Here is a 122,247-nt window from a genome sequence, read left to right as displayed (position 1 = left end):
ACCATCGAACTAGATGAGGTCCAAGGTCTCATGACGGGGTCAGGAGGTGGCCAACAGAACTGCTATTCTCCTCATCATAACCCCATCATGTTCGGGCTCATTAGATTTGGGCTGACGAGCACCATCGAACTAGATGAGGTCCAAGGTCTCATGATGGAGTCATGAGGTGGTCAACAGAACTGCTATTCTCCTCATCATAACCCCATCATATTTGGGCTCATTAGATTTGGGCTGACGAGCACCACCGAACTAGATGAGGTCCAAGGTCTTATGACGGGGTCAGGAGGTGGCCAACAGAACTGCTATTCTCCTCATCATAACCCCATCATGTTCGGGCTCATTAGATTTGGGCTGACGAGCACCATCGAACTAGATGAGGTCCAAGGTCTCATGATGGAGTCAGGAGGTGGTCAACAGAACTGCTATTCTCCTCATCATAACCCCATCATGTTTGGGCTCATTAGATTTGGGCTGACGAGCACCATCGAACTAGATGAGGTCCAGGGTCTCATGATGGAGTCAGGAGGTGGTCAACAGAACTGCTATTCTCCTCATCATAACCCCATCATGTTTGGGCTCATTAGATTTGGGCTGACGAGCACCACCGAACTAGATGAGGTCCAAGGTCTTATGACGGGGTCAGGAGGTGGCCAACAGAACTGCTATTCTCCTCATCATAACCCCATCATGTTCGGGCTCATTAGATTTGGGCTGACGAGCACCATCGAACTAGATGAGGTCCAAGGTCTCATGATGGAGTCAGGAGGTGGTCAACAGAACTGCTATTCTCCTCATCATAACCCCATCATGTTTGGGCTCATTAGATTTGGGCTGACGAGCACCATAGAACTAGATTAGGTCCAGGGTCTCATGATGGAGTCAGGAGGTGGCCAACAGAACTGCTATTCTCCTCATCATAATCCCATCATGTTCGGGCTCATTAGATTTGGGCTGACGAGCACCATCGAACTAGACGAGGTCCAAGTTTTCATGATGGAGTCAGGAGGTGGTCAACAGAACTGCTATTCTCCTCATCATAACCCCATCATGTTTGGGCTCATTGTAAATATGTGGAAGGTCATTAATAATAATAAATGTTTTATTAGGGTACCCCTACATGTAAAGAGGGGGCAGATATTTTTTTTCATTTCAACCCCAACGTGTGATATTTTGTTAGATAGGTATTTAAAATTGAATTAGGTTTTACTAAGATCGATTTTTGATAATTTTCATATTTTCGGAAATAATCGCTATAACTTTTGAACCATATGTTTAAAAATATGAAAAAAATCACAAAAGTAGAACTTTACAAAGACTTTCTTTGAAAATTTGTTTTGAACTTTATAGGTTAGTTTTTGAGAAAAATACGGAAATCTACGGAACCCTACACTGAGCGTGGCCCGACACGCTTTTGGCCGGTTTTTATTTTATTTTAATACTTTTCTGTGCTATTCATACATAGCCACCCTAGGGGATTCAGTATTGACAGCTTCTTTTTTCTTTCTGCATATATTTGTTTCCGCTTTTAAGTTTATTGTAAATAAGACTGCTTGCACTTACATTGAGATTATAATTACATAATGCTATTAAATTAAATCTAATGAAGCGTTGTTTTATTTCCTAAATCTCAAAACCCTTTAAATCGAATATGTATAGTAATGAGCAAAAATTTTACCGCAGGCTTTCCAAACCGACGATGCTTGATCAGCTACTTTTAGAACGAACATGTACACCGTGTCCAATAAGTCCGAATACTCACATTTTACCTCAGTTCTAAAGATATAGGGATCACAGGCCATCAAATTCTTATTTAAACTGAAGAGTATATACCTTTTAATAAAATACAAGCACAAAGTTCATGAAATTTCCGAAGTGTCTAAGAAAAACAAAGGGGTAAAGTGCCAACAAAATACTTGCTCGGCACGCAGGTGACGAGTTATTTTTATAAGCAGAATCTGTATGTGATAAAACAGACGCCACGTGTCCAAAATAAACTATTATGGGTACCGAGGATAGATAACGTTCCGGGCAACTAGAAAAATGTGCCTAGGTTCCAGAGCTCACCATCGGCCCAGGTGTGGGATGCAGTATGTAAGCGAGGTAAACTACCTTCAGTACTTACAGATAAAAGCGTTAAAATCAACGTTTTTTTCTTTAAAACCAAGGTTTTGGAGAAAAAAATGCCTTAAAGTTAAAAAGGATGCTTGGGAATGAGTATCATGTGTCCCAACAAGACGCACCTCCAGCACATTCGGCAAATGGTATTCTAGCGTAGTTTCAGACTAATTTGGCAGTTTTTTATCCGAAACATGAGTGGCCACCCAGGCCTCCAGGTTTAGGCGTATTAGACTACTTTGTATGGTCATACATGCTTTGAAGACTAAATTTTTATAAAATCATAAACCTAGGTCATTTCAAAAAGATTATTGAGAGTATTTGGGATGAAATGTGAAGAAAACGGTGCGTGCCGCGTGTGATCCGTTTGAGAAGCGTTTGAGGCTGGTAAACAAGTTAATGCTGGAGTTATTCCAAAACATTTGTTGTGAATGTAGTAAATAAGAGTGCCATTCATAAAATATAATAATAATGTAGTAACTATTTGTTCATTTTGTTTTATTGGCTATTTGTGCTGTATTCAAACTTATTGGACACGGTGTACATATTTTGATTTTCACCCTTTAAAATGTTTCTAAGACGCAACGTTTTGCAAATTTGGTCACGTCATGCACAGTTAAACTGTGGAATGAATTGTCGCCAGCGGTATTTCCGGACCAATGCGACCATCAAACCTTCAAGAAAAGAGCGTACATCCATCTTAAAGGCCGGCAACGCACCTCCAACACTTCTGGTGCTTCTGGTATCCATGGGCGGCAGTGATCGCTTACCATCAGGCAGCCTATCTGCTCGTTTGCCTCCTATCCCATAAAAAAACGTTTAATATTTTTTAAGAAAAAAAAAACCGCCGCCTTTCGGGTTGTGGTGAAAGCTACTTGCGAATGTTGGATTATGTAGAAATGTGTAGGTATTTTTTAAAACTGCTTTTAATGCTTTAATTATTTGATGGCAACACAAATCAATATACGTATAACGCTAAGGTTTGAGAGTTTCTCAATTCCTCATGAATCCGATTATAAGAAATCGAAGCTTGACAAACTTTGACTTGAAAACTCAATAATTATGCTTAACAAACATAACTAAATAAATGTCACTGTTCTGAACTTAAATGCATGCTTTTCTTACAAAAATACCAAAGTCACTATGAGTGTGCCGTTCAGATTTGAGGAGTTCGGTTCTGACCATCATCAGCAGTTCCACTGCACCAAATGTCACTGTTCCGGACGTAAGTGCATGCTGTTCTTATAAAAATACCAAAGTCACTATAAGCGTGCCGTTCAGATTTGAAGAGTTTGGTTCTGAGTGTTCTGACCATCATCAGCAGTTCCACTGCACCAAATATCACTGTTCTGGACTGGACGTAAGTGCATGATGTTCTTATAAGAATACCAAAGTCACTATAAGTGTTCCGTTCAGATTTGAGAAGATCGGTTCTGATCTGACCATCATCAGCAGTTCCACTGCACCAAATGTCACTGTTCTGGACGAAAGTGCATGCTGTTCTTATAAAAATACCAAATTCACTATAAGCGTGCCGTTCAGATTTGAGAAGTTCCGTTCTGGCCATCATCAGCAGTTCCACTGCACCAAATGTCACTGTTCCGTACCTAAATGCATGCTGTTCCTTTAAAAACACAAAAATCACCATACGTATGCCTTTCAGATTCGAGGAGTTCCCTCGATTACTCCAGGATCCCATCATCAGAACTGGGTTCTGAGAAAAATGGGACCAATCTGTATTCATATACATTCAATATTTTTTTTTTAATCGGTCCAGTAACAACGGAGATATCGAGGAACAAACATAAAAAAATGAAAAAAATAAATTAACATACAGACGAATTGAGAACCTCGCCTCAAATCTCTCAGATTTGAGGCGACGGTTAAAAAGTGACACATCATGAGCAGTTCCAATGCACCAAATGTCACTGTTCTGGACGTAAGTGCATGCTGTTCTTATAAAAATATGAAAGTCAGTATAACTGTGATAATTTCCGAAAATATTAATATTATCAAAAAACGATCTTAGTAAACCCTTATTCATTTTTAAATACCTATCCAAAAATATATCACACGTTGGGGTTGGAATGAAAAAAAAAATCAGCCCCCACTTTACACTTTACACTAATAAAACATTTTTTTCCATTTTTCATTTTTGCACTTTGTTGACGTGATTGATATACATATTGTTACTAAATTTCAGCTTTCTAGTGCTTACGGTTACTGAGATTATCCGCGGACGGACGGACGGACGGACGGACGGACGGACGGATGGACAGACAGACATGGCGAAACTATAAGAGTTCCTAGTTGACTACGGAACCCTAAAAAACAGAAATCACTATTAAACTATTCTCTAATTTCAAGTTCCTAACTAAAATTTTCCTAATAAAAAAAAAAAACAAATTGATCCCGCTACAAACTTTCACCCCCTTTTTCCCTCTACTAGGGGTGTAAATTTTCATAATCGATTCTTATCTCTTCGAAATTTTGTTAATGCAATCTATACAAATTTCGACTTTCTAGCTTTCGTAGTTTCGGCTCAGCGGTGTTGGTTGTTGAATCAATCAATTAGGAAACCTGAATTTATATATATATGTACATGTAGACTAATACTATACTTTTACTACATTCATATACCTTATTTACTACTACCATACCATGAATATGAAATTAAATAAAGAGTCCCCATATAAAATTGAAAATTATGTTATTAGCAATTTAATTCAAAACTATCAAGATTATTCGTGTCTGCGTTGAAACGCGCGTTGAGTTGCCGGTGCTCGCGTACCGAGCGCCAACGCCATCTATCGATGGCCGTTTCGTGAAATTGATGAGCGCTCTAAGGAGTAAGGGGTCTTAACTCGATATTTCCTGATCCAATCCAAGTATCTAAAAGCAATAAAATAAATATTGAAACGCAAATGGAATCCCATTATCAAAACAGCATTTTCCTTGTTCCTTTCAAATAATTGTGACAGGGAAGAGTTCTTTACAAACCAGGTGCGCCCAAATAAATTAAGTTACATAGCTTATACTCCGTAAATGAAGTATCTAAGTAAATTTTGTTCAATATCTTTTAAAAATGAGGAGGCACACTGACATTTTATCCCGCCAGGCGGCGCCTGTGCAAGTGTCTTGGCATGTCACTGTCATATGTGAGAGAGAGAAAAATCATTATCATCTTCTCGCTCACATGTATGGATTAATAGGGTGGCGCCATCTGTCATAGCCTTTGAGTGTGCCTCCTCATTATGCGACATTTAGATTTCCCATTTTTCATACAGATTCAATATTACCATCAATGTAGGTATTGTAAGTACATAGATACTAGTCAAGAAGCTGTCATCAGTTTAGTCATTATGTTGAAACTTATAATAAAAGTTATTTATAAAACGAAAATGTTGCTCAGTTTGAAGAGTAAAAGCTACAGTATAATTTACTTTTTGCACTTGTTACAAGACTCACCCAGTATATTACTTATATGAGCTTGACACATGTTCCAAGGCTTAGGCACTTCTTAAGTAATAAGTATTATTTTTTAAATGTCCTTGTTTTCTTCATTTATTTTTTATTTTTGTACATATTTAAGTAAGAGTGCGTTTCGCAAACATTTTATCCTTACAAAAATAGTCAACCAGATTTTTTTTTATATATATTATAAATGATATTCATACTAATCTATACTACATAAAATACATAAGTTTTAGTTCGCATGTAATTCCGAATACGAATTTAAATTTCAAAGCTGAAGTGAACATTTTTAAAGGGGCTGTCAGTTAGAAATAGGAAGTGACATCGCGAAATATCTTTCAGGCCGCTGCCGTCCGGCGAACTGCTAGTTAATAAGCCACTTAATTTTCAATTTGCTACTATTATTTCTATGACATCGATCCATTTATGCATTCACTTCCAGCTTTAAAAGGACTTATTAGATCTAAACTTTTGTTGTTAAAGTAAATTTATCATATGTTTTTCTCCTCGCAAATACGCATTTGCATGTTTTTGAACCCTACTTTTTAAAACATTTATGAACCTCCAGGTCTTTTATCCCTTATACATGTTTGCTACCTATGTTATTTGATATATGACTGTATGTGTTCTGAACAATAAATAAAAAAAATAAAAAATAAAAATTATACTTACCTATTTTATGCTCTGAAAAGCGTTAATGATTGCGCTGTTTCATTAGACATTACCTTTTTATCGGAAACAAGAAGAAAAATTAATGACATACAATGTAAAAGAGAACATAGATTCCTAACAGAAACTAAGAAGAATTTAAAAAAAGTAAATATTCGTAAAAGTTCACTCCTCCACAACATATTATGAATAACGGCCTTGGCCATATCTCCAGACGTATCTTAGGCAAATAGCTCCATGTCGGAGGACTTGCGTCACCACGGCGGCAGCGGGGCGCGGCGCGCGACACATCTTTAATTCTCTACTGCTGAGCACCACTGCCTTACCACGGTATCAGGTGATGTCGAATACTCGATATTAAATACATATTAAGAATTAATATTGTTTAAGATAAGAGAAAAGTTCAATGTATGACTAAGTATTAGTTACATACATTACTTATGCACATTCTACTATAAACTGGATGAGCACAGTACAAGATATGAGACTATTACAATAATATAAAATAAACAACGGACTACGTGAGAATTAGAATTAAGACTCCTAAGGGACCACGATTTCGTGATAAAAATCCAATAACTGATAATATGGAAGAATTAATTACCAAGTTAAAAGGAAACCTTTATTTACACCTACACTACTAAGAAAATATGTGATATATTTTTTGTATACATATGACATTAATAAAGCTCCCAGACTTAGCAGTAACGCATGACCTTGACCGTGTCTCAGGACATATCGGAAAAATGGTTCCATGTAGGGCGATGCGTCACCTTCACCGTCGGCGGCGACTAGGCGCGGCCCACGCGGTCTCTACTAGCATCGCAGCCGCGCCGCACGTGTTTGACACACTTCACACTACACATTATACTTCATTTACATATTTTTATCTAGCCGCTCGAGCCTTAAGAAATGCATAATGTTGTTGGACACAGAGCCTGCGCCGTGACATGATGTTTCAAAACACGTTTATATGGACTAAGAACCCAGAGCCGCCAGACTTTCTTCATTTTCTCAAGGATGAAACTTTGGGATATTTAATGTAGAGTTTGTATCGACGTTTAATGTCTGGCCCCGTAGCCGAATGGCATTTCTCCGACGCCAGACGAAAGCGATACGCCGCTGGCTCTGTCGCGCCAATACGCAAGCGCGATAGAGATAGATATCTACTAGCGCTTCGTTTCGTGAGCGTTTCGTGAGCGATTGTGCCATTCGGCTAGCCACCCTGGACATAGTGGACATTACCTACCTAGTTCGGCCCGTCGGCCATTTAAAAAAACCTTATAGCAGAAAAATGGCCGAAAAATGTAAACTTCAAGATTTCTCTTGGCTATAATAGTTTTATAGGGTGCATTTGGGTAATTTTGAAAGTCGTCTAATTCCGAAAGTCACATAAAAATCACCATTATTTCCATCATATCAAGATTCCCCTTTCGAAATTACCCGAGCATTTCTGTACAGTCACCGGCATAAATAAGTGATGATTTCTGTACCTTGTCGCATTTAATCATTTGACAACTTCGTATGACATTTCAAACAAGATGTTATGTGACAAGGTACAGAAATCGTCACTTATTTATGCCGGTGACTGTACTTCGAAATCATCCCGATTCCCGATGCACCCTACCAACAAACCAAAATTTCGAAAGTTACATGGTCAAATACAGTATATCTACTAAAGGGAAGAGATGAGTCACTTATACTGACGACCGGTCTGGGCGCAGTCGGTAGTGACCCTGCCTGCTACGCCGCGGTCCCGGGTTCGAATCCCGGAAAGGGAATTTATTTGTGTGATGAGCACAGATATTTGTTCCTGGGTCATGGATGTTTTCTATGTGTATAAGTATTTGTATATTATATATATCGTTGTGTGAGTACCCACAACACAAGCCTTCTTGAGCTTACCGTGGGGCTCAGTCAATCTGTGTAAGAATGTCCTTTAATATTTATATTTATATTTACTTATTCCAAACCGGCCCTAAGAGTAAAAATTAAGCTAGGGCATTAAATTTAAACTTTAATGCGGGCTTGAACCTTTGCGCTCACTTAATTAATTAATCTCAATTAATTTGTCGTCTATGTTGACAACGAAGCAAACTCTTGATCTTGAACTTGACTCTCATTTGACATTTATTATCACAATCCAACACGTTCAAATGAGAACGAAACCACGATTGTACAAATGTACAGTCAACCAATTGGAACCCTAGACCACTCTACAACCATGTCAAAATGACAAGCAGTAAGAGATTTCTTACAATCTGATTTATAACGTCACTGTGACATAGTTCTACGGTGGCCTAGGGTTCCAATTGGTTGACTATACAGTCAGCATCCAGTAGCGGATGAAATAATGCCCCAAAAGTATGTGACAACCTGAACAACTCAATTCGGAATAAAGATAAATTGGTACAGTTCGCTGCCAAAGGTATTCTAATAATTGCACATACATTATTTTATAGACACGTCTGTTTTTGTTCCGTAGTTTTAGAGCGGTAGACACTTTGGCAACTAATCATTTTGGCAGAACCTGCATGTCGCCTCTTGTTTCAACCCCATTTGAAACATGTGTTTGTTCAGCTTGCAGTGTCCAGTCAATATTCTGGATACCGCGCAGATTTTGTGTCTTTTGAGCCCTAGGAGCTCTTTAGCATTTCTGCTGTTGAACGGTTTTATTAGGGTTTTCGAGTGTTCTTGTCCTCTCACGAACTTCCACCCATCGATTGCCCTTCTTTTTTCCAGGTTAGTTAGCAGAGAATATGCTTCTCGCTTTGTGATTCCACAAAACGGTTCGGGGCTGATCAGGGGTATTGACAAGTATTTACTTACCAAAAAAAACATATCGATCCTTTCGTTATTCAAAGTTCAAAAATTTTGGAATAAGAAAATATGTAAAAAAAATTGTACAAGAGGACTTCGGAGACTAAAACGATCAGTGACAGAGTGTAAAACACATATTAAACTCTTAGCCTAGTTTTAATGGCATGTTTATGAATTTTGTAGGCCTGACCTGAAGGTCACTGAAAGCGCCCTTAATATCTAATTTATCACTGTCGGGCACCATTAGTGCTGTGAATCAAGTAAATTCTATGGAACTCCATGGAGATCGATATCTTGTTTGTAGTTACTGGAGGCGTGTTTGGGGCTGACGAACAGTGAAAACATTTTAGCGTCAATGTCCACCGCCCGGACGCAGGGTTAGCACATGATTGCCGCGAGAGTATGTCCTATACTGACCGGGCTGGCTGGATTCGATTAGCGGTTCGAATCCCGGTAAGGATATTTACTTATTTGTGTGATCAGCATAGATATTTGTTCCCGATTTATCGATAATAACTATTTTTCCATTGTAATGATGCTAACTTTAAAATAAAAATAACCTAAATAACTGCGGGGGCTGTGGAAGAACCTACGCGAAATTCCTCAGCTCCCGAGGTCAAACTCAAAGGAAACTTCCCATACAACCATTTCAGTCGCAAAATTTTCAAATCAGTAACTAACTGTCAAATGTGACATAACGCGTGGTAACGTCGTGCAAACAATGCGACCGTATTGATACAATAACAAAATGTAGTCGTCGTGTGCACTCGTTACGGTAACAAAATGTGTACGAATTTGTGGCTGTCAATGTCACTGTCAGAATGACTTTTAACGACACTTTATTAGTCGACGTTTGCACACATAACGGTAACAACATGTGGACGAATTTGTGGCTGTCATTGTCACTGTCAGAACGGTTTCTGACAGTGACATTGACAGAATTTGTACACACATGTGTAGGTCTGATTACCGAACTGCTCCTAAACCACTGTATCCGCAAATGACAATCTGAAATACGAAGGTTTCTCAAACTGTCTTGTGAAGTTGTGGACTGGTTGCTTTGAATCATTTAAATATGAGCGAATTAAATAATAATAAACGACGACGACCATTTAAGCACTCTTCGACATTTTATAGAAATGTGGGAAAGTTAAGAAAAGTGCAGAATGATAATACAAATAGATAAGCACTTTATAGTTACTTAATGTATTAAATATATAATTTTTAATTCTTATTGATAAAAATGAAGTGTAGTGTTGCTTTACATAATAAAAGTAGGAATCAAATGAAATAGAGTACCTATTTACTGTGATATTAATAGAATTTCTGTTGCGCAATGATAGTTTTTTCAGTACAGATGCTGCTTTTTTTAACGCAGTAGTGCGAGCAAATCAAGCAATGATTCATTTCTTGTCTGGTCGAAACTCTTAGCTTAGATTTAGGTACTGAAAATCGTCGTACGATACACGTGCGAAAAGGACATTCACAACTCGTGTCGATTTAAAACACTCCCTTCGATCGTGTATTAATTTATCGCTACTCGTATCGATTTTCCTCTTTTCCGCACTCGTATCTACAAGTATTTTGTTTGGGTTACAAAAAAAAACACATTATTTACTCTACTACGTTTTATTTATGTCTCTTTAACATTACAAATTTGTAGATGTATAGATAAGTGCTATACAAAAATCTTGACAAAAGAAGTACAGATCGCTGAAATGAATGTTGATAGTAATATTAATGAAGACTACTTCAACAAGTGTCAATTGTGAAATGCCGCAAAATACTAGTTGCTCTATAGAAGACCATAATAATATGATCCCCGATCCTTTACAACCCAGCAGCTCGGTACGCACGTTACAATTTTTTTTTAATCTTCTTTAGTGAGGACAACTGAGTACGACGGCATATTTAATTGTTTATAAAGTTTGAGAATACCTGGAAAAAATGAATACATTAGCCATTTTGAAAATCCAATAAATATTCACTGCTTTCGGTCACGCGTGTACGCTGCGACCATTTTGCGACCGTTTGTCGACCGTTTGGTGACCGCTTGGCGACTGTTTTTTACATGGAATATTACCGTCTTAATCCATATTTGAACAACTTTATTGGTTTTCTAGGCATTATTTTTATTATTTCAGTATAGTATATGCACCGGAGCACTAAAACTTCACCAATCAATATACATAACACGCAAACACCGAGTAGTCAATAATATTATTACTGGTTAAACTGAGGTAAATTGATGGCGCGTTGATAAATTTAGACTTATTTTATGAAAGCATGAGCAATTTAATTGGCCATGGTAATTAGCCCACATTATATTACAAATGCAAACAATATTTATCTTTAACAAATTCTTACGCCATTACATTTTAATGTCAAATGATTTTATTTCTTTTTTACTTTGACGTCTCTGACAGTCGCCATTTGAAAAGAATGAAATGAACGAATGATTTTGGGAAAGTAGTCGCCAAACGGTAACAATGTGTGCACGCGTAGTGCACACTTCTGTCACTTTTGTGACCATTTGTGCCTGTTACCAATCGTCCCCATTTGGGTCGCCGCGACTAAACGTCGACCGTACTGCGACTAAGCATTGAGACCCGAAGACCTGTGTGTACACAAAATAGGAGGATTTGCGTAGGAACGGCGACCGATTATGGTTATATGGGTTACCCATCAATTTGGGAAGGGTCCTTACGCTTCCAGTCCGATAAGGAAGCTTTTATCTGGAATTCTTACAGAAATTCGTCCTTGTTGCAGATTAAGGGACAGAGGCCACTACATCAACCACGGTCAACAGACACGTCAACGTCTATGGAAATTCCCATACAAAGAATTTTGCGTATTCGGTAAGGGACAGTTTGGTGCAACCGACCTTTAGTGCGTTTTGACATTATCCGATCCGATATCGGATGTAGGAAATATTTCAATGGCAAAAATTAGAGACGGATGCTTGAATGTATGGGATATCGGTCCTACATCCAATATCCGATCGGATAATGTGAAAACGCATTAAGCACGAGAAGACTCTTTAGAAATGCACGAATGTAATGCCACATTCTGCGTCTTAGCAACTATTAGGATTATAAAATTTGCTGGCATAGTATCTGCAGGCGCCCGCGGATGTATCACTTAATAATGATAGAATGCTAAGGCTCATTCATAAATTATGTGACCGATTTGAGGTGAAAATCAAAATGATATTACAGTGGCGTGGGGTGAAAATTTTCATTGATAAGCCGGAGGGGTTTTCGGGATCTGTTTTGTATGAACTTCTACAAATACTGGAGAATTTTAGGGAACCCGTGGGGAATCGAGTTGATCCTAATAGGATTAAAAAATTTGCTGGCATAGTATCTGCAAGCGCCCGCGGATGTATCACTAATAAACAGAGATCGGATTTTTGTGCGTCATCTCATACTAAAAGTGATTAAAATGACGTAAATCACTAAGAATATCGCAAATCCGTCCGATCTCTGCTAATAAATAATAAGAATGCTAAGGCTCATTCATAAATTATGTGACCGATTTGAGGTGAAAATATAATACAACCTCACACCTCACATAGTTTACAAGTAATGCACAAGAAACAAAAACAAATTAAACAGAGGTAACAACAGGCGGTCTTATCGCTTAAGAGCGATCTCTTCCTGACAACGTTTGGGTACTGAAGTTAATATAATCAGAATGATAATGATAGGATCAGAATGATATTATGATATTACCAATAATCTCAAACAGTGTGAGGTGTATTTTTTTCACAGTGTAGACAAGCCGGAACATACACAATGTAAGTATTACCAAAATTGTCTGCTGTAACTGTTCAGTAGATACCTGCCCGAGCATTCGGTCAGGATAGAGCAAGACATAATTTTGCCGGTACCTACTATAAAAAAATACCGGTCCAAAATGTCACAGGTTCAAGTCTGCCAGAGGTGTGTACTTTTCCATGTTCCAAAGATTAATGGAAAAATGTGCGTGAAATAGTGGATACCTACTCCACTATTTCACGTACATATAAGTGAAAACAAAATTCTGAATAAAAACGCGACGCGGATATTTTGGGAGCTCTGTTTTAAGGGTTAGGATTAGTTGATTTTCAGTAGAATACGAGAAGGTTCGAGAATCATTATTTCAACGTTGTTTTGCGGAAAACCCACATAAACATAAAATAAATGTCATATACAAAGAAAAAGTGACCAAGGCCTCCAAGTTTTCCGAGCTTTTCACTCACTCACTCACTCACTCAGTCACTCTTTTTCAGTTCACTTTTTCTTTGTATATGACATTTATTTACCCCCATATTCATAAACGTACACTAAAGTTATGATGCCGATAAAGTTCGTTTGTCCCTTTCTATCACACCGATACGTCGGAAAGGGACAAACGAACTTTATCGGTTTGATAACTTTAGTGTACGTTTATGAATAAGGGGGTTAATGTTTATAGTATAATAGTAGTGTTACTAATTAAAATACAAATTAAAATATTTTCAAATTAAAATAATTTGATTTGATTTAAGAAACCCACATAAGACCTTAGAACCTCTACCATGAGATTTTTGGTCCTATTATGAAACCATTTGGAAGCGCTATTAATTTTCTTCATATTATGAATGAATATGAATGTAAATTTCCGTGATTATGATTAGGCTTAATACTGACCGTGAAAAGGAAATTAAGTTATTTATAATACATATATATATCACGTCTCTATTCCTAAAAGGGGTAGGCAGAACACAAAAAATTGCTCAACTTCTAGTAGCACTTAATTAATAGGTAGGTTACTAAGTAGCATTTAAGCGGCTGTCCTTTTGTTGCCACTACACAGGCGCCAATGTTTCTTTCACAATCCCTGTTTATTTTTTTTAACCGACTTCAAAAAAGGAGGAGGTTCTCAATTCGACTGAATGTTTTTTTTTTTTGTATGTATGTTACTCGATATCTCCGAGAATCGTGGACCGATTTTCAAAATTTTTTTTTTGATCGAACCGGTATAACCCCGAGATGGTCCCATTGGCACCAAGTCAGGGTCTGATGATGGGATCCTGGAGAAATCGAGGGAACTCTTCAAATGTTATAGGCACATGTAATGTTTTTAGTCTATTTTTCAAAGGTACACCAGTATTTACGTCTGATGGTAATAATTTTATGTGGCTGAGCTGATGATGGAAGGTCAACTCCTCAATGGTTAGGAGTTAAAGGATAATTCTTTCACTACTGTACATGTATTCGGACTGATACATATAATATCACTAGGAACCACTAAAAATCAACTGAGCTGATGATGGAAGGTCAACTCCTCAATGGTTAGGAGTTAAAGGATAATTCTTTCACTACTGTACATGTATTCGGACTGATACATATAATATCACTAGGAACCACTAAAAATCAACAAATAAATAAACTTTTTAACAAAAAATAAAACCGCCTTCAAAAATAAGCGCGTTACAAAACACGGAGAAACTAAAAAGCCAAAAATAATAAACCTTTCAATTCAGATTTCTTATCGTATTGCAATAAGCTAAACATCCAAATTATAAACAAATCAATTATTTTTGGAGTCGGTACCAGCCTGTGTATGGTTGGGTGGGGCAAACAGGCAATAGCAAGGCGACGAACAGGTCTGGTACCGACTACAAAAATAATTGATTTGTTTATAATTTGGATGTTTAGCTTATTGCAATACGATAAGAAATCTGAATTGAAAGGTTTATTATTTTTGGCTTTTTAGTTTCTCCGTGTTTTGTAACGCGCTTATTTTTGAAGGCGGTTTTATTTTTTGTTAAAAAGTTTATTTATTGTTCTACTGATGCACAATCTATTTTTGCGTTTATCTTTGTGTAACTGGTTTTAGGTGTAATCAGTATCTAGTACCTTAAATGTTTAGAGAGTAGGTTGTCTTGTAACGTAGGTTAAGGCGCCATATGTAGAATGGTTTATACAATAAATGATTTTTATCTTTTTTTATCTTTATCTTTAAAAGTTAGCGATATTGTGATAAAATAAATTGCACAGTCGCCTTCCACGACACCCATGGAAGAAAAAGGGGTGATGATTCTCATCACAACACTACACAAAACTAACACAAGACACAAAAGGTGAACTTAATGCGATAAAGAATTATCTACCAGTCAACCTTTGGACCAAGGAGAAAAGTTGTAGGCGGTGCAAAATCATGGTCAATGGTCATTCATTAAACTCATGAAATATTTTGTTGATTTAATTAAAATTACACTTGTGTTCCGTATACTGTATCCATGAAGAAGTTAATTTTAGGAAACAAATGAAATGAAATATCTGTCCCGTGGAAACCAGGTGCTGCTTAGGTTTGAAACAATGCAAACAAAGGAACCTATTCTAATTAATTTAAGACTATTTTAATTAATATTAAATTAGTAAGAACCTGTATGTATAATAATTTTACGTTTCTGCGTGGCAAACTTGAAAAGTAAATACTATTTTCTCACACGTACCTAAATATGTACTAAAAATGTGTAACTAAGGTCCTTTCATATAAGTCACGTTACAATACCCTACTTGATTTACACTTGATAAATTTACTTTTCACTCTGTCTCATTTGAAACTTTTTTAAATTATGTGTAGGTATTACATTTTCTTTTTACTGACGTGGTAAGAGTACCTGTGTTATGTACGAGTATTTTTTTTAACTTGTACATATATCACTGTCAACTTTGTGAAAGTAAATAGGCACTTATAACAAACCCTATAATGGACGGTGATGCTATTATGGACAAAAAATACACAAATCCTTAAAAATAATCCTGCCTGCTGCGCCGCGGTCCCGGGTTCGAATCCCGGTAAGGGCATTTATTTGTGTGATGAGAACAGATATTTGTTCCTGAGTCATGGATGTTTTCTATGTATATAAGTATTTATATATTATATACTAGCTTTTGCCCGCGGCTTCACTCGCGTTAGAAAGAGACAAAAAGTAGCCTATGTCACTCTCCATCCCTTCAACTATAGATCCACCTAAAAATCACGTCAATTCGTCGCTCCGTTTTGCCGTGAAAGACAGACAAACAAACAGACACACACACTTTCCCATTTATAATATTAGTATGGATATCGTTGTCTGAGTACCCACAACACAAGCCTTCTTGAGCTTACCGTGGGCCTCAGTCAATCTGTGTAAGAATGTCCTATAATATTTATTATTTATTTCTCCGTCTTTAAACTCTTGGATCTTTCGAGCCCGGTCATTTATTATTATTATCATTTATTATTAATAAGTATCTAAAATTAGTTTCTACAAACTGACGGCATTGGACCATAAACAAGGCTCATAGAGCTGCTTAATCTTGAAGTTTCATTTAATTCGGTTATTAACCGTCGCCTCATTATCTCAAGAAGGACGTTACGGTTATCAAGTCGTCTGTATGTTTTTTATTTTTTTTATTTTTTATGTTTGTTCCTCGATATCTCCGTCGTTCCTGGACCGATTTTGAATTTTTTTTTTTTGATTGAATGTATATACATACAGATTGGTCCCATTTTTCTCAGAACCCAGTTCTGATGATGGGATCCCGGAGAAATCGAGGGAACTCCTCAAATCTGAAAGGCATACATATGGTGATTTTTGTGTTAATAAAGGAACAGCATGCATTTAGGTACGGAACAGTGACATTTGGTGCAGTGGAACTGCTGATGATGGCCAGAACGGAACTCTTCAAATCTGAACGGCACGCTTATAGTGACTTGGGTATTTTTATACGAACAGCATGCACTTTCGTACAGAACAGTGACATTTGGTGCAGTGGAATTTCTGATGATGGTCAGAACCGAACTCCTCAAATATGAACGGCACGCTTATAGTGACTTTGGTATTTTTATAAGAACAGCATGCACTTTCGTCCAGAACAGTGACATTTGGTGCAGTGGAACTGCTGATGATGGCCAGAACCAAACTCCTCAAATCTGAACGGCACGCTTATAGTGACTTTGCCATTTTTATAAGAACAGCATGCACTTTCGTCCAGAACAGTGACATTTGGTGCAGTGGAATTTCTGATGATGGTCAGAACCGAACTCCTCAAATCTGAACGGCACGCTTATAGTGACTTTGGTATTTTTATAAGAACATCATGCACTTTCGTTCAGAACAGTGACATTTGGTGCAGTGGAACTGCTGATGATGGCCAGAACCAAACTCCTCAAATCTGAACGGCACGCTTATAGTGACTTTGCCATTTTTATAAGAACAGCATGCACTTTCATCCAGAACAGTGACATTTGGTGCAGTGGAATTTCTGATGATGGTCAGAACCGAACTCCTCAAATCTGAACGGCATACTTATAGTGACTTTGGTATTTTTATAAGAACAGTATGCACTTTCGTCCAGAACAGTGACATTTGGTGCAGTGGAACTGCTGATGATGGCCAGAACCAAACTCCTCAAACCTGAACGGCACACTCATAGTGACTTTGGTATTTTTGTAAGAAAAGCATGCATTTAAGTTCAGAACAGTGACATTTATTTAGTTATGTTTGTAAAGCATATGTTTTGAAGTCAAAGTTTGTCAAGCTTCGATTTCTTATAATATAATCGGATTCATGAGGAATTGAGGAAACTCCTCAAACCTTAACGTTATACGTATATTCATTTGTGTTTCCATCTAATAATTAAAGCATTAAAAGCAGTTTTAAAAAATACTTACACATTTCTACATAATCCAACATTCGCAAGTAGCTTTCACCAGAACCCGAAAGGCGACGGTTTTTTTTTTCTTAAAAATTATTTCTGAACTATTCGGTGGCAAGAGAAATGTCATCAATATACTAAAAATATCAGGACGAATTCTTAGTACTGTGAGGAGAGTTGAGTTCACGTATAAAATAATAAATAAATAATACTCGATCTAAACTTGAATGAGTTTTACTTAATGCATTAACCATGAGATAAAGTATAAAACATACTAGTTAGTGTTATTTTGCTAGTGTCCACAACTGGAACCGGAAAACTGCATACCTCCTATTATGGACAAAGGCACAATTTACGAAACCAAAATTTACAAGAAACAATCCTATGTTAAAATAACGCAAACTAATTTTATTTGGGGTATATGAAAACTGACTCATTGTGTATCAGTTGGCTTAATAAGTAAAATTTTAAACTGATTTCACTGTACATAATGGGGGATCCATTACTGGAGAACTGACGTCCATGACTGGAGAAAAAACACCTCGTTTTAATTTGTTAACTATGAGGAAACCAATGGCAGTATGTATTCTGCAATGCGCTGAAAATTTGAAGAAGGCACGCCTTTTTTACGCCATAGTCAAAAACGCCGTTTTTGAAATTTTTTGATGGGCTCTAGCGTCTTTAAAAATAAGAATATTAAACTAATCAAAACGGTCCGACACAGATAAAAATAATAATAAGTACCGTACTACAAGTACATACCTGCGCCAGTTCTCGAAAATGGTCGTGCCACGCTCTATTGGGATCGATCTATTATCACTGACAGGACTATTGTAGCCAATAAGCCTGACATTGTCATAATAGATCGATCGCAACGCCGGGCCGTGCTCGTCGACATCACCATCCCCCATGATGAGAACTCGTGAAAGCCGAGAAGGACAAGTCCAGTAAGTACCTAGACTTGGCTTACGAGATAACCGCCATGTGGGATGTTGATTTGACAATCATTGTCCCGATAGTCGTTTCAGCGAACGGTCTCATAGCGAAGAGTCTCGACCAACATCTCGAGAGACTCTCGCTAGGTGGTTGGATCAAGGGTCAGATGCAGAAGGCGGTGATCTTGGACACGGCGCGGATAGTCCGACGGTTCCTCTCTCTGCAGCCCTAACCACCGGCAGCTTGGGCCCTGCCCCGCTGTTGGCGGCACCCTAGGTTAGGTTTTTTATAATATGTTTATATATTTTGTATTGTTTTGTATGTGGTTTTGTATTTTACTTTTATAATCATATTATAAAACCTAGCCTAAGAATTAAAATGAATAAAGAGGAATAATAATCTGCGTTCAAAAAATCATTGCTCTATTTTCATAAACCACGGACCACGGAGGAAATAGTCGAGAGCGTTTGTATGGAGAATTGACCCCTCCTGTATCGTCTTGAGAAATAAAATTTAGGAAATACATTATCATAAAACATCGAGTTTTATGATAATGTATTTCCTTCCTAGATCAGGCAAAAACAACATCAGCCATATTAATCTATAGAATATCTATGACATGACGTCAGTATATTTAGAAAAAATATTTCACATTGTCACACCCGTCAACGACTATGAATTTTAATACAATAGAGGTTGCTTCTATTGAGATCAGATTACTACCTCTAATTTCCATAGTTGATCTGAATTATGTGACGTCACTCCATTGGCCAACACCGTTTTCGGAGTCCATAATTTAAAAAAAACATACACACATGTTTAATTAAAAATACGCAGTCATCACGCACTTTTAATGCCCGCAAGCTATAAATATTGATTTCTTAAGTCAAATACTACAGAAAACAATAACTTGATGTGCTAAATTCGATACGAGTCTAGTAGCCTATAGGTAGGTATTAGGTATGCCGTATGTTGTTTTGAGTTCTAGCCAGTTTTGAGGCGCTATTCGCTTTCTCCTTACCTACAACGAATGTCATTTTTGTGTCATATGTAAAATATAATGTTAATCTTAGAGTATTTTGATAAATTATCCTCATAAAATACTAATAACCTACGTATTGTTAGCGTAGTTCGGAACGTCCCCGAGCTGACAGCTCGGCAGTGGGTGGACGAGAAGACAAGATGGCTACCGCCCCGGATCGTAGCAGCCAGGGAGAATAGAAGTATAAGGAGGAACATCTGTCGAAGTAGAAAAGTCGCAAAAATGACCGGCAAGGCCTTGTAATTGCAGTTACAAATCTCTCCGCTTGGAGCGCATGTCTCGCTCAATGATCAGCGATGTGACATGACATTATACGTTCTTTTCTCTAGGCTGATTTCGTCAAACTGAGCAAGGCAAGACGTAGCCCCGTGGTAGTGCGCTGGCTTCGTACGCAGATGTTCTCGGGTTCGATTCTGACAGCGATCTTTTTGCTTTTTTTTTTTATAAATTAATTTTTTTTTGTGTATTTTTATTTGTGTTTATTTATTGTTTTATTCAGACAAATGTTAATTTAAGCCCTTTTACATTGTTTGCCCCATGTTAGCAGTAGTAACAAAACAAAATATTTTTGGACATTAAAAAAATAAAAAATAAATCAAGAAATATATTAGTAGAAAATAATAAAAAAGATCTCATCAGGATTTGAACCCGGGACCTCTTGCTCCGTAGGCGGGGTCACTACCGAGAAGGCTAAGAGATTGTCAAACCCTTATCACCCTGCTATTGCAGCGCCACCTATCTTCTCTTTTATAAGTGCACTTCTGATACTTAAAGCTTTCGCTCCTTATATTTCTAATCTCCATAGTAGCAGCGTCGGTCTAAGTGCTGTCATACATTTTACGTGGAAATAAATTAATAATTCAAGACTCAGTGCGTTTTACTGTTAATACTATAATACGACAATGTATACAAACTTAAGTCAACAACATTTTCCAACCTCGGAGCAAAATACTTCTTAAACCACCCCAAACTTCTCGGTCCCCGGCAAAAAGGTATTTTTCATCACATTTGCTGTTTAAAGGTCTCATTGCGTCTACGTGTACTGAAGCATAATGTACTATTTTATTCCCAAGGGAATAATGGATTAAGTTTTAAAAATTAATACAATCCGTACAATAGGCAGACTTCAGGCAAAGGATGTTTCAATCAGCCAAGGATTTTTGTTGCACAACCAAAATTTGACTATTAAGCTACAAAAGATATTATACGGTATGAAAAATTTATTTATGTTTTAGAATTATTTCAGTGTGTTTTGCATTTATTTCGTAAAAACTCAGATAAATCGTTATAATTTACAATCTGACAATATGTTCTCGACTCGCGCTTGACCGCGTGCCAGCGCGAGGCGCCCACCGTTGCCTAGCAACGGAGAGTACAACAGATCAAAATTAATGAATGAATCCATATAGCCTAAGAACGGTGCGATATTTTTGAAAATAATTCTACAACAGTAGTTTTTTTTCATATACAGCGTTTAATCGCAATTTAAAAAACCTATATTTTCGAATCCACCAATAGTTTGGAATGGAAGATATTAAAAAAAACTACGCCCAAAAAATAAGCGTTTTCTTTCAGCAAAATACCTCACAGTAATTTAATGGTGGACACATGTAAAAAAAAATCAGTTTTAAGGTTTACAACCCGAAGCCACTTAAATATATGACGGGAAATAAGACTTTTTTTAATGATATAGAATTTTTGAATTTTTTCTAACGTTCTCTAGAGCAAATATAACAACAGATATTTTTAAGCAGAAATGAATAGCACATAATATTTCAGATATTTAGCATATAAAAACCACCAATATATTTATATGGAAATAAAAAAATCTAAATATTTGACCGGGCAAATTAGGAACAGATAATAGTACGAGGTTGACTTTTATTGTCCCTATTTAACAATATTAACAGCATGATAATCCACCCAATAAGTTTCATCTTTATTTAATACTTTAATTTAATAATATATTTACATTTTTTGCGTGGTTTGGTTTGGACCTTAGTGTCTTACATTTAGGAATCCATATGGCAAACCACCACGCCAGTGGAGCTGGGCCGAGAGTAGGTGATGAGCCGTGTCGCATGCTTTTTATTCTGTTCTTCTATTACTATACACAATAACGTAAATGAGGAGGCACACTGACATTTTACCCCGCCAGGCGGCGCCTATGCAAGAGTCTAGGCATGTCACTGTCATTCATATGTGAGAGAGAGAAAAAACATAATTATCAGCTTCTCGCTCTCACGTCTCACGGACTAATAGGGTGGCGCCATCTGTCATATCCTTTGAGTGTTCCTCCTCATTACATGCCTATTTCTACATAAGTAATATTTTAGGTAAATTAAAAACAGACGTTTCCCACCGATAATAAAGTCCAAAGTAATTAAAAAAATTACATATTTATTTTAGGCATCCGATTTGACAGTCTTCGAAAACAGTATATACTTGTCAGTACATACATCTATCTCACGTTTTTCTCTTCTACCATTTGACAGATCTCCGTCATCTTGTGAAATGTATTCTTCCATTCTTCAGAATCGTTGAAGCAACGCTTGTTACAAACACGCGAAAGCTATGCAAAGTCTAATTTCGACCCATATGTCACGGCCAGGTATAGCCCCGGCGATTATCGTTAGACTTACAAGCCACAGGTCACGGGTTCAAATCTCAGTGTCGCATACGTAGATATTACAGCTTTTTTAATTCATTTTTTTATTTATATTATAAGTTGATGAGTACAAGCTGCTGCAATGACATTAAATACAAGGACGCACAATTCATAACAAAAATGTTTTAAAAATCTGGGTTTAAATTGCATTTAGAACATTCTTGTTGATGCTAATAACCTTAACTTCTTATCTGCTTAGGAAAAAAATCGTTCATGCCATAACCAACTTAGTGTATAAAGACCTAAGTATCAAAATTGCAAATGGAACTGCGACACACTAAAAACTTTTTATCAAAATACCTTTTGTCATAATATGCTCAAATGACTTATATGTCAAAATGAATTGCGAACGAATATTGAACGAATGGAGCCGCTACCAATATATAATAAGTATGTAGGTATATATTAGATATTTCCAATTTATTCCATAAATAGAAATATGTACCTAAAAAAGGCCGCAATTTTACTTCTTCATTACATAAACTTTAAGAATACCCTACTGTATCATCTTTATCTTGGTCACTTGTACTCCGTTTATTACAATAAATGTATGTAATGTATGTATGTGTAAATTTCCTGAAATAAATGTCATATCTTGTTGTCACAAAGAAAAATTTACAGGGCTTCCAAGAATCTCGAGCTGGAAGGATACAAATTAAAATATTTTCTATGAAAATAATTAAATTCGACAGCAGACAACTCAAAGGTTAATCGGATTTATTTATTATAGGCATTTGTTTTAAATTAAATATTAGTGGCTCTGATCTGATAATAGGATATTCTTTAAAATTTATTTTCAAAAGGAGATTTAATGTTGGTAATGCCATTCAAATAATATTAGAAGTGTCTACGCGAGTGTTCGAATTTAATTATAGGATAGCACATATTGAAAGTACTGTAATATGGGTACAAAAGCCTGCCTATTGAAATATAAAATACATAGCAAATAGTTTTTTTTTAGTTTAGTACTTTTACAATATAGTATTTTTACAAATAGTATTTTAGCAAATAGACTTTTCGACTTTTTATTTACACTACATACCGACCATACAACTGACTCTAATTAATCTTGGTTTTAAAAAGTGTAAAATGTAGACCTAAGTGCGTTTTCCCATTATCCGATCCGATATCGGATGTCGGACCGATATCCCATACATTACAGGCGGAATCTTCGATTCTTCTATTGATATCCTTCCGACATCCGTTATCGGATCGGATAATGTGAAAACGGTCTAATAGCGACTCAATAGTTTTTGTTCCTTGACGGTCATTCATTTGAACTAATAAAATTATTTATTTAAATCTATACAAATACAACGAGTAGGTATTATTTCGTAACATTCATTTTGTAATGTAATCCAATGAAATAACTTATAGAAATATATTCTACCCTTTTTGCTTGTTTTCCGATTACTATTTAGCCAATTTTTCATTGAGTCATACCATGGACTTTCAATAGGGACTGAGCTCACACTTTTTTTGCCATACTAAATTGAACTTTATCACCGGTGCAGAAAGGCGTTCTTATTAGACTAGTAAAAGTGTGTCCACATGAGAGGGGCTGGTGGCCACAGTTGGGGCTGGTGTCCCTCTCGCACGTGTGACCAGTGTTAAAGAGATTACTATAGTATTAGTATTTTTACCTGTATGATAAGTTTATAAACTTCTTAAATGATTTTTGTATTATATCGAGGCAAGGATATTAACACCTTGTAACGAATTGGTAAGTCATTATTATGAAGCCGTAAAACCAAAGATTTGCGCAATTAAAAAAAACCTTTAATTCGGTATTAGTAGATTTGGTAGTAACTTTGAATATTGACTGGTATCCCCAAATAATGACAGTGATGACGTCATTCAAATAATTTTGACAGTGGCAATAAGTGCGAGAGGGAGACCAGCCCCAACTTTACCCTCTCATGTGGACACACTTTTTGGCCTAACAACTCAATCTAGCTGAATAATATATAAATCTATGAGTCATACCGGACAACTGTCACTGTACATTTGTAATCCTTATTACAAGGGCATATCGTCTAGCGATGGTTAGCTAAGACAGAGTATTGCGGTTAGTAGGAACGATGTTGAACCTTAGGTTACCTTCAATCAATACTAATACTAAAAGACAATTTTTAAACTTATTGCATTACATGTGTCTAAAAAAATTTCAATGAAATGGCCTGTAAATCTAATACTAAAAAAATCAATATTTAAAAAGAGAGGGTTGAAAAGGGTATAAAAGATTAAAAAATAATAACAAGAAAAAAAGATTTCCGCTGCCGAGGATCGAACCCACGACGTCAGGTCAGGAACGCGCCCATCGTCTTACGCTACTATAACTGAGCTATTTAAGCGATAATAATGGTGGCGAAATGTATTATTATACCGCGATGTAATGAAAATACGAATGAATAACTAACTTTTGAAATTATGCAGAAAATGACATCGTCAATAGTAGAGTTTGTAGGTAAATGAAAAATATGAAAATACTTCTTTCAGTACAGGTTTTAGCGCTTCTTGCGTGCATTTAAAGGTGGCTTATTTTTTATACTTCTTTATTATGATCTTAACGAAAAGTCTGTTCCAATTTTTTTGCTGATATAATTTTTGCCGTGAATGTTCTTCCGAGCTAGTAAAATATTAAACTTCCGTTTTGTTTTTAGGGTGGTTTCAGTAGAAATAGTGTTTCAACACATAATGTATGTACAAAACAACCATAACTTCACTTGTCCTACTATTGCTTGTGTCATAACTAATTTAATTACTCCGCTTCTTGTTACTACGAAGTATCATTCACAAAAATAGGTGGTTTCTTAATGTGTTATAAAGGTCATAAATTAAAGTAGTCGAATTTAAAACAAAAGTCCTGATTCCATTTTCGCCTGATTTTTAGTGAATTAAAATAATATTTTTTTTATTCTATTATACGTTTTTTGTCACAAATTTTGGTGGCTTAACTAAAAAAACTATTTCAAATTACCAAACTTAATTTTTGGTGACATAAAAAGTACTGTTATAGAATTAAGTTATTTTCCCAGTAGTAGCAAGACCGGATGGTTCCTAGGCTAATACTAATATTATAAATGGGAAAGTGTGTGTGTCTGTTTGTTTGTCCGTCTTTCACGGCAAAACGGAGGGACAAACAGTCGTGATTTTTTAAGTGGAGATACTTGAAGGAATGGAGAGTGACATAGGCTACTTTTTGTCTCTTTCTAACGCGAGCGAAGCCGCGGGCAAAAGCTAGTGAAAAATAAGTAAAAATTTAGTTCAATTATATGATTTATATGCTTTTTTGAACATTGCATTTAATTTATATGCAGGATTTTCGTGTTTGTTTTCGTTCAAAAAGTATTTGTTATCAAAAACAATGGAATTTAATGTGAATAATCTGATATAGATGAAGATACACTACTGGTCTTTGCGCCGTCGTTGCGTTGAAGGTTTTGCCTTATGACTTTTTTGTATTTTTCTCTCAAATGTGATGAAAAACATTGTGTGTAACTCAGGAGGTAAGGATATTAAATACTCGTGTCTATATTCACTCCAGCCTGCGGCTGTCGTGAATATATCAGGACACTCGTATTTAATGACCCCCTTACCTCCCTTGTTGCACAATTGCACAATGTACTATTAGAAACCTAAGTACAACGTGTGCCAGCTAAAGTTTTGTTTTGGCCCTATGGGCTATGACCTGCATTTTATCGATGTGGTAGAAATAAAAATGGCCTTTTTATTACAAGTTTTTATTCAACTTGCCTTGTTAGTATGATAGATTGGGTCAAAACGTAGAATCTAAATTTGACCCACTTCCCGGTTTCTGATTGAGCTGAAATTTTGCACACATAATAATTATACACTATGTAACATAATTGCCGAAGATAAATCCTACGGCTTATACATTAAATACCTTCTATAGTACCTTTAATTTTCATGGTGTTTATTTTAAAAAAAGGAAGTGGTATTCGTAACCGCTATTCGATACCGGTTATGCTCTTAAATGGATCACCAGCATTAATGTTACATCCTGTATGTAAATCACGTGACAATGCAATATTATGGTATCCTGGAGCTAATCTGATGATGAAGCCGAAAGATGTTCATAGGAACTCTGTTATGAAACGTCGTATCCACATCGAGAAAGGGGTTTTTAACTTTTTAGAAACGTCTCGGAGAGCAGTAGATGACTGTTAAAAGAAAGGAACAGTCGGCAATAAAAGCTTGTAAGTACCGAAAATGAATTTTTTGCAAAAAAAACTTATTTCCTCTTCAATAAACGACCGAATAATGACGCGATCGCTCGTGTCATCTGTTTACCTGTCCATAATCTACCTATTAGAAAGAAGGTTGAATCTATTATTTGAAAATCGAACGAAACAACAAGTAACTCTATTATTTTTATGAGATCCAAATTTCATAGGAGGTACCTATTTTGTACTAGAATTAAAACATCGAGCCCCAAGAGGTTAAATCTAGGATATTGAGACCATAATACAATGACCAAAAGCTATTCCTTAAGGGGATTCCCTACGCCAATGACATTTGATTGGAATCCATCGGTATTATGATTTCTGAAGCCTTTAATTAACAGCATCGTCTTAAAGCAAAATAAGATCCTATTTATTACTACGAATTTTTTCTGTGATAATTGACATCAAAGTTGAACAATTTGAGATCCAAAAACTTGTTTTTGGCCCATTAATTTTCTTTTAATTAATTTAAAATTAAAATTGTAGATGACCATAACCCTCGCCGAGAGATATACGAAAAAAGTGTTTTAAGATAATGTTTAAAAAAATCAAAAAATTGGGTAGGTATTCATTTTTTCTTTCTTTTACAATATGTTTCAATGTACATTTTAGCGTTACTGCGTTGCCTGATAACAGATAACATTACTCGTAACTATATGTACGAGTACATATATACCTAAATATAATAAGTAGGTACAGTCGAGTTCATAAATATGTGTACATTTTTTCACCTAATTTCTACGAGCTAAGGTGAAGAAATGTACACATATTTATGAAGTCGACTGTACAAGGAGTAATGTATATAGCGCTGGTAGCCTTTTTTTTTTTTTTTTTTTTTTTTTTTTTTTTTTTTTTTTTGTCGGAGTGGGGAATGCGTTACGCACCGTCCCCCCAGCCGCGGGAAGGCCTTGAAGGGGGGGTGTGTGGGACTCCCTCCTTCGGCCCCCTCTCTTGTCGAGAGGGAGGGAAGAGGTTTACCCACTAAACCCCACTCCGGCGTTTCGCCCTCTGTGCCGTTCGCGAGGGCGTCATGGGATCATCGGGTCTCCTCTGTCCACCATGGCGCCCTCCGGCAGCCCCGAATTGTCACAGGGCATCCGCACAGGTTAGGGAGAGAGGGATCAGAAACGCTTGATCCCTCCCTCGACGAGGTTAGTGGGGCCGGTGCAATGCGGGTCCCGTACCCGCTAGCCCCACTAAGGGTCGTGGCGCAAGAATGCTCGTCGCCTTCGACCCTGCCGTCTTCGACGGAGAGGCAGCGCGTCAGCCGCAGCTTCGCGCTCTCTCTCCGCCGCCTCCTTCTGTGACATGACGTCTTCACAGAAGGAGGCCACCGCATCCCATCTTCTCTCGCTGCTCAGCATCGCCCCTATGACGCTGTGCAGCGAGAGGTCCACCAGTCCTGTGGCTGCGACCAGCGCAGCCCTTTCCACGGCCCAGCGACTACACTCCTCAAGGGTGTGCTGGGCCGTATCGTCCTCCACACCGCAGTCCAGGCACTGGGTGCTCGGCTCTCTCCCTATCCGGTGCAGGTAGTGTCCAAAGCACCCGTGCCCGGTCACCACCTGAGTCAACCGGTACGTGAGGACCCCCCTCCTTCTTCGTAGCCAGTCCTCCATGACAGGAAGGATGGCTCCTATGGTTCGCGTTCCATAGAGGCCATCCTCCAGGGCGTCCCTCCATTGTTGGCGCAGGTGCTCCTCAGCTGCCCGCGCCGCTCTTTCCTCTTCCTCGGGGTCCGGCGGCTCTCCCCGGCTCCTCGCTGCCACCCTCCGCTGGTACCTTTATAGCGCTGGTAGCCTAGCGGTAAGTACGTGCGACTTTCGTTCCGGAGGTCGCAGGTTCGAACCCCGGCTCGCACCAATGAGTTTTTCGGAATTTATGTGCGAAATGTCATTTGATATTTGCCAGGCGCTTGGAAAACATCGTGAGGAAACCGGACTAATTCCAATAAGGTCTAGTTTACCCTACGGGTTGGAAGGTCAGACGGCAGTCGCTTTCGTAAAAACTAGTGCCTACGCCAAATCTTGGGATTAGTTGATAAAGTGGACCCCAGGCTCCCATTAGCCGTGGCAAATGCCGGGATAACGCAAGGAGGATGATATATGATATGAGTAATGTACTTACACTTAAATATAATAAAATAAATCGTTCGTATATTTGTCCTTTATATTGCTGATTTTGGAGGACCGGCCAACGACCCATGAACGGCCCGTGTGAAAAAAAATTGGGCTATTTCCTAATCAGAGACGATAGTATCGACCGTGTTTATGTAACTTTATCAAAGTAGGTCATACAAGTATTGTTAGTTAGAACATCTTCCTGTGCTGGTTACTTTTAAACGTAAAAGTCAACAACCTGTACGGTTTAATATAGGGATTATATAGAATCAGAATCTCAATCTCAGAATCAATAAAATTTGAGATGAATAGGTAAAGGTATACAAATTAGTTACACTGACAAAATCATAATATTCTTCTTCTCTTCCTCTTCTATCTTAAAAGGGCTTTCGTGTGAAAAACAGTGAAATCGCAACCGAGCGCTTGATCATACCGTGTGTGGTATCAAATTAAAGGGCTTTGCGATTAGTTTACAAATATATATCATATTATAGGACTCTTTCTCACTCTTTCTCTCACTCTCCGACCCCAAGTGACTGGGATAAGGGCAAGAGAATGATGATTATAGGACTCTTTCTACTTGGTCTAACAAAATATGAGAAAATGTCCAATCCATTGAAATCGTATCAATTAAGGGGTGTCGCCTTGCATCAAATGAGGTAGTTATAATTTATATTATATATTATTAGAGATGAAATAGTGATGTCAAATCCAAGTTTTCCACCTCGAAAGCCCATGGGGTCATAATTAAATTCATGAAAATCCATAAAATTTTAGGATCTTTTCTGACTTTTGTTTAATTTTACCACCAAGAACCTTTTTAACGGCAAAAGTGGCTACGAACAATTTGATGTCTACTAAATTATCGTTACTATGAATATAATTTTGTCTTGGTAAGCCATATATTTACTGAGATACGGTCATTGAAAGTTTTGCACAATTTCGACAAAAGGGAAAAGTAGTTGTAGCTGTTCGGAGGTGTATAATCTTCTTTAATCCATACTGAATATGATTTTTTACGGCGTCCACAAGGCTTCATTTCTCAACCGACGTTGGAACCATCAACTCCTCAGGTTCTGCTTAAAATGAACAATTTTCCGTACTTACAAAGAAGGTTGTGCCAGCAGTTGTGGTTACGAGAAAGTAGGTGTCAACAGCTCAGCTGTTTGCACCTACTGCAGTGGACAATTCTGCGGTGAAATACCAGGTCTGGTGTGTGCCAATGTTGATAAACCACTTGTTGATGATCCACCATCAGATTACGATTTTGACCTTCCTGATCAGTTGACGGAGACATACTACCTCGGTAAGCTTTCTCCTAAAGGAGTGCTGTAGATTCGAAGGTCCAGTCTAGTTCATTTATCGTTAACTATGTTTATTTCACTAACTAACCCTACTTTATATTGCAAACCTTTGAGAAGCCGAATCTTCGAAACTATTTGACGTACCAAGACCAAATTAGTCTCATTTAATTACAAATTGTCTACTTTAAATTGTGTATAGTTACTTTTGCTGTACCGTGGGTCCTTTGTTGAAAAAAATCGCAAATGCTGAAATTTTTTATGGTTTTTCGTGTATTTAATAATGACCCCATTGGCTTTCGAGGTGGAAAACTTAGATGCCGCATCACTATTGCATATATAACAATATGAAACACCAATTAGAACTACCTCATTTGATGCAAGGCTGAATGTACGATTTCAATGGAACTTGTACCGGTGAAGGCTCGTTTTCAAAAAATTGCCAAAAATAAATAATAGCAATTTATAATCACTAAGGTATAACAGAAATTTAAGTAAACGTTGCAGATTAATTAAATACAATAATTACTTCGATGTGATGTAGATTTTCAAAGAAATTGTCACTTAATTTTAGGTAATTTATGAAAAAAATTGAATTCGTCTTAGCCTCGTTTACTCTTTTTCAAAACCTTATAATAAAAATGTAGTCTGAGAAGATTGTGGTACAGGATATACGAATTATAAATTTACCTGTTTTAATATTCAAAATTGTCCAAATTTTACAAATAAGATCGACTAATTCAACTCTATACGTGAGTTTTTCTAAACGTGCATCAGAGAAAAAATCATAATTAATTTAGTGAGTTAGTTTTCAAAAATCCAGTCTTATAAAAATCAAGATAATAAGACGCCCTAACTGAAACTTGAATTAAATAAATCTGTTGGATAACGGAAAGTGTAGTATTTCACCGACTAAAACTATCAATTTTGCATTCTTTTGACGTTTTTTTTTTTAAAGCACCCTTAAGAGCTGTGCTCTTGTCGGTGGAGCAATCTCCAATCCATACTAATATTATAAATGGGAAAGTGTGTGTGTCTGTTTGTTTGTCCGTCCTTCACGGCAAAACGGAGCGACGAATTGTCGTGATTTTTTAAGTGGAGATAGTTGAAGGGATTAAAAGTGACATAGGCTACTTTTTGTCTCTTTCTAACGCGAGCGAAGCCGGCGGGCAAAAGCTAGTAATATATAATGTAGAAAACCAGATCCCTTTGTTTGTCATAGGTAAGGTTCGATGATCGAAAGTATAATGTAACGTTTGCCAGATTATCATTAGTCATAATTCTGAAACGGTTAACTTTTCGGGTTTCATTTTCATTAAGATCATCTGTAAGTAAGTTAGGTTAGGTTTGTTTTATGGCAATCCTGAAAAGTTACGCGTTTCTGAGACAAAACAAATTATGTCTAACGAAAATGTGGACGAACAATACAATTACAACTTTATGGGTACCAATAGAGACCCGTAGAAAACAATAGGGTAGCTCGTAGCTCTGGTTTCGCCCCTTTTGATATAAGACTTAAGAATACGTTGGTTAAGCTCCAGGCTCGGAGAAATCCTAAATAAAGATTTTATTGATAAGGGACTACACGGTACGTCTTGCTGAGGTTGAACATACTATTATAAACCTCATGTTCGATATTACAGTTCGAAGGACAAACAAGCCATTGATTGACTGCCGTAAACCGAATAATTACGAGTAAGCCCTCTTGAGTTCATTAGTTTACTAGTAATACCTATAATCTTATACTTTTAAACGAGCAATTCTTGTATATTTATTTATTTATTTATTTATTTATTTATATATATATTTATTTACACTGACGATCTCGGAAACCGCTCTAACGATTTCGCAGAAATTTGTTATGTGGGGGTTTTTGGGGGTGAAAAATCGGTCTAACTTATCCTTAGGTCCCGGAAAACGCGAATTTTCGAGTTTTCATGCGTTTTTCTTCGCGCGCCATCTCGTGTGCAGTAGTTGTACTGTTAAGACAGAATTCTTTCGGTTGATGTAAGTACTATTTATTGCAAACACTAGATGGCGACACAGGTCAAGGCTAAAACGAATAGAAAAATACACTATTTGAGTTTTTGTGGCGAAATGCGCGCCATCTTGTGTGGAGTAGTTGTATTGTTAAGGCTGAGAATTCTTTCGCTCGATGTAGGTACTATTAATTTTTGAACTAGATGGCGACACATGTCAAGGATACGAAACAGAATTCGCTCGGTTGCCCAGATATCTTATACTATTAAACGAGCAATTCTTGTATATTTATTTATTTATTTATTTATTTATTTATTTATATATACCGACGATCTCGGAAACCGCTCTAACCATTTCGCTGAAATTTGTTATGTGGGAGTTTTCGGGGGTGAAAAATCGATCTAGCGTAGCCTTAGATCCCGGAAAACGCGAATTTTCGAGTTTTCATGAGTTTTTCTTTCGCGTTTGTGAACGTAAAATATGGTCCTTAATTTCGCCGCGCGCGCATCGATTCCGCTTAGCTCAGTCGTACGAGGTCGGTCTAATGTACGCAGATAGATCGTAGGTGTCAGGGTTTCGAATCCCGGCCAGAAATTAAGTTTTTGTTTTTTGTCTTTTTTTTTTGTTTTTGTATTTATAAGAGTTTTTTTTTATCTAAAGACAAGATATATTAAAATAGAACCGAGCGAAGCTCGGTCGCCCAGATATTAATATGTTTAAAGAGATAATAACTCCTTTAATGTGGAAAACATACTTTAAGAGGATTTCCGTCTTATGTCAATGGTGATATAGATGTTGGCGACGGCATACCTTTGTATAGGTAAATAAATATTGAATAACGGAAACAACATAACTTCTTTTCATGATCTGTATATCTGTATTACCTAACTAGTTTCATTTGAATGGATTGTTTTATGAAATGAGAATATTATTTATATCTCAGGCTGTAAAATATACGCGATGATTACAATAGTAACCGACGGTACATCGTTTCTAAGGCATCAAAGGCATGGAATTCGAGGCAAACATTTCGCACTCCAATTTTCGCATTTTAAACCCATTATTTATTAGATAAAGCTATATAAATCCCTAATAATTTCCCCGAAGCAAGAACGTACCTAACCACACATGTAAAAGTGCACCAGGAACAATATTCATACAAGATGTGTTTCAAGGTCTCAACACAAAAATATGTTTTCCTTTATTTAAGTACAAATGATTCCTTTAAAGGGTAGCGTCCGTTTGTTCCGAACAAATTTCGTTGTGTGCTAAGTTCAAGGTTTAACGCATTTCGTTTCCTTTGAAAACAAATATATTTTTAACTGTAGGTCACTCCACGAGTCCTTCATTACGTCGGAGCAGGGGAACAGTTATGCGACTTATGCGTTATTTTAGCACTAACCTCCGACGTTTCAAAGACGACATTGTCCCCATGGTCTTGGAGAAACCTCACCGTTTGCAATTTAAATATGTGTAAAAATCGTGAAAGTTATATCAGTAGGTACCCACTATATCAATTTGCGAATTACATAAATGTAGGCTAATCCGTAATCTAGATATAAATATGAATGCCAGTCGTTGGACACTGCGTATAGTCCAGGTGGGGGTGCCAAATTCGAACTTCGTCGGTGGGGGCGCCAAGTTCGTCATTTTTTACTGTTTTTGAGGGAGGCCTTCAAAAAGATTTAGATTCAGCCTTTCCGTACAGTAGTACTATTATTTATTCAGTAGTAAACACATACATTTTTTTGGTTCTTATATTAGGTATGTATATCAACGTGTAAAAAACAAAAACTATTCCCTGTGTGAATTTTTAAACTGTATTAAGTGAAATAGAACCAGAACTATCTGACAGATCGAGACAAAAATGTCACACCCCACACAGCCAGTAGGCACTCCAAGCAGACGAGTACTGAGGTGTCGATGACATACCACGTTCGTTCTTTCAAAAATTTAAACAGTATACCTAAATTACTAAAATCATAACGAAGCGGTTCCTTAGTTAACCGACCCTCAAATATACATAATATATATGGAGAAACTATAACTAACTATCCTATTTGACTACGGAACCATAAAAAGGCTACGAAATAAACTCCAATTCCAAACGGCTTAACCGTTCAGGTTCCCTGTTTGGGCATTTCTCAGGAGGCGCGTTTTTACGTGTCCGAGGCAAAAAACGTCAGAACGGACTGTTCTAAAAATCTGAATTAAATCAGGCATAATCTTTAGCCTCTGTTCTATTTGGTACACCTTAACATTATTTATTTATTATTTGTATGATATGAGTAATAAAATATTAAATGCGAAAAATGACCGTCGGTGGGCGTGTCCCGCACTCAAAATTTGCAAAACAAAAAATCATAACTCAAAATGGAGTTGTTGATCGCAGTTGTTATAGATATTCACGTATAAGGTATTAGTTAACCCATCATATTTTCTGTATAAAAATAATATGTTAGCTAAACTCATCGAGTAAAGACAAATTTACCATGTGTCCCGGGCTAGTGACTGATTTCGGTGTAATTTTTTAAACATGACATTACTCTTACAAATTAGTAGATCAGGGACGTAGTAGCACAAATATAGTTAGTTTTAGCTATGTTTTAACCATTCAGTGTAGAGGAGATGTAGTACCGTTTTATAAAGGGGACTTTTTGAAGGTTTCTCAGTCGTTCGCTGGGTTTGGTCCCATGTTTTTTAAGATTCGGTGGATCAATTTACTCCCACAGTTTAGGTCCATTTGTCGTTATGTAAGGTACTAACAAATCCTTGAAAGTATGTTATTACGTCATTATAACATCTCCTCTGTATCATTCATGCTATTGCAGTTATATCCAAACAAGCTATAAAATTTGATATCAGTGGAGTTGATTTCCGTGGTTTCGGTGGATTTTTTGACCACCGATATCAAAAAAAGTGACCACCGACTTCGATTGCCACGTTGTAAACTGATTAAATGTTCATTATTTTCTAATATTTCATACTTAAATAGTAGGATATACCTTGTAAAAACATAGAACTATGTTTCTAAGCAAATTAAGCCACTCTATGGGTACAAAATTCTCTACTCGATAATGACTAGCATATTACCATGTTAAATTTTGTAAAATTGCGGGATTATGAGCCTTTTTACATGACCTGTCATCGAATTAAACTGAAAAATATCAATAAATTTAATAATAAGTTATATATATAGTTGAAATGTGGAATAATGTGTAAAAAATTGAATTCGGTGGGCCTGTTATTTCCCTTGTTAGACTTTACTTAGCTTTGCCTTTATCCTGTTAATTATATTTTTGGACCCAAATAATATATTTCAGAGTGTTTACGAAAATATGAAAATATTGTTTTCATGAAAAAACGGTTAACTTAATTGGATTGAAGCAAAAAAAATGTATATACCTATTATGCCAAATTTTAGCGTTTTAGCACAGTATAATAATGAGTACTATCGTGCAGTATGGCCACTCCCGCTCCCCGCTGAAAGTGCCGCCCACCCCCTCTCGGTTTAAAAATATATATATAATATTTCACTCATACAAGCATGGGACGCGTTCACCTACACGAGCTTAGACTGTGTGCTAGGAACGCGCCTCTTTCATATATTTGATCGCCAGTGTCCGAGGTGTGGTTCTAGTACTGACGATCACCAAGCAAAGCCGCGGACAGGTCGACGCGACGAAGAACAAACGAACAGACAGACACGGAGAAACAATTTTGCTGTGACGACCGGTTTGGCTTGGTAGTATCCCTGCCTGCTATAGCGATGGTCCTAGGTTCGATCCCGGTAAGGGCATTTGGGTGAATCCACGTAAAACTAACGTGAGTCACGACTTCATTGCGTGTTTATTTGAACTACAGCTGCAAATTAAAAGATCTATGCATATATCGGGATTATCGGGAAAGTAACACTTATTTAGTTATCACTTGAAATTGTAACATGTCATAAAGTCGTGACTAATGTTACTCTTGCTGCGGATTGATCCATTTATGAGGAACACAAACATTTGTGTCGCTTAACTTCAAACTTGGCTAAATCCATTCTGCTTTAAGGTTGATTAATTATAAAAAAAAAAACGATTTAGGTACTCGTAATTACCTGTTACGCAATTAATTCAACTAATGAAGCTTACTTCAGCCTGGGGGTTCTTTGATCCCCTCATTATATAACTATACAAGGCACGACAAATTCAATGTTCTCATTAACGTCTTAATTTTTTCCTTATTTGTCAATATTGATAATACATAATATAAAGGTGGAAACACATTATTAAAAAGACGACGCATTGCAACGTGTTAATTTAATACCTTGTAGTTTGGAGCATGGCGTCGCGTCGGATTTTTATAGCGTGATTAGACGAAATCTGATTCTAAATACTCAACACGCGTCGTGTTTTAATAATGTGTTTCCGCCTTATCCTATTACCTACCAGTGGCGGCTGGTGAAAATTTGTGCTAGGCAACACTGAGCAATGATACCTACCTTAACATTAGGTACCTACTTTACTAGTAATCAATTTTAGGCAAGCCGGTGGGAATCGGCTTGTATGAACCAGCCGCTGCTGTTACCTACCCATATACGGCGCGTTTCGTCCGTCTGTAGGACAATGTATTCTACAGTATTTACATACAGGGGTATGGGACGTGAGCAGGAATAACACTGCGCACTTAGGAATTGTTTATTGAACGATCAGCACAGTACTTAAGTGAAATAACCGCACTGCTTCGTAATTTTTTACGGTTCCGTACCTCAAAACGAAGAACGGAACCGTATGTCTCGTGATGATACGGAACCCTTGAAACGCGAGTCCTACTCGCACTTGGCCGGTTTCTCACTTTATGGTGGAGATAAAATTATTTCTCTACTATTCCGTACACCCTACCCTTAATTGTAAAAAAAAAACCTATTTAACCGTTATGAAAACAGTTACGACTTCTTAAATGTAACCAGTCTGATTGACACTTGTCAAAGAGTATAAAGAAAGCTCAAAGTGCGTAAGTTCACCTTAGTACCTACTTCACTTATATATTATTTTTAAATTTTTATTGTTATTTTTAAAGTGTTTTGGACAATAAAGAGTTATTATATTGGTATTTGACGGAAGTATTATTACCGTAAGATGACCACACATTTTTGAAATAAACTGAAACCTTTTTTGACTCGTCAATAAAGTTACGATAATTTTACTAATTCTGGTACTAAACAGCGCTGATGGCCGAGAGGGTAGAGCGTGCGACTTTCAGAACGTCATTTGATATTTTCCAGTCGCTTTTCGGTGAAGAAAAACATCAAGAAAAACCTGGGAGTAATTCCAATAAGGCCCAGTTACCGTTTGGGTTGAAAGTACTTGAAAGGTGAGATGGCAGTCGTTTCGCTTTCGTGAAAACTAGTGCCGAAGTGGACCCCAATCTCCCATAAGCCATGACAGATGCCTGGATAACGCAAGGAATACGATGACGGGCACGAAACAATTGCTTCACTGTAATTGACTTATAATATAATATACGCAGTGTTGATCTTGCTTATAGCCTGACAAGTTTTTATTTGACCCTCGCCGCGTTGAGGATTTTCAGCTGAACTAATTTCTTTTACTGGCAAGGATTACTATTTGACACCCGTCGTCGAAAGTCATCGAATGTCTGTGATGTAAACAAGAAGTAAATATTTTAAATTTTCTAACGGGTCCATCGCAATTTTGGCCAAAATAATAATAATAAAAGTGAAAATAATTATACTGAACGTGATAAATTACGTACAACAAAAAAGGATGAAGGATTTCACAGCATTTCGATGCCAATGTTCTGAAATCGGTTGTTGACACGTCCGGCACTGACAGTTTATAGTGCGGTTCTCCTGTATTGATTAGTTGGTTTCGCGTTTAGCCTAATATATTTTTTGTTCTTATTTAAGGTGTCTACATGTAGCTCTGCCGTGAAAAATATTTATAGAATTAAGTAAGGAGGCCGTTCCATAACTGCCACCAGTACAGAACAAGGTCCCACGCAAAAATAAAACAAACCTCGATAACTTCGATTAAGGCACAAGATTCATGGATTTTAGGCTGTGCGAAAAGAAGTAGCGAGTCTTAAAACCTTGCCTAAATTTTGATTCTCTAAATCCATGTTTTAATTTTCTATAAATATTGACGGGAAACCAGTATATACGCTGTCCCCATTACATATGACGTCGGCACATTATTGGCATATGAAAGCGGTTTGTAGCGACACTGTTCCAGGGCCAAATAAAATCTTGTCAGGCTTAACATCTCCTGAACCACCCTATAGGTAAACAAGCCAATTCGAAAATACACTGACATCAGTTTGATAACAAGATCTGAAGGATAACATTAAAATATTATCAGCTCACACATAACTTTATCAAATTGACACATCTTGACGACAGAGCGGCGGCTACTTGCCGCCCGCACGCCGCGTGCGTCCAGTCCACGACCTTAGGTAGGACCACTTGCAATAAGTTACGCTTCAAAGGCCGCATAGATATCTGACACGATCTTATTAGTAAAACAATAAGCCCTTATTTATTTCAATTCGCTCCTGAGATAAAGGGTCTTGACAGGCAATAAGAACGGAAGGACAACAGGGTAGGTAGTAATGAAAGGGAGAAACGGAGCCCTAAATAGGCGAGGCCTCCGTTTCCCCCTAACGTAAAAAAAAACCTTAAAAAACTGCGAAACAATGTGTTAAAAAAATCACTAAATGCCATTTGACGTTGTTTGCATTAGGTAGGTAGGTATGTATTTTCGGGCCAAGTTATTTTGAATGGATAAAATTTTAATTTCAATTCCTAGTAAAAGTTATATAATTATATTTCTTACGTCCTATACTAACCACCGTTATAAGACTTATAAGATTTGCCCGTATTAGATTTACTCACTATATTATGAATAAGTATGTATTTTTGGTATCCATTCGTCATTTGTCTGTATTAACCATGAACGAATTTGTAATTGTGAAATTTAAATTAATTACCTTTTAATTATACAAACAAAAGGTGTCAGAATTCCCGCACAAGTGGATAAATTTTTTTATAAAATCTAATTTGCAAGTATTAATCTAATAATTAAATTAATTAGGGAAGTGATTACTTATATAAATGTTGTGTAATGTTGTCAAATAAATAACCGTAATTGATACCCAAACATGTTTTAATGATGTTTTGCTTAATGAGGGTTCCATAATTAAATAAAAACAATTTCATTTTGGCCTTAAGGAAATTAAGCCAAAAGAGGATGACCCTGCGCGAAATAGGCTTTTCATACAAAGGTAGTCCCGGTAATCTCATTAACAATGTATTTAATTCCTACTTACACTTAAAATATCACATATTTAATTATTATAGGACATTATTACACCAATTGACTGAGTCCCACGGTAAACTAAAGGAGACTTGGGTGCTCAGATAGTATAATGTAGGACAAATGCTTAAATAAGTACATATAAAACATCTAAGACAGGAACAAAATATCTGTACTCAGTACACAGACAAATACCATTTCGGATTCGATCACCAACCAACCCAGAACCATCATCATCATCTAACCCAGGACCATATTGGGCTTAGCAGGCGGGAACACTAACCATAGTGTCCAGACCGGTCATCATAAGGGTAAACTAGACCTTATTGGAATTATTCCGGTTTCCTCACGATGTTTTCCTTCACCGAAAAGCGACTGGCAAATATCAAATGACATTTCGCACATAAATTCGAAAAACTCATTGGTGCGAGCCGGGGTTTGAGCCCGCGACCTCCGGAACGAAAGTCGCACGTACTTATCGCTAGGCTACCAGCGCTTGGTCATAATTTTATATATGTTAATTACTGCTAAACATGTTTCTACTTTTTCTAAGATTATTAATTATTATAATTTCCTATAAATAATAATCTACATGTATGTCTTATTACGGGGGTGAAATAAAAGAGTCCAAAGTTTGTATATGGAAATTGGGGAAATAAAATTAACTAGAAACTACCTCTATTATTATATTCGCAATGTCACAGGAGTGTTCCTAACGATAAATAAGTAGACAGGTAGGTAATAAGTAAAACACTACCCCTAAAGGGAAGAAAAGTCTGCTATGGGGTTGAAATAATATAACCTATCCTTTTCATGGTTTTATAGAATTACAAAAATGGCATAGATTTTGAAATTTAACGGTTGTAACAGAGACGCTTATATAAAGCCACACGTGATCCAAACTTTTGAGAATGCGAGTCAAAGGAGAAAATTTTGAGCTACAAATTCAAATTTAATGAAAGGTCACTATAATATAAATCGGATGACAATGCAATGATGATTTCGAGCTGCTCTGATGACGGAGAAGGGAGATGTTTTTGAGCTCTGTAATAAAACTAACTTTGTTTTGGGGGGTTTAAAACTGTATCGGTGAGTTAGTAGGTACAGAGTCATACAAATTTATAATAAAGTCCCCCTTAATAATCGACTGAAAAGTATGCTGTTGGAAAAGTGTTAGGCCTCAGCAGTGGGCGATTAATGGCTGAAATGATGATGATGAATGATGAATTTTGTTTCTTAAATATTAATAATTTAGTAGATTAATGGTAATAATAAGTAGTTAGTTAAACTATTGGTGATTTCATCACAAATATCTATTTGTAAAATTAACCGTAATTACTAGTAATCTAAGATGTTTGTAAACAATGTTATGCTACACCCTTTCAGGGTCCATTATATATATGCCCAATTGCCCATGTACATAACATATTGGAATGCATATAAGGATCTGTTCTATTCTATTATATTCCATTCTATTCTAAATAAAGTATTTACAGTCAGCGATAAAATTAACCGACCCATATTAAATAAGGGTCGGTAATTTTTTTATACAATGTGGCCGTGGCCGGTAGCTGACTTGCGCTTGTCGTTTGACATAAAAATACACATAAGGGGTGATTTACACGGTACGAGCATCTCGCATGCACATTTAAATACAATGCGGCGTTTGATCGGCCGGCTGAATTAGACAGCTTCAACAGTCCGCAATGTAACTAAAATCTAGTTCACGCGTGTAAATAGGCCTTAAATCGAGATATTTTAGTTATATTCTAAACTTTGTATCTACATCGTTTGACCGTCAAAATCAGGATGCAAAATTTTCTCTGTCACATTGACATAGGCTGGACAGTATTTTGAGAAAACTTGGTGGGGAAAGTGCTCGAAGCCTGAAGCTATAAGTACGAGCGCTGCGCGAGCGCCGACCAAAGCTCGCCGCTCTCTCAGACCAATGTCACGGGCGCTCGTCTGACTTATACTTAAAATAATTACTTTCACATCAATGTGCATGTTATGTTAGTGTGTGTTCTCTCTCGGATTTAGCGCTACGTCGGTTTTGAAAGTTGGTACGTATTTTTAGTGTTACTTTATTTGGTGTCAATTAAATAGTTTGTGTTTCGGAGTTTAAAATAAAAAGTGTCAGCTTGGTTAAACTGTTATCATAGTTGGTATTATCATTGATAATGACTTAAATATTAGTTAAATATTAAAAGCGTAAAGAGGGATAAACCTATCTTTTTGTGGTAATTTTATAATATAACATAGCAATTAAGAGCCTCATCTGAAAAATTTACATTTGTTCTTCATACTTTTTAATAGTTAATAGTTTTGACATCATAGCGAAAACTTAAGACTTTCGGGTCATATGGGTCAAGGGTCAAATACAAATACTAGTTATGTCGGACTTGATATTTCCATTATTTCTTCCCTTATAGTGCACATCTATGAAAAAACTTGAAACTCTTAAAAATAAAGGCAAGGCAACAATCAGCGATCTTATCACAAAACCGATGTCTTTCAAAGAACGTTTGTCTATTGTAGAGGATTAATTACTTACGGTATAGATACTACTTTCGGTAAAGTAGGTCATTTTATTTGTATCGTAGTTCTAGTTTTATAATTGTTATTTCTTGAATAACAATTATAATTATAAATTGAATATTTTTTAAACACTTTGTAGGTATTATAGCAGTTACAAAGTGGAAAGTATGCAAAATAAATTTTGGGGCCATTTTTTGTCTCTTTTTTTTGTCCTAGATCGAAAGGGCTCGAGATTCTGAGTAGGAGAAACGTAAAATTTACCTACCTTAGAAAAAACATTTTTGGTGATTGTTCTCGCGAAAATGCCCGTTTAAGATTTCGGTTGAAATCGTAAACATGCATTTTAGACTAGGTATTTCATACAAAGTAGGTACCTGCATGAAGGGTAAAACGTAACTTTTTTCAATTGAGCAAAAAACCTACATTTGACCGCCAGCACCGGTGCGTCAACCTATAAACGACATAGTTGTATACTTGTTAGTTTTATTAATCACAAAAATAATTGGATTAATGTCCAGTCGGATTTCCGATGAGGATCTAAAGTAAATATTGACAACGATGTGCAAATACAGAACTATTTTTGAGAGGAGTTGGTGGTGCCGATGATCATTGCAAGCTGGACCGCAGTCGTGCGGCCTATTGCGCGCGATGCGTCTAGCGCGACCAAGCGAGTTTGATAGTTTTGCTAGTGTCTATTTATTCTTCCACATTGTACTCACATACTTACATTCACGCCTGTATTCCCAAATGGGAGAGTTAGAGCACTTAAAACCATTCTTAGCAGTTAAGGGGTACCCATATCTCACAGTCGACGTCTACGAAACCAACAGGAGGAAAGGGGGTAATTCCATTCTTAACCGGCTACTACAAGGGCGAGTATAATCAAATGAGACTTTTATCTCAACAGACGACGGCAGTAATATATTTATATATTCTCAGAAAGTGACACTTAAAGAAAAATAGTACATTTAAAGTCAAGTGTGTAAACTAATATTAACTAAAAAAAACACACTAAGCAAAATACTGGTTACATGACAATTACTTACAGGATGAGAAAATCGTCTCTTTGATTTTGACTATAACTAACGTTTAGCTATGATATTCATTGCAAATATCAATCACGATAACATGTACATACATTATTTGAAAATTATTAAAAAATATTACATATTTTCAATTATAAAACAACTTTGTTAGAGAATTGCGTTAAAACCAATTTGTAACTAAAATTATGTACCTACCTAGTTATTTGGTTTTGCTTGGTGATCATACTAATAGTATTGACGTTTTAATACACAATATACAGGTCGATTCACGAAAGCTGGCACGAATGAAATGAACGAAACTTTGATTGTGTGAGTGACACCTGTATTGGTATACAGTCGTAACTGTCAAGAGCCACCATTTTATTGGTTAATCTATCACACACATGCATATTTTCATTCAAACATTCGTTCCATTCGTGCCAGCTCTTGTGAATTGACCTGTACCTAGGTATAAGTATGTCAAGACAACCTAATCCGCAGCATACTTACAAACTTAGTTATATAAAATTAGGCATCTAAAGCTACCCAAGTCGATTAATGTTCGATACAATGTTCTAAATTTCTATGAAAATCAGAATTTGGTAAAGGATTATTTGATAACAAGTCAATTTTCTTTAACAAACAGTGATAACAAGATAATTTTCTTTACAAGTGGGTGAATTATGCTTCCTGGTAAAATAATAAAATTGAAATATTCAACCACGAGTACTAGTATCGGGGTTATAACAGATATTTTCATCGAGGAGATAATGTGACATGTTCCGACTCCACAATTTAGATTTTGTGTCAGAGAACATAGCAAATACTATAGGCCTACAGTCAATACTCTTCTGTTCCGTATGGAATACAGAGAGCCGGCTTGCCATTATTGTAATATATCCTATTTTAAAAATACGAGCGACATAAATTAGGAATAAATGCCTGAAAAAAAAAAAAACCGGCCAAGAGCGTGTCGGGCCACGCTCAGTGTAGGGTTCCGTAGTTTTCCGTATTTTTCTCAAAAAGTACTGAACCTATCAAGTTCAAAACAATTTTCCTAGAAAGTCTTTATAAAGTTCTACTTTTGTGATTTTTTTCATATTTTTTAAACATATGGTTCAAAAGTTAGAGGGGGGGGACGCACTTTATTTTCTTTTAGGAGCGATTATTTCCGAGAATATTAATATTATCAAAAAACGATCTTAGTAAACCCTTATTCATTTTTAAATACCTATCCAACAATATATCACACGTTGGGGTTGGAATGAAAAAAAATATCAGCCCCCACTTTACATGTAGGGGGGGTACCATAATAAAACATTTTTTTCCATTTTTTATTTTTGCACTTTGTTGGCGTGATTGATATACATATTGGTACCAAATTTCAGATTTCTAGTGCTAACGGTTACTGAGATTATCCGCGGACGGACGGACGGACGGACGGACGGACGGACGGACGGACGGACGGACGGACGGACAGACGGACAGACAGACATGGCGAAACTATAAGGGTTCCTAGTTGACTACGGAACCCTAAAAAGATCGGCCTTAATGTGAGGAATGTGAGGATATTCACCAACTTATCGGTACTAACGGGCCCACCTTGGCTACGCACGGGGATTACCTAATCATAAAAATGCTGATAGTAAATTATCCGTAAAAAATATACATATGTGATCACAAACTATCTAAGACGCACAATTTCACCCATAGACATTATTTTGTTATAACTTAATCGGCATTTGCGTAGGAAAAGCCCTTGAAAAACGCCCCTAAGAAAGCTTCAGTGCCATTTTTACAGACTTGATTACCAAATATCGATTTAAAGCAAAACCTTAAAAAACTGTAGACCTAAATCTTTCTAGTAATTATTCTGTTGACCAGTGAAAACCGCATGAAAATCCGTTCAGTAGTTTTTGAGTATATTCCGAAGTCCGAACACACAAACACACAGACAGGCGTAAAGTGATTAAAGCTACAGCAAAAGTATCAAGTTGTGTTAGTCAGCCATTTTGGTTTACGTTCGTGACCAAGTTTAGTCAAGCCGACACATTTTTACAGATGACTCTAACCGCAATCTTCTTCACCTCGAACTCAAGTGAACGAATTACATACGCATTACCATATTTTACTTCGGTATAAGTACAAATACTTACTTACCTAGATATCCATCTACTGTTTAAATAATGTAATTATATTAATCAATAAAGCAATACATCTATATCAAAACAATAAAAAAAACATAACAAAACTTAATCCACACAACATAATTATTTACACAAAATATATTTGCAAATAGAGAAACCAACAATACATACATCTACTTAATCTACTTATATATTTTAAAAGAAGAGATACCTTCAAATCAAGAGTGAACAGGCATCTTCTGGGCGAGCTCACTCCATCGTAGGCCACGTCTTTGCCTTTGGCTAGTCTATGGCCAAGAGTAAGCCCATTAAAAAAAAAACCGGCCAAGAGCGTGTCGGGCCACGCTCAGTGTAGGGTTCCGTAGTTTTCCGTATTTTTCTCAAAAACTACTAAACCTATCAAGTTCAAAACAATTTTCCTAGAAAGTATTTATAAAGATCTACTTTTGTGATTTTTTTCATATTTTTTAAACATATGGTTCAAAAGTTAGAGGGGGGGGACGCACTTTTTTTTCCTTTAGGAGTGATTATTTCCGAAAATATTAATATTATCAAAAAACGATCTTAGTAAACCCTTATTCATTTTTCAATACCTATCCAACAATATATCACACGTTGGGGTTGGAATGAAAAAAAATATCAGCCCCCACTTTACATGTAGGGGGGGTACCCTAATAAAACATTTTTTTCCATTTTTTATTTTTGCACTTTGTTGGCGTGATTGATATACATATTGGTACCAAATTTCAGCTTTCTAGTGCTTACGGTTACTGAGATTATCCGCGGACGGACGGACGGACGGACGGACGGACGGACGGACAGACAGACATGGCGAAACTATAAGGGTTCCTAGTTGACTACGGAACCCTAAAAAAGAGGTAAATTTTGCGGATTGGATAAATAATGGTCAACGTACCTAGGTCAGGTCAAATAACTAACCCTACCACGAATGGAACGAATGAGAAAATGAAAATATTTATGTGTTTATTTATTATATTAATCAATAAAATGGTGGCTCTTGATAATTAAGACTGCATACCGATACATGTGTCAATCACACAATCAAGGTTTCGTTTAATCTATTAGTTTTTAGGGTTCCGTAGTCAACTAGGAACCCTTATAGTTTCGCCATGTCTGTCTGTACGTCCGTCCGTCCGTCATCGGATAGTCTCAGTGACCGTTAGCACTAGATAGCTGAAATTTGGTACCAATATATTAATCACGCCGACAAAGTGGCAAAATAAAAAGTGGAATAAATGTTTTTTTAGGGTATCCCCCCTACACGTAAAGTGGGGACTGATTTTTTTTGTTCATTCCAACCCCAACGTGTGATATATGTTGGATCTTCTTCTTCTTCTAACTTAAGAGCTGTGCTCTTGTCGGTGGAGCAATCTCCAACTCGTGCGGTCTTCTGCCAACTCCTTCACCTTCTGATACGACATGACCTGAACCTTTTCTTTAATTTGGGTAATGTTAGATAGGTCTTTAAAAATGAATAAGGGTTTCCTAAAATCGTTTTTCGATAATATTAATATTTTCGGAAGTAATCGCTCCTACAGGAAAAAAAAAGTATGTCCCCCCCCCTCTAACTTTTGAACCATATGTTTAAAAATTATGAAAAAAATCACAAAAGTGGAACTTTATAAAGACTTTCTAGGAAAATTGTTTCGAACTTGATAGGTTCAGTAGTTTTTGAGGAAAATACGGAAAAGTACGGAACCCTACACTGAGCGTGGCCCGACACGCTTTTGGCCGGTTTTTACAACAATGCATACCTAAAACCTTTCCTAACGAGAATAATATGATATTGTGAAAGTTGAACGAAAACGGGGGTTTTAATCCCCGCTCGGTAACGGACCTAAGTTATATATCCCTTGCTTCTCTAGCACACTTGTATTTTCCCACAGATACATCCCTAATGCTGGAAACAACAATGTTTCATTTAAGGTACAGCGGGGCAAATCTCGACTTGGGGGCAAATGTAACTGGTCCATTTTTTCCATGTTTTACAATGTTTGCATCATTAATTAGAGTGTCTACTGGTTATACGTGGCACGCGTGTCCAGTGGATACATGTAGAACTCAACATCATAGTGCAATTATGGGAAAAATGAATTAGTTACAATTGCCCCCAGTCGAGATTTGACCCGCTGTACCTTACTTGCAGGAAAAACATTCAAATAAAATTCCTCATGATTCCTTACCATTAAATAACATAACAAATGCCAATTCAAAGTAAACTGTCTCAATTCACATCTGTGTTACCAAAAAGGGTAGGCAGAGCAAATTAAAGTACAGTGCCACTCTCGGCATTAAGGGGTTGAAAGAAAACATACTGTAATAAATATTACAGTAGCAGGTTGCTAGCCTAACACCACAATTAGTGCGTTTTCACATTATTCGATCCGATATCGGATGTAGGACCGATATCCCATACATTTAAGCCGCCATCTTTGATTTTTGCAGAATTACCCGAAACACCTATTAGATTTATTAAAATAGTACTTGCACGTTTAACAAACTATGCACAAACTATACTGACCTCTTTAGTTAAAGTTGAAAACCTTTACGACCACATAAACGTGTCGTAAAATATTTGAAAACGCAGTTCTGTCAGATTCTGCACAATCCACGATAGAATAATAGGCAATTTGTGTACACGCACGAGTGTGTTATTTATAACTACAACTATTTACTAGCTTTTCAGCAAAAGCCCTGAACCACAAAATCAGAGTTGAATAGGCTAGCTTCCTACTAGTCAAATCAGCTTATTTTTAAGAACTGTCAAAACAATTTGCTAATATGCAATTACTATGAAATACTGAGGAGTGACGTCACGGTCAATTCATATATCGAGGACCATATAAAGCTGGGTCCACACTTGTGACAATTTGCCGAACATTATCCCGTGACCGTATCACGAACACTTGTCAGTACCGTTAATGTGGACGTCTTTTGTTACGTGAACAATTTGTTACAACCTGCAGGTACGGCACAATCCATTCCGAACACTGGAAGAAACTCCCGGTCACAGGATAACTGGCCGGACAATGTATGGAGTTACGATCTACAATCCAGGCCCAATGTGGACGCTGATCTGTGTAGTGTGTACTGTCACGCATTAAAGTTACGTGTTTCGAGCCGATCCATCGAAAGTCGGTTTTCTTCAAAGGATGTTCGCTATTGTCCGCGTGACCAGGACACGCACTTTGCATTTTTGACACGTGTCGAAGTACGCCAGATGACACAGATACAGACATGGGACAGACACGGGATAGATACACGTGCGAAAAGGAAATTCGTAACTCGTGTCGATTTAAAACACTCCCTTCGGTCGTGTTTTAATTTATCGCCACTCGTTTCGAACTTCCTTTTTTACGCACTTGTATCGTAATGTACTATTATTTTAAGTATAGAATTCTAGCCTATTGTACGAGTATGTTTAAAATACCTACATTGATTTTATATACGTGTCCTTTATTTTGTTTGCGGTAATTAGTAATGCATTTTTTATTGCTCGAGATTTTATTATATTTCAAGGTCAATTGATATACAACAATTTCCCTGTTTTAGTTTGTAAGTTATTTTTTCTGCCTGAGATACAGGATCTCCCTAGTTCAGGCACGGACATGGTGAAGCCTATTTTTGTGTTAATATAGTTTATGGCCTGTTTATAACTGCTATTTTTGGTACATGAATAAATGATTTTTTTTTTTTTTTTTATTTTTTTTTTTATATAAAGTTAATTCGGAGTACAAAACATTACATTACTTGTTTTGTGCTTTTAATTTTTTACTATTTATTGTTTAGTTCAAAAGCAGTAACAAATCATGAGAAAATTATATGGCATATTTACATTTCATGAGATACTAGCTTTTTCCCGCGGCTTAACTCGCGTTAAATCCAATTATTCGGCATGCTCCATACAAAATTCCACCCCCCATTTTAAGGAAGTGGGGTGTTAGAACGAGACAAAAAGTAGCCTATGTCACCTCCATCCCTTCAACTATCTCCGCTTAAAAAATCACGTCAATCCGTCGCTCCTTTTCGTCGTGAAAGACGGACAAACAAACAGATACACACACCTCCCCATTTATAATATTAGTATGGATAACCCAAAGGCGAAGAATTGAAATGTAGTTACACTGATCAACATTTGTTCAGATTATGAAGTCTTTAAATTTTTAATTTTTCATACAAAATAAATATTAGCTTCAATGTACGCCATTATTGTTGTCATTGACGTTGTCTGTCACACTTTAGACTTAACAGAATGGCAATACATTACCTCTTAGAAAAAACTTTCAAGGGTGATAAAAATCAAAATACAGTTATTTTTAAAAGTCGCCGAACAAATGTTGATCAGTATAAGGAGAATAGCCGAGTTCAATTCTTCGCCTTTGTTACAGGCCCCACTCTGTATAATATTAGTATGGATAACCCATTGTCCAAGAGGTGTTACGAATGCTCTTTAGTTATAAGATTATGGTTTTTAGTGTCTCAACTCTTAGTGTTCATGAAATACAATCTTCTGATGGATATTAAGTAGGTACTTAATATGTCAACAGACAAACATCATGTGACAGATATACAGTTTTAAGATGTAATTCCAATGCATTTGGTAATGCATGGAATAAGAAGGTAGTTGCAGCTATAGAAAACGCAAATCTTATTATTTACATACATAAATACATATAATCACGCCTGTATCCCATAAAGGGGTAGGCAGAACACAAGAACTACTAAGTTTCAGTGCCACTCTTGGCAAAAAGGGGTTGAAAGAAATCCAATTTGTGACATTGCAGTGACAGGTTGCCAGCCTCTCGCCTACACCACAATTTAACCCATATCCCACAGTCGACTTCTACGACAGCTACGGGAAGAAAGGGGGTGGTGAAGCTGGTGAAATTCTTAACCCGTCAACACACGGGCTTTTTTTTTTTTTTTAATTTGATGATAATAACCACACAATATGCGGTCATATTCCTTTCTCATCTTCTAGTAGGCATGTCGCTGAAAATGCACCACGCTTAGTATTTATGTCTGACATTAAGAACACAACTCTTTGTATTTTCTAATGATGTACTAAGCTGATAACTGTTGTTTCATTTCTAATTATCTACATGAGTTTACAAGAATCACAAAACCACATTCTATGGCCTGATAAACTCATAATTAAGAGCAACAGTAAAGAAAGTAAGTAAGCAAACTCTTTATTGTACCACCAGAAAAAATATAAAGTACAGCGGGGCAAATCTCATTTTTTCCATTATTACACTATGATGTTGAATTTTACATGTATCCACTAAACACGCCTACCATATATGTATAACCGGTGGACACTATTTAATAATGCAAACATTGTAAAACATGGAAAAAATGGACCCGTTACATTTACCCCCCAGTCGAGATTTGTCCCGCTGTACCTTACAAGACATCAAATATAAAAGAAAGAAGAAGGAGGAAGTGCAAAGGCGAACTTATCCGTGATAGGGATCTCTTCCAATTAACCTAAAGTCAGGTACTCCCTTATGTGCTAACCGTTCGTTCGTCAAACTTTAAATTGTACAAAATATTTCGTAAAACTGCAGAATTTAAACGAACTTAATAAATAAGTTAAATAATCTTACTTTTACTGGAAAATATAAATAATTAAAAAAAAAGAATAGATCCAATTTTAAGCCATCAAATTAGTGTTATGAATTTTTTTCAACCTATGTTTTTACTCTTGGCTGGGCTCAGGTTATAAGTCAATATAAAAAATAAACTCTACATTTGTAAACAACCTGGCTTTCTAACCTGCATTTTCAAAAATAAACTTTCGAAATTGAGCACTATCGTATAATTGTTTAAACAATTACCGAACATTGTTAAATAATATAACAGTACCTTGACGCTTCTTATTTAATTTAATGGAGTACAAAAATAGCACAATTCAAATAAATAATAAATAGAAAACTTTCCTTCGGTTATATAGACAAGTAGTATAGTTATTATACTTATTATATAGGTAATAATATAAAGTTCTATATGATTATCATATTACAATAGTATAATAATATGCAGTACTGCGGACCGCAAGGCGGTATGGGAGAGTAAGCAGCTACACGGGCGGTTCTACAAGGCCCTCACGGGACCCGATGTAGATCTGCTCGCATCGGTGAACTGGTTACGATTCGGGGACGTCTTCGGAGAAACCGAGGGTTTTGCCTGTGCAATTGCCGACGAAGTTATGATGACGAACAACTACCGGAAATATATCCTGAAGGACGGTACGGTCGACATTTGTCGGGCATGCCGCCGTCCCGGAGAGTCACTCAGGCATATCATCTCCGGTTGTTCTCATCTAGCTAACGGTGAGTACTTGCACAGGCATAATCTCGTAGCCAGGATCATTCACCAGCAGCTTGCTCTTCAATACGGTCTTGTGGACCGCGAAGTACCGTACTACAAGTACATACCTGCGCCAGTTCTCGAAAATGGTCGTGCCACGCTCTATTGGGATCGATCTATTATCACTGACAGGACTATTGTAGCCAATAAGCCTGACATTGTCATAATAGATCGATCGCAACGCCGGGCCGTGCTCGTCGACATCACCATCCCCCATGATGAGAATCTCGTGAAAGCCGAGAAGGACAAGTCCAGTAAGTACCTAGACTTGGCTTACGAGATAACCGCCATGTGGGATGTTGATTCGACGATCATTGTCCCGATAGTCGTTTCAGCGAACGGTCTCATAGCGAAGAGTCTCGACCAACATCTCGAGAGACTCTCGCTAGGTGGTTGGATCAAGGGTCAGATGCAGAAGGCGGTGATCTTGGACACGGCGCGGATAGTCCGACGGTTCCTCTCTCTGCAGCCCTAACCACCGGCAGCTTGGGCCCTGCCCCGCTGCTGGCGGCACCCTAGGTTAGGTTTTTTATAATGTGTTTATATATTTTGTATTGTTTTGTATGTGGTTTTGTATTTTACTTTTATAATCATATTATAACAAACCTAGCCTAAGAATTAAAATAAATAAAGAGAATAATATGCAGTAATATACCAACGTAGAAATAAAATACATAAAATATTCCTTAATATAAGTAAAAAACAGCTTTTCAGCAATTCCCGTCAACTTTGTACAATGCCACGTCAGCAAATTTTAATTGATCCTATTTTGTTACCAACATTTAGTAATATAATTCGACTTTCGTAAGATATATACAGGATAATTGTTATAATTAAGAAAATATAGATACTAGAGAACCTTAATGACGAAATAAAACTTAATAAAATCTCAATTAATCAACAAAATCTTGGTAACAAAATAGGAATTAATAAAAACAAATTTAACTTTTACCAACATGGCTACTATGGCTAGGTATAACTTTCTAGGCAGCATGTTCCTTTATCAAACCCCTGCATACATATATCATACAAGAGTTTTTTGAAAACTCATTCGTTTTCGAGCTTATTCTATATTATCTCACGGTTGAGATGCGTAGTGAGGGAAAAGTACAGTTTAATCTATTTGATGCGTGACGAACGAACCAAATTTGTGAAATGAACATCAGGGCCTATAGTAAAGAGTGCAAACGTTGACGCTCGGTAGCATTTAGTAGTTATCTCTCTCTATCGCTCTTCCGTATCGGTGTGACGTGGTGTGACAGAGCCAGGTGCGTATCGTTCGCCAATGAACGTCAACGATTTTATTCATGGCTACACTCCCAGCTGACACGAGCGTTGATTACCAACTCTCAGAGCCTCGGCCAGAGATGAGTAAATTGCCGTACTAAGTAACTTACTTTAAAAAAATTCCAAATTTGTATTTTATTGTATAAGAACAGGTTGTAAAATTGAACGATGTTCAAATACAGATACAACAGAATCCCCATTTTCCCAGCGATAATCTAACCGTACCCGCGTTTAACGGAACGCATATCACGCATAAGCTCCGAAATCATCTGCGCCTGCGGCATAACGACTTGATTGTCCGCTTTTTACAATAAATAAACTGTTAGTAATTTCAATTCAAACTTCATTCGTACCAAACTAATGCCTTTGAACTACTTCCAATAGTCAGGTCAGACTGACAAGCAAACAATATTTAACATTGGTAAAGGGTAAACTATGAAGTCTTAGGGTTTCATAGCAAAAATTGAAAAAAGGGAACCAATGAGTAACTATAAGTAGTTTCGTACTGTCCGTCTGTCTGTCAGAGCCGTAACTTATAAGTTTTGTGTGTAGGCGCTAGTTCATACATTTTTTTTTGTAAATGAAGGCACCTTTACGTATAAAACTAAGAATCGTTAGGTTAAATTAATCGGATGAAACGTAACCGAATGAGGCGAGTTTATCGCCTCATTCGGTGACACGTCTAATTCGGTAAAACAACCAAAATAGTCTTTCGGAATAGTGCTTTAAAGCTTGTATCACCGAATTATGCGTGTCACCGAATAAGGCGAGTTTACCCTAAATAAAAGTGTAAAAAATAATGTAGGTATTTAGGTAACATATTAACAAACATGTTCCGGAGATTAACAAATATTATTTCGGGGATTAACTTTTCATTAACAATAATTAAATTCAAAATTTTCACAACCTAATATGTAACTACTTACATATCTACAATAAATATATATTTTCAGTTTACTGGAAACGAAAACATTCAGTTTAGTGGCGAGGAATATTTGCATTTATTAATGTAAACTGCGTACGTGATTTGTAATGTCTGCAAACAAAACTATGGTTCGTAGAAATTTTCTCTGACCAAAGGTTTGTAGTAAAACGGTGGGTTTTAGCCAAGATTACAGTCGTTTACACTCAGTAGCGTACCTAACGTAGTTTTCTCTCTATCGCTTTTGTATATTGGTGCGACAGATCCAGTTGCGTGTATTCTCCAAAGAGCTCGGAGTTTCGAAGATTGTAGTGTCGGCTAGACGGCCTGAGGCTGTGCCGCGTAGCGTCGCGGAGTGAATGAACCGCAGAGTCGGTGTATCATTTTCGTTGTGCACTTGGCACAGATCGCAGCCGCCGGCTCGTCTTGTAGTGAAAGTGTATAGACATTAACAAAAGTCGAAGTTGAGGTCAAGCGCAAAACAGGTTCCATTTTTGAAGAATTTACTTTCCTGACGGAAGTAAAAGTCGGCAAATGCGGAGATGATAAACGCTTTCATCGACGTAGAAATATAAATATTACGTAAACGTTGCTAAATTTTATGCAAAACTTAAACAAAAATATACACGGTACCCGTTTTGCAGTAAACTTCAAATATTATAATATCTTCTAAATCATTGTTTTTAGAATATGTTAGTTTCCATGCGAAGTTAGCTTATAGCCTCATAGTCTAATGTTGTATTAGGTACGTATATAATTTAAATGCATGGTGATAATACGTAGTTGCAGTCCCTAGTTAATTAATAGAAATGTTTGAATGCTTCTTTAAGTAAAACGTACGTACCGGTCCAACTATGTGTACTTAATACATACTTCATTTTTGCAAATAAACATACTTATCTTTATTTTTAAAAGAAATAAACAAGTCATAGAGCAGCTTAAAGAGCTATTTATTGACAAGACACCCTGTTGTTCATGATTTAAAATAAAATATTAATTTGTCCATTACGAGTGTATTAAACCCATTGCAATCCATTTCAGCAAACACGTCAAAGCTTAAAATAAGTATCAAATACAATACAACACTTGACACACAACGAGGTAGAAACTTTGCAGGGTACGTAGCCGAATGGCACAAACGCTCACGAAATGAAACACTCGTAGATATCTATCTCTATCGCTCTTGCGTATTGGCGCGACAGAGCCAGACTACCTTTCGCGGCGTTTCGTTTTCGTTTCACGTCGCAGAAATGCCATTCGGCTACGGCACAGGTGCCTGCGAACCTTCAGTGACTCTTCATCTTTACTTTTACTTGTTTCACGATCAGTGCCGTTAACACAACACAATAGCTTAGGTACAACTTTTGTGTCCCACTGATTCTGACACTGTTTATTTAGCATATTGAACCCAGGACCTAAGTTCAAATATAATATACCTACCCACATATAATAGAAATACAAAATACTAACGTTTATACTGCAAGTAGGCCACAAGGGTTCTTTTATTTATACGTCAATAGGCCCAATTAGCAATGCACGGTCGAGAAGTTTCCAAAGTTGCAGAACATTCCTCATGAGAATTTTCGGTAACTTCTGAGAATGTTCTCGAGAACGAGAATTTATCAGAATACTTAGTAACTTCGTAGTTTATACCATAATTTCGTCGAACTCAGCAAGTCAAGACGTAGTCCCGTGGTAGTGCGCTGGCTTCGTATGCCGATGTTCTCAGGTTCGATCCTGACAGCGATCTTTTTGTTTTTATTTTGTTTGTTTTTTTTTTTGGTATATACATATATTGGCATGACCAAAAACAGGCATCAAGAAATAATAGTTGTTTACCTAATTTAAAAAAGTCAGGACTAAAACTGTGAAGTCTGAAAGTCGAAATGTTACCTGAAGTATAGTGAGAATTTAAGCAACTTATAGTGAGAATTTAGGTAACTTAGTATCACTTATCAACAAAATAGCTAACTGTAATAGACAATATTATACCTATAATAACATATAGTTTTATATTATATTATGCCCATTTAAACATTATTTCAAGTACATATTCTCTTGTTTAAATAATAAATTGCATGTTGCGGGAATGTTCTGCGAACATTCTCAAGAATGTTTCCGCTTTTTGGGAATGTTCTGCAATTTCTACATTACTAGGCACAATACATACGTTTACATGACAAGAAAAACTTTCAGATATAAATATAACAGTCCATACATGGTCAAACTTTACATTTATAATAGTCCTCAAAGTAAATCAAAATAACATAACAGAAATGTATTGTCTTAATATGTAATAAAATAAAAATTAGGGGTGTAAAAGGTCCCCGATGTCATAATAATATTTGGACGTGTTAATTCTCTCCAAAGTGTCGAATAAAAAATATATTAATCATCACAAGCATCAAAACTGTTAGGCTATAGAATATAATACTGTAACCCACATTTTTACTTTATTAATTATTGTTTGTCACTGCTGGTGCCAAGATTAGAAGTACATTTTGCGGACCACCAACTGTTAGATAGTTCATATACCTGGACAGCTAGCCAACGTCACATTCGCTTACTATATCGTCGTCTTTATAGTTCTCTCTATCTTTCATCCGTATTGGCGGGATAGAAAGAGCTAGCGATTATCGTAAGTAGTTGTAATGTTGGCTAGGTACCCTTTCTAGGTCTTAAAATGAGGAATTTAGATTTAACTGCATCTAGCGCCCATGGCTCACCTATAAGACGATCCGTTAACAAACAGTTAAAGATACTACATTGTCAATTAATCAACTTCATACTGTGCAACTAGGCTAGACCCACAAAAACTTCATTCAAAATGTAGGTCATGATTCGACTATCCGAAGTAACTTCAGGTACTTGCTTGACCAGTTTTTATCTAAGATGGACTAGATGGTACTCGCTACAACCTCAAGTGATATCAGCATGTGAAAGTAAAGTGCTGTCTCTTTTCCCCATATAATAGCTGGAGTAGCCTTTCTAATATACTTCGCAGTTATGACTTCATTACCATTTCAATTCCGCTTAGTGGTTTTATGAGAGATGTAGTAGATAATATGTGTTTGGAACGCCATACCTACTTTACTTACACATAGAGCCACGGTGAAAATTGCAAACTCATAAAAATAAGTGCGTGTCGATCTGTTTTATAATGAAATATCACTTCCCCGATATGTGTGTGGTGAAATTGTTCTTTGGAAGAAAAAATGTACATGCATAATTCTCGTATATAAAATTTACCTACGTCATACAGCGATACCAAACTTAGTATAAATTATTTGGACTTATTACTCAGCCTAACTGATAAGAAGACCAATGCTATTATATCAAAAGACTCTTGTTCAATGCAACGCCATATTTAAAGACAGAATATGGCAATTGTCGAAAAATAATGGGATTTTGGTGATTTGTTTCTGTAAGTAACTGAATTTGTTTGATGTGAGTACAATAATACACAAGGGATGCGTGTTGGAGAAAATCGCGTTAAAATGCGACATTCGCGTATAACGGGGTCTATAAACGAAGAAAACATTGAATAAACAAACATATTCTGCAAAATATAAAGTTTTAGTAATAATGTTATTTGTTTAACAGTACTACCTAATGTATGTAGGTTAAGATATTTTTTTTAGAAAAAATCTTGTTTAACGTTCCTTGCCTTAATGATGTACCTAAACTCAATTTAAATAATGAGATAACTTTGACCATACACCAAATACCTATATAGCAGTGGTTTGCCGTTGAATTTGTCTAAATACCAAATAAGTCACGCCACAGCATCCATGGTGTTTCAAAGTAAACCATACAAACGGGGCTAGCGCGTGAAGCGGGGCAATTTTATGCGAAATTTGGAATACGCGTAATATTGAAATCGCGTAAAGCGAGGTCGCGTATTGCTGTGAGGTGGTTCAAGAAACTCTACGACTCCTCTTCGGTGACCATGGGCGTCGACGCAAATTGCGTGAACATCAGCTCCATCATACCTATATACTTAATTATACACATATGCAGTAAATCTTCCTAGATATGTAGGTTACATTAGATAGGCAATGTAAAGTAGTTTCAATCTTTTAATTATACATTATATTGTAGAACTTACGGAATAATTGTGATTTGTGAACTAAAATGTACATTATTTCAAAGGAAAAACGACTTGTGACAGAAAATGTCATTTGCCTATCCCTAATATTAAAAAGGATAATTATTTGTAAATAACCACATAGAACTAATTATTTTGGCGCAATATATAACATGTATTATTTATGCAATGTTTATATTAGAATAAAAACTATTTGATAGGCTTATTTATTCCATAATGTTTTCCTATAGCTACCAATAAGGTTAAGTTATATGAAAACATGTAAACTGTGGAATAAAACACACCCCAAACTGTAAATATTTAATAAATAGATATAATTGTTTAAAGTTATAGAGTAATACGTCACAACACCCTTATAATTTCCTGACTACAAAGAACAATGTTCATACACATTTCTTTTACATGTATCAAGACAAGGCCGACTAGATGACCAGTTGATCCAGCTGTTCACGGTGTGGCGAGATGGCTGGCGGTCATATGCAACCCCCACTTCGTCGTCATCACCAACGTGCAGCGCACTGCAGCTGCAGCAATCTTCATGAGCCGTTCGGGCTCCACTTCACTTCGCAACCGGCGCGGCGGGAAGATTGGCGGCCATGAGAAGCCCCCACTTCAACGCCACCGCCAACAAGAATCGGCATCTTCAAAATTTATTATGTTTTTTTCATGTGAAATAAACGTTTTGCCTTGTTTTTTTACTTGAAGTTAGGTGAATTTGCTAACAGCTGTCATGTCAATGTCATCTAGTCATGGCCACAGACAATTAGCTGTCAGAAAGTTCAAAATAAAAGGGTTTAGTCGATGGGCACTCTCTTACAGTATACTGCGTTATGCATGATACCGATACCGAGTCATTTCTTCAAACAGATACGTGCCGAATCGAATATTAGACGTACATTCATGTTCCGCCACCCACGGCACATTTAATTATAGATATTTACGTTTATAAGTCAGAGAAGCTTTTTGATTAGGAAAATCCAATGTCACCTAGAGCTTACCGGGCACCTTGAGCTTTCCGGTTGGAAACGACCCGTCTTAGTACAATATCCGGTAATCTCCAGGTCTCCATTCAGTCGATTGTTATTATTTAACAAAAATATCGAAAAAATCTTTAAAATCGAGGTTCCGCTCTCGACTATTTCCTCCTAATAAAATAATCTGTGTCACCGTTTAGTTTTTTTGACTAATTGTCACTAATTTTGAATACCACACCTTTTTTACGCCATAATCAATAAGGCCGTTTTCGGAAAATTTTGATGGGCTAGAGCTAAAAATAAGAATATCAACACACAGATAATAGTATTTTATGCAACAGGCGTTTAAAGAGGTCAAAAAAGATTGGCGTGGGATTTGAGATGAAGCCGAAAATTGTTATTAAGACGCCACGAGTATTTTTTTACTCAGTTAAACACCGTTGCATACAATACTTTTTCTACGACCATGCACTTAGTTTTTAATAGTTTTCTTGAACAACTTTCGTGAAATTCACACTGTTTTCTGTATTTTGACGCGTCGGCCTCCCCTCGGTTCCTACCTCACCCTGTCGCTCGCACTCCCCGCGCCGCCGCCGCCGCCAGCCCCCGGCGCCCCGCGGCCCGCTATATCCCTTAAAGGCTTCCTAACAATGCTTTAAGAGCTATATCGTATGCGTGGGTGTGCGGGGCGCCGGGCGGGGGCGGGCATCTTTTATGTAGGGTTTTAATTTTAACGATCTATGCACGTCCCTGTAAATGACGAATAACAACACGGGAGTAGAAAATAGTACTTTATGCAACAAACGTATAAATTCCCACATAACTCATAAGTGATGTGCAAAGCAGTATGTATCAAATTGTATCAAAAGTACCTTGCGTTGCACTTTGCACCTTGCAGTCGAATCCCTCACTACGCTGATTCTATAATTGAATCCTATGTACGCCCTCGCCGTAAATATCTCATTTTGCTCACTTGTCTATTATTGTCGTGATCCAATCACGGGGCATTGTACAAAATGATGTTTTAAGCCGTCCACGAAACACAAAAATCTGTTATCCTTGCTATCGCTCGGATCCCTCCATACATGTTGCCTATCATGCAAAGTGGTACGAATAATAGTATTCTTTGCAAACGGCGTTTAAAGAGATCAAAAAAGGCGAGTGGCGAAAGCGAAGCCGAAAATGTGTTAACGGCTAGTCTATAAACGTATGCGTGGTTGGGGAGCCGGCCGGGGGCTGGCATATTTTATGTAGCGTTTTAAAGATCTATGCACGACACTGTAAATGACGAATAACAGCACGGGAGCAGGAAAAATACATAATACAATAATAGCATTTTATAACGTTTTGACACTTTTTCAACTGTTTGCAATAGGCAACTGAAATTTGTGCAATGTATATTTTCGTTTTTCGCGAGAAGTTGATTGGTTCTATTTCTATACAGTACCGACTAGGGCTTTCAAATACCGTAACACTTTTTCATTGCCTTTAAAACGTTCTGGCAAACCGTATGCCGAGTTAACACGTTGCACATTGTACGTCTCTGCATCAATACTAGAAGTACTTACAGAAACGATCGAGCAAAATGAATCGATTAAATAACTTACATTATTAAGTGTATTGATTCTACGTTTAATTGGCCTGTTTACATCGTTTGTTGAAACTCTTAACACATATTTCAACTGCAGATCAATGCATTTACCCAAACTAAACTTCGTCTTTGTATTACAAAAGCATTTAATTTATTTAACAAACCTATTCACATGTCCGTTTTTCACCTCCAACAGACTAGGTAATTAATATAAAGCGGCCGCAGCGGCGGGCAGAAAGTGCCAAAATTTTAAAACATAACAAATACAAGAGCCTTGGTAAAGACTATAATTTTATACCTTGGCATTGAAAGTAGGTACATAGGTCCATGGGGATGAGGTCCTACCGCGCACAAGTTTTTTCGCAAAACTCGCGAAGTGTCTGGTTGTTGTAGTTGTGCGTAGCCGAATGCACAAACGCTCACGATAATATCTCTTTCGTACCTATCTATCTCTATTGCTATTGCGTATTGGCGAGACAGAGCCAGACTACATTTCTGCGGCGTTTCGGTGGCGTTTCGCGTCGCAGAAATGCCATTTGGCTACGGCGGCTGGCCTGGCCCCCTGGTTCCCTTCCTTATAATTATGTTGTTCAACTTTGTACTGTAACATAAAGGCAATGGTTACTTATGGTGGATTGGTGGCCCAAAATCGACGGTTTCCTTCTAATTCTGGCTTGTTTCCCACAAAATATTTTTCATCACATTTGCTGTTTATATGTATCATTGCGTCTACGTGTACTGAAGCATAATATACTAGTTTATTCCCAAGGGAATAATGGATTTAGTTTTAAAAAATAATACAATCCGTACAATACTTCAGGCAAAGGATGTTTTAATCAGCCAAGGATTTTTGTTGCACAACCAAAATGTAACTATTAAGCTATAAAAGATATTATACGGTATGAAAAATGCATTTTGTTTATGTTTTAGAATTATTTCAGCGTGTTTTGCATTTATTTCCTAAATTTAACTCAGATAAATCGTTATAATTTACAATCTGACAATATTTTCTCGACTCACGCTTGACCGTGTGCCAGCGCGAGGCGCCCACCGTTGCCTAGCAACGAAGAGTACAACAAATCAAAATTAATTAATGAATGATAAATAAGTGAAAATTTAGTTCAATTATATGATTTATATGCTTTTTTGAACATTGCATCTAAATTAATATGCAGGATTTTCGAGTTTGTTTTCGTTCAAAAAGTGTTTGTTATCAAACACAATGGAATTTAATATGAATAATCTGATATAGATGAAGATACGCTACTGATCTTTGCGCCGTCGTTGCTTTGAAGGTTTTGCCTTATGACTTTTTTTTGGATTTTTCTCTCAAATGTGATGAAAAACATTTTGTGTAACTCAGGAGGTAAGGATATTAAATACTCGTGTCTATATTCACTCCAGCCTGCGGCTGTCGTGAATATTCAGGACACTCGTATTTAATGACCCCCTTACCTCCCTTGTTGCACAATGTACTAATGTTTGAACTCGTAATAAAAAGATTCGTCGTGGGTGTGTTGTGCCTACGTCGAATACCTCGGTAAAGTTTTCCGGCAAATTTTCCTTATTAAATTTCTACTCCGTAATAAACATTACTTTCTTTTAGTTTCACTAAAATACTTATTGTGTATGAAACTTTGGTAAAATTATATTTTCTACCAAAGTTAGATTCTGTTAATTACGTAAGTTCGAATAGCAAAATATTGTCTTTAATGATAATTATTCAAGAAAATAAAATACACAAGCGCGTTCTTCTTTGTTTTGTTTTGCTTATTGTTTTACTTTTATTTGTCATGTAATAAAACTATGTATGTAAACAGCGGTTTATATGTCGCATGATAAATTTATTATACATTCCAATGTTTTGAACCCTTTGCCGAGTTTGTGGTCAACGAGTTTACAAGCTTTAATTGATTTTTGAATTTTTGTTGTTTTGTTTTGGGTCAAATCTTGGAACTTAAATTTGACATATTGTCTGATGACCGATCGCGATGAAATTTAAAATACCTACATGCTTATTATAAATATTATGCTGATATAGATCGAATCTGACGACTGATACAGGATATGATGTATGACTGTGTTTGAAGTGTTTAGTATTAATATAATAACTAAAGTGTATTCTTTTTAGTCAGTTCATTACTGAGTAGGTATCGTGCGTTCATTGTTTAGCAGCTCCTATAATTTATCTCTATCGGTCTCGATCTCCCGTAGCCGTCACCGCTTGCTGAAGTTTGCATGAAGTGGGCTTTTTGACTTGGCTGGACTATTAGTTCGCTCCAAGCCCCGGCCCGCGAGCTAAATTTGGTCCGCCTGGTGTACCGAGCGCGCCCGAGGTGCCTACGATTTTGTTCAGCGTGCGTATTAGCCAAATGCACAAACGGTCACGATAATATCTCTTTCGTAGCTATCTATTTCTATTAGCTCTTACGTATTGGCGCGACAGAGCTAGACTGCATTTTTGTCGGCGTCTGGCGTCGTCGGCTAGCAGGCATGTACGGTTCGACTAACGTCAGGAAATCGGTTCTTAGCTAAAAAAAAGTTATTCAGGGTGGCTCCTAGGTATTTCAACCGTAGACAAAACGAAAAATAACCTTAAGTTTTTTTTTTGTTTCAGAATCTCCACAATGACGACCGGGACATCGCTCGCGCTGGCAGGCAGCTACTTCGTAGCCAAGAACAAATATGTGGACGACGAGAACATGAACGCCGTCCTGTCAGGAAGGATTGGCAAGCGGAGAGATTACGAGTAAGTCGCTTCAACTTGTATAAACATAATCCTCCTTTGTTATTCCAGCATTTGCCATGGCTGATGTCCACGAGGGGTCCGCTTTGACAACTAATCTCATGATTTGACAAATGCATTCATTTTTACGAAAGCTACTGCCGTCGGAATTTCCAACCCAAAAGGTAACTAGGCCTTAATGGGATTATATCCTCATTATGTTTTCCTTCGCCGGAAAGCGAAATATCAAAAGACATTTCGCCATAAACATAACTCAATAAACACATTGGTCCGCGCTGACGTTTGAATTATTTCACGTTAGGTGCACTTTCAAATTGATCTACATATAAATGCTATAACAGTCATAACGTAATTATTTTGGGTTTATTATAATAACGTTGACAGTAAAATAAGGCTCTATTTATCAACATAGTGATGTAACTACATAGGTAATAGATATTACTATGTTTTTAAAGTAGGTATACGAAATTGCTTCCAGCTATTAAACAGTCACCCGTCATATAATACATATGTATTTGTATATAATATGTATCTCTTTAAAGGTCGCAAAAATGTGTGACACCTACGCTGCTATGGTTCTACAAAATAAGACCGTATCAGATATTTTTGCGGTCATCAGTGTCATCATCATCACTGTGGCAGGGCACGCATAGCCAAATGCACAAACGCTTACTATAATATCGTTAACCGGCACGATAGAGCCAGACTGTGTTTCGATTGGCGTCTAGCCTCAACGATTGTCATTTTGGCTAGGCCGGCAGGTAACTGTAATACGTACCTATATAAGGATTATTCTAAGTATTTTAACCCCAATAGATCGAACTCGCAGAAATAGACACCTCTCAAACGAAGTTGCGTAGGTACGCTAAGTTTACAGTCCAACAGTCAATATTATTATTTGCTTATTCATGTTTAGAAATGCATCAGTAGGAATATCCTATTACTAAACAACCATCGTTATCATAATTGCTTTTAAATCGAAATCTTTTAAACAAATAAGCCATTCATTAAAATAATGCGATTTTTGTGGAGGAAATTATTAACTAATGCGAACCGTGGTGATTAGTATTATTCAATGTCTTAAACGGGGTTTTAGATTAATGAAGATACATTTAGCTATGTGTGCTTAAAATGGTATTATACAGAGTGGGGCCTGTAACAAAGGCGAATAATTGAACTCTAGGCTATTCTCCTTATACTGATCAACATTTGTTCGGCGACTTATAAAAATAACTTGTATTTTGATTTTTATCACCCTTGAAAGTTTTTTCTAAGAGGTAATGTATTGCGAATTCTGTTAAGTCTAAAGTGTGACAGACAACGTCAATGACAACAATAATGGCGTACATTGAAGCTAATATTTATTTTGTATGAAAAATTAAAAATTTAAAGACTTCATAATTTTTAAAAGTCACTGAACAAATGTTGATCAGTATAAGGAGAAATAGCCTACAGTTCAATTCTTCGCCTTTGTTACAGGCCCCACTCTGTATACACAGAGTAACATGAGGAAACCGAGTAATTTTAACAGCATAATTAATATCATGTGAAATTTTCAGAATTTTAATAATTAATGAATCTACGAGCTACGGTTGTACTCACTCACCTTATTATATCGCTAAACTCCGTGGTTTGCCGCCGCGTGAACTCCTAAGATATGCCTGAAGATGGACCTTCAAATTAGCCCGATATAATAACATGAGTACAACCGTAGATTCATTAGTTATTTGGATATCTTATCCGCATCTCTAATTCTTAGTATTAATAGTTACATGTGTAATATATGCGATATGCAACCTATTATCTAAGTGCATAGTTTATTATTTAATGTATGTAGGTATTATTTATTTAATCGTGTTATAGGGAACACTCGGTAGATAAGTATTCGTATTATGTTATGTAGTGTACTGAATAACTTTGTCTACGAGGCAAATCCTGAAATCACAAAAAATGCTACTGATATATGTAGCGTAATAACGTTGACGAGTAACACCCCGAAATGTATGAGTAGGCAGATTATTATTTCTCGATTTTCGGTATTTCCAAATAAAAGTGGTAAAGTATTAGACATATTGATCGGGATATAAGCCGTGATTACCTTTTTGATTTTTGTCGAGCTCACGATCATGGTCAATATAAGTCTAATGAAAATAACCGTGAATCATTCAAAACTCTTATTGTACAGATAGATTCATCAAATCATGACGAATACTTCACTTTGATAATAATCAGTGGTCAAATATGATTTATTGCTATCTTACTAGGATAATTATATAACTAAACTAGTACCTACCGTATTATAATTATATTCCTAGTAAGATGGTGATGAATCGCTTTTGTTTAGCTATGTTACGGCATATAATTATATCCCTAGGGTTATAACTATACCTCTGCCGCACCGTCGCACTCCTACCTACAATCATTTCACTAGACTGAATCCAGTCATATAACTATATGACTAAACTAGTAACGTATTATAGTTATACAAATACTGGCATGTGTGCATACACATATACATTTATAGGTAGATTCTGATTATTGCCGATATCATCTAGGATTTTTTTTTATGTATGCTTATGAATCTTATGATTGACTTACCTAGCTGTTCTTGAATATGTTTAACCATACTTTATTAAAGCTCACTTCGTATAATAGAAACACTAGAAGACCAATACAAGTAGATATAACGCTTTAGTGCTTACAATTACAATGAATCAACCACAGAATACACATGTGTTAGCATTAGCAGTATTAGCACACAGATGTTTAAGTAAATCATTCAAAACGAAGCCGTAGGAACACTATTGTTATAAGTCGTAAGTTTATTGACAAACTTTTGTTTCTGCACTTGCAAGCTTTTAGTACTTTTACGTCGGATGTAGTAAAACGTTTGACAGGCAAATGGTAATCAGCGCGCGGAGTTCTCAATTTAAAATCACAATGTAAGTTGGTGCAACTTATGTAACTCCATCTCAGCCAAATCATCACTCGTTTTATTGGGTACAGTCAATGTAGTCAATAAGGACACGAGTAAAGTGCAAACATATGCACATAATATACATAACATACATATTATTTAATGGAACAATGTGAACAAATCCATACCAAATAAAGACGTTAGAAAACTGACATTTGAATTTAGTATAATAAATACTTTACGATGTAAAAAACAATTTTTCCGTCCTCCGGCCGGAAATCGTTAAATTTCAGGCCGCTGCGCTAAATGAAGTTTCCGCTTCCCGGCTCAGTCGAACAGGAAAATAGGTACAAGTATGGCACACATCTTGGTCAGTAAATAGGAAAGCCTCAGATCACATGTTTGTTCACCTCGGCTCAGACTCGACCAACAATTACATGTATTCAGAGCCACTTCTTACTTTACTGGCCTAGATATGTAATCGACTTCATAATTTCAAGCTAAGGTTATATAAACTACTAGCTTTTTCCCGCGGGTTTGCACGCGTAGGTACTAATCTAATCTTGTTTTCCCATACAAACTTTAGTCCCCCATTGGTTAGGAGGTCAATTTTGAAAAATCCTTTCTTAGTGCTCCTCTACACCTTATAAGAAACCTATGTGCCAAATTTGGAATCTCTAGGACCAGCGGTTTCGGTTGTGTGTTGATATGTCAGTCAGTCAGTCAGTTTCTTCTTTTATTATTAACTCTCACGGAAATTCGCTCCAGGGACAGTAGCTGCCAAAAAGCCTGTGGATATTGGATAAGATTTATTTTTCATTATAAAAGACAATACATGTAAGTAATGGTTCCCCTGACAGTTTTCCTCATTAGTTTCGGGTGCCCCCATGCCATTCCACTTAAGAGGAAAGCCGGTTATCCATACAAACATATTCTTCATTTCCTCCCTGGATATTAAGATTATGGAATACCTTTTTATACTATTAGTATTAACAACGTATCTACGTTTAACTTTGATTTTTATGTAATAATAATTAGGGCAATATAACCTTTTCTTCTCGTCGACTTTAATCTGTCAATGGACACCACAGACTAAACTATAAGTGCTGACTTTTCAGTGTAGGATAGTCTTTGACGCTTAGTCAACTACAATATTTAATTACAGTTCACTTTAGTTAACTGTAATAATTTCAAAACTAGAACTTCATACAATTTCTATATTAATTTGCGATACCTGGCATTTTTAGGGTTCCGTACCTCAAAGAGGAAAAACGGAACCCTTATAGGATCACTCGCGTGTCTGTCTGTCCCTCTGTCACAGCCGATTTCTCCGAAACTACTGGACCGATTTACTTGAAATTTGGCACACGTATGTAAACCTGTGGCCCAAAGACGGACATGTAATTTAATTAAATTAAATTTAATCACAGGGGTCACTTTTGGGGGGTAAAATTGAAAATTAAAAATCAAAGATATTAAAACTATATTGTGTTACATATCAAATGAAAGAGCATTTTATCAGCATCTGAAATATATTTTTTTTATATTTTTTGTTTTTGTAATTTAGAAGTAATTTAAGAAAATAAGCAAAAAATGACCATTCCCCCCCCCCTTATCTCCGAAAGTACTTAGCGTAAAATTTTCAAAAAAATACACGAGATAGCCCTCTCCATGTAGATTACAGGAAAACCTATTAGAAATCTGCAGTCAAGCGTAAGTCGAACTTAAGAGAAAAAAACTCAGATTGCGAATTTCACTCACTGCCGCTGCAAGTAGTTACTAAACGTCTTAAAATTGTGTAAGCGAGTTGGACAGGTATAAAGAAATTCATTTCTGTCTTTTTCTTTTTAGAACTTGTTCAATGTTTTTTCATTTGTACAAAATGACTTAAGTTCGTACTAAAAAGGAGGCGCTTAAGACCGTTTATAAATTGACTGAGCAAAATTTTATTCAAATCGGTCCAAAAAAAGGTGTCTGTTGACGAAAATATAGAATTTGTGCCACCGAAAGCCCAAATCTGAAGTCCATTTTGCTCTATCTCTTATCGTTTCCGAGATATATACGTAAAGTCTTGAAAGTGCGAAACGTTAACTTTGCCATCATAGTCGTTCAGGCGCTCATGAGTTCTTTGTATGGAAAAGTCGAAAACCGACTCGCACTTGACCAATGTTCATAGAACGTTGTGGTTTTTTTTATTAGCAAAAATGACTTAAGCGCCTTCAGAAGTGCAGGTGCTTAAGACCGTTTGTAAGTTAAAGTTAGCTGTGATGGCTCAACGAAGAAAGAAGATTTCAATATCCTACTTATACATATTTCATTAATTTAACTATACAGTTTTTATTACTCAAGCCAAGCGTTACGTTAGCTATTGCTATTGAAAGGAAAACTTGTGTATAAAGCTTGAAACAAATTATGGGACGCGTCTTACGGACGCGGCTGACGACCGCGACTGATAAGCCGATGGCTTGCGTGGGCGACGGTCGCGCGACGACGATGTGACGCATACGAAATCAAACCTTATCGATATGGAAGTAGACGATGCGATGAGACCTGACGGCGACGGTCGCGCGACCGTCGCCCACGCAAGACATATATAGCCTACAGCAGTTGTAGTTGTATGCATACCTAGCTCACGCACACAGACGCGTCCACTGGCGCCGCGCCGGTGGCCGCGTGCGCTCTCTGCAAATTCTATGCACAGCGCAGAATATGCAGAAACCACATGGTGGTCTGTGGCAGAAACTCAATAGACATTTTTAGGGTTTTTAAAATAAGTACGTAAATAGGTACGTGAAGTAACATGATAAATTAAAAATTAAACAATTTCTTTCGTTTTGCCATATATCAATAATTACTTATCTACATTAAATTAATTAATCCGTATAAGTACATTACATTTTTACAATTAAGTGTATGAATTATACTTTTTATCGTACGGTCAGCTACATAAATATCTATACACCTGTATTCATTCAATTTTGAACCTTCTTCTTCAGTAATAAGTTTCGATATGTAAAGAAATTGAAGGACGATACACAGGCGGGCGGAGACACCGTGCGCCGCTGCGGGCGGGTGGGAGGGAGGACTGGGAGGAGGGGTGTCGAATTGTCGATGGACGAATTGGACGATGTCACGCGGGATTCGCCGCGCGAACTCATCAAGCTAGGAACATACTACGCGGACGTCCGTCGTAAATCGACCGCGGACGGGAATCTGGACAATGAAATTACACATAACCGTGCAAACTATCGGTCGACGGACGTGGACGTGGCCTTGAGCGCATGGACGTCCGATCGAAATCTGGCTCGCTGGATGTTTTGTTCCGTGCACACTGATCGGTCGCGGTCGCGGTCGCGGTCGATTTACGACGGACGTCCGTGTAGTATGCTCCTAGCTTCATTCGCGCGGTCGGCTCCCTTCGCTGCCTGCACACGTTCGCTGCTCTCGTACGATTTGATATTATACAGGTTGCCCGGTAATTAATGGACAACCTTTTAACCACCAAGAGGGCACCTTATACTGGTCCAGAAAATCTATGGGATATGGGTTAAATTGTGGTGTAGGCGAGAGGCTGGCAACCTGTCACTGCAACGCCATAGTTTCGTTTTCTTTTAACCCCTTATTTGCCAAGAGTGGCACCTTATACTGGTCCAGAAAATCGACTTTAAGGTTTCACAATTTTTAAAATTTTAATACCTACTACCTAAAATTTTAAAAAGTGTGAAAATCTCGAAAACCAGGCGACTTTACTAAACCTTAATGTCGATTTTCTGTAAGGTGCCCTCTTGGTGGTTAAAAGGTTGTCCATTAATTACCGGGCAGGTACACCCGGTATATTTGTCAAGCAATTTCTGTCGTAAGAAAGCGCGACTCATTCGCACAGTCGGCTCACTTCTCTCGTTGTCGTACAATCTGACATTATTCATCTACCTTTTATCGCTTGGCTTTAGTTCGCATATACAAGAGTACCTACAGGTACTACAAGGTCCAAGGCAAAATACAACAATAGATAATGTATTTACTAAATAATATTTATTTAGTAATTTCCCGCTAGAAACTTGCGTTATACTATTCTGTATACTTTTTAGCTACCATAACCAAATTTGGATTAGATTAAAAAAACCTTTAAGTAAAACTTAGAACCTTTCAGATTGTTTTACTCACCCTTTCTGATGTTTACCTTACTTACTTACCCCATTATTCATAAACGTACACTAAAGTTATCAAGCCGATAAATTTCGTTTGTCCCTTTCCGACGTATTGGTGTGATAGAAAGGGACAAACGAACTTTATCGGCTGGATACTTTAGTGTACGTTTATGAATAAGGGTGTTAAAATTTTTAGCTACGGAATTTTACATAATACACCTACTTTAAAATAAAACAAAGACCTATATAACTTCGTAAAGACCGATAAAGTCTAAGAAAAAAACGTACCCCAAAACCATACAGAAAAAGGTACGGTGAGCTAGATGGCGATACACCTTTGGGGTACTCTCGGCTAGATGGCGCTTATATTAATATTTGACATTTTAAAACATATCAAGCTAAGAATATGGGCCAAATTGTCAAAACTGAGGTTCAAAAGTTTTAAGCTTGTGTCGAGAGATGGCACTCTATGCACTGTGATTACACATTTTACTTTGACAGTCATTCTCTATAATACTCGATCCTCTTTGAAATAAAATAAAAAATGTTGAATTTGGTTAACATTATAAAATACCTCACGCAAGCTGGGCTAATTAGTTCGCGAATTCGTCGAGAGGTGGCGCTACACTTTTTTTTCTTTTTTATCTATCGCTTTATCGACCAATCAACGACCTGAGACAATTATTTTATTATTACAAACAATTGGTTGCCATCAGGAAATTCGATGTTGATACAAGAGTGAACGATGCTATTAAAATTAACTTTAACTTGAATGATGATAGTGTTCATCCATTGATGATGAAAATGACTCCTAGAACAAGTATTGTTTACAATAGTGATAATAATTAAGTTTTTCACTCTCGTACCGTACCGTCCTATTAGGCCTCTCAGCAAGCTTCGTGGCCTAAACAACTCGACTGAAAAGCTTTGTATTATATCACGATTGTATAAAATATACTTACATTGTTTAAAGTGGCTTTAACTTTTATAATAAAGAAAATCAAACGTAAGTACATATAACTCTGGTCTGGGGAATACGCATCTACTTATATTAAAATATTTTTCATCACATTTGCTGTTTAAAGGTATCATTACGTCTACGTGTACTGAAGCATAATGTACTATTTTATTCCCAAGGGAATAATAGATTTAGTTTTAAAAATTAATACAATCCGTACAATACTTCAGGCAAAGGATGTTTCAATCTGCCAAGGATTTTTCTTGCACAACAAAAAATTGACTATTAAGCTATAAAATATATTATACGGTAAGAAAAATGCATTTTATTTATGTTTTACAATAATTTCAGTGTGTTTTGCATTAATTTCGTAAAATTTGACTCAGATAAATTGTTATAATTTACAATCAGACAATTACTCTCTACTCACGCTTGACCGCGGGCGTACGCGAGGCACCCACCGTTGCCTAGCAACGGAGAGTACAACATAAAAATAAGTACAATTTTAGTTCAATTATTATGATTTATATGCTTTTATGAACGTTGCATTTAATTTATATGCAGTATTTTCGTGTTCGTTTTCGTTCAAAAAGTGTTTGTTACCAAAAACAATGGATTTAATATGAATAATCTGATGTAGATCAAGATACACTACTGGTCGCAAGTCGCAACGCCGCCGGTTGAAGGTTTTGCCTTATGACTGTTTCCTCTGTATTTTTCTCTCAAATGTGATGAAAAACATTGTGTGTAACTCGGGGAGTATGAATATTACTAACTTACTCTCGTTAGTAATATTCAACTTCCTCCCCTTGTTGCACAATGTACTATTTATTAACATCCGGGGGGAAAGGCAAGCCCTGTAAAGTTTGTATGAAAGGCGTTTTCGCGCGGCCTGTCCTTTTTTCGTCTTAATTACAAGAGCCTCGTCATTGTGAGAGGTACAATAGCCGACCTAGCTGAAGTGACCATCGTTGACGTTACGTGACAAACAGAACGCAGTCTGGCTCTGTCCCGCCAGGGTTCATAGCCCAATGCACAAACGCTTAAGGGGCTGACAACACCCAATTCCGCAAAATTGATGTTACTTGCGCAGTTTTTTAAGACAAATTATTAGTTTTAGTGAGGCAAGTAAATTATATGTTATTATTCATTATATTTCAACGCACATAGCCATACTCGATACACGATTTAATTAAATCGGCTCGATAGAAATAATTGCAAACATTGGTCTCGAGACTCTCGAGTTCGTCATTAAACGGTTATATGTCGTTCAATTATTCACTTTAGTTGTCTTTAATTAATATTAGGTACAATAATAAAAATATACATATATCTAAAACACTAACGAAATATTTTGCACAAATAATGCATCTTTCTGTTTTATTTTAATATTTTTTCGTACTTTTCGTACCTAGCCGCCCTCTTTTAGTGACATCGCGCTCGTTGTCTAACGTTGTGACGTTAGCTAATTCTTGGTACCTACCTATAAAGTATAAGTAGATACGGTGTTACTAAGCATATGCTGTTGTGCCCATTGCAATGTTTATGCAGGTACTCCTCAGCCACAGCGACGCGAGAGTAGTGTTTAGAGTTATTGTAAATAATATAATAGCAGATACATTGTGCAACGTTGGGCGGAAGTTTAATATATTGCAAACGAGCGTAAGTGTGCAATATTTTTAGGGTTTTGATTACGGGACTTGTTAGTGTGCCGTTTTCGGTACGGATCAAAAGAAACCCAAACAAAAGGGACCTTTAGAACTGCTGATTTAACCATGGCGAGCGAAAACCAACGATTAAACGTATACCGGCCTAGCCGAAATGACAATCGTTGACGCTAGGGTGCTAGACGCCGATAAAACCACAGTCTAGCTCTGTCGCGCCAACGGAAGAGCGATAGAGACGATAGCTAGCTACAATAACGATATTATCGTACGCGTTTCTTGCATTTGGCTAAGTATGTAGGATTGTAGGTACCCAAGCCGCCGTAAAAAAAAACATTAGCGAAGTGAAAAAGTTGGGAACTTTGTACAATCAATCGTTCACGCAGTTCTCGCTGCGTGGCGTATCGTGGGTAGTTAATTAGTTATCTCTCATCGTCGCTATTCCGAATTGGTGCTAACAGAGACAGTTGCGTACCCCTCGCCATGAAGCCTCAACTGTTTTATTTATTGTAGGTACTATTCGCCATAGTCTATGGATCATAAATTAAGAAAGTGTTTTCGTTTCAGATGGCAGATTGTGTGGAGAAACGTTCTGGCGTTTGTATACCTGCACGTTGGCCTAATCTACGGTTTCTATCTCATTTTCACCGGCAGAGTCAAGCTATGGACGCCTGTCTTTGGTAAGATTTGTGTAAGATATATTTTGTAAATGAGTTTGGTGTTTTTTGCCGTCTGTATGTATCATTCTTATTAGGTCATGTTTACGTTTAGAATAAAATTTGCATCAGCGAAGCTGTACATAAAAATCTATGCTAACTTACAAATAGACAGTGTGCACGATTTATGTAGGCAGTGTAGGCACGGTATACCTCTTAACACTCATGTTATGTTTACCTACTTTTCGTTTAAAATATAGTTCTGTAGGAATTATTCATTATTAAATATTTTCCAGTTGTTAATCAAAATCTTGTGTTTAATAACTGTACCTACCGTTAATCTAGCCCTGGCTTGGAGCTATCTGAAACCATTCTGGGAATCTGCTAGCAAACTTAATATTATAACTTGACGACAATCATAAAGTTGATGAAGGTAATGTACCCACTCAAGTCATTGTGGTAGTTTGAAAACTTAGATTAAGTCCAATTACGTCTCGCGTGTTATTTGTTTCACCCAAATTTGTGTGGATGGGAAACTGTACCGTTAGTTTGGTCGTCATTTTAGGCCGAAGTTTTTAAACATCCGTTAGACTGGTCTGTTCCTCGTGTTTGCCTGCGTGGAAGTCGTTAAATTCTCATAAGAAGTATGAGAATCTCTACCATGACCTTTAGATGTTTTTGAATATGTAACTCGATATCGTGAATGTCACGAAAAATGTACGTAATATTTGGTTCTAAATTTTTTATTAAGATATACGAAAAACACGTACGGAACCATCAAAATATATGTACTTATGGTCGTCTAGATGGCGCTACGCTGCACCATTGGTTGATCTCGGCTAGATGGCGTTATATTACGAGTAATATTTGATTATTTTAACACATACCTATCTAGTTAAGAATATGGGCAAAATAGTCAAAACTGTTCAAAAGTTTTAAACCTGTGTCGAAGAATGGCATATGCAATGTGACCACAAAGTTTTCTTTGAATTCTCTATCCCTTTACACCCGAGCTGATACGATCGATCGTGAGGTTGTTAGCGGGTTGTTAACATAATATATAATTGTCAATTTTAACATATGTCATTAAAATTCAAAATTTATTTAGCAAACCTCTAGTTCTTGGGTTGGAAAGGGCTATATACCTACTCGATTTTTTCTACTTTGATTTTAAATCATATTAGCAAAGACCTATGTAACTCCGTATAGACAGATAAAGTCTAAGAAAAAAACGTAGGTACCTCAGTACCATACAGAAAAAGGTACGGTGGCCTAGATAGCATTACACCTTTGGGGTACGCTCAGCTAGATGGCGCTAATATTAATATAATATTTGACATTTTAAAACATATCAAGCTAAGAATATGGGCCAAATTGTCAAAACTGAGGTTCAAAAGTTTTAAGCCTGTGTCAAGAGATGGCAGTCTATGCACTGTGATTACACATTTTACTTCGACAGTAACTCTCTATAATGTCGTCCTCTTTGAATTTTTGAATTGAGGGCGATTTTTGAATCTCGCATACGGGATTTTGTCACTAAAATACCGGTTGAAAACGGTGACTTGCCTATTATTTTCAGCGACAATTTTCTGAATTCGAACGCGTGAGACTCAAAAATCGGCCCGTAGGTAACAGTTTGGAGGGCTGGAGCGCTGTTCACTTTCTCTATGCAATTAAGTTCATTAGTATAACTTATTCCAAATCGTCAAACGTCAGTTAAGTTCTATTTGCGTTAAGAAAGGTTTCAATCAGATTAAAGGTATTTCAATTTAGAATACTGTTAATAATGTTAGTGTAATGTTAAGTAGGTATTTTATAACCGATTATTTTTAGTGAGAACTTTTAAGGGGGTAAATTAGATGTATGTTTACGTATACCCACTCGAATGTTATGTTTTGTGTACAATTGTTTTTTTTATTGCAGATACAAACAGGAATAAATGTACATTTCAAATAAAGAAAATAAAATAAAGTACAAATAATAGTCGTTTTTAGGAATCTAAAACAGTCACTAATACTAATTTCAGTTCTACAAGTAATATATTTCGGATGTACCTACATTTTAGAGCCGCAATTGCAGGTTAATTAGGTACATTTAAAGATTCCAACATAACATGAAACTATTTTACTAGTTTTTATATTGACTGGACGCGCCAAAAACATAGAGATTAATTTGGTACAGATAATTTTATTATACGCAATATAATCCGGTACAAAGCCGCTTGAAAAGCTTTCGTACAGTAATCCGATGCAAATTGATTGATTAAATTACGTTTGACTATGTTATGGTTTCATTTTTTTTACGTCTAGTATTATCCTCTGGTGTGATTACTTTATTAAAAATAGTACATTATGATACAAGCGCGTAAAAAAGGAAGTTCGAAACGAGTGGCGATAAATTAAAACACGACCGAAGGGAGTGTTTTAAATCGACACGAGTTACGAATTTCCTTTTTGCACGTGTATCGTACGACGTTTTTTAGTACAGTATGGCCCTCCAAAGTTTCGACCTGACATGAAATGACACACTTCTCGCACTAGTGCGTAAAAAAAAGACCAATATGTACTAAAAATGTGTTTCACTCGGTGGTCAAATTTGTTTAATCTTGGTGCCTTAAAACCCTCGCAACTATCGATTAAACGACTTTGCTCCCTTGTAAAACAATAGTAAGTAAGGTAAAGTGGGGCAAGATTGAAGGGTTTTCCTTGCGGGATAAGATGGAAAGCCGCCCGTGGTGCTTCATTATACGGAACATATTTCATCTTACCCCTCAAGAAAAGCCCTTCAATCTTTCCCCACCTTACCTTACCTGAATGAATTCATTGATAAATTCGTCATGCAATTTTGCAGCTGATAGTACATTACGATACAAGGTAATCCATAACTCGTGTAGATTTAAAACACTCCCTTCAGTCGTGTTTCAATTTATCGCCACTCGTTTCGAACTTCCTCTTTTCCGCACTTGTATCGAAATGTACTTTTTTTTTCATTAAACTCTTCCGTTTAATTACGTAGTTTAATTTTAATTTGTTACAGCGGTAATATTCACGCTCCTGTCGGCCATAGGTGTAACGGTGGGCGCGCACCGACTATGGGCGCACCGCGCGTACAAGGCGCGCTGGCCGATGCGCCTGATCCTCGCCCTGCTGCAGACCATGGCATTCCAGAACCACATCTACGAGTGGGTCCGCGACCACAGGTGAGATATGCGTAGCCTTGTTACTGTTCCGCTCCTGTCGGCCATGGGTGTGACGGTGGGCGCGCACCGCGCGTACAAGGCGCACTGGCCGATGCGCCTGATCCTCGCCCTGCTGCAGGCTATGGCCTTCCAGAACCACATCTACGAGTGGTTCCGTGACCACAGGTGAGATATGCGTAGCCTTGTTACTGTTCACGCTCCTGTCCGCCATGGCTGTGACGGTGGGAGCGCACCGCGCGTATACAAGGCGCGCTGGCCGATGCGCCTGAACCTGGCCCTGCTGCAAACCATGGCCTTCAGAACCACATCTACGAGTGGGTCCGGGACCACAGGTGAGATATTTATAGCCCTAGTTGCTTGACGCCCCAGGAGTACAAAGGTCTCAACCTTTAGTCTTAGCAACTAGGTCATGAATGTTATGATGCCGTGAAATAATGACACCTAAGTCACAGTATAATAAAGAGTACTATCGTACAGTATGGCCAGTCCCGCTCCCCGCTGAAAGTGCCGCCCACCCCCTCTCGGTTACCTCATAGTTACCTATCGACCTGTCATATTTCACTCATACAAGCATAGTACGCATTCACCTACACGACCTTAGACTGTGTGCTAGGAACGCACCGCTTTTATCACCTATTCTCCTTATACTGACCATTTGTTCGGCGACTTTTAAAAATAACTTGTATTTTGATTTTTATCACCCTTGAAAGCTTTTTCTAAGAGGTAATGTATTGCGAATTCTGTTAAGTCTAAAGTGTGACAGACAACGTCAATGACAACAATAATGGCGTACATTTAATATATTTTGTATGAAAAATTAAAAATTTGACTTCATAATTTTTAAAAGTCACTGAACAAATGTTGATCAGTATAAGGAGAATAGTACAGTCTGAGGTGTGCCTAAGTTCATAGAATGATAATCATATTGCTCGATTTAAATCTCTTTAACCGTATTGGTACATAAAATTAATAGTAAGGCTAAGGCAATTCATGTATATTATTTCGACTGAACATTTTTGTTTGATGTGCCTTGGTGGAAAATTTCAATGCAATTGGTTGATGAGTACACATGATGCACGCTATTGGTCGCATAGGCTGCACGTTTAGCTTACATTTGTGCACAACAAACTCAATGACGCCACTGCTCGGGAACCATTTTTAGTGCCCGTACCTTTGTCACGTCATGTCATGTCATGTCAATGTTGAGACCAAAGTCATTTTGCCATGAGAGTGACGCTAGAAACGCACCAACTACTCAGCACAGCGCGGATTAGCCACGCTAGCCAAGAGCGAGATAGTCTGAGGATTTTTTTAAAGCTTTTTACTCCAATTTTTACATTTAGGTACATTTCAAATAGATTTGATCTCTGGCCCACTGAACTAAAAATTTCATTTCCATAAAAAATGGGAAAAATTTTCTCGATGTGTGGCTTTTCTAGCCGGATTTTTTAAAAGTTGAGCAATTTTTTAGGGTTCCGTAGTCAACTAGAAACCCTTATAGTTTCGCCATGTCCGTTCGTCCGTCCGTTCGTCCGCGGATAATCTCAGTGACCGTTAGTACTAGAAAGTTGAAATTTGGTAACAATATGTAAATCAATCACGCCGACAAAGTGGTAAAATAAAAATGGGGAAAAAATGTTTTATTAGGGTATCCCCCTACACGTAAAATGGAGAGTGATTTTTTTTTTCATTTCAACCCTAACATGTGGTAGGTTTATTGTTTGTTGGATATGTATTTAAATATGAATAGGGGTTCACTAAAATCATTTTTTGATATTGTTTATATTTTCGGAGATAATCGCTCCAAAAGTAAAAAAAAAATGTGTCCCCCCCCCCCCCCTCTTACTGAATATGAACCATAAGTTTAAAAAATATGTAAATACCGGCCAAGAGCGTGTCGGGCCACGCTCGGTGTAGGGTTCCGTAGTTTCCCGTATGTATCTCAAAAACTACTAAACCTATCAAGTTCAAAACAATTTTCCTAGAAAGTCTTTATAAAGTTCTACTCTTGTGATTTTTTTCATATTTTTTAAACATATGGTTCAAAAGTTGGAGGGGGGACACACTTTTCTTTCCTTAAGGAGCGATTATTTCCGAAAATATTAATATTATCAAAAAACGATTAAAGTAAACCCCAATTCATTTTTAAATACCTATCCAACAATATATCACACATTGGGGCTGAAATGAAAAAAAAATCAGTCCCCACTTTACATGTAGGGGGGGGTACTCTAAGAAAACATTTTTTTCCACTTTTTATTTTACCACTTTGTCGGCGTGATTGATATGTTACCAAATTTCAGCTTTCTAGTGCTAACGGTCACTGAGATTATCCGCGGACGGACGGACGGACGGACAGACATGACGAAACTATAGTTGACTACGGAACGCTAAAAATCACTAAAGTAGAACTTTATAAAGACTCTAGGAAAATCATTTTGAACTTGATAGGTTGAACAGTTTTTGAAAAAAATATGGGAAACTACGGAACCCTATACACTGAGCTTAACCCGACACGCTCGGCCATGGCCGGTTTTAAAGTTTTAATAGTGTGGAGCTTCTGCATCTGCCTCATAACAAAGTTTAGCTTAACTTGGTTCTCGTTTAGGTAGTTGTATTGCTTCGGATCTCGTTTTACTTCTTCTGCGACTTGATCTAACCATTTATAATATGGCATTACAAATTAGAGCACGTGTCACAGTTAACTCTAATAATGATGGACCGAGTGATATGCAAGTTGCGGAAACTTTCCAAAAAAATCTTAGTTTTCTTGAAAAATTCACGAAACTTTCACGAAAAATAAAGGAAATTTAAATTTATGAAATGGAAAGTTTCCGTCCATATAATTGTCCATACAAAGTATGGAATGTTTCCGAAGTTTTCCTATGTGAAAATTTCAGAATTTTGGAAACTTTCCGTCGGCACATCAGTAGATGGACCTGCCGGCCTAGCCGAAATGACAATCGTTGACGATAGACGCCGATCGAAACGCAGTCTGGCTCTGTCGCGCCAATACCGAAGAGCGATAGAAATAGCTAGCTACAATAACAATAATATCGTTAGCGTTTCTGCATTTGGCTTCGTACTCTAAGCCCACTAACTAGAACGTGCGCTATAAACTTGCGCATTTTGTAAAATTTCTAAAAACAGGTTTGACAATTTTTCAATTTGCTATTTTACTAAATAGCAACACATAAGTAATAGAATCTCAAATGGGATTGGGCAGGACACGTTTGCCGTATGCCGGATGACCGGTGGGCAAAAACAGCCACCCGTTGGTTACCACAAATTACAAGGCCAAGAGGTAGACCACGTCAGAAATGGCGGGACGAACTCGATGCCTTTGTGACACACTGGTGGGAGACTTCCGAGAATAGGGATACGTGGAAGAGTAAGAGGGAGGCCTTTGCCCAGCAATGGGACAATGTGGGCTAGTAATAATAATAATAAGGGGGCCACTGGTTTTACCAGTGCAATCAGTCAACGCAGGGCAGCTTGTGGCGAGCTGACGGGGGAACAGCGACCCCACGGACCCCGAGTGCTCCTGGGGAGTTCTGTTACCCGTAAGGCGGGTGGGTGGGACAGCCCTCTACCTCTGGCTTGCCTTTGGCCGTCCAGAGTGGAGTCGTTAGAGGGGACCTATGCTCCAGGGGTGGAAGTGAAAATGTGCATAAGACGCGAGTTGGTACAGTGGCTTAACGGATCACTGGGATCTGGAAAGCGCAGTCTCACCTCTCGACAACCTTTCAGCCACTCTTCACAGTGTTGCTCTGTTGTCGCACCGTGCGTGCGGCCGTTTTGCAGGGCCCACTCAACGAGTTGGCGAGTCACCGCCTGTCTTTTACAATCCTGAGACTAGTTGTCATGGCAGGTGTCCGATAGTCTCCCCATAGACCATTATCCAGTCCATCCAACTTGCACAACAGTAGCCTATGACCTTAGTTCCCATCGCAGCACAAAAGTGCTGCACTGAAATAGTCTTTACACCTGGCGGGGACCATCTCCGGATGTATCATATTGTGCGCTCGGGGATGGTATCCGCCACGTGTATCCCTTGCCTTTAGATTAAAGTGTCTAAAAGGGCCTCTGTGATGTTGGCTTCGGCCCCACACATGCCTCCCAAAAGTCCGGGACCCCATGGTCCCGAGATATGGTAAGACATACAAATAATAATAATAATAGCCTTGAGCCATCTTGGATGTCGCTTTTTGTGGGGGCCCATCTTGTGGGGACGAGTCACCGTCTGCCGGAAATAAAATTGGATACCGTTTTATTAGGCAGGCGTCCGGTTTTTTATCCATAGCCCAGTATTTAGTCCATCACTTTCATCAAAATAGACCAGTTCATTTTAGATTCCATTAACTCTCAAATAGTCCTTACACCCTGGCGGATGTTGCCTCTGCGTGTGTCCCATGATACGGGCAAGGGCAACATCCGCTCGGTGTACCCCTTACATTTCATTAAAGTGTCGAAAGGGCCTCTACGCGTTGGCTTCGGCCCCGCGAAAGGTCCGGAACACCATTGTTCCGTGATGGGCATCTCAGCCCCGGAACGGTCAAAGACATACAAAGTTCATCTGACACCGAAAACGAAATTAAACAAGTTCCAGAAATTTCCAAAATCAAAATGAGTGACAAAGTAACTCTATCTGTTTTGACCAAATTCATCAAACCCTATAACGGGGATCGCGAATCACTTCCGGCGTTTTTAACAAATTGCGAAAACGCCATAAGCCTAGCCAGTACAGAACAACAGAATGTATTATGTAAATATATTGTGTCACAATTAGAAGGCAAAGCTCAACTAGCGTGTTGCCTAAAACCTTCACATCATGGGCCGAAATAAAATCCTTTCTTAAAACTACATTTGGTGAAAAGAAACATTCCATACATTTACTTTTAGAACTTCAAAAATGTAAGCAACTTATTACTGAATCAGTCACAGATTATTTCGCTGCGCGTCGAGTCATGTTTAACTAGAATTTTAGCCGATATTCAATACTCTTGTCAAGATGCAAAACAACTGCCGGGTCGCATAGCCGCCATGGAAGATCTTGCCCTTAATACCTTCCTTCTCGGTCTAAACCCCGATTTCTCACACATTGTCCGAAGTCAAAACCCTTCTACCCTTAATGAAGGAATCAGTTACGCGATTGAGGAAGAAAAGATATTTAATCTTAACCGTAGCACTCTTAAAACACCTAAAACATGCAACGTCTGTCGCAAACCGGGCCATACCTCATCTGAATGTTTCCATTCTAAAAAGGAACGTTATTCCTACTACATAAAACCTCGTCAGCATCCCGATTCTTTCAACAGGCCCCCTACAAACTCAGATTATCCTCCAAATCAATTCCCAAATAAACCAAAGGTCTGTGCCTATTGTAAAAATGTAGGACATACAATAAATGAGTGTCGCAAGAGACAATACATTAATAATATGCGCCTTAACGGCGGCGGCGCTTCAAATTTCGCGTCAGCAGCTAATGCCGGTGCTCAAAGTTCAAACACACCGGGTAACCAGGTCAATACGCATTATTGCGAAGTGCAATTAGAAACTAATTATGATGATCATTTAAACTGAATAAGATCCCGGTCGCGTGTCTGCCGAGATCACCTTTATTAAAGGACACGACCACTGTCTCTCGCTGTTTCCCAAATTTGTATACCAATCTCACATCTCCTGAAAATCGGAGTCTTACTATTCCTTATTCATCTCAACCACATAGAATGCAGTTGAGTCTTACTAAATCCAATACCAAGCCTACATCTCCACAAATTCGGAGTCCTACTATTCCTTATTCATCTCAACCACATAGAATGCAGTTGAGTCTTACTAAATCTAATACCAAGCCTACATCTTCACAAATTCGGAGTCCTACTATTCCTTATTCATCTCAACCACATAGAATGCAGTTGAGTCGTACTAAATCCAATACCAAGCCTACATCTCCACAAATTCGGAGTCCTACTATTCCTTATTCATCTCAACCACATAGAATGCAGTTGAGTCTTACTAAATCCAATGCTAAGCTTACATCTCCACAAATTCGGAGTCCTACTATTCCTTGTTCATCTCAACCACACAGACTGCAGTTGAGTCGTTCTAAATCTCATGACAATCTCACACCTCCTTCCAAAGGGAGTCCTACTTCCCAGTCTCTATTGAACCTTAACGTAAACAAACTAAGCCCTTCCTCATCTTTAGAATCAATACCTAAATTATCTCTCACTGAATCAAGCACAAAAATGCCCACCGAGTCTAAGAAAGAACCTGCCCCTGCTCTTCACGATACCGTATCTGAAATACCATGTTACGAAATTCATTCATTGAAAAAAGGGATATCTTTGCCTTACACATACTTGACGATGTCTGACTCTGAACAACCTCTCTGTTTCCTTATCGACACAGGCGCTAGTGTCAGTATTATAAAATACTCCAGTTTCAAAGAAAAACCATGCCTTTCCTCTGAGATTATTAAACTTAAAGGAATAAACGACACAGACTCTTATTGTGAAACACTAGGGTCCTCACAATTACAATTCCCTCTCCTAGATGATACTATTTCATACAAGTTTCACGTCATTAAAGACGAAGTCAATCTCAAATATGACGGCATTATAGGTAACGATTTCCTAAAATTCTTCACATGCAACATAGATTATAGAACTAACACTCTGTCCCTACAGGGCCACACTTTACAAATCCATTTTAATCAACAATCTTACATAATCCCAGCTCGATCCGAAGGCGTAATAGAATGTGTTATTTCCAATCCAGATTCTGAACTCGCGGGTATCAAAGAGGGCCTCATTTTAGATCACAAGCTCAAAGACGGTGTTTACTTAGCCAATTGTATAGTTACTATAAAATGCAACAAGCGCGCCAACGTATCTATTTTAAATACTACCGACTCTTCCATCGAAATTAAAGAATGTAATGTCACTATTACTCCAATAGATTACTCCGCTCTTATGAGTGACTCATCAGAACACACTACTTGTGTAAACAATGTAACCTCAGGTCAGTCCAATCGTATTCAGCGCGTGTTAGACCTCATACGTCACGAACATTTGAACCCAGAAGAGAGAAAGTCACTACTACAATGTTGCAGTAAATACGCAGATATATTTAACCTCGAAGGGGATTCCTTGACTCATACCCCAGCTCTGAAACATTCCATTAACACAGGCAACGCTGCGCCTATCAATGCTAAGTCCTACAGGTTCCCAGAATGTCATCGACAAGAAGTTGATAAGCAAATTAAGAAAATGCTAGACCAAAACATTATCAAACCCTCTATATCTCCCTGGAGTGCACCAGTCTGGATCGTCCCTAAAAAAATCGACGCCTCAGGTCAAAGAAAATGGCGCATCGTAATCGATTACAGGCGCCTGAATGACGTCACGGTAACCGAAGTTTATCCAATTACCTAGATTCTGTCTTGAATGCAATTCTATTTTCCAAAACGAATATTTTACACCCCTCAGTCCTCTCACCCTTTAACTTATATAAGGAATTATTATTAAAAAATTATATCAATTTTAAATCATAACTTGGATTTTCCTGTTCCAATGACTATAACCGAAATAACCGAAAGCTAGTTTCTGTTTAAATTATCCCATTGATTTATCCCGAAAAATACACCGTTTATAAAGCTCTCCCTCTGCCTATACCTCACGAAGTAGAAAATCCTAACACCTTCTCTCTCATATACCCTCTACGCGTTGGCTTTGGCCCCGCGCACGCCTCCCAAAGGTCCGGAATACCATTGTTCCGTGATGGGAAAGACATACAAATAATAATAAGTAATAGAATCTGTTCACAACACTTCAATGTACACTAATAACAATATGGTGCTTTTTTGTGATAGATAGATAATATTATTATTCTCTACCGCGTAACATTGTGAAATTTGTGGGAAGTAAAAGTGGCTTCGCGACTTCATAAATTATCCTTTGAATTAATTAGTGATCAACTTCTTTCTCGTTTTTCGTATTACGAATACGAAAGAGAAAGTAGGTAAAATATACCTAATATTATTATTTAAGTTCAACGTATAGTTCAAAAGTATTATATTCATTTATGAATTTTCATTTCTGGAAATCTTAACAATGGATCAAAATTTTTTTCATGTAGGTAAGTTTTTGTTTTCATATAAAAATAATTTATTGATTTTATGTTTTTATGGTATTCTTTGAAGTTTGATGATAATGATGATTCATAATTAATTTATTCTCTGATGTTGACAGTTTGATGATAATGATGATAATAATTAGGAATTTATTGACTGAGGCCCACGGTCTGATGTTGACATGTAATATTTTAAGAATATTTAGAATAATATTATTTCGTATATTTTCCACGTTTTACTGGCTACCACACGTTATAGCGGGAAACCACGAGCCAGATGGCCGGACGATATCAAAAAGACGGCAGGGCCGACCTGGTACAGAACCGCCGCTTATAGAACAGAATGAAAATCCATGAAAGAGGCATATGTTCAGCAGTGGACGCAAATATGCTGAGAAGAAGAAGAAGAAGATACGTTATAGAACTTATAGACACATTATAATAATTTACTTGACGGCGTGAACCTCATTGAAAATTACATTTTTTTTTATTATTATTATTACAAATGGGCTTACTCTTGGCCACTTACTAGCCAAAGGCAAAGATGTGGCCTACGATTCATTGTCATATGCATCGTGTGGAGAGTCTAAAGCGGTCCCAAATGGTTTACTTTCTAGAAGCAAACATTATTTTTAGCTGTTGGCAACTATGTATTGTATATTTCTTTTGTAGTGTACAATTTATGCATTTTTATTATTATAATTTTCTGTTTTCCCATAACTCGGGACCATATGGAGTCCCGGAACTTATGGAAGGCATGCATGGAGACGAAGCGAACAGCACAGAGGCTCTTTAAGACATGCTAATCTAAAATCAAGAGATACATACATATTATTAAATTAAAACGGGACTTAATCGCGTAAAACTTACGTTTATATTTAACCCGATGTTTCGGACATGACATTACGTCCGTGGTCACGGGTAGACTGGCTGGGAGTTGTATCAACATCTTCTAGCTGTACGAGTTTTTCGAACTACCCGCATTTGATTGTCATTAGACCACGGACGTAATGTCATGTCCGAAACGTCGCGGGTTAAATATACTTAAACGTAAGTTTTACGCGATTAAGTCCCATTTTAATTTAATAATATGAGTGAAGATCGTGTTAGTTTAAATCAATGGATACATACATATTATTTAGTTTTATATTTACTGTTCCAGGGTCCACCACAAGTACACGGAGACGGACGCGGACCCGCACAACGCGCGGCGCGGGTTCTTCTTCTCGCACATCGGCTGGCTCATGGTCCGCAAGCACAAGGAAGTCTTCGAGAAGGGCGCCCAGATTGACATGTCCGACCTGGAAAAGGACCCCATTGTGATGTTCCAGAAGAAGTAAGTTTACACCATCATCATTGGCCAGAGCATCTATTGTAGATGTTTGTTGCGGCGCTTGTAGGTTTACGGGGCCTTGCATCTCTGCTGATGGCTATTAGAGTAGGGATGTACCGACTATTGATTTGGCCGACTAGCCCGACTACCAACTAGTTGGCGCTTGGGTAGCATAATTTTCAATAAATAGGCCAGAACATAATTTTCAATAAATTCACATTTTGAATGTCATTTTTGGTCCTTCTTTCTCGCTTTTCATGATTTTTTAGAGGTTCAAAGGTTAATGACAATATTTATATACATTTTCCATTTTTAACAATCCGCTTGGCTTGTGGGTAGTGATCCTGCCAAGAAATCGTTAATAATCCTAGGTAGTGAATTTCGATAATCCTAACAGTGATAACAGATATTTGTTTTGACAAAAAAAGGACGAATAGCTACATAATTCAACCATAATTTTCAATTGGTAATTTAATTTTGTACTATTTTTCTATCACTAATGAAGTGCAGACTAATCGGCCCTTTTTGCCGACTAGTCGCCGACTAATCGCCGACTAATCGCCGACTAATCGCCGACTAATCGCCGACTACAAATGTGGCCGGATAGTCGGCTTTCCCGACTAGTCGGTACATCCCTATCCCTACTATAGAGTCCTATAGCAGCGCGGCACTTCTTGCCACAACGACCACACACAAAACGTGAGTCTGCGGGGGGTGGTAGCGCTCGGCGAATGCTTTTCTATTTTACATTATCTAGCCAGTTACTATCATGTTGCGATATACCGACACTAATGTCATGACGCCATTCAGGTCTCATATCGGCACGTTTCTCCCAACCGTCAATCTGGATACCAAAACTGTCCCGCTTACAGGAATCCTTAAAACGTAGAGAGGGACGTCCGACAAGTTTACATACAGCCTGGCAAAACAGAGTAGAAATTAATAGGGGCGCCACTGGCGCCAGTTTTGCATGTGATGACACTTCTGTATGAGAACAATAAGTGTTGCTATGATCCATTTCTACTCTCTTGCCAAATCTGTAATTCATTTCTTCATTTCCTCTGTGTAAATAACCTGTCGATTCAATCAAGGTTTTCTATATATCTGTGGAATGGACTCGCGCGCGACGCGAGTTGTGCTAAAACGCCTGCTAAAGATTGGCAACGTGCGTGATAGAGTGGCGCTGATTGCTATAAATACACGTCATCTTATGGGCATGTTCAACATTAATGCTAGCGGCGGCTGTTGGAACTAATTTGACACCATAACATGTAATATGGAAACCCGTTTATGAGCCGCAATTGCTCGTACATAATCAATTATATACTCGTAGCATCAATTATTTTTACATAAATAAATAGGAGTCCCTATTGTACGGAGTAGGGTAAAATTGTATAAATGACGGGCGTTTTTCCTTGTGCCTTGGCTACGACACTTTTGAAGTCATTGGGGTCGCAGGAACGACAGAAAAACAGACTTTCAAACACACAAAGGTGGATGGCACCGTCTATCTCCTTTAAAGCGTTCCCTAATTTAAGAGGAAACCACAAAAAAAGGTTGTATAGAATTTAATTTTTAATAAAACATGATTACAGGACGTATCTAGTGGTGATGCCGATCTTGTGCTTCCTGCTGCCGTCGTGGATCCCGGTGTACTGCTGGGGCGAGGACCCGTGGACCTCGTGGTACGTGGCCTCCATCTGGCGGTACACGCTGTCGCTCAACTTCACGTGGCTCGTCAACTCGGCCGCGCACATCTGGGGAAACAAGCCTTTTGACAAGTAAGTAACAAGACAGGGGATTCTCTCTATTGGTTATGCTCATTCTATGCTTCCTGCTGCCTTCGTGGGGGCCGGAGTATTTCTGGGGCAAGGACCCGTGGGCCTCGTCAACTCGGCCGCACACATCTGGGGGAATAAACCTTTTGATAATAGGGTAAAAAGATTTACAAGGGCTTCTCTCTAAGGGCCATTTGCATCAACCACATTTGACAGACACATTATCGTCACAGAGCAGACGTCTATGGAACTTCCCATACAATAAAATTTAACACGGTTGACAGACGGTTTGATGCAACCAGCCCTAAGTGGGGATGTTCATATTGTATTTAGTGCTAATTTTACATAATGTATTTAGTGGTGATGGTGCAAGTAAGTAAACGAACTCACAGCAGCGGTCGGTCGCTGTCTTGATCAGGTGACTCGGGGTCCTTTCGTCTCGCATTGCTATGTAACAAATATTACGGTTGGCACAACTTGACGCACCATTGCGTGCGCGCTACCACGGATAAGGTAAATTTTACTTTATTCCATTTTATTTTACAAACCTTAGTAGTCGAAAGGAATAGTGCCCTGCACTAGCAAAGGAGAATATTTTTAGATGTAGGAAGTGCCGTTTCTGTACGGTAGTCTATTATCCATACTAAATAAATGGGAAATTGTGTGTGTCTGTTTGTTTGTCCGTCTTTCACGATAAAACAAAGCGACGAAAGGACGAGATTTTTAAAGTGGAGATATTTGAAGGGGGACATAGGCTTCTTTTTATAACGCGAGTGAAGCCGCGGGAAAAAGCTAGTTTATTTATATGTGAATAGGGAGTCTAGGTTATAACCGTCAAATCAATCGACAAAAGCCAAACTTTTTGAATTACTATACTAGTAATACACACTAGATCAATAGAACTCACATCAATCAAGATTACAGAGGTCACTATTATTAAAGAAGATCTTGGCAGCCTAAAGTGAAAAGTGCCTAGGTAATATCCAAATAATAAACTTATTTACATTATAATACCTACTGGTTATCAACGAATCATTTCGGATGGGTGTTAATTTGTATTGTAGGTACATTTTAATTAGGTGAGTAGCTGATGACACGATTACCTTTTGAATTTCGTGGAAATATACGTGTGTGTGTTAATTTCAATTGCAAAATTATGTTGACATTTCGATTGCTATATGTAGATATTTTTCAAACGTGTAATTGGGCCATTTTTAGGGTTCCGTAGTCAACTAGGAACCCTTATAGTTTCGCCATGTCTGTCTGTCCGTCCGTCCGTCCGTCCGTCCGTCTGTCCGTCCGTCCGTCCGTCCGTCCGTCCGTCCGTCCGTCCGTCCGTCCGTCCGTCCGTCCGTCCGTCCGTCCGTCCGTCCGTCCGTCCGTCCGTCCGCGGATAATCTCAGTAACCGTTAGCACTAGAAAGCTGAAATTTGGTACCAATATGTATATCAATCACGCCAACAAAATGCAAAAATAAAAAATGGAAAAAAATGTTTTATTAGGGTACTCCCCCTACATGTAAAGTGGGGGCTGATTTTTTTTTTTTCATTCCAACCCCAACGTGTGATATATTGTTGGATAGGTATTTAAAAATGAATAATGTGTCTTCGTATCTATCGCATCCCCCGGTGAGTTGGCTTTGCATTTTTAAGTGTTTACCACGTCGGGTGCCTTCCATCACTTCAAGGGTTTACTAAGATCCTTTTTTGATAATATTAATAGTTTTAGAAATAATCGCTCCTAAAGGAAAAAAAGTGCGTCCCCCCCCCCTCTAACTTTTGAACCATATGTTTAAAAAATATGAAAAAAATCACAAAGGTAGAACTTTATAAAGACTTTCTAGGAAAATTGTTTTGAACTTGATAGGTTCAGTAGTTTTTGAGAAAAATACGGAAAACTACGGAACCCTACACTGAGCGTGGCCCGACACGCTCTTGGCCGGTTTTTTTTTCAAAGTTGGCCACCCCACTTTTTTTGTAACATGGGTATTTTTTACGCGATTAATATTCAAAATCGCGAGCTCTTTCGATCCTGATAGGAGAAAAAAAATGTCCAAAGATTTCCATACATTTTTTCGAACCTTCCATTCCGTTACCGCCATACAAAATGTATGAAATAATTTTTAAGAAAAAAAAACCGCCTTCCTTTGGGGTTCTGGTGATAAATACTTTCAAATGTTGGATTATGTTATCAATTCGTCTGTATATTTTTTAATGTTTGTTATTCGATATCTCCGTCATTTCTGAACCAATTTTGAAATCTGGATGATTCTGAAGTACTTACAGACATAGCTGGGCATTAACTCGTTAATCCGTTAATCGTTAATTAACGAAGTTAACATTTCGGTTAACGGATTAACTTTTAAGTTAACTTTAAAAGATGTTAACAGATTCGTTAACTTCCGTAAAATTTCATCGAGTCCGTTAATCGTTAATCCAGCACCCCAAGCAGCTCGCTGCGCCGCGAATACCACGTCCTGACTGCTACTGTAAAAGCCCGTAGTACGGCAAAACCTAGGATTTATCAGTAAAAGCAGATCCGTCGGTTATAAACAGTCTAAAGACCAATTGGTGACTTTGGATCACTTATTCGAGATCTTCTAAATCTTATTAGACGTGCTAGATCGATCACTAACCTGGTAATAGAGTGCAATCATCAGGCAAGACAGACAAATCGCGCAACCGACGCATCGAGTTAGAGTCCGGCGGGCCTTAGATTACTCTACCAAGTTATCGTGGCCCACAGCATCGAGTTGTCTCAAATCTCAATCTGAAGAACCGACGCACCACGATCGCGACCGCATGAATGACCCAATAATTAATTACCAATCCGAAGTAAAACCTATAATTTAGCCAACCAACGGCGATAAAAGCTCGAAGAGACCGTAATTATTACATTTCGGTTTTTTACCGATTGGCGTCACAGGTTTTAATGGTTTTTGGTGGATACTTAGTAAATACAAATACATAATACCTACAGTGAAGTCCTATTTTTATGACGTGTTAACGGATTATCGATTAACTTTTAACTTCCGTTAAACCTACCGAAATGTATCGCTTTAACGATTAACGAAGTTAACTTTTTAAGTAACGGATTAACGATTATCGCAGTTAACTATTTGATTAACGGGGCCCAGCTATGCTTACAGATGAGAATGATTATCAGAACGGAACTCTAACCAGGGGCGGCTCACTCTTCATCAGCAGTTCCACTGCACCAAATGTCACTGTTCTGGACGTAAGTGCATGCTGTTCTTATAAAAATACCAAAGTCACTATAAGTGTGCCGGTCAGATTTGAGGAGTTCCATTCTGACCATCATCAGGAGTTTCACTGCACCAAATGTCACTGTTCCGTACGTAAATGCATGCTGTTCTTTTAAAACCACAAAAATCACCATATGTATGACTTTCAGATTTGAGGAGTTCCCTCGATTTCTCCAGGATCCCATCATCAGAACTGGGTTCTGAGAAAAATGGGAACAATCTATATGCGTATATACATTCAATCAAAAAAAAATTTTTCAAAATCGGTTCAGTAACGACGGAGATATCGAGGAACAAACATTAAAAAAAAAAAAAACAGACGAATTGAAAACCCCTTCCTTTGAGATTTGAAAGGCGGTTAAAAATGGTAACGGAATGGTAAAAAAACCTTGGGACACTTTTTTCTCCTATTAGAATTGAAAGAGCTCGCGGTTCTGAGTGGAAACCACATGAAAATTTCCAAATCCATAAAAAAGTGGGGTGGACAACTTTAAAAAACCGGCCAAGAGCGTGTCGGGCCACGCTCAGTGTAGGGTTCCGTACTTTTCAGATTTTTCTCAAAAACTACTGAACCTATCAAGTTCAAAACAATTTTCCTATAAAGTCTTTATAAAGTTCTACTTTTGTGATTTTTTTCATATTTTTTAAACATATGGTTCAAAAGTTAGAGGGGGGGGGACGCACTTTTTTTTTCTTTAGGAGCGATTATTTCCGAAAATTATCAAAAAACGATCTTAGTAAACCCTTATTCATTTTTAAATACCTATCCAACAATATATCACATGTTGGGGTTAGAATGAAAAAAATATCAGCCCCCACTTTACATGTAGGGGGGGTACCCTAATAAAACATTTTTTTCAATTTTTTATTTTTGCACTTTGTTGGCGTGATTGATATACATATTGGTACCAAATTTCAGCTTTCTAGTGCTAACGGTTACTGAGATTATCCGCGGACGGACGGACGGACGGACGGACGGACGGACGGACGGACGGACGGACGGACAGACAGACATGGCGAAACTATAAGGGTTCCTAGTTGACTACGGAACCCTAAAAATGGCCCAATTATAATTCCAATGAATATTGTGAATATTGGCTTCTTTGATATTGCTTACCTATGTTGTTAATAACTGCTTAGGTACCTTCAGGGTGCTCTTTTACTGCTGGTATAACAACGAGATGCAAAACAAAAAGTTTATAGTTATTTGTTATACAAGGGGGCAAAGTTGTATTTTAACGCCGAGTGTGGAATTGAAAAACGAGTAAGTGAAAGGATTCTATAGTTGAACCACGAGCGAAGCGAGTGGTTCGAGAATAGAATCCTGAACTTGCGAGTTTTTTAACACACGAGAAGTAAAATACATTTGCACCCGTGTGTAACACAAAACTTTTCCCCTCACTATAGCGAGGAAACTACAACGCAAAAAATGCGTTTATCACTGCTTCCAGTAGCTCCACAGGTGGTAAATCATCTTTATTACTAGATTCACTTACTTTTATCAATTTTAAAGCAGTTAATTTGACTTTATTCAAGGTCAAATTACTTTACCCACTAGTGGATAAAATGCGTTTTTACCCGCTGGTATTGAAGGACAAAACACGTGTTTCCGAGCTAGTGGGGGGAAAAATAATTTATACGATTAATAAATAAGCCTACAGTTATCTAAAACCGATCAGAATTGCACGTGCTGCATCATTGAATTTTAAACTTTATATCGAAAACAAAACTCGTTCATTTCGCCGACAATTTCATGTGGATTGGCACGTTATCGTGTAACTATTACGTCCAATTGGCGTAGGTGTTTTTGCGAAAGCGACTGCCATCCGACCTTCCAACCCAGACGGCAAACTAGGCCTTGTAGGGATTAGTGAGGTTTCCTCACCATTTTTCCTTCCCCGAGAAGCGACTGGTTCTAAATCGCCAACAATAGAAATTGCTAACAATATAAAATCATTCAATGAAATATCAATAATCAATACTCTGGCACAATATTTTGCTTTAATGGTTTCATGTATACGGTATTAATTAGTATTTTGCATTCGTGGTTTATTTGAAGCCTAATTATTAATTAATTAATACCCTGCAACTCGAAACTAGGCAATGTGAAATCAATAAACGGTTGTACTCGCGTTATTATATAGCGACTGTTGCGACATGTTTCGGGTCTCCTACTTGTACATGCCTGATGACGGGTTTCCTAAATGACCTAAAACATGTCGCAACAGTCGCGATATAGATAATAACGTGAGCACAACGGTTTATTGATTAAATATTTTAATATGTATCACGAAAGTTTAACGTCTATAGGCAATGTGTTTGCAAAATCTTTAGATGGCGACGTTACTAAACATTCGATTGCTATTTCAGAAACATAGGCGCCACAGACAACGTGACCGTGGCGATTTGTGCCGTCGGCGAGGGCTGGCACAACTACCACCACGTGTTCCCGTGGGACTACAAAGCGGCTGAGCTCGGCAACTACCGCACCAACATCTCTACCGCTGTTATCGACCTGGCCGCTAAATACGGTACGCAACAGTTATTGACCTTGCTGCTAAATACGGTACACAACAGTTGTCCATGAAACATAGTCGCCATTAAAACCGTGGCTGCGGGGGCTAGGGCTGAAACAACTACCACCACATGTTCCAGTGGGATTACGAGGCGGCTGAGCTCGGCAACTACCGCACCAACATCTCTACCGCTGTTATCGACCTGGCCGCTAAATACGGTACGCAACAGTTATTGACCTTACATACACGGTACACAACAGTTACCTAGTTAATAAACAAAGGCGTTACAGACAACACGGCCGATGGACGAGGACTACCAACCACCACCACGTATTCCCGTGGAACAAGGCACCAACATCAACACCGCGGTTATCGACGTTGCGGTAAATACGGAACGCAACCATTATTTTTAAACATAGGCGTCATCAACACTGTGGCTGCTGGGGATGAGGGTTGACATAACTACGCCAGCATCTTCACGGCGGTTATCGTCCTGGCTGTTAAATACGGTACAAAGCAGTTATCCATTAAACATAGGCGTCATCAACACTGTGGCCGCTGGGGATGAGGGTTGACATAACCACACCAACATCACAGCGCTTTTTGATCTTACTGCCGAATAAGGTAAAATCTAGAAATAAATCAGATCGTTTTACTTGTGCAAAACTCTTACGGTAGGGCTAAGCTACGAGTAGGTACTTACCTATAGCCTCGTCCTGCCTAATGTGATTTATAAAGGACACATTCATTTTTTTTTAAATTATGAATTTAAAAAAAAATCAATTTTTTTTCTTATGTTTTACCTAATCGTGGTACAAAGGAAAATCTACCTTATTTATTCAACAATTTGGTTTAAATTTCAATGTCTCAAGCTGTATATGGTGAGCAGGACGAGGTTATGCCCATATTATGATGGAAAATATCTGGGCAACCGAGCTTCGCTCGGTTCTCTTTCGTATCCTTGACATGTGTCGCCATCTAGTTCAAAAATGAATAGTACCTACATCGAGCGAAAGAATTCTCAGCGTTAACAACACAACTACTCCACACGAGATGGCGCGCATTTCGCCACAAAAACTCAAATAGTGTATTTTCTATTCGTTTTAGCCTTGACCTGTGTCGCCATCTAGTATTTGCAATAAATAGTACTTACATCGACCGAAAGAATTCTGTCTTAACAGTACAACTACTGCACACGAGATGGCGCGCGAAGAAAAACGCATGAAAACTCGAAAATTCGCGTTTTCCGGGACCTAAGGATAAGTTAGACCGATTTTTCACCCCCAAAAACCCCCACATAACAAATTTCTGCGAAATCGTTAGAGCGGTTTCCGAGATCGTCAGTGTAAATAAATATATATATAAATAAATAAATAAATAAATATACAAGAATTGCTCGTTTAAAAGTATAAGATATTCAGATGAAAGAGCACGGGGCTAGCGTTCACGTGTTTATGGGTCCCATACGCAATTTAGTATTTTTTTTCCTTTTAATTTGTCTGCTATCCTAAACAATCGATTGCAGATGTTTTTGCTTGAGGAAATATAAGACGGTGTACCTACTCTAATAATCTATTCCCTAAAACCAAAGAGAAGGGATAAATCGATTTTTAGACACAGTTTAATTACTAGCATCTCTCGGCACGGCTCACTAATTTTATTCAGTCATATTTAAACAATAATATAATAATAAATAAAGTAATAAAGTTAAACTTAATACACAGAACGAAATATCATTAAATACTCAAAACCAGGCCCCGTAGCCGAATGGCATTTCTCCGACGCCAAACGAAAGCGATACGCCGCTGGCTCTGTCGCGCCAATACGCAAGCGCGATAGAGATAGATATCTACTAGCGCTTCGTTTCGTGAGCGTTTCGTGAGCGTTTCGTGAGCGATTGTGCCATTCGGCTAGCCACCCAGGTTTCATTCTTCGTGCCTGCGATTACATAAAATGTTAATTAATTACTCATAAATTAATTTAGGTAATATACTGATGAGTTGGTGAGTTTATCGCTACTAATTAGATTCTTTGATGTACGAGTAGGTACCTATTAAGTATAAAGAAGCTCATTAAAATACTAGTGATTGTTAAAAGGGATTTTACGCAAGTTTATAGTCACTCGTTTCACATTTTGATTTAGAGCAAAGGTTATTAAAAAACACATGACTTACAAGGATACTTAATAAAAAATATACCTATAGGTACCACTAAACGAACTTTTATTTTGTCTATCCAAAGTAACAAAATAACATGGCCATCATAGTCCAGCGAACTGATAATCAGTGAGTCGCTTAAAATAAGTATGAAATAGACTTTTTCTTAGTTGAATGATTCAGGGTTTAAATAACGACTTTGTCATTATTTTTAAACACAATTTTCACGTAAATGTGTTTATGTTTGCAGGTTGGGCGTACGACTTGAAGACCGTCTCCGTGCAAATGATCAAAAACAGAGTAGCGCGGACAGGAGACGGGAGCCATCCGTCGGTTCAAGAGGAGAAGCAGATCGAGGATGATGACCACACTCACCCCGAGAACCCCGTCTGGGGCTGGGACGACAAGGACATGCTGGAGGAAGACCGCCGCTTAGTGGAAATATCGCACCAGAAATCAGAATAACGAATATAATATAGAGGATTACTTTAGGAGTTGACAGTGACTAGTTCCCTTCTGCGGCCCACTGTCCTAAATTTATACTGGACGCGGTGATTGTTGATTACTGATTCGTATTGAATGTTTATTTTTGTACGGTTGTCAAATGTGGATTTTTTATGGTATTTTAAACACATGTTTGTATTTATAAAATGAACTATTAAATTAATAAAAAGCGGTTAACGCTTTTTCGACAATTTTACAAATTGAGTCTATTAATAAGTGAATCAGATAAACTGTCATACGGATCATCATTCATCGCGTCAAGTATGATTCATAATATCTTCACGAATTTACTTTTTAATCGGTACAGTTAAGCATTTGTTTCTTTGTAATCGTTTATTAAACAACACAATATTATTAGGTAACTGATAATTTCTCACACTTGAAGTTTCACAAAAAAAAAACTTTCTTTATGGTGGGCCACTAGTTCGGTTAAACATGGCGTAGACATTTACTCTTGTGTACTTCTATGTGTAAAATACCTATAATTGTATTTAATTACAATTGAGAGGAAAGATTAAAATTCTACGATTAAAATGTTTAAACAGGGAATTGATTGCATCTGTCTGAATGAACTATTTAAAAGTAAACATTTTCCTACCTTCTAGGTGACTGATGCCAAACTGACATTTTTAAAATGGCGTATGTAGAAATAACCTCGTATTAAGTAGTTGTTAAATGTGATATTTCATCCATAACTGTGGAATGATTGAGGATCAGACTGGGTTGTCAAACTAATTACTTTTTCCGCAACGTAGAGTATAAAATGATCCATCTACAATTCTACATGTGGATAGTGAAACTATGAAAAAATAATATAATGAATCGCGAGCCCAAAAAGACATAAAAATGATTATAGTTTTGTATTTCTAATACATCTTCAACTGTTAATATAATTAATTTTCTTACAGCACGATCAAGCAGCTCTTGTTTTTCAGCGCCATCATTATTGTGTAAATCATTTCGGGCGCGATACTTTACTAAAATTAATAAATGTTGTATTATCGTAAATACACCAGTAGACTTGACATTAAAACAATGACAAGAAAACTACACAGATTTTATACGAAAAGATTTCAATAATATGTAGGTAGACTGATATTATGCAATTATTTGCTATCTGAAAGCTTTTAAGAAAAATTGTGCACTTATTTTACGTGCTTTAAAATCTGTGTTGCCTCATATTTATTTATTTTTCATTTGTGAATAAGGTAGTTACAAATATAAGGGTGCCTAAATTATTATAATTTTAAATTGTAGTATGTAAAACGAATAGCCCAAAGCCCAAATCTTTGTAACCTACCGGGCCAGTTCAGTAAAAACTATTGTTTCATATTGAACTATTGTTGTATATGTATTAATTTAATAGTATCTTAAGGCAAAACGACTTCTCTTGTGTTTTTGCATTGTTATTGATTTTGTTATAATGTAAATACAAGAAGACTTGCTCATTATTTAATAATAATTATAATATATATGGTATACGCGATTAGTCGTATTATAGTGAGTTTTACTAAGTAGTTGAAATTAAAGAAATAAAGAAAATAAAGGCAAGTTGTTTTTGTTCTTAGTTAACTTGGTACTTGGTTTACACGACCGAAGGGACTGCAATGTTTTAAATCGCCACGAGGTACGAATTTCCTTTTCGCATGTATCGTACGACATTTTTCAGAACAGATGGCCCTCCGAAGTTTCGACCTGACAAGAAATGAACCACTTCATTATTTTTAAAATCGGGACTTAATCGCGTATAACTACATATTAAACTGACCTCCAACGTTTCAAGGACGGCGTTGTCCCCGTGGTCTCGGAGAAGACTGGCTTGAAATGACATCAACACCTTCTGACAGCCGCGCGAGTTTTTCGAACTACCCGCACTTGGTTTTGATTATCAACTTGAACTGTTTGCGCACTAGAAACCATCGCAAACATCGCAAAAACATCGCAATTTCAATCGGGACGAAGGTTTTAGGATCTCATCCACATGGAATCCTGTCATTAATAAGTGTAAGCCGAAAATAATATCGACAGTCGTTAAATCAAATATCGTCAGTGTTGTATGTCGACAGAGTAACATCCCTAGTGCGCAAACAGTTCAAGTTGATAATCAAAACCAAGTGCGGGTAGTTCGAAAAACTCGCGCGGCTGTCAGAAGGTGTTGATGTCATTTCAAGCCAGTCTTCTCCGAGACCACGGGGACAACGCCGTCCTTGAAACGTTGGAGGTCAGTTTAATATGTAGTTATACGCGATTAAGTCCCGATTTTAAAAATAATGATGTGTAAAAATCGTGAAAGTTTAAATCAATGAACCACTTCTTGCACTAGTGCGTAAAAAAGGACCATCTGTACTGAAATAGTACATTACGATACAAGTGCGAAAACAAGGAAGTTCGAAATGAGTGGCGATAAATTAGAACACGACCGAAGTGAGTGTTTTAAATCGACACGAGTTACGAATTTCCTTTTCGCACGTGTATCGTACGACGTTTTTCAGTACAGGTGGCCTTCCGAAGTTTCGACCTGGCATTTATAATGAACCACTTCTCGCACTAGTGCGTAAAAAAGGACCATCTGTACTGAAATGAATATAATTAGTACAAAATAAACCAGTAGGTATTTTATTGCATAATAATTATAACCAGGGCCCGTAACTTTCATGCCGATGACATAAATTTGACGTCAAGCTGCATATGGAATGATCCAAGAGTTTTATTTAATAATTAATCATTATTCGTCAATCATTTTAATCATGACTTCAAAACTAATTTATTCATACGTGATATAATTAATACCTACTTGATACGTGAAAAGTAAATTAAATTATGTGTATTTTTTTACATTAATTTTATTAAATATGTTTGTTACTATATTTCAATGAATTATTAAAACAAAATAATTGTTTCCTATTATTTCACGTATCAAGTAGATATTAATTATTCAACGTATGAATAGCTTACTTTTGAAGTCATTTGTACACGATTAAATTCATTAATGAATAATGATTAATTACTACAATAAAACTATTTGAATCAGCGTGACGTCAAATTGACGTCATCGGCATGAAAGTTACGGGCCCTGATTATAACGTAGTGTTTATAACGCCTTGACCTTTTTGGTTAACAAAATTAAATATCTCACATTGCCTTTAAATATTGGTAGGCAGAATTATTTACACTTAGAAAAATATTTTTTAGGATTCCGTACTTTTTTTTAAGAAAAATGGTATCGTAGACTAAACGTATTCTGCTGTTAGTTTTCTACATAAGAAGGACAATGTTAATGGTCGTTTTGTTGTAAATATCTCTATACAGCGTATTTTATTATGATCCTAATTTTTGTTGTCATGAATATTAAAGAAAAAGCCTGCAAAGTATTACTTTTCGTCAATGTATTACGAGTAATGATATGATATACTTCCTTGTGGGATCCCATTGAGGTAGTTTTCTTTGCAAATGAGATAAAATGAAATTTATTTCGTTAACACGATTTAGTAGGTACGTTTAAGGTGGCTCGCTTTCCATACAAAAAACATCTACCATTTATTTAGTCACCGCACACTACAACTAAATAAAAATATGCGCATACATCTACTATACATTATCCGTCGTCGCGGTAGTGAATGAAATACATTGTTTCATACAGAAATCATGGACAAATCCTTGTGAATTTTTTATTAATTTTACGTAAATGTGCGTGCCAAATTTTGTGTACAGACACAGAGCCGTCATATTTCGCGCATTTTTAGTTGACATTGTCATCAGTGACATTTGGCTCTTGACAAGTAATTATTTAAAGATATTGGTTTAGTTAACTCAAGCAGACTCAGAAATAATGACGCATTTTGTCAACAAAGATACATATCGTGTATTTCGACACTGCTAATGTAAATCGAAATGGCGTCTCGGTCAAACGACTGACTATGATGTCTATGATGCAGAAGATCGTGGGTTCGAATCCGAAGTTTTTTTTAATCATTTGAACTTTTATGGATTTATTAAGTATTTTTTATTTTTTTAATGGAATATTTGACTATTACTATATTGCTTTCCTATTTTTTATTTTCATACAAAAATACAATACAATCCTTATTATGCCTTTGTTGATAAAATAAAATATTACACGTCTGGTATAATACATTATACATAGGTCATAGTGTGGGCATAGTATTAGTAAAGTATTGCATTTACTGAGCTGGTTGACCTATGTTATTGTTGTGTGAATGTTTTTCTTCAACAACTAAATGGTTATATACAAGAATATGGGTAGCTTTTGCACATTGTAATTTTTCCTCAGTCACCCGTTGACCACGAATGCTGTAAAGTGTTTGAAACATCGGGATGAATTTTAAACTCATTATACGCGATTTAATCCGTTTTCATAGTTTTTATTTCATGAGTAACTATGGCGGTAACTGAAGACAATATTAACTAAATGGTTACAAATAATAATTATCATCAATATAATCTGGTCCAGGCAGGCAATTATGGTCGCGCGATAAATGATAAAACATCTCGCCGTCCCTATAATCGCACTTACTAATAGTGCGACAGGGACGGCCTGATATTTTATCGTCTATCGCGCGACCATGCTACCCGTGCTGTACTAGCTTTTGCCCGCGGCTTCGCTTGCGTTAGAAAGAGACAAAAGTAGCATATGTCACTCTCCATCCCTTCAACTATCTCCTTTTAAAAAACATGTCAATCCGTCGCTCCGTTTGGCCGTGAAAGACGGACAAACAAACAAACACACATTATCTTTGGTGAAACAACGAATTCTTCCACTTCAGATTATAGAGTAACCAGCTTTTCCCATTTATAATAAACTAGCTTTTGACCGCGGCTTCGCTCACGTAAGAAAGAGACAAAAAGTAGCCTATGTCACTCTCCATCCCTTCAACTAAATCCCCTTAAATAATCACGTCAATTCGTCGCTCCGGTTTTGCCGTGAAAGACGGACAAACAAACAGACACACACCCTTTCCCATTTGTAATATTAGTATGGATTTGACATTATTATTTATATTTAATTAATTATATATGTATAGCCCAATTTCGTCGGGAACAGCGTGTTATGTAATGGCGTCGTTGGTGTACAGTCGTCTGTCACGCCGTGAAGGTGCGTTCGATTCCCAGGATTCTATTAACTTTTTGTATTTTTTTGGATATAAATTTCGTATTTTTTATTGACCGAGCAAGAATGGAGAGCCGAAGGTATCAATTTTATCTTAGAGAACCTATTGATATTTTTATTGTCATTTTGATTTTCTATTTATTAAGTTAAGATATAAAACACAACTTTTAAAACCCTCGCTAAATATAATATTTTATCGAAATTACTCCTTAGATAAAAAAGTCCACTTGAGTTTTTAAAGCATTACGTTACTCAGTTAACTATTGCATTTTCATTTACTAATTTAAGATTTCAAAAGCGATTTGAATACCCTTGCTCCATCGAAAATAAACAATTAGAAAAAAAAATCATTCGAATCGTAGTTAAGAAACTAAAATTTATCTATACTTTTTTGGAATTTTTAAAAATATCAGATTAGGATAATTATGTTAGAAATTCTGAGTTCGACGAACCCAAAAATTATTACCATGTAAGAGAATAGGTTTTTAATCTTTTTTGTGGAAAACGCTCAGTAACTACTGTACGAGTACATATACATTTATGTATAATAATAAAACAAAAAATAGTGTCTCATAGTGTTGTGTTCCTGCCGGTGAGTAAGGCTGCCAGAGCTCAACGAGGGTGTGGGGTGCTGACGACGGGAGGACTTACGGAACTAATTTGTTCCGTCTATTGTCCTTTGAGTCGTCGGCAACCCAAACCCTCCTTTGAACTTGTACACTCCTTTTTGCTGTGCACACGCAGCAAAGGGGAGTGTACAAGTTTCTAATGGGGCGGCAACGCGCATGCGACACTCTTTGAGTTGCAGGCGTCCATAGGTTACGGTGACCGCTTTCCATTAGGCGGACCGTATGCTTATTTGCCACCGACGTAGTATTTAAAAAAAAAAGAGAAAAAGTCCTGGATTCGAACCCAGTACTTCCATGCAAATCATGCGATGGCACGTATTTACCGCAAGGCTATTTAAACAAGCTGTCGCCGCGTGAAATTATCGACTAGAAGGAATACAAAAACACTGTTTGTATGTGTGAGTGGTACTTAGAAATAGTGTAAAATAGTAAATTTATCTACATTAAGGGGATTAACGTTACAATGAGAAGTTGAATGTTTGTTGTAATACGTCAATTTTAATATTAAATGTTCGCGAAGCATAATTGAAAGTATATAAATGCAAATTACCGGATTAACAAACATTCAACTTCTCATTGTAACGTTAATCCCCTTAATGTAGATAAATTTACTATTTTACACTATTTTTAAGTACCACTCACACATACAAACAGTGTTTTTGTATTCCTTCTAGTCGATAATTTCACGCGGCGACAGCTTGTTTAAATAGCCTTGCGGTAATTACGTGTTATCGCATGATTTGCATGGAAGTACTGGGTTCGAATCCAGGACTTTTTCTCTTTTTTTTTTAATACTACGTCGGTGGCAAACAAGCATACGGTCCGCCTGATGGAAAGCGGTCACCGTAACCTATGGACGCCTGCAACTCAAAGAGTGTCGCATGCGCGTTGCTGCCCCATTAGAAACTTGTACACTCCCCTTTGCTGTGTGTGCACAGCAAAAAGGAGTGTACAAGTTCAAAGGAGGGTTTGGGTTGCCGACGACTCAAAGGACAATAAACGGAACAAATTAGTTCTGTAAGTCCTCCCGTCGTCAGCACCCCGCACCCTCGTTGAGCTCTGGCAGCCTTACTCACCGGCAGGGAACACAACACTATGAGACACTATTTTTTGTTTTATTATTATACATAAATGTATATGTACTCGTACAGTAGTTACTGAGCGTTTTCCACAAAAAAGATTAAAAACCTATTCTCTTATATAATTTATTCTACCATTTTTAGTTTTAGGGTTATGTATTTAGGTTTTTAGATTTAATTAAGTTTTATTTTAAGGCTATATCTATTTGTACCTACCTATTTTCTGATTCTCTTACATGGTAATAATTTTTGGGTTCGTCGAACTCAGAATTTCTAACATAATTATCCTAATCTGATATTTTAAAAAATTCCAAAAAGTATAGATAAATTTTAGTTTCTAAACTACGATTCGAATGTTTTTTTTTTCTAATTGTTTATTTTCGATGGAGATGGAGCAAATATTCAAATCGCTTTTGAAATCTTAAATTAGTAAATGAAAATGCAATAGTTAACTGAGTAACGTAATGCTTTAAAAAACTCAAGTGGACTTTTTTTATCTAAGGAGCAATTTCGAGAAAATATTATATTTAGCGAGGGTATTAAAAGTTGTGTTTTATATCTCAACTTAATAAATAGAAAATCAAAATGACAATAAAAAAATTAATATGTTCTCTAAGATAAAATTGATACCTTCGGCTCTCCATTCTTGCTCGGTCAATAAAAAATACGAAATTTATATCCAAAAAAACATAAAAAGTTTATTGAATCCTGGGAATCGAACGCACCTTCACGGCGTGACAGACGACTGTTTCACCAACGACGCCATTACATAACACGCTGTTACCGACGAAATTGGGCTATACATATATAATTATTTAAATATAAATAATAATGTCAAATCCATACTAATATTACAAATGGGAAAGGGTGTTTGTCTGTTTGTTTGTCCGTCTTTCACGGCAAAACCGGAGCGACGAATTGACGTGATTATTTAAGGGGATTTAGTTGAAGGGATGGAGAGTGACATAGGCTAATTTTTGTCTCTTTCTTACGCGAGCGAAGCCGCAGTCAAAAGCTAGTTTATTACAAAAGGGAAAAGCTAGTTACTCTATAAGTAATCTAAAGTGGAAGAATTCGTTATTTCACCAAAGATAATGTGTGTTTCTTTGTTTGTCCGTCTTTCACGGTCAAACGGAGCGACGGATTGACATGTTTTTTAAGTGGAGATAGTTGAAGGGATGGAGAGTGACATATGCTACTTTTGTCTCTTTCTAACGCAAGCGAAGCCGCGGGCAAAAGCTAGTACAGCACGGGTAGCATGGTCGCGCGATAGACGATAAAATATCAGGCCGTCCCTGTCGCACTATTAGTAAGTGCGATTATAGGGACGGCCAGATGTTTTATCATTTATCGCGCGACCATAATTGCCTGCCTGGACCAGATTATGATATGGTGATAATTTGATGATAATTATTATTTGTAACCATTTAGTTATTGTCTTCAGTTACCGCGATAGTTACTCATGAAATAAAAACTATGAAAATGGATTAAATCGTGTATAATGAATTTACAATTCATCCCGACGTTTCGAACACTACAGCGTTCGTGGTCTCTGAGCTCAACGGGTGACTGAGGAAAAATTACAATGTGCAAAAGCTACCCACATACCTACATACATATTCATATATATAACTATTTAGTTGTTGAAGAAAAACATTCACACAACAATAACATAGGTCAACTGGCTCAGTAAATTTAATGTAAGGAAGTCAGCACATTACTAATACTATGCCCACACTATGACCTATGTACCTGACCTGACGTGTAATATTTTATTTTATCAACAAAGGCATAATAAAGATTGTATTGTATTTTTGTATGAAAATAAAAAATAGGAAAGAAATATAGTAAGAGTCTTTTTTAATACAATATTTATTCTATTAAAAAATATAAAAAAAACTTAATAAATCCAAAAAAGTTCAAATGATTAAAAAAGACTCCGGAATAGAACTTGAGATCTCCTGCTTCATAGTCAATGCGTTTGACCGAGACGCCATTTCGATTTACACTAGCAGTGTCGAAATACACGATATCTATCTTTATTGACAAAATGCGTCATTATTTCTGAGTCTGCTTGAGTTAAGTAACCCAATATCTTTAAATAATTACTTGTCAAGAGCCAAGTGTCACTGATGACAATGTCAACTAAAAATGCGCGAAATATGACGGCTCTGTGTCTGTACACAAAATTTGGCACGCACATTTTCGTAAAATAAATAAAAAATTCACATGGATTTGTCCATGATTTCTGTATGAAACAATGTATTTCGTTCAATACTGCGACGATGGATAATGTATAGTAGATGTATGCGCATATTTCTATTTAGTTGTAGTGTGCGGTGACTAAATAAATGGTAGATGTTTTTTGTATGGAAAGCGAGCCACCTTAATGAGCGTTCTTTTCATAATAAGTATGTTATACTTACTTCAGGCATTGGTACCACGACACAACCAATTTAGAACAATGTCTTTCGTTAGCATTCTTTACACTTTCCTGGCGACTACGATGTATAAAATTAGGCTGAATTTACTTATTTCGGGATACAACCATGTGTTCTAAATATTTTAGCCTTTTATTTGCGGGAAAAGTTAGAGCCTACGATTAAGTGGAGGATTCTCTTCGCCAACCTCAACTTGATTTGGCTTCTTCTTCTTAACTAAAGAGGTACAAATTATTTCAAACAAGTACGAATTCAGTACCTTATCTATTGTGTAGGTGCTAAATGCTCATAAAATAATAAATCCCAAAGCGCAAAGTGGGGTGGCTGGGGAGCATCATGTGAAAATTAAACAACTGTCAATTTTAAAAAACTTTATGAAGTAAGGTCAGTGCGGGCAAGACCGGCATAGTTTATTTGAAATAAAGTTTGAGTGGATAAAACTCTATAATTAATGTAGTCTGGCGTAATGCGCATGGTCCTATGAGATAGCAAATATTATACTTTACAAAGCTTTTATAATATTTTGGTGAAATAAGGTACTTTTAAGTCATAAAAATCACATTTTATAAGGCTCGGCGGGTTGACCGTCCTCCCGCGATGAGTACAGAAAGACCGTCTAGTGCTTGTTGTCGCGTAATTTCCTATGAGACTAGGTTCCAAAATCATGATCATTGTTATTTTACGTAACAACAGGGCAGAATGTGCTAGATAATTAATAAAATAATGTTAAAATTTTGAACATATAAGCATTTTTCTATTTATAAGGCAAGACCGGCATAAGTCCCGTAGATGGGGTTCATAACCTTTTCTTTTCAGGTCCAGATATTGCATAATACTGTTTTTACAACGAACAGCTGCGATACAATTTAGTCACGATATTACAGACTCATATAAATCCAACTACTTATCTGTTTTTGAAACTTTTTTATTAAGAAAAGGTAATAGGATATTAAGATGTCGTGAATTGGTTTGGTAACATTTCTTAGCAATGCTTGGTTTTTCTATAGTTACTACCAGAGTTACCACCTACCTGAGCTACCACCCCCGAAAACCTATTGACGACACCCATGACGACTTTTTGTCAAAGTGACAGCCAGCAATGTCAATTAACGGTCGGGTAGCCGTAAAATAGTCGGTCAAAAGTGTCAAAACCGTTTTAAAGGGTACCCATACAGTCCCTGTTGAGTAATACTAATGCTGATTATAAAAATAATAACCAACTTGAAACCCTACTCTCTTTTGAAATATTTGTCACCGCATGTTGCACAATCTAAAATATACTTAAACAAAAATAATAAAAAACGCTTAGAGCTTACGATAATTCTACTAACTTAAATATGATGATGAATAATGCAGTGTAGGCTTACTTCTGTTCACCTCTTATCGTTCTTCACAACCATGTCACATATATTTTATTTTTACTTAATACTTTCGAATGATTTTAGTAACACCACTAACTGAACTACAGTATGGGGTTCTTCAAAAAAGGAGTGTACAAGTTTCTAATGGGTCGGCAACGCGCACGTGACACCCCTTGAGTTGCGGGCGTCCATAGGTTACGGTGACCGCTTTCCATCAGGCGGGCCGTATACCTGTTTGCCACCGACGTGGTATAAAAAAAAAAAAAACACCATACGAATCATTATCAAAACTGTATTTCGAAGTTAAAATCAAAAACGGTACAACTATCATAAGCCAAAAACGTACCTATATATTGATATTGTTTAGACTCGACTTATTTCCAATAAAGCCTAAAAAAGGTTGGCAACTCCTTGTTTATCATATGCCGGTCTTGCCTTTCTCTTTTATGCCGGACTTTCTGACTAGGCACAATTTCTAAGTTACATATTTCAGAACATAAAACTAGAAATTGAGCGCGTTTTGAGTAGAATAATAGTACTAGTCAGAAATAACGGTTATTAAATGACTGCGTTACATACATGATATATAAATATTCCGACTGCTTCTATTTTATTTTATTTTTTTGCGGAACCATGTTGAACTTGATGTTCGAGTTCGAAACGAGAAACAAGTTTATTGTTAACTAGTGTTCGTCCTAGGGATATGTATTGAAGACCAATGGATTAAGGATGAAAAACTGCTATACCTCCAGAGGTGTGAGTGGCGTAGATATATAAACAAAAAAGTTATAGTCAATAGACGGTCTTTCCGGGTAGACGGTCTTCCCCACACTGACCTTAGGTATCTTTTTTTAAGAATGTAAATGGCAGTAATTGCTTAAGATTTTGTCCAAATCAAACATTATATAACATCGAGTTTAGTATGAAGGCAAGCATCTGTATCACACACAATAATTATATAACGCTGGGAATCTATTATTTATCTATAGCCTAGCAAAGGGAGTATATATATGAAAAAGTGGTAACATTGTAATGTCGGAGTGTTTATATTGAAAGGGACGACACTACGATGTTGCAATTTTTAATTTCTTCACTTTCACAAAAGGTACAGATTCTTTGATCAATTTGACATAGTACCCTGCTATGACAGAGTTCACCTCAACTTCAGGCTATTAGAGAAAAAAATATATAAATATTTATGGTCATCTTCCCTCAGACACCAGTTATCAAGAAACCAGTATCAGTAGAATTTGCCTCCTGTTCTTTGGCATGTAATATTTAGTCCCTCGACCAATTCTGAACATCTAAAACAAATCCAATTCGGTTTCTACCTGATCTTAAAATATATATTGTTTAAAAAAAAACTAAAAATTAAATAATGAATAGAGAAATACGTACCTAAGAATTAGTTTTTAACCGACTTCAAAAAAGGAGGAGGTTCTCAATTCGACTGAATGTTTTTTTTTTTTTTTTATTTTTTTTTATTTTTTTTTGTATGTATGTTACTCGATATCTCCGAGAATCGTGGACCGATTTTCAAAATTTTTTTTTTGATCGAACCGGTATAACCCCGAGATGGTCCCATTGGCACCAAGTCAGGGTCTGATGATGGGATCCTGGAGAAATCGAGGGAACTCTTCAAATGTTATAGGCACATGTAATGTTTTTAGTCTATTTTTCAAAGGTACACCAGTATTTACGTCTGATGGTAATAATTTTATGTGGCTGAGCTGATGATGGAAGGTCAACTCCTCAATGGTTAGGAGTTTAAGGATAATTCTTTCACTACTGTACATGTATTCGGACTGATACATATAATATCACTAGGAACCACTAAAAATCAACTGAGCTGATGATGGAAGGTCAACTCCTCAATGGTTAGGAGTTAAAGGATAATTCTTTCACTACTGTACATGTATTCGGACTGATACATATAATATCACTAGGAACCACTAAAAATCAACAAATAAATAAACTTTTTAACAAAAAATAAAACCGCCTTCAAAAATAAGCGCGTTACAAAACACGGAGAAACTAAAAAGCCAAAAATAATAAACCTTTCCATTCAGATTTCTTATCGTATTGCAATAAGCTAAACATCCAAATTATAAACAAATCAATTATTTTTGGAGTCGGTACCAGCCTGTGTATGGTTGGGTGGGGCAAACAGGCAATAGCAAGGCGACGAACAGGTCTGGTACCGACTACAAAAATAATTGATTTGTTTATAATTTGGATGTTTAGCTTATTGCAATACGATAAGAAATCTGAATGGAAAGGTTTATTATTTTTGGCTTTTTAGTTTCTCCGTGTTTTGTAACGCGCTTATTTTAAAGGAGACATTTACCTATGTACAAATTGTACAATTTGGCACTTTTTTAATAACATGGTTCAAGTCTCCCGAACTCCCTCTCCTAAAAACCTAGGTGATGCACAGGAGGCCTTCGTCACAGCTTCTATAGGTTTTCAGAGAAGAATATTGTACAGGAAAATGTTTATCTTATTTTCTCTTACATTACTAAAAATAAATAGCACCTATCTTCTAAATTACTTACACTAAATTTCATCAAATATTTTTTCAATTACATTTTACACATGTTCTTAGTCGCTTGTTTTTTTTTTAATACTTTGAGACAAGAAAAGGCTATAAAATAAATTAATTAAAGCAGTGAGTTTTCTGATAATAATTAAATAGACATTTAATTTCTGTGACGACGATTTCTCTTCCGTTTTTTATGCCCCATCCTCCTATTTTTATATCCGTGAATGTTAATGAATTTATTCTCGTGACCCAAAAATTCATCCATCCACTTGTGGTTGGGTTCTTCGACATTAAAATCTTCTCCGTTTATTTCTTCAAAGTTCTCAACGACCTCATAGTTGTGTGATTCTTCGGGTTCGTGGTGTTTGTTCTTGTATCCGTGGTTGGTGTAGATGATTCTCTTGTGTGTATAGTTGTCGTTGAACGCGTTGTCCCGGAGCAGGGAGAAGATGGCGCTGGTGAGCGCCATGTTGTTGAGCATGACGGTGCCCATAACCATCATCTTGAGCGCCGGCAGCACGAACGGCAAGATGGCCGACATGATGAGGCCCGGTATGAGAAGCATCGGAACCATCGCGTAGAACCGCTGTCTCAATTTCTTCATCGAGCCGCGCGCAGACTCAACGTTATCTGAAACTAAATACAAAAACTTCATGTAAATTACATTACAGTCGTATAATTTATGTATATAACCATACAACTGCTACAAGTAGTAAGTATCACAAAAAACTACCTATTGCACAACCCTAAATACCCAAGTAATACAAATATCTTTGTCAAAAATGGTTTCACTGAAGCGGAATGCTGGAATCTCAAGAATCATGCGGCTTTCATGCCTTGAAATCTACGTCATAGAGTATATTGAATAGATCTACGTGCCGCGATTGCTGAAGGAAACATTTTTTATTTAATCTCAACACCGCTCGACAAATGTTGACTAAAAATAGTTATTTCAAACAGGTATGAGTCAGTAACAAATTCATTAAATTTTACTATTTACTATGCTTGCAGATTTATAAAAAAATTTAAATGTTCATTGAGTTATTTTCTAGAGAATTACGTTAAAAAACAAGCGATGAAATATCTGAAATAGAATACGTTCGTGGGTTGTAATAGTTATTTGTGGGTTGTAGTTGTTACAAGAGTGCAAAGTTGTATTTTAACGCCGAGTGTGGAATTGAAAAACGAGCAAGCGAAAGGATTCTATAGTTGAACCACGAGCGAAGCGAGTGGTTCGAGAATAGAATCCTGAGCTTACGAGTTTTTCAGTACACGAGAAGTAAAATACATTTGCACTCGTGTGTAACACAAAACTTTTCCCCTCACTATAGCGAGGAAAGTACAACACAAAAAACGTTTATCACTGCTTCCAGTAGTTCCACAGGTGGTAAAACATCTTCATCACTAGATAAACCCACTTTTATCAATTTTAAAGCAGAAAAATTGCCTCTATGCAAGGTCAAATTACTTTATCCACTAGTAGATAAAATCCGTTTTTACCCGCTGGTATTAAAGGACAAAACACGTGTTTCCGAGCTAGTGAGGGGAAAAAACAACATTTACGTATAAGTAATTGACTCGAGACAAGCACGTGACTACATCGCCGCATTCATAATTTTCTTAGAAGACGTGATAGTGATGATACAGAAATATCTATCTGCATTTTGAGTTTACATTATGCGCGAGAATACAATAAATACTATGGATGGCGTGGTGCTATCCCCAAAAAGACGAATTCATAGGCACAGTAGGTACTACTGGCCATAGTGTCTATTTCACACGATTTATGGTGCAATATCCGAGAGACATCGCTTTTGGTGGCTAAACAGACATATCCGAGAGCAGGGGCCCATTACTCGAAGCTACAAATTACAATTTACAAGCGGTAGTCAATGTGCCTTAAAGTCCACAATCTACCGCTTTCTCGGTTATCAATATTGGCACGTGCGGTTAAACAACAACTTTTCCCCCTTGTAAAACAATAGTACATTACGATACAAGTCCGTAAAAAAGGAAGTTCAAAACGAGTGGCGATAAATTAAAACACGACCGAAGGGAGTGTTTTAAATCGACACGAGTTACGAATTTCCTTTTCGCACGTGTATCGTACGACGTTTTTCAGTACAGATGAGCCTCCGAAGTTCCGACCTGGCATATAATGAACCACTTCTTGCACTAGTGCGTAAAAAAAACACCATCTGTACTGAAAAATAATTAATAAAGTTGTATCCGGCTGAGTCGTATACTTGTACCTTTTTGCACAACATTATCATCAGTATTATATAGATTTTATGACAAGTTGCAAAAATATTCGTTTGATTTTTTCTGTTTTATCAACGTCCATCATTCGCCCTTCTTGCGTTATCCCCTCGTTATCCCGGTTATGCCACGGCTCATGGGAGCCTGGGGTCCGCATTGACAACTAATCCCAAGATTTGGTGTAGGCACTAGTTTTACGAAAGCGACTGCTATCTGACCTTCCAACCCGAAGGGTAACTAGGCCTTATTGGAATTAGTTCGGCTTCCTCACGATGTTTTCCTTCACCGAAAAGCGATGGCAAATATCAAATGACATTTCGCACGTAAGTTCAGAAAAACGCATTGGTACGAGCCGAGTTCTGTTTTATCAACGTCCATTGCTTTTAAATTTAGTTGATAAGGAACCCGGGTGCGAGTAAACACTTATAATCCATCACAACACTCAGGATTTAATGTGCACCCTTGCTGTAAATTTGCCCATTTTTCTCCCTGACGTCTCAAGAGATAAAAAAAACCGGCCAAGAGCGTGTCGGGCCACGCTCAGTGTAGGGTTCCGTAGATTTCCGTGTTTTTCTCAAAAACTACTGAACCTATCAAGTTCAAAACAATTTTCCTAGAAAGTCTTTATAAAGTTCTACTTCTGTGATTTTTTTCATATTTTTTAAACTTATGGTTCAAAAGTTAGAGGGGGGGGACGCACTTTTTTTTCCTTTAGGAGCGATTATTTCCGAAAATATAAATATTATCAAAAAACGATCTTAGTAAACTCTTATTTATTTTTAAATACCTATCCAACAATATATCACACGTTGGGGCTGGAATGAAAAAAAAAATCAGCCCCCACTTTACATGTAGGGGGGGTACCCTAATAAAACATTTTTTTCCATTTTTTATTTTTGCACTTTGTTGGCGTGATTGATATACATATTGGTACCAAATTTCAGCTTTCTAGTGCTAACGGTTACTGAGATTATCCGCGGACGGACGGACGGACGGACGGACGGACGGACGGACGGACGGACGGACGGACGGACGGACGGACGGACGGACGGACGGACGGACGGACGGACAGACAGACATGGCGAAACTATAAGGGTTCCTAGTTGACTACGGAACCCTAAAAATGGGAAATGTACTGTAATATTTATGGTTACCATAGGTACGATCACTTTAATTTCGTGCTGTGAAATTGTTAATATATATCGGAGAGACTCTCACTAATATCTGAAAATGCTCAGGGTACGTTAGCCGAATGGCACAAACGCTGACGAAACGAAACGCTTGTAGACATCTATCTCTATCGCTCTTGCGATTAGCGCGACAGAGCCAGACTACCTTTCGCGGCATTTCGTTTTCGTTTCGCGTCGCAGAAATGCCATTCGCCTATGGCACCAGATGTTATTGAGCACCTCGACCGTTCATCTGGCAGCGACTAGTTTAAAAAACAATTATGTAAGATTTTTTATAAGCGTAGTGATTAATGTGATTATACACGCCCTAAAATAATTTTATGTAATCGCTAACCGATTACGATTCCACCAAAATAAAACAATATGCTAATGTATTGAACAGAAAGTCGCGTTTTAACATAAATACTTATCACATTTTATTTTTAAACCACGGCCACAACAACTGTTTTTGATGTAAATGGAAAGTAAACTGTGCTATAAATAGGATCCAGTTTCGCTTTCCATTGTGGACTGATTTCGAAACTGCAATTGAATTATTAGCGTATGGAATGAATACTCAATGCGTACATTATTTAGGTACATAAAAGTAAATGTAATGAGACTTACGATTTTAATTACTATTTTATGCTAATGAGAACGATGTTATATGGTTCAATTGTTTTTTGGCTTATTGGGTTAAATTAAGCAGCAACGTTGAAATAAATAACTACTCGTATCTGTACTAATCAAAAATCTTAGCATTCACTTTCATTTCCCATTTACGTTTTAATAAGATACACTTGCAGTGAACATTAAAATGTACTTATAAAAAAATAATCAACCATTATACCGTTACGTTATAAGTACCTGAGGCCACACTCGCCTAAATATTTTTGTAAGCTTCTTCTGTGGTTTTACATTCAATTTAGAAAAAGTTCATTTTGGGGTCGTACATGCTTTATACCTATATATTTTTTGCTTCTTTTTTTATCTAAATTAGGTAAATAATAATTGGTACAGTGTGGTAAGGGTACCATTGCTCGACAGGCTTATGCACAATGGACAGCGCCCTTCTTTTAGTCACATTTATTGACAATTGCTTAAGATTGTAGGTGTCATAATATACTGGTACACTGTCGAGTACTAATCATTTAAGTACAATCTACAAATTTGATTAACTCTTACCTGAGTAGACATCAACATTGAGAGCCCCATTTTCCCTAGAGTTTAGCTGGAGCGTGTACCCAGAAGCTATATTCAACTCCAGCGATCTAAACTGTAGCAGCTTTTCCGCGCCCTCACACAGTTCCGAATAAATCTGGTCATCAGAGATATTAGTATATTTCTGCCATGGGAATCTCTCAACATCCTCTGTTAGGTTGAACTTTTGTTGATTATGGAGTAGATGGTCGACGGCCTTTGAGGCGCGCCAGGCGGCAAGTGAGCTCAGGCATTTGGAAGGGCCGAGGGCCTGGCCGCATATCAGCAGTTTCTGGACCGGCGCGCCGACGCGCAGTGCGGCGAGCAGCGCGGACGGCACGTCGAATGCGCGGGCGCACGCCGGCCACGCGGCGAGTGTGAGAATGGCAACGAAAGCGCGCATCGCCGCGGACTGAACCGCAAGATAACTCGGTCGCTCGTACTACTCACACCACTTGGAAGGGACTTTGCCGATGCCTGTCGGGCCGCTGACATTATGCATCGAGCGGCATGCACCTGTTTGTGATACACTTTCGCGTAATTTTAATTTAAACTTTAAGACGCTACAGGAGCGAAAATGGAAAGGAGCCTCCCTTTCAATTTGGGAATTTTAGTTAAATATACTAGTGTAATTAACTAGATTTATCAAAAAACCATTCAGAACAACTCAGTTAAAAGATATTGCGAAAAAATCTTTAAAATCGAGGTTCCGCTCTCGCCTGTTTCCTCCTTCAAAACTTAATCAATTAGTAACGAAATTTAAGAATCAGAATAACAATAAAATAATCTGCGTCGGACCGTTTAGTTTTTATGCTAATCAATAAGACCGTTTTTGTAAATTTTTGATGGGCTCTAGCGTCTTTAAAAATAAGAATATCAAAACGGTCCGACACAGATAAAAATAAAAATAATCTGTGTTGAATAAATCATTGCTCTATCTTCAAAAACCAGGGAGGAAATAGTCGAGAGCGTTTGTATGGAGAATTGACCCCTCCTGTATCGTCTTAACTGATAATAGTTGAATCTTTGTTATAATCTGATTATAAGACATATGAATCATCGACCTTAAAAATATTTTTATAAAATATAGCATCATCTAACTTATTGAAATTTAAACTAGGTAGTTAATAGTAGAATTCATTTTAAAATTTGTTGTGTTTCTCTATTCTATTTATTCCTTCTGTCGCACCGACATTGTTTTAGACTATATACCTATATTTATTTTTAAAGCGGCTTATGATAGCTGAATAACTAACTCATTAACTCTTCTCAGCGTGAGTATTTGTAGACGGGCGTTTTTGGTTTTTTGGGAACCAAAATTAGTGAAAGTTGTTAACTCGATGTCAGTTTTCTGAAACTTCAATAAAAATATTGCTTTTGTGTTAATTACGTAAACTATAAGCAATAATATACATTTATAACAAGTAAAAAGTTGGTTTTTAAACAAATTTTATTCTTAATTGTCGTCACAACACTGACATCGAGATATTTTTTGTTAACAACTGTCACTAATTTTGGGTCCCAATTTCTGAAAATGCCCAGACAACAAACTGGAACATCAGTTAAACACAAAATAAAATACTTACCTTATTGTCAACATGACACTCCACCAATGGTTGACAACATCAATAGGTACCATTGAACCCTTCCTCTTCTGATAACGATTGTCTTTGCCTGATTTGCAAAATCTTAAATTAGCGCCTAGTTCTTAGTGTTGAAATGTCCACCCTTTTACTTAATATAGTCTGTGGTATCTGTCAAAACTGTCTTAACTGTCAAATGTTTATCCCGTTACAAAACCTCACTCTTTCGGTTTCTAGCCGCCTAATGGCCGACACGTTTAAATATGTAATGTCTTAAATAATTATAATAATGAGTGGCGTGGGTAACAATTTGAGGCGAAGCCGAAAATTGTTATTGAGACGCCACGAGTATTTTTTGACTCAGTTAAACACCGTTGCATACAATACTTTTTCTACGACCATGCACTCAGTTTTTAATAGTTTTCTTGAATAACTTTCGTAAAATTCACACTGTATTTTGACGCAAAGGCTTGCACTGTCAGCTCAGCTGCCCAAAGCCTTCCCGCGCACGCGCGCAGTATCGTTATAACAATGCGTTGCCATGGTTACGGAGCCAAACAATGCGTTTTCAGTTTTTTCGACACTGATGCGTCATGCGCGCATGCGCGGCAAGCCGGCGGACGTTGGCTTCGGGGAATAGACTTTTATGTAGGGTTTTTAAGTTCTATGCACGACCCTGTAAATGACGAATAACAGTTCGGGAGTAGAAAAAAGTAATAATGTGATCTCGACATCTTCTTTTTATTTAAAATCCAACAACCACTCCGCCGCCCTCTGCCATTTCCAACACTTAGTACATGCAGGTTCCGGAAAAACGACTAATTACTAAGTTAGGTAGTTTAATTAAAAACATTTTGCAGAACATGCACGTAAAAACGTAATTTTAGCTTTTACAAAGCCAGAGGTAGGTATCCGGGACTTGGATTAACAACAACCAACCCCGTCGGTTTAAATAACAATGAACGTTTCAAATTATGGAAACGCATTTATTGATGCAACTAAGCATGAACGGGAACTTATTTACATAAAGAAAGAAACTACCTAAATTAATATATTTCCAGGAGCAGCACTGAAACTTGAGAACTCAAACAACAACAAAACAATTCTTAAACTACAATTGTAATGGTTGTACTTGTTGTGATAATATTCTCAAGAAAATACGGCACGGTGAAACATAATCTTATTAAATTTAATTATTTGGAATTTGGTCATAATGTTTATAGGTTGGATGCGCAATGAATTGGACGGGTACCTTTCCTATTATGTATATAATAAGTACGTATTTATCCATATATATAAGTAAGTATATCGTCGTCGCCTAGCACCCATAGTACAAGCTTTGCTTAGTTTGGAGCTAGTTTAATCTGTGTAAGGTGTCACCCAATATTTATTTTTATTTATTTTATTTTTAACCGAACATCAAAAAAATAAAATAAAAATTTGATGTGTTTTTTGCTAGACCATTTCTGTCGAAATTATAATGACGCATAATGAAAATTATTTATGTACGCAAATTATGTATAAATATTTCTAGGAAAGGCTGACAGGACACTATCCTAGATAGTGTAGATCGTCGGCACAGCAGGAAATGGCCTATATTCCCAAAAGCAGTGTAGGTATTTGCATACGGCGGCGGCGGCGGCGCGGCGGCCCGGTCACGGCCGGCCGGGCGCCGCGCTCCGGCGCTACTCGGTTTCACCGCCACCGCTACGTGCTGTGACTTCATCATTCACCACTATCATCACTCATGTCTAATGGTGACATGGGCCATTTTTTTCAAAGTTGTCCACCCCACTTTTTATTGGATTTGGAAATGTTTATATGTTTTCCACTCAAAAAAGTGTCCCAAGGTTTTTTCCCATTCCCTTACCATTATACATTTTGTATGGCGGTAACGGAATGGAAGGTTCGAGAAAATGTATGGAAATCTTGAGACATTTTTTTTCTCCTATCAGGATCGAAAGAGCTCTCGATTCTGAGTATGAATCGTGTAAAAAAATACCCATGTTACAAAAAAAGTGGGGTAGACAACTTTAAAAAAAAAATGGCCCACATTATCAACCAAAAAGGTACTTATTTCCGAATATCAATATGGCACGACTTCCATAATAGCTTCAATATACAGGGTGAAATAAAAAGGACCGTTCAAACTTTACACTGTGAGTTTTGAGGTCATAATGAACAACTTTTATTATGGAACCAGTGCTGAAATCGCGAAAAAAATTTTGGTTGCTCCATATAACATGATTATGACTGAATGAGTCGAAATGTATGAAACAGACAAATATATTTTTGCGATTTCAGCATTAGTCCCATCCCATAATAAAAGTTGTTCATTAAGACCTCAAAACTCCAGTGTAAAGTTTGAACGGTCCTTTTTATTTCACCGTGTTATATCACAATGTGGTATCTTTTCATTGAGAATATCACAACTATGCAACAACGCGATGCGTTTATTTGTTTCATTAAACGATATAAGAAATATCAGCGTTGATTTCGATTATTGTTCGTCAGCACGCCACATGCCACATTACATTGAGTTATCACTTTCGATGTTTAATTCTTGCTCGATTACTATTTGTATTAAATTATTTTCATAACGCAAAAGCAGCCTAATTATGACATAAATTTTATACGGTAGGTGTATGATATTTCTAGGAAAGTATTTTAAAATTATGTTTACAATTTAAGTGAAATAATATTTTCATATCCTGCCCCAACAGTCCAACTTATCACAATTTTCATTTGAAATTTAAATCCCGGAGGCATGGCTGCAAAAAATATTTATTTTAACTTTAAATTTGTTGAACAGCTATGTAAATTCGATATCAAAACTAGGCGTCTATTTAATTGGCATTACGTGGTCATTACCTATCTCCCTGCTGTAAAAGATCTTCTTTTTGACGCATTGGTATTGAAGTATACATATAGCGATGTGGGGTTTCCCCAAACCTATTGACGCGGAATCGGCTCTCCGACCAATAACCTCGTAAGGCCCACCATAGTTAGTTTTCCCATTTTGATTTTTAACCTTGTTCTATAAATAAATGGGTAAGAATTTCGTTTGTTTCAAAAATCAATGTAACAAAGGAAAATCTACTTTATTTGGTTCTTGAAAGATTCAAATTAGATTGCAACAACGAATGTACATTGTAATGTACATTGGGCCTTACGAGGATAATCGCTCGTTAGTATGAAGACGCTTACGCGTCGTCGTCGCTAAACGCATGCAAATGTTTGCCGAATCCAGTGATTATTTACGAATTCGATGAATCGATTAGGCCTATGACAAAACGGTAAAGTTCCTTTAATGTTTTGTGTTCGTATTATTAATACCTAAACCTGATACTCTCGTCGTATTTATTATTATTTTCCCCCCACTAGCTCGGAAACACGTATTTTGTCCTTTAATACCAGCGGGTAAAAACACATTTTATACACTAGTGGGTAAAGTAATTTGACCTTGAATAAAGTCAAATTAACTGCTTTAAAATTGATAAAAGTAGGTGAATCTAGTAATAAAGATGATTTACCACCTGTGGAACTACTGGAAGCAGTGATAAACGAATTTTTAACCGCCTTCCAAATCTCAAGGGAAGGGGTTCTCAATTCGTCTGTATGTTTTTTTTTAATGTTTGTTCCTCGATATCTCCGTCGTTACTGGACCGATTTTGAATTTTTTTTTGATTGAATGTATATGCATACAGATTGGTCCCATTTTTCTCAGAACCCAGTTCTGGTGGTGGGATCCTGGAGAAATCGAGGGAACTCCTCAAATCTGAAAGGCAGACATATGGTGATTTTTGTGTTTTTACAAGGAACAGCATGCATTTACGTACGGAACAGTGACATTTGGTGCAGTGGAACTCCTGATGATGGTCAGAATGGAACTTCTCAAATCTGAACGGCACACCTATAGTGACTTTGGTATTTTTATAAGAACAGCATACACTTACGTCCAGAACAGTGACATATGGGGCAGTGGAACTGCTGATGATGGTTAGAACGGAACTCCTCAAATCTGAACGGCACACTTATAGTGACTTTGGTATTTTTATAAGAACAGCATGCACTTACGTCCAGAACAGTGACATTTGGTGCAGTGGAACTGCTGATGAAGAGTGAGCCGCCCCTGGTTAGAGTTCCATTCTGATAATCATTCTCATCTGTAAGTACTTCAGAATCATCCAAATTTCAAAATTGGTTCAGAAATGACGGAGATATCGAATAACAAACATTAAAAATATACAGACGAATTGATAACATAATCCAACATTTGAAAGTATTTATCACCAGGCGGTTTTTTTTTCTTAATAATTATTTGCGTTGTAGTTTCCTCGCTATATAGTGAGGGGAAAAGTTTTGTGTTACACTCGGGTGCAAATGTATTTTACTTCTCGTGTATTAAAAAAATCGCAAGTTCAGAATTCTATTCTCGAACCACTCGCTTCGCTCGTGGTTCAACTATAGAATCCTTTCACTTGCTCGTTTTTCAATTCCACACTCGGCGTTAAAATACAACTTTGCCCCCTTGTAAAAAAACAAATAACTATTACTTGGGCATATATGTATTAAGACATAATCGATTTCTAACGAAGTTCTACAAAAATGTAACATGTGTTAGATTATGTTTACAGAAAGCGAAATATCGTTTTTTGGTAGTACTTAACAAGCCTTAATATTATTAGGTTTTTATTTATCATTTCAGTAGGCCTGCACGCTTACGTTGTACGGACGCTGTCGTGGGACAAAAAAAAACTTACAGATTGAAAAAACTTGAAGACTTACCTAGACAATATACAAGGTATTACTAGAATACCTACATAACTATATCAAAGGCAAAATTAATAAACGTCGGGATCGTAGTCTAAATAAAAGTAAAAATATGTTTTACGTCAATTATAAAGCCCTACTTCAGCTGTACCTGGCAAGTCTAAACATAGAAAAATAATTTATGAAATATATCTTCAGTACCTAATAAAAATATATCTAAGTACCTAACTAATTATTTTTTCGCCGATGGTCCTCGATCCTCTCACTTAATTTATTCTAAATTTAATTACACGTAATAATAACACAGAATAAAAATAATAATGCGAACGTATAGTGACATTAGTGACTGTATATGTAGAAAGGACAATTTATACAACACCGAATTTTGATAAACAGTTCAGTACCTACAAGGTCGTATAGGCTAGTTTCTTATACTTAAAATAAAATATTTTATGCAGTGCACGAAAAAACACCACAAAATTAGAAGAAGCAAATGGAGAGTAGTTATGTTTAAACATAATTTCAATTTAATAAGTCAAATAGAAAGATATAAAGTAAATGAATTGACCGTGACGTCACTCTCAGTATTTCATAGTAATAACATAATATATAGCAAATCGTTTTGATAGTTCTTAAAAAGAAGCTGATTTGACTAGTAGGAAACTAGCCTATTAAGTAGCACGCAAAACGACGTCAAGTTGTACCAACCCTATTCAATAATTGCTATATAGCAAAGTTGAACGTAGCTGGAATTGGGACAGTGTGACCACTGATAATAAGTAAGTAAACACTCGCCGGTCGGTCTGAACATTTTCTATAGAAGAGTAGGCACTAGTATAGGTATTTTATTAGCAATTTTGGTGTTAAAAAAGGTGTTCAGTAATTGCTTGACGGAAACTTGGTTGAAAGACGACACAATGAAATTTAATGTAAGTAATTTTGTAGTAGCTAGCGCTTATAAGTCTTATAACAGAACGACCACGGTAGGGGGTGGCTCTATTGTATTAGTGAAAGATGGCCTAGCATTTAAAGAGCGTAGGGACCTGTCGGCTCTTTCTGTGGATCGAATATGTGAGATCGCCTCTGCAGAGCTGGACCAGTATCTTATAATTTGTATCTATAAGCCACCTTCTAGCAACATGGCTTATTTTATGAATACTGTTGAAGATGTCTTGAATAAAGCGTCCAATTCCAAAAAATCAATAGTCGTATGTGGCGATTTCAATATAGATGTTTTAACTCAATCTATTGATAAAGACCTGTATGTATCTTTGTTTCGGTCATTCAATCTACATTACGTGTTTGAGGAACCTACTCGGGTTACTCCTACTACCGCTACATGCATTGATAACGTTTGGTTAAACTGTTCTCATCTGGGGTCAAGTGTGGTGAACGGTGTTCGTTCGGACCATAAAGCTCTTATTGTTAGCCTACCGAGTGAAAAGAAAGATACTGGCCGCGTGATCGAAATTAGGCCACTAGGTAAAAACAGACTGGAACAACTTAAGTTTAACTTGGCTGCTAAAATCTCAAATACACAAGTAGAGTCGAATGACCCGAATGAGCTGTTTAACATGCTCCAGAACACAGTGTGCACGGAATTTAATAAAACTTGTGGAAAAAAGCAAATAAGATTAAAAAGTAGAATGTCATTTCGAGAGTGGGCCACGAAGGGTATACGCATAAGTAGAGACAGATTGTATCAGTTATATGAAAGAAGATCTTACACCAACAACGAAAATTTTCACCAATACGTCAG

The 122,247-nt window shown here is 37.2% G+C and overlaps 3 protein-coding genes across 3 annotated transcripts; 1 reads left to right on the top strand and 2 right to left on the bottom strand.

Moving 5' to 3' along the window:
• Positions 1–27,842: 27,842 nt before the first annotated feature.
• Positions 27,843–33,472, bottom strand: LOC125225090. Its single transcript, XM_048128629.1, has 2 exons — positions 33,450–33,472; positions 27,843–28,428 (listed from the first exon to the last, which is right to left on the bottom strand). Exons 1-2 carry the CDS (start codon positions 33,470–33,472, stop codon positions 27,843–27,845), a joined length of 609 nt encoding a protein of 202 aa, XP_047984586.1.
• A 7,826-nt stretch (positions 33,473–41,298) lies between these two features.
• LOC125226201 (acyl-CoA Delta-9 desaturase) lies at positions 41,299–97,869 on the top strand. Its single transcript, XM_048130123.1, has 8 exons — positions 41,299–41,429; positions 62,969–63,100; positions 73,352–73,464; positions 76,477–76,639; positions 85,935–86,108; positions 87,701–87,886; positions 93,519–93,679; positions 96,071–97,869. Exons 2-8 carry the CDS (start codon positions 62,979–62,981, stop codon positions 96,283–96,285), a joined length of 1,134 nt encoding a protein of 377 aa, XP_047986080.1. The 5' UTR covers positions 41,299–41,429; positions 62,969–62,978; the 3' UTR covers positions 96,286–97,869.
• Positions 97,870–109,295: 11,426 nt separating this feature from the next.
• LOC125229028 lies at positions 109,296–114,575 on the bottom strand. Its single transcript, XM_048133794.1, has 2 exons — positions 114,118–114,575; positions 109,296–110,140 (listed from the first exon to the last, which is right to left on the bottom strand). The coding sequence occupies exons 1-2, from the start codon at positions 114,533–114,535 to the stop codon at positions 109,662–109,664; spliced, it is 897 nt and encodes a 298-aa protein (XP_047989751.1). The 5' UTR covers positions 114,536–114,575; the 3' UTR covers positions 109,296–109,661.
• Positions 114,576–122,247: the final 7,672 nt, after the last annotated feature.

The sequence above is a fragment of the Leguminivora glycinivorella genome, chromosome 1 (genome assembly GCF_023078275.1).
Source record: "Leguminivora glycinivorella isolate SPB_JAAS2020 chromosome 1, LegGlyc_1.1, whole genome shotgun sequence".
NCBI lineage: Eukaryota > Metazoa > Arthropoda > Insecta > Lepidoptera > Tortricidae > Leguminivora > Leguminivora glycinivorella.
The sequence above is the reverse complement of the archived record's forward strand: the minus strand, read 5'-3'. Positions and strand labels throughout refer to the sequence as shown.

What these genes read in the sequence shown, in the direction of transcription:
- LOC125229028 (XM_048133794.1), bottom strand. Translation starts at nt 114,535, where the DNA reads ATGCGCGCTTTCGTTGCCATTCTCACACTCGCCGCGTGGCCGGCGTGC. An exon ending in CAATGTTGATGTCTACTCAG is followed by an intron (nt 110,141 to 114,117) that starts GTAAGAGTTAAT and finishes TTTTGTATTTAG; the next exon opens with TTTCAGATAACGTTGAGTCT.
- LOC125225090 (XM_048128629.1), bottom strand. Translation starts at nt 33,472, where the DNA reads ATGTCGTCTTTGAAACGTCGGAG. An exon ending in TCGTCTTTGAAACGTCGGAG is followed by an intron (nt 28,429 to 33,449) that starts GTTAGTGCTAAA and finishes AGCGCTATAAAG; the next exon opens with GTACCAGCGGAGGGTGGCAG.
- LOC125226201 (XM_048130123.1), top strand. Translation starts at nt 62,979, where the DNA reads ATGACGACCGGGACATCGCTCGCGCTGGCAGGCAGCTACTTCGTAGCC. An exon ending in GGCAAGCGGAGAGATTACGA is followed by an intron (nt 63,101 to 73,351) that starts GTAAGTCGCTTC and finishes TTTTCGTTTCAG; the next exon opens with ATGGCAGATTGTGTGGAGAA. An exon ending in CGACCTGGCCGCTAAATACG is followed by an intron (nt 93,680 to 96,070) that starts GTACGCAACAGT and finishes TTATGTTTGCAG; the next exon opens with GTTGGGCGTACGACTTGAAG.